The 144,179-nt window shown below is 35.4% G+C and overlaps 1 long non-coding RNA gene across 2 annotated transcripts; it reads right to left on the bottom strand.

Annotated features, from left to right (window-relative positions):
• Positions 1-49,550: 49,550 nt before the first annotated feature.
• LOC106780925 (uncharacterized) lies at positions 49,551-110,221 on the bottom strand. 2 transcript variants are annotated; one of them, XR_011441484.1, is made up of 4 exons: positions 110,099-110,221; positions 73,026-73,146; positions 72,254-72,318; positions 49,551-56,207 (listed from the first exon to the last, which is right to left on the bottom strand). It is a non-coding gene; the product is annotated as an uncharacterized lncRNA (long non-coding RNA). The 2 variants fall into 2 exon arrangements; XR_001377344.3 differs by lacking the exon at positions 49,551-56,207 and having other exon boundaries at positions 72,103-72,318.
• Between the last annotated feature and the right edge of the window lie 33,958 nt (positions 110,222-144,179).

Raw genomic sequence — 144,179 nt, 5'->3', positions numbered from 1 at the left:
TATCACCAGTTATAAGTCATGTTGATATACACCCTCTAATATGATGTGATGAGAAGAACACTTCAACTCGGTGGTATTCTTCCCTAAAATCTATAACTCCAGTCTAATCATGATAAAGCATCAGATAAACCAAAATTGAGAAAAATTCTACAAAATACTTGACAACACTCTTCAAAAGCGTCAAGATCACACAGACACACAAAAGGAAAGATGGAGAAATTATCACAAATTAGAAGAGACTCTGGAGTGATAGCAACTGAATGTAATTTGAATTCCTGCTTTAGATCCTGGAACAAAATAGGATATTAGCAGAAAAACTGGTGAAATACAAATAAAGTCCAGAGTAAATTAATAGTATTGTATCAATATTAAGTCTTAGGTTCTACCACTGTTCCATGGTCATGGTAACATTAGGAGAGGCTGGGTGAGAGGTATATGATAAAGCTCTGTACTATTGTTGCAACTCTTCTGTGAGTCCAAAATTTCAAAATGAAAAGTAAAAACCAAACCAAAACAAATAAAAACATCATTTCTTATCTCACATCACACAGTGTGAATGAGCGTGAAACTCAGTGTTATCACTAATTTCAAAACGGCAGGCAGTCAAAACAAAGTTCATTACTTGTGGCTCTACATCTGCAGAGGGAGCAGCTGCTAGATGCAGTATATGAAAGTCTGAAGATACAGTGTTGACTTGACGTTGAATGGGATTTTTACAGCTTCACAGGTAATGCTAATACCTTGACCAGTATCAGAAAAGGACAAGATTTAAAAATTGGCACAGGAAAAGTGAAAAGCCTGACTTTCCTGATTGGTCAAAATCTCACCAAACCAGAGTGATAAAGAATATGGAGAGGGCCATTAAGGTTAAGTTGACCTAGATTTCTTCCTTATGCCCTGGATAGATGTGCTCCCTTGTTCTCATCTTAATGTGAAGGAGCCCTAGGCCATTTTCCCTGAATTCAGGGAGATTCCGAGCTTGGCAGGCTTGAAAATGTGAAGGGATCTGCATTTGACGTGATGGTCCTTGAACACGCAAATCCTTTTTCGAATATAAGTTTGCCTCTGTTTAAGTCACTAGAATGACAAACTCTTATTAGCCAACACAACAATCAAATGAGCATTTTTAGAAATTACATATAAATTTATTAGCATAGGAAAAAAGTGACTTTTTTAAAAAACAAAGATAGAGTAATTGAGGCATAAAGTAGGCACATAAAAAGGATTAGAGGAATAACACAGCCAGAGGAACTCACAACTAGGATACACAACTATGCACTGGGGGGCTTTGGGGTGACCAAAAAGAAGAAAAAATAAAGAAGATTGGCAACAGATGTTAGCTCAGGTGCCAATCTTTAAAAATAAAAAATGTTAGAGGAAATTAATAATTTGATATTGGTTGAAAAAACAAAAGCAAATCCTAATCATAGAATTCTTAAGTTTGATACAATCATGAAAGTGGTTAAGCCTCATCTATGTTATGGTGTTTTTTCTGTATTATAGAATATAAAATAGAATAAAATATAGTCAAGTCTAACTAGCTCATTCAGGAAATGAAAATTGCCAGTTTCAACTTCCCTTAAATCTTGCAATCAGCAAATTCTGGAGCAGGTTCTCTGGGCCTTGGTTTCATAACTTAGTCTATGCTATTTAATGTTAGCCTAGCTTTTCTGTTAAAGAACAGTAAAAAATGATTGTTAATGAACACAGGAAAGTACCATTTGTACTACTTCCGCTGTATATTTTTGGTATGGAAATTGCTATTTCTAGAGTTTTCAAAAAGGGTTTGTTCTTTTAAGCAGACAAATAGACCACCTTACAAACATTTATGCAAAATGCCTATATTTAAGATAAAGTCCAGTTCAGCTCATGCCTAATTAGCAGACTGTCTATATGAGTGAAGTCTGCACTTTCCAGATGTTTGAAAAGAAGATAAGGGGGATAGGAAGAAAAATAGGAAAAAAGAAAGGAAGAAAAAGAGAGAGGGAGATAGAGGGAGAGTTGAGGGGCGGGGAGGAAGGAAGGGAAGAACGAAGGAAAGAGGTATAAAGCAAGTAGACTGGGTTTTTAGGGACCATCATGCATGTTATATGCACATACATGTTAGCTGCTGTCTTAGTCTCTTTTTTATTCAAAATTCAAGTGTCCAGACCACAGAGAAAGACGTAATTTCAAGCCACAAATCTCTACTCTGGAATGATAATGCAAAATGAATTAAAATCCCCAGATATTCACTATACCTTCATATAGAGTTCCCATATAATGAAGGGTACCAGAATATTCCACCTAAAATATGCTTCTTTGGCATATGGATTATTTTGAGCTAAAGGCCATTGAGAACCAGCAAAGGCAGGAGAAGCTCTAAAACCATGGCACAAGTTTTCCTTTTATAAAGGAAACTTAGATTTATAGAGGAAATTTCCATTTGTAAAGACGTCTCCTCTCTATCCTAGATTCTTAATAACTCTCATCAATGAAAAAGGCAATGACTTAAATCTGCCCAACAAACTTATTAAACAACCCCAGTTTATCATACTTTTCTTGGTCATCTTCCCATAACTTGCCTCCCCAACCCAGAAGCCCAAAGCCTCTTTTCTTTTGTTTACCCTAAAATGGTATACAAGTCCAAGTTCTAAGCAACTCTGTGAGTTACTCATCACTGGGTGCTCCCATATATACGTGCACAATGCACGCTAACTTGTTTTTCTCCTGTTAATCTGCCTTTTTCCAGTTTAATTATAGGGCCACAGAGAAAGAACCTGAGATGGATAAAGGAAAAAGATTTGTTTTCCTCCCATACAATATACAACATTCAAGATGTAATTTAGATCATGATTCTCATTTGAAAGATAAGGAAACTGAGAAAGAGCTGAAATTCTTGGACTTAAAGTAATGGAACTTGTTAGCATAAGATTTCCATCTAATATATTTCCTGTAACTATTGCTTATATTACTAGAAGTTAAATAATGTTGATGTCCTCAAAGATTCAGGTTGCTTCGTGTTTGCAAAATCTTTTCAAAATGAAATTAACTATTTTAGAACTTATAATGAACTACCAGTAATTCATTGATTGTGATTAACTATGATTTGTCCTTTAACTTTTTGAAAACATCCCCAAAATCATTATTCTGGAATACATTTCTTTATGATTCTTTCTTTTCCAAATTTTTTGAAGTATTATTGACAAAAATTTTATATATTTAAGGTATACAATGTGATGTTTTGCTGTCTGTATATATTGGGAAATGATCACCGCACTCAAGCTAATTAACATATCCATCACCTCACATAGTTACCTTCTTTGGTGTGTGGTGAGAACACTTGAAATTTACTCTCTTAGCAGATTTTAAGTTTCCAATACATTATTGTTAATTACAGTTACCATACTGTATATCAGGTTGCCAGAACTTATTCCTCATGTAACTGAGCGCTTGTACCCTTTGACCAATATCTCCTCATTCCCCCAGTATCTTTGTGATTCTAACTATCTCTACACCACCCCTCTCACCCTACTACCTTCAGAGAACCTGATAGATTAGGAGTAGTGGTGTAGAATGCTATCATCAAAGTGTGCTGTTTGGTCATTGCATGGAATATTTTTATTTTCATTATGCAGCCCTCTCTAAGTTCCTCTCCGTTCTCTACTACTTTGCTTGCCCAGATATTCTACCAAGTTTTTCCTTATTTTTCCAACTCAAAGGAAGTTCTACTTCAAAACTTCATACTGTGTCTAAAATCTATGCAATCTGTGCATACCACTTAGCATTTGATTATGGCCAATCTTATATAAAAATGCTGTATAGACATTACCAACTCTTTGAGATCAGATTGATTTCCTTTGTCCATTGGACATGCAAGACAAAAAAAAGCCTGTTGTCATTATCTGCCATCAAGTCATAGGGTAGTAACAAAGAAGGGCTTAACCTTTCAAATAAATGTGGTGAAAGTCATGAACATAATAGTCGGAGGCAATGGTGGCAGTAATGGATGCCATAAGGCTGAACTGCAATTTTATTTTTGGAAATAAAATTGTATGTTTCCTTTTAGGTAATTAAATGGTAACTTTTATAGCAAAATTCAGTCTGTTTAAATTCTTCACAGCTTAAACATAGAAGACATCACTAGTTTTCCTGATACAAAGGGCAAAGAACTAGCTGCTCTTCTCAGCGGCAGTGAGCTACATCATTAATGCCACACATCAGAACTTAGAGAGTCATTTCCCATTTAATCTTCCTGGCTTTCCCTTACAAATCCTCCCCACATTTTCCATTTGAGCTGATATTTTATATTGCTTCAGCTCAACACAAAAAAGTTAACTTGGGTACAGGAAATCTTCATTTTTGTAAATGAAAGTATTTTGCTTAGAAGGATGATTTAAAAAGGGCTCAGATGGATTCAGTGAGAGTATATGCTTTGATATGTTGAAAGAAATCTGCTTCACAAATAAGATGAGAAGTTTTTGAAAAAAATGCAAATGACCTCATCTGATAGATGTTGCAGCAAGTATACATTTGGATGCTTTTTAAAAGAATTTCAGCATGGAAAGAGAGATCTGGAAGGTAGCAGAAAGCCAAGGAATCACAGAAATACAGTTCTAATAATCCTTGGCCTGAAAAACGTGGGAACTATACTTCAGAAATAGAGTGCCATTTCTAGAAGTAAAAACCATCTACTTCAAGTGCTTCATATTGCATATAGGAAAAAAATGACAAAAGCCAACGCAAACTCTGCCACTCCCCACCCCTGAGACATCGCAAAAATAATATCAAAAATTTCTTAGCGCTCATTTGCAGTTTATCCTTGTCTCCATTTCCAGCTGTAGAGAACCACCTATCTGCTTTCTCTAAATATAAACTTGCTTTTTCTGCTCATTTCATAAAAATGAGATATAATATGTGGTCCTCTATCTCTGACTTCTTTCACTTAGCATAACAGTTTTGAGGTTTATCATTGTTGTGGTATATGTCAGTAGTTTGTTCTTTATTTATTGATGATTTATATTCAGTTATATTAATATCAAACATTTTGTTTATACGTTCATTACTTGATCAACATTGGGATTGGTTCTAATTTTGGGCTATTATGAATAATGCTCCTATAAATCCCTTTGTGTGGGCATATATTTCATTTCTCTTGGATAGATTCCCAGGTGTGAAATTGCTGCATCATATAGTACGCTTGTGTTTTATTTTTTAATACTGCCAGATCCCAAAGTGGCTATTGCAGTTAACATTCTCTTTTAACCATTTAACCATCAATATATGAGACTTGTAGTTTCTCCACATCCTCCCTACTTATTCCTTTGTCTGTATTTTTAAGTACAGCTATTATACTTGAGTGTGAGATGGTATCTAGTTGTTTTAATTTTCACTTCCATAATTACTAAAGATATTATATATCATTTAATGTGTCATTTCTATATATAGCCATTCCTGTAACTTCTTTGTTGAGATGACTTTGCAAATCATTGCCTATTTTTTATTTGGATTTTTTGTCTTCTCTTATTGACTTGAAAAAACTTTTATGTATTCTGAATGCAAGTCTTTTATCAGATAGATGATTTGCAAATAATTTCTCCTGTTTTGTGTCTTGTCTTTCTTTTTTTAATAGTAACTTTTGATAAAATCCTTTATCAATTTGTTCTTTCATGAATTTTTCTTTTGGCATTATACCTAAGAACTCTGTCAAATCTAAGTTCCTGAAGATTTTCTTCTTTGTATTCTTTTAGACATTTTATAATTTTAGCTCTTCATTTACGTTGATGATATATTTTGAATTAATGTTTATGTATAGTGTGAGACAAAAGTTTACATATAGATACACAGGTGGCTAAATATTTTTTATTGAGAAGTTTTATTTCCCACTGAATTATATTGACATCTTAGTTAAAAGACAATTGACCATAAATGTAATGCTTTATTTCTGGTGTCACAATTCTATTCTATTGGTTTATTTATCTACTTTATGCCAATACACTGTGTTTATAATGTCAAAAATCCAGAAAGAGTAAAACTTAAAACCAGATCAGCAAAATAGTATTCAGTAAGAGTTTATTGTGTACAAAAGAGTGGTTTGCCAACTGGGAGTCTTCAAATCCAAAACAGATGTGTAGGTCAGATACAGGATGTTACAGGATGGCTTAGAAAGTGAAAATGAAGTTGTTTAACCTTTACCATGATGATTGATTACAATTAGGGTCTAGAGGGGTGAGGATTGTTTAAAAGTTATCATCTTATACCATTTTAGGAAGATGACTTAAGTTTCTTTTACGATTATCAGAGGGATTTACAAGAAATAACCTAAGTTATGTTTCACTTATGTTTATGAAATAAGGCAGATTTAGTTTTGTTTACAGGGCTTCATTGGTTTTGTCTGCTTGGGGGATTTTCAAGCCTGGTCTCCATTTATTTTATTTTAACGATTTTTTTTTTTTTTTGAGGAAGATTAGCCCTGAGCTAACTATTGCCAATCCTCCTCTTTTTGCTGAGGAAGCCTGGCCCTGAGCTCACATCTGTGCCCATCTTCCTCTACTTTATATGTGGGATGCCTACCATTGCATGGCGTGCCAAGCGGTGCCTTGTCCACACCCGGGATCCAAACCAGTGAACCCAAGGCTGCTGAGAAGTGGAGCGTGCGAACTTAACCACTGTGCCACTGGGCTGGCCCCTATTTTAATGATTTTAAGTTTTGAAATCAGATATCTAAATTCTTCTTCTTCCTCTTCCTCCTCCTTCTGCTGCTGCTTCTTTATTTTTCTCAGCACTTTCAAGATACTTTACATTTGTCACCTGATCTCATTTTTTTCCTCTCTATCATGGCAACTAAGTCATTTTCCTTGTTTCCTGTATATATGTCTTTCTCTGGACACTTTCAAGACTGTCTGTTTATCTTTGGTTTTTTTGTCTTTTTTGCTTGCTTATTTGTCTGTTTTTAATCCTGCGTGGGGTCCACTGAAGCTGAATTCAATCTGTGATTGGATGTTTTTCATCAAATTTAAAAGTTTTGCAGTCAATATTTCTTCTAGTATTTTTTTTTTTTTTGCCCCATTTTCTCTTCTTCTCCTTCTGAGTCTCTAAGTACACAAATCTTAGGCCAGTTTATTTGTTTCTCACAGATAATACATCTTTTTTATTTTTTCCCCTTTTTTCTTTTGGGATAATTTCCACTCCTTTGTCGTTACATTTATTGATTCTTTCACAGGCTATATCCATTCTTTTGATAAGCTCGTCAAAATTATTCTTCACCTTTGTTGCTATTTTTTTCACTCTAACATTTTTAGCTGAAATCACTCATTTTATCATTCATGCTGTACACATTTTTTGTTATATACTCTATTACACTTATTACTATCATTTTAAATTTCCTCTTGGATAGTTTCCACATTCAGGCTGTCTGCTTCTACTGATGGTTTTACCTCTTGATGATGGTTCACATCTTTTTTTTTATTGTCTCATAATTTCAATTACAGGCATTGTGTGGAAAAGAACTAGGAAGAATGAAGTAAATAATATTATGTCTGTGCAAGTGCATACCTCTTTTATGTTCACCCATTTACAATGGAGAAGAGGCTACTGAATCAATCTAGTCTATTGTGGTGTTTGTTTTGGTCTTTATTCAATCTACTTTATAGTTGAGATTAGTCTAGTCTCTGTTCTCACTCTAATTAGATTCAAATCAACAAATAATTCAAATACTTTCAGGGTAGAATCTCAACTTTCCCTTTAGTAGGACTCAGGGTCTGAGTACCTGGAGGTTTGATCTCTTTTCTCCTACTCTACCTTCTGCATTCAGTCGACCTTGTGTACCCTGAAAACAATCTCCTCTCTCTAAACTCTACCGCATCTTCTCAGCCACGGCTATTGTTACTTAGGTCTTAGTGTAAGTTAGAGAGTGCTTAGAGTGATTCTCTCCATCCTCATGCTCTTTTCACAGGTTTTAGTATGCCATAGAACACTTACTTTTTAGTCCACCGTGACAGGAATTATTCTCTCTTATTACTCCCACACTACTCTTGTACTCTTGTACTTAGTCTAAATACATGCAAATTTGCTTGAATATTAGGCAAATCTCCTTTAACTTCTCCATAACTAAGTGATTTGCAAGTATCTTTACAAGCGTTTATCAGAATGTTCCCTCTTCTCTTTAACTCCAAAACTACTTCTGTCATGTAATCTTTACCTGCCAATCAGTAGCTACATTTACTTACTTATTCATTCATGTTTAGTAAACACTTCCTATGTGTCAAGATCATATTAAATATTTTGGGTACCTTAGTACATAATATGTGATATCTAAATCTAGGAAACCTATGGCCAACTACTTGTAGAAAAAAATATTTAGATTAATATTTATTATCTAAAATTCAGATTACAACTCATAGTATATCCCACTAAAAACTGTCATTTTTTATGTGCATCACATTTTTAATGAACAAGTTCAAAGTGACTGTAAATTTTTTTTTTTTCTTTTTTGGTGAGGGAGATTGGCCATGAGCTAACATCTGTTGCCAATCATCTTTTTTTCTTGAGGAAGATTGTTGCTGAGCTAACATCTGTGCCAATCTTCCTCTATTTTGTATGTGGGAACACCACGCCAACGTGGCTTGGTGAGCATTATGTAGGTCCATGCCCAGGATTCAAACCCACAAACCCTGGGCCACCAAAGTAGAGCATGCGAACTTAACCACTATGCCACCAGGCTGGACCCAAAATAAAATATTTTTAGTAGAAGACATACAGTGTTTCCTTCATACTCTTACAACATCAATGTTGTGCTCTGAATATAGTAGATAATTATGCAATAGATAATTACTCCTAAAGTCTAGTATAACCGAACTATCATGGTTCTGGAAGCTATATTTTTTGAAAACCAAGTAATCAACAATTATTGAATACTTCTATCTACTAAACTTTGCAACATATATTGAAAGGTATAAGATATGGCCTCTGTCATCTTTTCAGTTGCAATATAAATTGATATGTTAAAAACTGTAGCAAAACAGAAATTTTATATTTTCTAATCCCAATTCCACATGTTAAAACTGGAAAACTGAGGTCTAGTTTATGTTTATCCAGGGATATATAACTAAATATTAGCAGAATGTGGTATTAAAATAATAAATGTTAAAATTATGTTAAATTTCGTGTTATAGGAGTTTCTTCTTCTAGGCTATTTAGGAGCAGAAGTTAAATGAACTATAGAAGCTTTCAAGATGTAGGAATTATGTATCTTCTTACATTTTGTATAATATGCATTATACCAATGTATTTGGTATTTATCTATCACAGTACCACTTATCACACCTCATATATATGTAAGAAATGCCAAGCACAGTGTGAGACTATATATAGAGAAATTCTGTTAATCAGGATGACACAGAGGAACAATAGAAAACATAAGAAATATGAATACAGGTTGAAAATAGGTTGCCCTGAAAGTTGGATATTTCGTAATTATATTGTTCTCCATAAATTAATTTATGATGCACAGAAGGGATCAGTCTCATGGATTCTTGGAATTACATGGTTTTACCTATATTTGTTAAATTATAGCTTGACTTGCCTTCCCAAGTTTTTCTCTTATGATGTTCAGCTTTCTTTACTCCTTAACTTTTACTCAATAACCTGACCTTTTTTAGTCATCTTCTACTAAGTATCAATATTTTACTCTGAGACACAGAAAATGTTAGCCTAGGCATGTTGTTAAATGGCTGAATTGCTCAAAGTAATATTCTCATTACCTGCTGTTTTATGTGTGACTTCATTCAGAGTATAATTTTTTTAAAAAAGAAAAAACGTGCTGAAGGACTGTCACTCATATATTCCGGAATCATTCACAGTATCAAGCCCAGACTATAAACATGCTTGGTGCTTAATACCTACTTTCGAAGGGACATAAAACTTTCCTGAAGTGGAAGGTAGCTACAACATACATCTTCAGTTTAAGAACCATTATTCCATTATAGAAAAATTTCAAGCATTGAAAAATTTATGACAGTGGAATTATTATCTCTACTTTATCAATGAATTAAAATCTATCACATTGGTGACCTGAAAATATACCCTAAACCTAGCATAGTTTTTCCTCTCACTGTGATGAATTTCCCCATTTATTTTTGGATCAACACATACTCACCCTTCAGACCAGTCCAAATGTCACCATTATATGATGCTTTTCCTGAGTTTCCCAGGTAGTCTAGTGTCTTCTGTCTGATTCCAAAGTACTTTCTGCATATGTATATTATAGCACCAGCCATGTTGTGTGTGTGTGTGGTGTTGTGAACCTGTTTTTTAATTTCTTCTACCATGTTTGTATCTTCATTACCTTGAAATATGCCTGGTCAAATAAATTGATACAAAGTAGTTAATTCTTAATTGTTTGCTGGATTGCTGGATAGATACAAGTGGGATAGCTATGCAACAGGCTCTAATTCTTTTATTATATACATTTTGAAAACCTAATTTCATTAGTTTGCTCTTGGGAGTGAATCCTGGGGTATTAGATTAAGAATAAAAACTTAACTTAAAATATGTATCAGAACGATATTTGGTAATTGATAAAGAGGAAAATCTCTGACACTATTTACATGAAAAAGAAGTTTTCTTTCTGATGGACAAGTAGGTTATTTCACAAAGTCAATAAATATATGCATAGAAGCTACAAGGAGAATTCAAGAAATTCCTAGATTTGGAAATTATTATATTTTCAATATTCGTTGGAATGTTTATATATATAAAATATATAAATATAGATATATATGTGCATATAAATATATATGTAAAATAAAAATTGACATCTTTCCTAGGCTAATGAGAAAATGTCCTACTTTCTAAAAAGTTTTGAACTCACATTGATGTCTTTATTTATCCATCTCTCTTTTCTCCTTTCTTCTTTCCTTCCCTCCCTCATCTTCCCTTCCACCTTCCATTTTTCCTTATGTTCCTTCCCTCCCTCACTTCCTCCCCTTTCTTTATTCTTTCCTTTTTTCCTAATTTTCTCCACAAATACTTATTGAGAAAGCGTTGATATCCGGATTTCACCTTCTATTCTTGAGTCCTACTCGCACAAGACTCAATAATGAAAGATGTGACTTCCAGTGAAGCTCCCAGGGGTTCAATTTAAAAGGCATTTCTTCAGGGAAAGTTATCCATCTTTATACGGACTAGGTTGTGTCTCAATAGTTGGTGCTCAATAGTTGTATTAGCTATACTTTAGAAAAATGTATTCATATAAAATATCTGTTTCCTGCAAGAAGATGTTTGCTCTCTTTTATATGAACTCATGAGTTAGTTTTATTACTTATATATTCTCAAGATCCAGCACAGGAACTTGAATATCATGAAGCTAATATAGTACTATAAAGTGTCCTTAGTTTCCCTAGGCCATCATAAAAGAGTACCACAAACTGAGTAGCTTAAAACAACAGAAATTTATTCTTTTACAGTTTTGGAGTCTAGAATTCCGAAATCATGTTGTTGATAGGGTCATGCTCTTTTTGAAACCTCCAGGGGAGGATCCTTCCTTGCCTCTTCCAGCTTCTGGAAACACCGGATGTTCCTGGTAGGTTGTGGCAGCGTAATTCCTACCTTTGCCTTCATCTTCACATGGTCATCTTCTTCTTGTGTGTCCTCACATCGTTTTGCTTCTGTGCACGTCTGTGTCTGAATTTCCCTCCTCTCGTAAAGACACCAGTCATATTGGATTAGAGGTCAGTTCTACTCCAGAATTACTTCATCTTAAGTAATTAGATCCCCAACAACTCTATTTCCCATAAAGTCATATTTTGAAGTACTGGGAGTTAGAATGTCAACATATCTTTTTGGAAACACAATTCTACCCTTAACAGGAATGTTTCTGAACCACCAGTTTTCATTTTTTATCATGGGAAGTCTACTTTACTTCATAAGGTAAGCTCTCTCAAATGACCTCCTGCTTCTCAATTAGGTCAAAGCCTTACATTCTGTGCTTCTCCATAGCAAATTCCACCCCAGTGGGAAATAAATCATTGGGGATTAATTTCTTAATGCATTTGATCATTTTTATTTTCTCCATGAATGAAGGATCCATGTTCCCTTTTGTAAATACCATTTACCAGGACTCAGAACAGTGCCCCAGCTGTACCAGGCTTTGAATTATCATGTGCTCAATAAACAGTTGTTTTTTAGAGGATGAATCCTCTTTGATTTCACCTGAGTCACTTCCAAGTGGTTTTCTAAAACCTAAACTGTTCTGCTTCTTGCTTAGGGCCTATAGGCTTGCTTCCACTTGCTACCCATTGAACGCCAAACCCTGCTGAGGGCTATGTGAGTATCAGCTGCTATTTTTAATGACAGTCTTCAACAATAGCTAAGAGCAGACTGGAGCCCAGAGCTCTTTGAATTCGTGAAAGGTGGAGGACAAAGTGTCAATTGATATTAGAAATTACAATCCTCATCACTCACCAGCTTTAAAACTATGTCCAAAAGCATTATAGCTTCAAATGTTAGCAGAGTTTTAATGCTCTCCCAAATTCTTTGATATCAATGCTGATGATAAGTGAGCTAAGTGAAAACCACAGAGAAGAAAAAGAAAGGATAAAAAGAATACCGTTTGTAGTTTGTTCATTAACCATACCACCTATATTTTCCTACTGAATGATTTTTGCCACAACAATATAGTGAGTATATCCTTCTCAATACTGTCTCCTGGGAAACCTATTCTACAAATAAATGAAGAATGTCAGTGAGTTAACATATTGTTGCCCTACTTAAATGGCTTTTGCCTTAGAATGAAAGAGCATTACACAGTGCATTCTCTCTCTCTCTCTCTCTCCAGCTCTCTTTCTCTCTTATTCTCTAAGAAAAACTGCCCTCTGGATATACAATGAATTGCTTCAGCTGTGTAATATGTAATCTTTCTATTTAACAAATCCATTCAATGTTTAATGTCCTACACATACATTTGAACAAAGAGAGATTAGGTCAGAGTGGACAATAACTATGGCAACCACATGGATATTCCATCACTTGATTTTTCCTGGAGATTAGGCATATTTGTTCACCTTCCATGACATTAACTCATTCGTTACTCTTCTACCTGTTTGAAAACTACTTTGAATAAATAAAAATTGATGGCTGTGAACTGATACATTTGAAATGAAATTCACCTGTAGAAGAAAGATGAGATTTTCCTTATCTCTGCACTTTGCTCTCAAATTTAGAATCAGGACAATTATTTGGATAAGCTAAGCACAAGTCTTATGGCTTTGAGTTGGGCTGACTGAACTTTATCATATTATTTTCATTTGAAATTGGAGATTTTGTTATCTTTGGTATTATTTCTTTAAGTTTGAGGTTTGGAGTCTTGGAAATGCTTTAAATTAAAATTATAAACTGAATATACAAATATTCATATTTTACCCCCTGTACTATGTGGATTTGTGTTTACATAAGGGAAAGTGCTGCTTTAAATATAACAGGACACAACTCTTTCTTAAAATAATAATAATAAAATTATTTCCACTCATTCCACCTCTATTTTCTATAATATTTCTTGTTTTTGGTTTATTCTAGGTTAGCTCCTAACTCTTTCTTGGTTTATGATCCTTTACTCAACTTTCCTCATAATGTTTGTCTGACACTCTCCTAGACTAAAATTCCTCCCATTTCACTCACTTCAAGATCCTTCAACATGGGCTGCCTTCTACTTCTTCATCTCCCACTAGATAGCAATAGCCATATAACGCGTAAGAATTTAGTTTTCAAGTTTGAATGAAAACTTTTGCATTTAAAAGGTGGTTTTGTTTATATCATTCCATTCATTCTCAAATAATGCTAGATTATTTTATGAAAACAAAAACTAAGATTCAGGTAAATCAAATGATTAATAACAATAATATAACTTGTAAATATGAAACTATCTATGACTAAGAATTTAATACTTCTGAATCCAGATCTTTGTTTATTTTTCATTATATAATAGCTTCTCCTCACCCAGATGGTCACTATGCACACTGCTAATATACTTATAGTTGGTGGGTGAAGATGACTTCAGGAGGTCAAAGGACAAAAAGAATCGATTTTCTGTCACTGAGTCTAGGAAAGCAGAGATATCTTGACACAGCATTTCTTGATAGTATATGATTGTAAAATAGAAACATGAATCAGAAAATTGACTGGAAAAGAAGAAGGCAATGGCTGGTTACTACTGTATGGGGAGATCCTAAATGGAAGAACTTATATGCTCATGCCTTTCATACCAGGGGACAGCACATAGAAAACACATATGTAACATACGGCACCACAGCAAACACAGAAAAGATATTTGTCAGGTTTCTGTATCTGCCGTTGTATTCACGTCAGGTGTCTGTGTGTGTGTGTGTGTGTGTTGTTTGATTACATTTCTAGTTAAATTCTTTGTCCATTGTGTCCATATGAATTGTATAGTCCTTACCTTCCCCACATGAATTAATGTAATGGACATTCCCCAGTATAATATATTTGAACAAATGGGATATTTATAAGATTCTCATTTGGAGCTCTCTGTGCTGGCCTCAAGAGGGACAGAGGTTACACTGGAAATTTCATGTAGATATTCCCAAAGAAAAGAAAAGTTGAAGGCATACAGATATCTTTGCCTCTCCTGCTCTTTTTCCTGCCCTCATCTTTGGCCTCAATGAAAGTGAGAAATGGCTTTTTTATTCTACAGAAACGGTTGCCTTGATATTGAAGAACAATCAACTTATAGAACTTGGAGAAGAGTTTGTTGTGCCCTACATGAATGAACTGAAATCTACTTTTAGAATCATTTTCCCTATGATGCCGTTTCTGATTTCAATGGCCTAAAAATAAAGCCTTTCTTTTGAATATGACTCATTTGGAGCCAATGTTCTAAAGACATATGAATGTGAATGCCATTGAATAATTTAATGGGACTGTGCAAAGCAAATAGAGCAGTTCAAGTCCTTGCCGGCAGAGTATAGAAAAACTGAACACAAGGAGCTTAATCTACACAAGTAAACTGTCCTTCTCAAACACTTACAGAGAGAATCAGACGATTAGCCAGAGGCTGCTTTTTATATATAGCAAACAAACCCAATTACATGAGGAAGAATATTCAAGCACGGCATAAAAAGTTATCGGAGGGCCTGCAGAGATTCCCCCCGGAGCTTCCAAGCACAGATTCAATAGCCAGTAATTTCTACTTTCTTAAATAATGTGCAAGGACCATGGTGCTGATTAGCCCTTAAATCACGCTCTCCCAGGAAAAGTAAAGCTTTTAATTTCATTAATGTGCAGAGATGTGTCCCTGATTTCCTCTTTTTCACCTTCACCACTTCCCTGGCAGTTGTAAGACACAGTGTGAGGATGTGTGTTTTTGTGTCTGTGTGTCTGTCTGTGTAAGAAGTAAGTTGAAGAATTTGTTCCTCTGAGGTCTAGGCTAAGAGTCTTTGTTAATTAGTAAGAAAAGATTCCCCATTAATTTCAATTTGGAATGAGTATTAAAGTTTGAGTGATAGGGAGAACAGTAATTTTTTTTCACTATCATCCATAACGAAACTATCAAACCCTGATGATATTTAAGGTCTCTGTGTCCGAAAAGGCAAAGAGGTTGAAGAAAAACAGAGGGAAAATGAAGTTAATTGTTGATATGTCTGTCTTTGTTATACCTACTAGGAGACTCTGGATGGAAGGCACTTGTCTTGGTTGCCAATGTATAACCAAGGACTATCATAATGCCCAGTGTCTAGTAGATAAGTGAAACAAACATACTTTTACTGTTCTCAATTCAGGAGGAAGAAAAGTCCCCAAACCATAAAAGTGAAGGAATTAATCAAAAGGAGAAAAATTAACAATTTGACTACTTAAAATTTTAAAATTTTATATATGAGAATTGCAAATAAAATCAAAGAGAAAGTATAGCCTTGGAGAAATAATTACATCAAATAAGAAAAAAATTTGAGTATCTTGGTATATAATGGGTCCATACAACTCATTAACACCTCAGTGACGTGAATGAATCTCAAGGGAGATAAAAATAAACATAAAAAATGTTTAGCTTCACTATCAATCAAGTTTCAATTTCATTTTTCAAAATAGAGTTATCAACAACTGAGATATATCAAGTTAAGACCAACAACTGACATACCATCAACTAACATGTTGGAAAATACAAGGAAAAAATGTGACATTTATCTACAATTAGCAGAATAATACCTATAGCATTAGATATGGTATATAACTAATAAATAATGTCAACTCTATTATTAATATAAGTATATTAATATAAACTCTATTTTAATAACTATTTCAATAACTCTTACTCAGTTCTTTCTAACTTGCCTATACATTCACAAATTCACAGACATTTATTTTCTTGGGGATAAAAATCTTTCCTATGGACAGAGAAAGAGATTTCTCTTTTTGTCTATCTGTTCTTCTCTCTCTCTCTGTATATATATATATATAAATATACATATATTCCAAAATTTATTTTAATGAAAGTTTTACACATGGGTTTTAATTTCAGACTTCTCTCGAAAAAACAAAGGTTATGACAACAGTGGACCTGTACTCCTGCATAAGGGGGAAAAATACAGTTGAGTGACTACTGCTATCTGTAGATGGAACACTTGCTAATAGTTCATCACAGATTCTTTGCCCTACCTTGTCTCATTGACTACCTAGCGTTCAAAGGCGTTTGTGTTTATACCCTGACACATAGGAGGCACTGGTTGAAAATATGAATATTTGTTAGGTGATTGATCACTCAAGGTCAAGTTTAGAGTTTCAAGTCAACTGAATCAACCTTTTTTAATAAAGCTCTAACAGTTTTTCTTTGCTATTTACTCCTCTGCTTCTCCCACCTTAGCCTGAATTCAGAAACATGGTCACTGCCATCTATGAATTATAGTAATTTCACCAGAGAATATTACTTGCAGTTCTCTAGAAGAGGAGGAGAGTGTGCCAGAACCATTAGTTTCAGGGGAATAAAAATTGCTCATTCATAATTTTGTGTGTGTGGTCTATGAGCTGTAAAGACCACTTAAGGTCACTGCCTCGTACAGTATTAGGTAAACATTTAAGAGGTAAATACTTTTATCCATCTTTGCTTCCAGCAAAGAAATAGACCATGAAAACTCCAGAGGGCTGGCTTGATATATGTTTTCACTCTATTATTTTCCCTCAGCTGAGTTCTCAGTAATGCTCTGTGTAGATGCAGGTAACTGGACCATGCACTGTGTGAGGCAAGAAAGATAGATGTTTTATATACATCTATATATATATATATACACATATATACATATATATATACACACATACACATATATATAAAATTGTATGTATATAAAATTTTTATATATATGTGATTTTATTTTTGTTTAAACTGTTTAAAAAATAAAACATTATTTTTGTTTAAAATATACTGTAGCCTAAATAAAATGTGTGTTGGTGGAATTCAGTCCATAGGTTTCCAGTTTCAAATTTTGGGTGAGGCATTGAGCTAGACACTTTGAAGAGACACACTGCAGTGTAAGATTTAATTGTTGCTCTCAAAAAGCTCTCAATAAAGATAAGAAAGAGAGATGACATAAAAAATATGGAACTGTCTCCCTCTTTCCTTTCCTCCTTCCTTCCTTCCTTTCTTCCTGTCAAACTGGCAGCAGTGGGGCCCACACAAGGAAGACACAACCCAGAAAAGAGATGGCCTAGTGCAATTGAAGCACATGCCAGAAAGAATTGATAGATTGTGGATAATGAGAATCAAGTTCCTCAGTTTTGCATTAAAGAGTTACAAATAGGGGAAAATGGACAATTAGAATGAAACTAGGATATTGTAATATAATTGAAGATATTTTCACAATGTCATGCTTTAAAAACAAATATATATATATATATGCTTTTCTAGCTACTTAAATATAGATGCATGTAGATAGATAAAGAAATAAGTATAGGGGTGTGTGTGTGTGAATTTACACTTATTTCCTAGCTTTCTTAACTGACATACAGGGAGCAATGACACTCGAATAGCAAGGCGAACACTGAATGTCCAGATCTTGGTTTCTATATACCATTACTAGTGAAAGAAACCAAAAAAGGGAGAGAGAAAGTACAAAATAAGCCTGGGACATTTTACTGAACCAGAAAGTAAAAAAAAAAAAACAACAAAAAACTCAAATAATAAAGGGGATAAGTTAAAAAAAAAAAAAAAGGAGCTAACTTGAAGGGGATTTACTACTCCATTGAAGCAATTTGAGAATATTTTTTAGTTTCATTCTAAATCATTGATAACTTGGAAATCCACAAAACCACACGTGACAAAAATAAAGTGATAAAGGGCATCTATAACTCTTCCATTTGGAAGAATGATGATTAATAAGTGTAGAAGGATTGAAGGAATTGGAAAATCACTATTTTGCAATCATTATAATAATAATTAATTCATGAAACAGACATCAGTGGATGCTAAGATTAAACAAGTGAAAGTATATCGAGTAGTATGTTTACATAGTCTCAAGCTATGTCACCACAACATACTAATTGTATACAGTAACTTTATAGAGTATAAAAGTCTATCAGATCCTACTTTCATTGTGTAATAAAAGTTGATTTCATCTCCCAGAAAGGAGCCCCACTTTTTTCAACTGCCACCCAGGGACACCTTCAGATTGCTTGGATCTAATAGCCAGCAGATCTTATATTTGTGATCCTATGGGATGATATATATTTGCATTCTTTAAAATATGCTTCCTGAGCCTCTGACTTCCAATCAGCCTGAATCTAGATACTGACTGAGGTCATGCCCTCCTTAGAACACTGACTGATCTTGGCACACTCTCAATTATGAAGAGCTATTAAAAATTAAATAGGCTGCTTGGACAATCAAGAGGTTTAAGAGACAACCAAGAGCTAGGGCAGGGTTGAATGAGAAGGTTCATCTCTTACACAAGAGCAACCCTTCACAAAAGGGAGAGGTGGCTTTTCCATTTAATGCATAGAAACCATCACAGGGACTCAAGCAAAAAGGAGTATGTTCCAAACAAAAGAACAAGACAAAAACCTCCAAAAAATATCCTTAATGAAATAGAGATAAGTAATTTATCTGATAAATAGCTCAAAGTAATGGTGTTAAATGCACTTACTGAACTCAGGAGAAGAATAGATGAACACAGTAAGAACTTTAACAAAGAGATAAAAGATATAAGAAAGTGCCAAATAGAAGTCATAGAGCTGAAGAATGGAATAACTGAAATGAAAAATACACTAGAGGGGTTTAACAACAGACTAGATGAAACAGAGGAAAGGATCAGTAAACTCAAAGACAGGGCAGAAAAACTCACCAAATCGAGGCAGCAAAATGAAAAAAGAATGAAAAAAGTGAAGATTGCTCAAAGGGCTTATGTGACAACATGAAGCAGACTACCATTCACTTTATAGGAGTCCCAGAAGAGAAGAAAGAAAGAAAAAAAAGAAAGGAAGGAAGGAAGGAAGGAAGGAAGGAAGGAAGAAAGAAAGAAAGAAAGAAAGAAAGAAAGAAAGAAAGAAAGAAAGAAAGAAAGAAAGAAGGAAGGAAGGAAGGAAGGAAGGAAGGAAGGAAGGAAGGAAGGAAGGAAAGAAAGAAAGAAGGAGAAAGAAAGAAAGAGGAAGGAAAGAAAGGGGCAGAAAATTTATTTGAAGAAATAATAGCTGAAAATTTCCCTAACCTGGGGAAGAAAACAGACATCCAGATCCAGGAAGCCTAAAGAATTCCAAATAAGATGAACATGAAGGGACCCACACCAAGCACTTTATAATTAAAATGTCAAAACTTAAAGACAAAGAGAGAGTATTAAAAGCACCAAGAGGAAAACAACTTGTTATATACAAGGGAAACCCCATAAGACTATCAGCAGACTTTTCAGCAGAAGCTCTGTAGGCCAGAAGGGAATGACACAGTATTTTCAAAGTGCTGAAAGAAAACAAACCTTCCAACCAAGAATATTCTACCTGATAAAGTTATCATTCAGAATTGAATGAGAGATAAAGAATTTTCCAGACAAGCAAAAGCTAAAGGATTTCATCACCACTAAACCAGACTTATAAGAAATGTTAAAGGAATTTTTTAACCTGAAAAGAAAAGGTGCTAAATAGCAAGAAGAATATATATAAAAGTATAAATTTCACTGGTAAATGTAAATATATGATAAAAATAGCAGATTAATCACTTATAAAGCTAGTGTCAAGGTTAAAAGACAAAAGTAGTATAAATAAGTGTAACTACACTAATTATTTAAAGGATATGCGAGGTACAAAGATGTAAAATGTGACATACAAAACATGAAATATAGAGGGTGGAGTAAAAATGTAGAGCTCTAGAATGTGTTCAAACTTAAGTTGTTATTAACTTAAAATAGACTGTTATAGATATAAGTTGTTATATATAAGCATCATGATAACTACAAAGCAAAAACCTATAGCAGATACACAAAAGATAATGAGAAAATAATCTACATGTACCACTAAAGAAAGTCATCAAATCAAAAAGGAAGAGAGCAGGAGAAGAAAGGAACTAAACAAACAGACAGAAAATAATTGACAAACTGGCAATAAATACATACCTATCAATAATTACTTTAAATATAAATGAAATAAATCCCCAATCAAAAGATAGAGAGGGGCTTAACAAATAAGAAACCTAACTACATGCTGCCTATAAGACACTCACTTGAGACCTAAGGGCAAACACAGACTAAAAGTGAAGGGACAGAAAAAGATATTCCAAATAAATGGAAATCAAAAGAAAGTTGGGATAGGTATACTTATACCAGACAAAATAGACTTCTTAGAAAAGACTGTAATAAGAGATGAAGAAGGGCATTACATAATGATATTGAGGTCAATCCAACAAGAGGATATAACATTTATAAATATTTATGCACCCAACATAGGAGCATCTAAATTTATAAAGCAAATATTAACATATCTAAGAGGAGAAATAGACAGAAATACAATAATAGTAGGAGAATTTAATACCACGTTTACATCAATGGATAGGTCATCCAGAGAGAAAATCAATAAGGAAATGTAGGCCTTAAACCATACATTAGACCAGATGGACTTAACAGATATATACAGAACATTCCATCTAAAAGCAACGAAGTACACATTCTTCTCAAGTGCATATGAAACATTCTCCAGCATAGATCACATGTTAGGCCACAAAACAAGTCTCAAAAAATTTAAGAAGACTGAAATCACATCAGGCATTTTTTCCAACTTTGATTGTATGAAACTAGAAATCAATTACAAGAACTTGGAAAGTCCCAACTACATGGAAATTAAACAACATTCTAGTAAACAACCAACAAGTCAAGAAAAAAATCAAAAACTACCTTGACACAAATAAAAATGGAAATACAACACATAAAAGCTTATGAGATGCAGCAAGAGAAGTTCTAAAAGGGAAATTCATAGTGATTAATGCCTACCTTAAGAAACAAGAAAAATCTCATCAATCAAACATTAGACCTCAAGGAACTAGAAAAAGAACAATCAGATCCCAAAGTTAGTAGAAAGAAGGAAATAACAAAGATCAGAGTGGAAATCAATGAAATAGAGATCATAAAGACAATATAAAAGATTGATCAAACCAAAAGCTGGTTCTTTGAAAATATAAGACTGACAAACCTTTAGCTAGACTCACAAAGAAAAGATGAGAAGACTCAAAGAAATAAAATCAGAAATGAAAGAGGAAACATTACTTTTGACAATAAAAGTATAGAAGACTCATGAGACTACTACAATTATACACCAAAAAATTGAGCAATCTAGAAGAAATGGGTACATTCCCAGAAAGATACAACCTTCCAAGACTGAATTATGAAGAAACAGAAAATCTGAACAGATTTCTTACTAGTAAGGAGATTGAATTGATAATCAAAAACCTCCCAACAAAAAGAAAGCTCAGGACCAGATGGCTTCACTGGTGAATTCTACCAAACATTCAAAGAAAAATTAATACCAATACCTCTCAAACTCCTACAAAAATTAGAAGAGGGAACACTTCCAAACTCATTTCCCAAGGCCAGCATTACCCTTATACCAAAACCAGACAAGGATACCACAAGAAAGAAAATTACAGGCCAATATCTCTGATGAACAACGATGCAAATATCCTCAACATAATATTAACAAACTGAATTCAACAATACATTAAGAGGATCATATACCCTGATCAAGTGGGATTTATTGTAGGAATGCAAGGACGGTTCAACATCTGCAAATCAATCAATGTGATAACACCACATTAACAAAATGAAGGATAAAAAGTATAGGGTCATCTCAATAGGTGTAGAAAAAGCAGTTGACAAAATTCAACATCCATTTTTGATAAAAACTTTCAACAAAGTGGGTATGGAGGAAGGTACCTCAACATAATAAAGGTCATATATGACAAACCTACAGCTAGCATCATACTCAAGGAAGAAGACAAGGATATCTACTCTCACTGCTTTGATTCACCATGGTATAGGAAATCCTATATAGAGTAATTAGGCAAGAAAAAGAAATAATAGGCTTCCAAATTGGAAAAGAAGCAGCAAAATTGTCACTATTTGCAGATGACATGATATCATATATAGAAAATCCTAAAGAGTCTACCAAGAAACTGTTAGAACTAATAAATGAATTCAGTGAAGTTGCAGGATAGAAAAGCAATACACAGAAATCTGTATATTTCTATACAGATAGAAATCTGTTGTTTGTATACACTGGTAATGAACTATCAGAAAAAGAAATTTAAAAAAATATCCCATTTACTGTTGCATCAAAAAGAATAAAATACCTAGGGATAAATTTAACCAAGGAGTTGAAACACCTGCACACTGAGAACTATAAAGCATCAATTAAAGAAACTGAAGAATTAAAATTAACGGAAAGATATTACATGTTCATGGATTGGGAGAATTAATACTGTTAAAATGTCCCTACTACCCAAAGCAATCTACTGACTCAATGCAATCTCTATTAAAATTCCAATGGCATATTTCACAGAAATAGAATAAGCAATCCTAAAATTTGTGTGGAACCACGGAAGTTCCCAAATAGCTGAAGCAGTCTTTAGAAAGAACAAAGATGGAGGTACCATGCTTTCTGATTTGAAACTATATTGCAAAGTTATAGTGCTCAAAACAGTATGGTATTGACATAAAAACAGACACACTGATCTATGGAATAGAATAAAGAGCTCAGAAATAAACACATGCATATATGGTCAATTAATTTATGACAAAGGAGCCATGAATATGCAATGAGGAAAGGGCAGTCTCTTCAATAAATGATTTGGGAAAACGGGACAGCCACATGAGAAAGAATAAAATTAAACCACTATCTTACTTCAAATACAAAACTTAACTCAAAATGAATTAAAGACCTGAAACCATAAGAGTCCTAGAAGAAAACATAGGCAATACGCTCCTTGATGTTGGTCTTGGTGATGATTTTTTGAATTTGACACCAAAAGAAAAGGGCACAAAATTTAAATAAACAAGTGGGACTACATCAAACTTAAAAGTTTCTGTACAGAAAAAGAAACTATCAACAAAATGAAAAGGCAACCTACTGAATGGGAGAAAATATTTGTAAATCATATCTGATAAGGAGTTAACATCCAAAATACAATCACACATAGCATAATGATATTTTGGTCAATGACGACTGCATATATGATGGTGGTCCCATAAGATAAGTACCATATAGCTTAGGTGTATAGTAGGCTATACCATCTAGGTTTGAGTAAGTACAGTCTGTGATGTTTGCCCAATGAGGAAATCACTTAGCAACACATTTCTCAGAATGTATCCTCGTTGTTAAGTGACACATAACTGTATACGCAAAGAACTCATACAACTCAACAGCAAAAATAATCATCACCATCAACATCATCTGAGGATACTACATACTGCTTTCCATAGTTGTTAGATCAGTTTGCACTCCCACCAGCAGTGTACAAGGGTTCCCATCTCTCCACATCCTCTCCAACATTTGTTGTTTCCTGTCTTGTTATAGCTATTCTGACCAGAGTGAGGTGATACCTCATTGTAATTTTGATTTGCATTTCCCTGATAGCTAATGATGTTGAGCATCTTTTCATATGCCTGTTGGCCATCTGTATATCTTCTTTGGAGAAATCTCTGTTCAGATCTTTTGCCCATTTTTTAATTGGGTTTTTTTGTTGTTGGTGTTGAGCTGTATGAGTTATTTGTATATTTTGGATATTAACCCCATATCTGATATATGATTTGCAAATATCTTCTCTCAATTGATAGGTTGTCTTTGTTGTTTTGTTGATGGTTTCCTTTGCTGTGCAGAAGCTTTTTAGTTTGATGTAGTCCCATTTGTTCAATTTTTTTTTTGTTTCCCTTGCCTGGTCAGACATGGTACTTGAAAATATACTGCAAAGGCTGATATCAAGGAGCGTACTGCCTAGGTTTTCTTCTACAGGTTTCATGGTTTTGGGTCTTACATCCAAGTCTTTAATCCATCTACCATATGATCCAGCTATCCCACTGCTGGTATTTATCCAAAGAACTTGAAAACGCAAAGGTATAAAGATACATGCACCCTTTTGTTCATTGCAACATTATACACAATAGCCAAGACGTGGAATCAACCTAGGTGCCCATCAAGGGATGAATGGATAAAGAAGATGTGGTATTTATACACAATGGAATACTACTGAGCCATAAGAAATGATGAAATCCAGACATTTGTGACAAAATGGATGGACCTTTAGGGTATTATGCTGAGTGAAATAAGTCAGAGGGAGAAAGTCAAATACCGTATGATCTCATGCATAAGTAGAAGGTAAAAATAATGACAAACAAACACATAGCAATGGAGCATGGATTGGTGGTTTCCATGGGCGGGGAGGAAAAAGGGGTGATTAGGCTCACCTGTGAGGGGATGGACTATAACTAGTTTTTGGGTGGTGAACATGATGTAATCTACACAGAATTCGAAATATATTACGATGTACATCCGAAAGCTATATAATGTTATAATCCAATGTTACTGCAATTAAAAAAGATAGATATATATATATAAATAAGTAAAATAAAATACACACACAGAAGAAGAATTGTGGTTGAAAATAATAATAATAATAATCAGATTAAAAAATGAGCAGAGGATTTAAATAGACATTTTTCCAAAGATGTACATAGTAAGTGAAAAGATGCCACCAGGTACGTGAAAAGATGCTCAGCATCACTGATAATCAGGGAAATGCAAATCAAAACCATAATGAGATGTCACCTCACACCTATTAGAATGGCTATTTCAAAAAGAAAACAGTAGCAAGTGTTGGGAGGATATGGAGAAAAGAGAACCCTTGTGCACTGTCAGCAAGAATGTAAATTGGCGTGGCCACTATGAAAAACAGTTTGGAGTTTCCTTGAAAAATTAAAAATTAGAACTACTATATGATCCAGCAATTCACTTCTTGGTATTTATCCAAAGAAAATGGAAACACTAACTCTCACTTGAAAAGACAAATGCACCTTCATGTTCATTGCAGCATTATTTACAATAGCCAATATATGGCAACAACCTCAGTGTCCATAGACAGATAAACAGATAAAGAAAATATGGTATACACACACACACACACACACACACACATAATGGAATACTATTTAGCCATAAAAACGAATGAAATCTTACCATTTGCAATAACATGGATGAAAGTTGAGGGCATTATGCTAAGTGAAATAAGACAGAAGAAGACAAATATTGTATGATCTCACTTATATATGGAATCTAAAAAAAAATAATAAGCTCATAAATACAGACAACAGATTTGTGTTTCCCTGAGGTGGAAGGTAGAGTATGAGCAAAATGGGTGAAACGAGTCAAAAGGAACAAGCTTCCATTATAAATTAAAGTCATGAAGATATAATATACAGCATGGCAATGATAATCAATAACACTGTATTGCCTATTTAAAAGTTGCTAAGAGAGTAGATCTTAAAAGTTCTCATCACAAGAAAAAATTTGTGCAACTATGTATGGTGACAGAGTTGAACTTGACGTATTGTGATGTTCATTTATTAAAACATACAAATGCTGAATAATTGTTTTGTACACCTGAAACTAATATAATGTATGTCAATTATAGCAATAAAAAAGTCAATTTCATAAGTAATCAGACAAAAAGGCATTATGAAAAATCTGATTGGATACATCACTTCTGTAATATTAATATCAAATAAAATCATAATATAAATCTAATCCTGTGGAAACACCGCATAGACACTTCAATAGCAGGTAATACTGCTGATTGAAGTTTTTTTTTTTTTGGTGAGGAAAATTGTCCCTCAGCTAATATCCAATGCCCATCTTCCTCTTTTTTGCTTGAAGAAGATTGTCACTGAGCTAACATGTGTGCCAATCTTCCTCTCTTTTTGTATGTGGGACACCGCCACAGGACAGCTTGATGAGCGCTGTGTAGGTCTTGACCAGGGATCCAAACCAGTGAATGCCAGGCCGCAGAAGTGGAGTGTGAGAACTTAACCACTCTGCCACCGGGCTGGGCTCTGCACTCCTTTCTTTATTCCCTGTCTGTCTTCAGCTTCTCTTTTACAGGAGTCTACTGTTTTTTTCCTTTATCCTCCTTACTCCTCTTTCTCCTAATATACTCTCCTGAGACCAGCTCCTCCTACTCGGTGTTTTTAATCATTCATTGCCACCAATTTGATTTTCACTTTTGGTTCTCCAGCTCACTGATTCAGGCCCACATGTCTAATGTTCTACTGGGCAACTTCTCCTGGGCATCTAATAGACAGTTGAAGGCCATTTTTCTTCTATTTTCTCTTCTAGGCTACATGTCCTCTTGCCTTCCCTAGTTCAGGAAATGGTGTTACTCTGCCAGTTGCCTAAGCCAGAAAACCCATCCATATTGGAACTCTCACGGCCTCATAACTACCTGCAATCAATCCCCATCTCTTCTCCATTTTCCTTAATACCTCTTGTAACTACCAGTTCAACTGGATTCCTTTGAATCCTCATAACTGCTCTTCCTGCTTAGGGGTTTGCACCTCTCTGATTCATTTCGCACTCTATTACCAAGGTGACATTTCTAAAAGGCAAATTCTGCAATAACTCACCCCATATACTTTTTACTTACAGTACAAAGTTAAAGTTAATAATTGATGCAATAAGACTTACCTAACTCTCCCATCAACACTACACAATATGTTCCAGCCTATTCCCTTTAGGCTGCTATTTCACATTCTGATCTTTACCTCCTCTTGCTCACCCCAGGACCAACCTTCCTTTCCTAACTTGAGCATCATTTTCACTAAATACCTTTTCCTAATTCCCTACGACTAGATCGGATCTCTTCTATATGTACTTATAGCACTACTTTCATACTTTGTTGCACTCATTTGTCTCTCTCATTAGACTCCCTTTCAAAGGATTTCTAATTCTTCAGACTCCGTCAGGAATAAAGCTTCTATTCAGTGTGAATTTGACTTGAACACTTAATATCTGTATTTTTAACAAAGGTGTGGCTCAAGAGCAAGCCATCAACAGCAGTCAGTAAGACCAAGATGAGCACTTAGACAGGGCTAATCCCCTGGATTGAGGGCTGATCCCTAAGGCAAATAGCACTTACTCCACATCGATGTCCAGGTGATATCTAACATGTTTTCAGAATAATTTGGAAAAAATCTTCTTGTCTGTATGAATCACTTTTATGCATCTTTAGGGTCAGAGAATTCCCTGAATTCCATGATAAAAATAAAAACTTTCTCATTTGAGCACATAAAAAGTATGCATGAGATGATACAATTTTTAAATTTCCATAAAATGTTACTTTGTCCAAGGAGCTACTCCAGCCTCTCTGATAACACCTTCTCTGAACTCTTATAGCACTTAGAGTCAATTGCATCTTAGCTATGTGGATTTTAATCGTAGCTTCTTCTATATTGTTTGGTACATATTCCATGTATCCTTTCTGGGAATATTCTCCCCATGTCATTTTTTTTTTCCTTTTTCTCCCCAAAGCCCCCCAGTACATAGTTGTATATTCTTCGTTGTGGGTCCTTCTAGTTGTGGCATGTGGGGTGCTGCCTCAGCGTGGTTTGATGAGCAGTGCCATGTCCACACCCAGGATTTGAACCAACGAAACACTGGGCCACCTGCAGCAGAGCATGCAAACTTAACCCCTAGGCCACGGGGCCAGCTCCCCCATGTCACTTTTATGTTTGTTATCCTGAAAAATTCCGAATAACTCTTAAGTGACAAGTTAAAAGGGCACCTCCTCCCTGTGCTTGTCTCTGATTTGTCAGTCATTCCAATTATTTCTAAGTACTTTGCAACCTAATCCATATTCTATAAAAATTTTTAATAAATAGTAACAGGCACATTTGTTGCTATCTTCTGCCTGACTGTGGGCTCCTCAAAGGCAGGAATTTCAAATTCATCCTTGCACTCATTGGTTGCCAGTAATTACTCGACATATAGACAGCATTTTAAAAGCATTTATCAAATTCAAATTGAACTAAAATCTTATTTCTATGTATCTAGTGATACATTACCCTTATTGTGGGTAGCAAGTGTATTTATTTGTAACAATTTTATTAAGATATAATTGGCATATCATATGTTCATTCATTTAAAGTGTGCGTTTCAGTGATTTTTAGTATATTCACAGAGTTCTACAACCACCACCACTATCTAATAACCTAATTTTAGCACAATTTCAACACCTCCCCAAAAAGTCCTGTACCCCTGAGCAACTACTTTTCATTCCCCCTCATCTAGCCCCTGGAACCAATAATCCACTTTATGTCTTTATGGATTTGCTTATTCTAGACTTTTCATATAACTAGAATCATGCCTTTCATGTCTGGCTTCTTTCACTTAGCATAATGTTTTTAAAGTTAATCCATGATGTAGCATATATTAATACTTCATTCCTTAAGTGGCCAAATAATATCCCATTGTATGGCTATACCACATTTTGTTTACCCATTCATCACCTGATGTGTATTTGTGTTGTCTCCACTTTTTGGCTATTATGAATAATGCTACTATGAACGTTTGTGTAAAATCTTTTATGTGGATATTCATTTTCACTCCTCCTGTCTATATACCTGGGAGTATAATTTCTGGGGTATATGGTAACTCTATGTTTAATGTTTTGAGGAACTGCCAAACTGTTTTTTAAAGTGGCTGCACTATTTTGCATTCACGCCAGCAATGTTTAAGGGTTTCAATTTCTTCATAACCTCACCAACACTTGCTGCCCATTTTTTAAACTGTAGACATCCTAGTTATGGGAAGTAGCATTTCATTTTAGCTTTGCTTTGCATTTCTGTGATGATTAAGAGCATTGAGATTATTTTCATGTGTTTACTTGACATTTATATATTTTCTTTGGAGAAATGTATATTAAAATTATTTGCCAATTTTTTAAATTTGGATTTTAACTAGATTGTCTACCTTTTAAATATGGAGCCATAAGAGTTCTTTATATATTCTGGGTACAATTTTCTTATCATATATATACTTTTCAACTATTTTCTTGGTTCAGACATTTCTATATATAAATATATACGTATGCTTTATTTCCATATAGAAGTCGCTATTAAGTTAAAACCTCACAAAGGGATCCCCTTGTCTGCCTGACCCTAGTTTCCAACTTGGCTTTCTTGCCTAAGATTTGCATCTCTTCCAAAAATGGTCTCCTATTTCTAGCCTCTTCATGAGAATCTCTATCACCTATTCAGAAAATGCTATCTCCTACACACAATGACATTCTCACCCCATTATTCTTGCCCTCCATAGAGCAATAAATTCCCTGAATTGGAGTTATCTAAGGATGTGGCAGGGAGATTTCAGAAGAATAAATAGAGCTAGGTCTCGACAAGCCATATTCTTCGTAACATTTTGAGGTTGGGGGACAGCCCAGGGCAGTTCTGAGCTCTCTGAGTCTGACTGACTCAGTCTCATTAACTAAAACATTCAAGACTGCGCCTTATTTTTTTCAGATATTTCATGTCTGAGTTTTGGATATTTAGTCCAAAAAAACAAATATCAATCATCAGAGTCATCAAACTCTAAACCTCAGTCAAGGCAGACAAGTATTTTTCCAACAGAATCACCATCTGGCAATCTTCTCCATGGAGCCTTGTAATTGCACAAAGCATATTTAGTTCAAATATTTTATTTCTCTTCTTTGGAGTACATCTCTTTAAGTCCATCAGAAATGAAAAGGGGTTTTCATTACTGAGTTATATACCTATTAATGCCCATTGCCTTAGATTCTATTCATAGCCAAATGCCTTTGTTTAATTTTCCATTTAGGTTTAATGTTCTAGTTACACTTGTGTCTTCTGCTCACTCTAGTGCAGATTGGAACCATGGTAGCTGACTAGGAATTACACACTGACTTAAAGAGATGTTCAAGAATGAGATTTTACTCATTTGTTTAAATCTCATCCTTCTGAATGTCCTTTAGATTTTATTAATAAGACAACCTATCTTGGGCAATTTGTGAAAAAAAAGTTCTTCTTTGTTTTGATTTCATTTTGTGGTTATCTTTATTTTCTCTTAGCATTTGTCTCCTTATCCAGATTATTATTTTTTAGGTGGTGTCTTCCCAGTCCAGTGTTAAATAGAGTAAATGATATCAGATAGATTTTAGTATGCACTATTTTGAGCCATTTTTCTGATACTTATTTTTGTCATTATTACTTTTGTTATAATTATTATTATTATTTTGGAGAATGAACTACCTAGAAAAAAATGTCCCCAAACAAATTTAATAAAGGCTGATCCCTGAAGCTATGATTTTGGAGACTTCCAGAAACACTCAGATCACAATTATTAGATTGTCGCTTGATCCACTTCAGCATGGGTCATGCCCCGTTCCAGTCTGAAGTTGCTGTTAAATTTATTGAGCTTGGCACCTTTTGGCAAATAGTCCCTCAGTGAAGAACATGCCAGCAGAGGGTTCAGAGCACATTCATCTACAAGCCACACATAGAACCCTGTAGCTACTTTATTTGAGGTCTGCGACAAGAATTTTTTAGTAGGAAAAATCTACGGCATGCTTTCAAAAAATCTTTCTTTCTCTGCCTCTCTCTGCTCTTCTTTGATCTTTGCTTCTCATGTTTCCACAATTTTTCCTTCTTTCAAACTACGGAAACAGTAATGAATACTTATGAGAGGGAGCTTAGGCTAGCTCAGGCCTGCCTTTTCAGTAAATTAGGTGAGGACACAAGTCTGGTGAGCTCTTGGGTAAACACTGGGTTCGTAAGGAATTCTCGACTTGTGATCAGAGAACGAAAGCTTTTATCCACGAATGTCAGTCTCTAAGAAATGCGGCAGGAAAGCACCATGTCGTGATTTGGCTGAGTTAGTTAATCTCTTTAGTCCTCTACATATTCACCAACAAGTCAGACAGCAGCGATGCTTAGATTACTGATAATGGGGTAATATGCTATTGTTTTAATGAATGAGAATATTTACTAGTTGAGAAATAATAATTAAGTAGCTGTACAGAAGATAGGCATGTGGAGTCACAATTTAACGTTATAGCTCATGAGTACAAATTGTGGTATGTTAAATGATTTTAGAAATTAGGAGGCCTGTAAATCGTAGTTAATATGCCAGGCTTGTTCTATTTTATAATCACAGATCATATTTAATGAAATTTAATTTGTGAGAGGTACTGTTATAATTAGTATATATGTAAGTTTAATTCTTAATCCTTTGAGTTAAATACTATTATTTTCACTATATATATATATATATATATATATATATATATATATATATATATACACATATAGCTGAGGAAACACAAGCTCCCAGATTTAGTAATTCGTCCAGTCTCATATCTTTAGGAATCCAAGAAAGCAGAATTTGAAACTATTTAACTCTACTTCCTGTTTTAAGGATACACAGGATTTGTTTTAACAAAGTATGGTAAGACACACAGTTACAGAAATAACTGCCATGAATGATGAAGTTTATTTACAGTTCCTAGAAACAAGAAGCATGGAAGTCCATGCAGATGGGCCATGTGGAGAAGCACCAGGGTCAGTCAGGAGACAGAGAAAGCAAGGGGAAAATGTGGGCAACAGCTTTAATTGTGGTTTCTGTGAGCAGAAATCAGTGAGGCAGAGCAAGCTGGTTTAGGATTGACTAGTCTGAGTAACTTCAACAAGCCCCTGCACATAAGGGCTGTCCCTATTTGTCAGGTCCTGGGGTAATTAGGGCAGTTGGATATTGGCCGTAAGTGTGAGAGGCTTATAGACATGGTGGTGGGGTCTGGGCTCTAGACTGGTTGGTTTACATTTGAAAATCATGCTCCTGGAAGATTTTGTTACTGTCTCTAGTAACTGGCTAACCTGGAAAGGGCAGTCCCTCTGGGGTCAGTAAGAACCCAGAGGTCAAAGCATCAGAATATAGAAAATAAAACACATGCTTAATACCGTTCCCACAGCCAACCTCTTCTGTGCTGTAAACTTCTCATGTCAAAACCCACTGTCTTTGTCTTATTCATCGTGGGTTCCTTGGCCTTTTGAATAAATATCCTCATTTCAGCGGAAAATGTTGATGGGTCATTTAAGTCTACGTAGCTTTGACTTTACACACTGAAAGGTCTTAAATATGTGGAATATATAAAGGGCAAACAAAATTAAAACAATATCCATTGAAACTATATACACATTTTTTACACATGTGTATTTGTTATTCATAAGTTTGCATAGCCATTATTTTGACTACATGAAAAAACAGAAAGGTCATAGGAGATAGACTGTTTCCTTCTCAAGTCAGCTAGTGTCAATATAATGTCCAATTAAAGTAATCAGTCTCCTTTGTAATGCCAATTAAAAGTTTAATTTGCTCTCTCACTAACTAATAGCCAGAGTTACTCAAAAGGGCATCCTTCCCAAGTTGGAATATTGCACTAGATCAGCGGTTTTCCAAAGAATTTTCCAAAAGATTTTCTTTAAAACATTTTACTTAGTAATTTATTTTATAAAACACATAAAAGTAAAATTATTCTTACTTAATTTTAAAACAAAAGGAAAACCTAGCCTGCTACCCATACTTTTTTTCGCTGTTTCTGGGTTGGTGAGGGGGAAGACATTTCCCAAGAAACAGGTTGGGATGAAAAACAATCTCTGAGAATACAAGTTGTAAACCACTAGAATAGATCTCTAATATCTGACTCAACTCTAAATTCCACGATCCTCATAACCTAACTTCCTGGTGTCAATGATGTTTGATCGCTACAAAGCACCAGGAGGGCATGGCAGAGGAGATAAATGTAGAGTTAGAAAAGTTCTGGAGGTCATCTAGATTAGTTGTTTTAATCAGTGTTGACCCCAATACTACCTTAGTTTTGTCTTATCAGGCTAGCCTATCTTCTCAATTTATATTTAGGTGCCACTGACCTTGCACAAAACTCAAACTAGTTATAATTAGCCCATCGGTATACGATGCACAGAGAGATATAATCAAATTTCTACTCATCTTTAATCTCCCTTGGTGTTTGTAAAGGCCATGAGTAAAGCAGGCGTTATATAAATATTTTAAAATTATAGATATAACCAAAATGACTCAATATAAATATCAATTGTCAAAATTACATGTTGGTAGTGTGCAGTGTACTCAGATAGCTATTACCCATGTTAAGCTGCCATTCTGGAAGAGCCTCATTTGGACTGCCCTTAGCGAGTTTGCATTACTATTGCCAAATAAGGCCCACTAACTGCACATATTTTTATGAACCTGAATCTGTGGGCATTCTTTCTTTCAGTAGTTTCCCATGACAACAATGGCATTCATGTTAGAGTCTTTTAACTATGATGTGAAATGCCTATGCAAGTTTCTATATACTTAGCTTAAGTAAAAATATAACGAGCCATATCAGACACAATGAATTTCAAGTACTAATATGTGTCATTCTTCCCCCTAAAATTAGAAAAATATTTAGCCAAGTAGGCTTAGCCCAGTAGATTTTCTCCTTTTATTATCCTGGTTGGATATCAATAGCTGATGCTCCCTGGGATATCTATGTTGATCCTGGCTCGAAAAATCACTTACTATAACAATTGTAGAGAATTGTCAGTCAATTCTGTTTGCAATTCTCTGAGTTCATTCTTTACTTAGTGAATTGCCACTTTCTGTTTCTCTTGCTTTACCACTCACACCCATCTATGAAATGCTAGAGTTTGGAGTTGGTCCTGTGTTAATATTTCAATTTCACAAAAGTAATTTACTTGCTTTTTGGAACAGATCCCTGCATACACTCTGATAAGCAATTCTGGAACTTTCTCTGAAATTTGGGAACTTGCTCTGTTTGCCCTATCCTGGATGCCCTGCTTCTCTCTCTAACAATCTCAGATAGATAGATAGATGACAGGTAAATAGATAACTTTTCCTCCTAATCTGTCTTTCTTTTCCCACCCCTCCCCACCTATGCTCTATGGAACATTAGTTAATTTTAGAACAGGTTGTAAAAAACTCTCACTTTTTAGAGGGGGAAAGTGATGTCCAGTTTGAAAAAGACACCTTCATCTAACAAAAGTTTTTGAATTATATCATCTGTTCTTTATATTACTCTCAAGACCCCTTTAATTGTTGCAGTCTGGGATCATACCTGCCCCCTATCCACAGGCCACCTGTTCCTATTAATTTTCTTTCATTGAGGGTAACACCAGCTCTCTGGAATATTCTCTTTTCAAAGAGGAGAAAATTAAGGCTCAAAAAAGCTATCAATTTTCCAAAGCTTTGTATATTGTCTGCTATTAAGTTTACCAACATTTTAGCACTGTGATAAAGCACCCAAATGTTTCCACTGCATATGGATTTTGGTGGTGGAACCAGTACTGCCCACTGTTTCCAGTAGTTTTTAAGTAGAAAACAAGCTGATCCAGATAATCATGGGAAGAAGGAGATGTGTATGACCGGAAGAGAATAGAAAAGCAAAAAGGAAGATCTTTACATTAAGAAAGAAAGGGAGGCAGATAGGATGAACAGAGAAGAAGGCTGAGTTGCTCAGTCTTGGTGGGCTGCAGAGTGGAAGCACTGGAAGCTGAGGCTGTCTCTGAGGGAGGGGCCATGGCTGAAGATATTTCTTGTCCTGGTGGACGCTGGCAGAGCTCTGAAAACAACAATGTGGCTTCTGTGGTCACCTAATTGTGAGGTGGCTGTGCATATGTAGGTGTTGGAAGAAAGAAAATTTTGACAAAGTCATGGTCAAGGGCTTGGGAAGATACTAATTAAATAAATATCGTAGAATTATTATGACCAGAATTGTAGGTTTTGTTGTACAGACTAAAAAGATAGAGTGGATATTTTTGTTCCAAGATCACAGTATTTACAAAAAGCATAGGAAGGGAAATTAACCCATTCCTAGAGGTTGGTTAAGTCCTCTCTGCAATCATGCTTGGTCTGCCAGTGGCCTGTCCTTTTTATTGCAGCTTTTAATGGCACCACTCCAGTTTAGCAGGGAGCACTACACTTTACATTTGTACAATCATCTAAGTGCTTCTTCCCTCAACACAGTGGGTTTTATACCTTTTGCTACCAAAAGGGTTCTGCCTGGCAGCATTTCTTTTTCAAAAGTCATTTAAAATCTCTTGGGTATCATTTTATGACATCTTTACAAGGTTTTCCTAGGTGACCATAGTTATCCCATGAAGATGTAACTAATGATTTTACTTCCTAATCCTCAAATTTCTGTGGATTCACATTATAATGAAACCTATAAAACTCATAAGATTTGTAATGAAAGTAACCCTGGTGTCCTAGAAAAAAGAAATCCAAATGTCAAGATAGAGTTGGTGGGACATTACAATACAGCTGTATTAAGTTTCTCAGATATTCATGTAGGCTGCCAGTTGCATAGAATTCATAAAACTATGAATTATCATCAGATAGGCAAGGTGAAGATAAATGGTCAGAAGGCAGTGGCTGGCTCCTTGCAGGTGGGCAGTGGGTTGAATCTCAATCATCGTGTCCTGAAAGAACATGAAACATGAATTCTTGTGAGATTCCACTTATCTCTCCAATCACCAGTCAAGTTTTTCAAGAAAAATTCCAGGCGACAAATACCTAATAGCATACAATTTACTGAGCACTATGCTAGGTCCCATGAAGAATGCAAAAAAAGTATATAGTTGGAAACTGTTGGGAATATAAATCTAGATGTATTCTTTATGCCTCACTCACAGAAAGTAGAGAACAATGGAAGAAAATATACTATGTTATGTTAAATTGAATATGATTGACAGGAAAAAGTACAGGGATTGAACAAAATAAACATGAATTCTGGTTGCAGATGAGCTATTTTTTTAAATTATCTTTGACTCAATTTTATTTTAATTTTCTCAATTAGTAAAAATAAAAAAGATCTGGGATATTTATACAAAATAGTCTAAAACTATCTTTTTCACAAGAATATCTTTCCCTTTATAGTTAAAAGTATTAACAGACTGGCATGAATATACAAATACTTGTCTTCAGTTTAACACTAAGCTGCTTGTGCATATGGTTCAAAAATCTAACTAATGGCACAACTTAGTTGCTGACTCTAAAAAGCCCACCAGTTAGTAAAAAATATGTATTTAATATGACTTCACATACTTGATCCAAGTATACAAAGTTAGTTTAACTTCTTCTTTAAAATACATTTCCATAATTGGATGACAAATAACAATAAGAATGTACATATTTTCCTGCGGTATTATAACATCTCAGGACTTATAATCATTCTGTTATAAGCAGAGACCAGTGAAGGAAATCTCTTGACTAACTTAAAAGTAAGTGATGTATAATTTAATGGGCCATCCTAAAGACTTTTAGTGGATTGACAGGACGATTCAGACACTCCTCAATAGTGCTTTGCCTAATTAAGATAGTAATCTAGACCAGCTAAAAAATGATATATTCTGGGGCTGGCTGGGCAGTGGAGCAGTTAAGTTCATACATTCTGCTTGGGTGGCCTGGGATTTGCTGGTTCAAATTCTGGGTGTGGACCTATGCACTGCTTGTTAAGCCATGCTGTGGGAGGCATCCCACATATAAAGTAAAGGAAGATGGGCGTGGATGTTAGCTCAGGGCCAGTCTCCCTCACCAAAAGAGGAGGATTGGCAGCAGATGTTACCTCAGGGCTAATCTTCCTCAAAAAAAGAAAATAAAAAGGTATATTCTGGCACAACTGAGAGGAGACAACATACATCCTAGTAATAATGCGTTTTTGTTAGTATATAAGGTAAAATCATTTGTACATTGTTTCTGAAGTGATCAGGGGTTACTCATATCTAGGATTATCTAACAGCTTCTCCAGCAGTACAGATACGAAGAAGCTAAAAAGGTAAAATGACATTCTGAAATACTTTTCAATTTCAAATTTATAAAGAAGGATTTTTTTTTCTCAACTATATCCTAAGTACTGAAGTTAGGGACAATATTACCACAAACATAGAATATCTCTAACAATATATAATCAGAGAAATACTGAGAAGGTTGGAAGGGCATCTTTGCAGAATTTTCTCCTAACAATGACAAAAAGTCTACCTTTAGAGAGTAATTCTTTGAGTTATTGTTTTATGGTAAGAAATTCTAACCAGATTCCACCTTCCTAGAGGAATATAACCCACATTTTATCAACTATGAATATTTTAGTGATGATGGAGTGAGTTAAGGAAGATCCATTCACCATATGTGTTTCTTGCTTTAATAGCAAGAACACCACAAGTTCTTGAACAGAAAGTTATGGGATAAAGTCATTTCAATGAAACGGATTATGTGAGAAAGGAGAGGAAAGAGAGAGGTCGTAGGCAAAGTAGTACTTGTAGCCCTACCAACATTGAGGTACCACAATGACAAGCCGTATGTTCTCTTGTCCCTACATCCATCCTTTCCATGGAGAAGCATTGTGTGGGAGAGAGTAATATCATCGTCATGGAAGAATAAACAGTTTCTATCATCTTCCCCCCAAATAAAAATGATTTTGACAATGATCCATGAATAAGAGTGTCTTTGTGGAATTTCAGATTCCAGCAGAGAAGCTCTAGGACACAGTTGGAGCAAAAAATCATCAGAGATTCAATGTATTGGATAGGGTAAGAAGAATGGTTTCACTTTACCTTCACTTCACTTCACCTAAGGCAGCATGGCTCAGCAAAGAGAAACCGTCTTGGCCTGTGATTTCTCCTATAAGGAGAAACAAGTGTGTAAGTGAGCTTCCCCAGCTGTGTAGGATGCAGCCAAAGGGACTCACTTCATTCTTGTCCCATCTAGAATACTTAGTTGTGAACTGCACTACTGGATGAACAGCAGCCAGAGCTCGGAACAAAGCATAGCAAAGAGGTGTTGATCCTACTAACTAGAAATCAAAAACAAGAGGAAAACTGGAAAAATAAAAAAATATGTGGAAATTAAAAAACACACCCCTGAACAACTAATGGGTCAAAGAAGAAATCAAAGAGGAAATCAAAAAATGTCTTGAAGGGCCAGCCTCATGGCCTAGTGGTTAAGTTCAGCACACTCCACCTCAGCAGCCCAGGTTCAGTTCCTGGGCATGGACATATACCAATCATCAGCAGCCATGCTGTGGCAGCAACCCATATGCAAAATAGAGGAAGATTGGAACAGATGTTAGCTTAAGGTGGATCTTCCTCAAACAAAAAGAAGATGAGAAACAGATGTTAAATCAGGGTAATCTTCCTCAGAAAATAAGAAGAAGAAAAAAAAGTCTTGAGATTAAAAAAGAAACACAAAGGAACCAAAACATACCAAAACTTATGGGAAGCAGTAAAAGCAATTCTAAGAAGGAAGTTTATAATGATAAATGCCTACATTAGGAAAATAGATCTCAAATAAACAACCTAACTTTATACATCAAGGAACTAGAAAAAGGAGAACAAAGTAAACAAAAAGAATGAAATAACAAAGATCAGAGCAAAAATAAATGAAATAGAGACCAGAAAAACAATAGAAAAGATCAATGACACTAAGCTGGTTTCTTGAAGTGATAAATAAAACTGACAAACTTTCAATTATATTAAGAAAAGAAGAGAGATTACTCAAATAAACATAATCAGAAATGAAAAGGGAGACATTTCAACCGATACTATACAAATACAAAGGATCATAAGAGACTACTATGGACAGTTATATGCCAACAAATTAGATATCTTAGAAGAAATGGATAGATTCCTAGAGACAAAGTACTGACCAAGACTGAATCTTAAAGAAACAGAAAATCTGAACAGACCAATAGTGAGTAAGGAGATTGAATTAATAATCAAAAACTTCCCAAGAAAAGAAGTCTGGAACCAGAGGATTTCACTGGTGAATTCTACCAAACATTTAAAGAAGAACTAACTCAAATCCTTTTCAAACTCTTCCGAAAATTCAAACAGGAGGGAATACTCCCAGACTCATTTTATAAAGCCAGTATTACTTTGATGTCAAATCCAGAACACTACAAGAAAAGAAAACTGGAGGCCAATATTCTTAAAGAATATAAATGCAAAAATTCTAAACAAAATACTAGCAAAACCTAATTCAACAGCACATTAAAAGCATAATACACCAGGATCAAATGGGACTTACCCCTGACATGCAAAGATGGTTTAACACACGAAAATCAATATATGTGGTACACCTCATTAATGAAATGAAAGATTAAAAAATCATATGATCATCTCAATGGATGCAGAAAAAGTGTTTGACAAAATTCATCACAATTTCATGAAAAAAAACTCTCAACAAAGTGGGTATACAAAGGACATACTTTATCATAATAAAGGTCTTATATGACAAGAACACAGCTGACATCCGGCTCAACCATGAAAAGCTGAAAGCTTTTTCTCTATCAGGAACAAGACAAAGGTGCCCACTCTCACCATTCATATCCAACATAGTACTGGAATTCTAGCCAGAGCAGTTAAGCAAGGACAAGAAATAAAATGTATCCGAATCAAAAAGAAAGAACAAAAGTGTCTGTATTTGTAGTTGATATGATCTTATATACAGAAAATTCTAAAGACTCTGCCAAAATTTTAGAATTAATAAACAAATGCAGTAAAGTTACAAGACACAAAATCAAAATATAAAAATCAGTTGGGTTTTTAACACTAAGAACAAACCATCTGAAAAAGACATAAAGACAGCAAACCGATTTACAATAGCATCAAAAACAATAAAATATTTAGGAATAAATTTAACCAAGGATGTGAAAGTTCTTTACACTGAAATAATTTTTTAATAAAAGAAATTGAAAGACATGCATAAATGGAAAGATATCCCATGTTTATGGATCAGAAGAATTAATATTTTAAAAATGTCCATACTACCCAAAGTGATCTACAGATTCAGTGTAATCCCTGTCAAAGTTGCAATGGCAGTTTCCATAGAAATAGACAAAACGATCCTAAAACTTGTATGGAACCACAAAAGACCCTGAATAGCCACAACAATCTTGTGAAAGAAGAAAGCTAGAGACATTGCATCTTCCGATTTCAAAATATGTTACAAAGCTATAGTAGTCAAAACAGTGCGGTACTAGCACTAAAATAGACAGACAAGTGGAACAGAATTGAGAGCCCAGAAATTAACCCTACTAATATTTGATAAGGGAGCCAACAATAGTCAATGAGGAAAGAGTAGTCTCTTCAATAAATGGTGTTGGGATAACTGGATATTCACTTGCAAAAGAATAATACTAGAGCTCTGTCTTACGCCACTCACAAAAATTATTTTGAAATGGGTTAAAGACTTAAATATAATACCTAAAACCATAAAACACCTAGAATAAAACAGGGAAACATCTTGATATTTATCTTTGCAATAATTTTTTGAATATGAGACAAGAAGCGCAAGCAACAAAAGCAAAAATCAACAAACTGGACTATATGAAACTAAAAAGCTTCTGCACAGTAAAAGAAACCATCAACAAAATGAAAAGGCAACCTATGCAATGGGAGAAAATATTTGTAAACCATATCTCTGATAAGGGGTTAATATCCAAAACATATAAGGAATTCATACAACTCAATAGCAAAAAACCCCCAAATAACCCAATTAAAAAATAGAGGAACTGAGTAGACATTTTTGCAAAGGAGACGTACAAATGGCCAACAGGCACATGAAAAGATGCTCAGCATCACTAATCATCAGGGAAAAGCAAACCAAAACCATAATGGGAAATCACCTCATACTTGTTAGAATGACTATTCTCAAAAAAACAAAAAAAGATAAGCATTGTCAAATATGTGGACAAAAGAAACCTTTGTGGAATTGGTGGGAATGTAAATTGGTGAGTTCGCTATGAAACACAGTATGGAGGCTCCTCAAAAAATTAAAAATAAAACTACCATATGATTCAGTAGTCCCACTTCTGGGTATATAGCCAAAATAAATGAAATACTATATTGAAGAGATATTTTCACTCTCATGTTCATTGCAGCATTATTCATGATAGTCAAGACAAGGAAACAACTTATGTGTCCACTGATGAATAAATGGATAAAGAAAATGTGACATATATGTATATATATATATATATATACACACATATATATACACACACACAATGAAATATTATTTAGCCATAAAAATAAACGAAATCCTGCCATTTGTGACAACATGGATGGACATTGAGGGCATTATGTTAAATGAATTAAGTCATATAGAGAAAGACAAATACTGTATGATCTCACTTAAATGTAGAATCAAAAAAAGCCAAACTCATAGAGATAGAGAATAAAATAGTGGTTACCAGGGACTGAGGAGTGGGGAAAAAGGAGAAATGTTGATCAAAGGGTACAAACTTCCAGTTATTAGATGTGTAAGTTCTGGGTATATAACGTATATCAGGGTGACCACAATTAACTGTACTATATGACATACGTGGAAGTTGTTACGAGAGTATATCTTAAATGTTCTCACCACAAAAAATGTAATTATGTGCAGTGATGGAGATGTTAACTTTATCGTGGCAATCATTTCAGAACATATTTGTGCATTTAATCATCAAGTATTACACTTAAAGGTACACAATTTTATCTGTCAATTATATCTCAGTAAAGCTGGATAAAAAAAGCAGCATTGTTTGGGAGCTTGGCTTTCTGAATAGAGCATTCTTTCCTTTAAAAGTTTGGGTTTTAGTATAGCAAACTTAGTTACTGTCTCTTGAGTCCGCCATCAGGGTGGTTTAGAAAAGGTGGCAGGCTTACCCATTGTGAATAAAACTTTTTCTGTATATTGTACACTATGTGATATACTCCTCTAACCACAGTAATTTTATTTTGACATGTTCCTCAATATAATAATTATGAGCACACAAAAGAAGGGAGAATATTGGTTTACACGATAGTCAATTCTTGCCCATATGAATATTTATTAATTATAGTGGTAATATACGCATTGTAAAAGAAAGATGCATCAATATCACCAATAATTTAACAACAATATTCTATTTATGTCACTGTGTTTTGTGGCATATATTTTTATAATATTCTAATTAAGGAGAAAATGAGAAATATTGATACGTTCTGCTGAATTCCCAAGGTGCTCTTCTTTTGCTGACCTCAAATGATTTTGCCTTTACTGGTAATGCAGCAACTTGCTAGATTTGTTGGGTTGTTGGTTACAATAATATAACCATTAGCATCTGACTCACTGGAGAGTGAAGTACGGATCAGTGACCTGGTATTGTTTGGGACTCGGAATGTGTAGTGAGACCATGAGACATTAGTTACACCTTCTTTTCGCTGTGATGTTTTAGTAAGCTTCTGAGCTACTAAAGATATGAAGAAGATGAGAATTTTAATTTGATTTTATGGATTGTTTAAAAGATAGTTATTTGTAGGACATTGTTTTTATATTATCCTTAAATAATTGTGTACTTACACAGATTATCAGTATAAATATTTAGTCTGCTTAACCTGGGATAACTAACTATGATATGATTTCATTGATATATGCAAATTAGAGATGATGCCATCATACACTGTTTCAATTTTCTGTGATATCAATTTAATCAATGAAGTTAATGTGTGTGGGAATCTCTCGTCTGTTACACTTTTTAAGTGTAGACGTAATTTTTGAATGTGAATCCCAGAGAAGCCAGAAATCTGCCTTGTGAGATTGCAAACTTCTTTCCAGGAGATGAAAAAAAGGAAACAAACATCATTTGATTTTATTCCAGAATCATGTTGAATCACATTGGAACTGCACTGCAGGGAGGCTGAGCCAAGTTGGATATGTTCAAAAGAAAAACATCTTGTTTAGAAGCCTTGGACTTGTTGTTTGGGTGATGCCTGTTGGGAGTAGGTAGATGTAATTGAAAAAGAGAGACTGAACTGTATTTTTCCCCGAGCTCTTTTGCTAGGGAGAAGGAATTAGACCAGTATCTTTGAGACCGGTGTTACCGATTGGTTAGGGGCCAAACAGAAGAAGGTTGCTGTGGAGAGACTTACATTTGTTAATTATCTCCAGGAGAGGTGAAAAAGCAGGTCGACAGGAATTCATGTTTTGGTTGTTTAACATGAACAATGGCATCTTCTCTCTTTTTTCTCTTTGGGCTTTTTTCCCTGCTTACAGGAGCAACTCTCTTTTAGGTTTCTAGACATTCTGTTTCCGTATCCCAAGCCATTCTTTCTCTTTCTGAAATGTGTACAGTCGGCCCTCCATACGCTAACGTACTGCATTCGTGGATTCAGTCAACTGTAGATTGAAAGGCCTACAATGGCTGCCTCTGTACTGAATATGTACAGACTGTTTTTTGTCATTATTCCCTAAAAAATATAGTATAACTACTATTTACACAGTATTTTTGTTGTATTAGGTATTATAAGTAATCTAGAGAGGGTTTAAAGTACATGGGAGGCCGTGCATATGTTACACGCAAATACTCCACAATTTTATACTTATATATGAGCATCTGGGGATTTTGATATTGGAGCGGGCCTGGAACCAATCCCTGTGGATATCAAGGGATGACTGCATTGTTATTTTGTCATTACTTCTATTCTAGTTTTCAATGTGTTATAATTTTATTGTTGTCATTCTTCAAGTTAAAATATGCTAACTAGTCATGGTTCAAGAATGTAGATGGGTCATACCAAAATCTTCTCTCAACATAAGAATATAAGAAGTAATACTGGGCCAGATGTCTCCAAAATGGGCAACAAAGCATTATTTGGAGAAAATATGATTGGTAATCCTCAGGTTGAGCTCTAGAGGTTAGGGCCAATGTATACAACTTCTCTCTTTCTCGTTTTGAATCAATCTATCAATTATTTTCAATCATTTTATTTTCAACTTATAAAACCACTAGAGTTAGTAAGATCTATGTATTTTCCCCTGTCTCCATCACCCCATTCAATTTGAGAAATGACTCTGACAGTTAACTGAATTCAAATCCAGTGCATATCACATTGTAATGCAACCTGTTTAAACAGAGTAAGTTTGAGTTTTCTGATTTTTCTTCATAGGCCATTGCCTGTGATCACCGTTCATGATCAGCACATATCCTAAAATTGTGGTGGGGGAGAAGAAAAATAAGTTGTGTGGAGCCACCAAGTTTTGGTCCTGAAGATTGGATATAATCAAAGAGACTGTTAAATATTTTCTTACAGGAAAATGAATAGTCTGAAACTATATCACTAAAAAAAATAATGAAAACAAATTGATTGGTTTGTAAACTCAGAAAGATAGGAAAGAGAACTAAAAAAATAAACCCAAGGAAAAGAGAAAGAAGGAAATATACAAAGTAGAAATTAATGTATTAGAGAAGTGAAAAAAATGTGTTAATAGCAAGGAAATTTTAAAGTTTTGTGAATTAAATCATAAAATATAAAACAAAGGTTAATTTAATAAGGAAAAAAGGAAAATGTATACACAGTATAAGATATGTGGACAGGGAGATAATCACAGATATACATGAGAATGTATATTCAGGAGAACATTTTAATCAAACCTATGCAAAACTTTAAAATCAACAGTGAATATGGATGATTTTGTAATAAAATACAAATGATCAAAATTAATCAAAGAAGATATAGAATCTCAACAAACTATTGCTATATAAAATTTAAAAATCATTTAAATAAAGAAGGAAGGAATGAAGAAAGGAAGATAAAAAGAAACTACTTCTTCAGAACAAAACAGAAACAAAATAGATCCTGATAATACATTCACTCCTGACCACTAAATTAGATGTCAAATGCACAAATTTAAAAAAAAAAAAAAAGAAGAAACATATATTATTGGTGTAAAAACATTAACATGCCATCCAAATAATGACATAGTAATCTGATTTATGAGTACTGATTCAATAACACAATGTGTGAAAACGCTAAGTATGTTTTAAAACGCTTCTGAGAAATTTAAACGAATGCTTAAAAAATTTGAAAAAAAATTGCAGCTTGCCCTTGGATTAAAAACTTAATATTTTAAAGAATACAATCTCCTTAAATTATATCATATACATTTAATATTAACAATTAAAGGAAAAAAAGTAGAGATCACTGTGGACTTTCACTTATGGCCATGAGGAAACAATGGGGTCAGGAATTACCTTCCCACTCTAAACAACCAGGAAACTGGATGAGATATATAAAATAACTGCTTTCAGACACTGGACAATAGGCAAGGCAAGATTGCAATCACTGAGAAAAGAAAAACAAATAAAACAAATAAAGGGACCCAAAACTGGCCTCCTTTGTGTAGAGAGAATTTCCATACTAGCACAGGGAGTTTTGCAGTCTCAAGATACAAGATCAGTATCAGAAATCAATTCAATATCAATAAATTATTGGAACTTAAATTACCACAAAAACCCCAAAAAACTTAAGGATAAATTTAACAAAACATTGGCAAGACTTGTAAACTGATAACTATGAAACATTGACAAAGGAAATCAAAGACATAAATAAATGGAGAGATATACTATTTTCATTGATTATTAGCCATCTTTTAAAATTTGCCCCAAAGTCATAGATTCAGTGCAATCCCAACTAAAACCTAATAGGATTTCTTTAGAAATTCATAAACTGATTTTAAAATTTAAATGGTAATGAAAATGGTCCAAAACAGCCAAAACGATATTGAAAAAGAACACAGTGGGAAATTTTCCTTTATTTGAAGACTTAACCTAAATTAAGAGTAAATAAGATAATATATTATTGGAGTAAGAATAGATCTACAGATCAATGCAACAGAATAGATAGTCCCGAAATCTATTTATCATGTATATATGAGTTCAGAGTGATACATACATAGTTAACTTATTTTCCATAAAAGTACCAAGGTAATACAATAGGAAAATCATCTTTACCACAAATGGTGCTGGGATATATGGATATACATATGAAAAACAAGGAAGCTCAAACTTTACCTCCCAGCATAAATGAAAGTTAACTCAAAACAGATGGTAGACATTAACGTAAACATTAACATTATAAAACTTTTAGAAAGAAGCATAGGAAAAAAGTTTTGGATCCATGTGGAAAGAAAAAATTTCTTATATAGGGCCCAGAAAGTACTAATCATGAAAAGACAAACCAAAGACTGAGAGAAAATATATGCAACACTGACATGTATATATGACAAAGAACTAATTTCCAGAACATATGTTAAAAAATCTTCTATAACTCCATAATAGTGACAGAAACCCAATTTTTAAAATGAGGGAAAGAGTTAGACACATCAGAAATAAAAGATATACAAATGGCGAGTAAACACATGAAAAGATATTCAACAATATTAGCCTTGGGCAAATGTAAATAAAATCCATAGGGAATGCCACAACTAGAAGGACCTGCAACTAAGATATACAACTATGTATGTGGGGATTTGGAGAGATAAAGCAGAAAAAAAAATCCATAGGGAGATACTTTTACACACTCATTAGAATGGCTAAAATTAAAACACACACTAATGACATCAAGTGTTGGTGAGGACGTGGAGTAACTGAAACTCTCATGCATTGCTGGTGGAAATTTAAACTGGTTCAACCAATTTGGAAAAAATGTTTTACAGTTGCTTAAAATGTTAAACATGCATTTTCATGCAATAAGGCAGTTATACTGTTAAAGGGAAGAGAAACGAAAATATGTCCACACAAAGACTTGCATACTGTTATTTAGAGAAGCTGCATTCATAATAGTCAAAAATTGGAAACAACCCTAACAACGTCCACCAACAGACAAACGAATAAATAAACTGTGATGTACTATGCACTGAAAGACCACTCAGAAACAAAAAGAAACAAACTAGTGGTAGACAACCATGTGATCAAACCAAAGCCATGTCAAAGAATCCAGACACAAATGAGCACATGCTGTACCTTTCCATTCACGTAAAACTAGAGAAAAGACAAGTTTAATCTGCAGTGATAGAAAGCAGAGCAGCAGTTGCCTGGGGCCAGAGGCGGGTGGTGATTGGGAAGAAGCATTAAAGAACATTTCTGGTGGTGAAAATGTTTCCTATCTTAAATTAGTGATGATTACCTGGATAAAACCCATTGAACTGTGCAATGAAAATTATTATATTTTATATAAATTATAATACAGTAAAGTAAATTTAAAAAACAAACAGGACGTTTTTGGAACTAACCAGAGCGATTTTATGCTGATAAGAATATCGAGTTAATGTATTTAGGAAAGTAATTGAAAAAGTGAAAAACTGAAGAGGTGAGAGGTAGCTAATAGTACCAGATATATTTCACAGCCACAGTAATTGTAACAATTTGAAGCAATGTATGAATGCATCAGAATAAAGTGTTTTACCAGTGTTTTTATAATTAATTGAAACAGCATGTAAATCTTACAAATCATACTATACAGATAAGAGTTCAGGATTAGGTTTTAAGTTTCTTTAGTTTGTTCAGGATAAAGCAAATTCGAAAACGAGTTTAGTACCTCAGAAAGATTCTCTAACCAAGGGATATACTTAGAGTACATTTGTGCTCACTGAAAAAGAAATCCATATAAGTCAGCAATTATTTGTGCATAATAGTCAAGTGGCATTTTTACAACTTCTAGCTATATAATATGCCAATAATAAATTGATGCAATTCTTATTTTTTCCTCCATTTAAACAATTTAATTGGTCTGAGAACATAGTGCAGCAACATTATTCCAAACAACAAGTAGAATTCAGATACCCCAGTTTTCCTTTATGAAATCTCAGTTGCCTTTTTCAATATAGATATATAGCCCCCTTTAATACTGACAGTAGTAAATACAATTTGAAGAAGTCAAAATATTTTGAATCATGCCAACTTTAAGGAAGACATGCTATAAAATTCGGAGCTGGGAAATTGGGGAAAGAGGTTTGGCTGAAAAATACTGCCCTTCAAGAAGGATGCTAAACTGAATTCCAAGTGTTACTGTTTCTTGTAGGAAATAAAAATGCATCCTTGTAGTCCTGGTTTTTGTAACTCAAGAGAGTTATGGTGGAGAGAACTGAGAATGGTTGAGGCAGTTGACCAAGACACTTGACTTCAGAGGTCCAGACAAACATGTGAGGGCTTCATCCTGGCCTAGTCTTTGGTGTTTGAACATACCAGGCACATTCCAACCTTGGGATCTTTGCACTTGCTGATTCTTCTACCTGGAAATCTCTTCTCATAGATTTGCTTTCTCACTTTCTTCCCACCTTCACTCAAATATCCGCTGATTCAGAAAGACCTTCCCTGGTCACCCTATCTAAAACTATAACCTATTGGCTTAAAAAATTGTGTACATTTCAGGTGTACATTATTCTATATCAGTTTCTGTATAGACTGCATTGTGTTTACTACCAACAGTCTAGTTTTTATTCATCACCCTACATAGGTGCCCTTTTACCCCTTTTGGTTTCCCCCACCCCCTTCCGCTCTGGTAAGCACTGATCTGTTCTCCTTATCTATGTGTTTATCTTCCACATACGAGTGAAATCATATGGTAATTGTCTTTCTCCGTCTGACTTATTTCACTTAGCATAATACCCTCAAGTTCCATCCACATTGTCACAAATGGCATGATTTTGTCTTTTTTATGGCAAAGTAGTATTCCATTGTGGTATACATATATACACTACATCTTTTTCATCCATTCATCCATTGATCGGCACTTGGATTGCTTCCACATCTTGGCTATTGTGAATAATGCTACGATGGACACAGGGATGCATATATCTTTTTGAATTATTGATTTCATGCTCTTTGGATAAATACTCAGTAGGGAAATAGCTAGATCATATTCTATGTCTATTTTTAGTAGTTTGAGAAATCTTCATACTGTTTTCCCTAGAGGCTGCACACGTTTGCATTCCCACCAGCAGTGTATGAGAGTTCCCTTTTCTCCACATCCTCTCCAACACTTTCTATTTCTTATCTTGTTAATTACAGTCATTCTGATGGGGGTGAGGTGATATCTAACTGTAGTTTTGATTTGCATTTCCCTAATAATAAGTGATGTTGAACATCTTTTCATGTGTCTGTTGGCCACCTGTTTATCTTCTTTGGAAAAATATCTTTCACATCCTCTGCCAATTTTTTGCTCAAGTTTGTTTTTTTTGTTGTTGTTGGGTTGTATGGGTTCTTTATATATTTTGGATATTAAACACTTGTCAGAAATATGATTTGCAAATATTTTCTCCCAGTTGGTGCGCTGTCTTTTCATTTTATTGACAGTTTCTTTGGTGTACTGAAGGTTTTTAGTCTGATGTAATCCCATTTGCTTATTGTTTTTTGTTTCTCTTGCCTGAGTAGACACGGTATTAGAAAAATGCAAAGACCAATGTCAAAGAGCTGTCTATATTTTCTTCTAGAGATGTTTTGGTTTCAGATCTCATTTTCAAATCTTTAATCCATTTTGAATTAATTTTTGCGTATTGTGTGAGATAAGAAGATTTACTTTCATTCTTTTGCATGTGGCTGTCCAGTTTTCCCAACACCGTTTATTGAAGAGACTTTCCTTTCTCTATTGTATGTTCTTGGCTCCTTTGTCAAAGATTAGGTTTATATAGATACGTGTTTTTATTTCTAGGCTCTTAATTCTAACATTTTTAACATAGTAAATTTACAGTTAATAAAGAGTTTTTATTACACACTGGACTAGGGTCTATGTGAAAGTACCTCAATAAAATTTTGGATAAATCAATGAGGACAATGCATAATGAGCTTTAATAGAAATGAGCATTTTTCATAAATAAAGCTAATCTCTGAATTGTCATCATGATAGATATTCCTGCAACTCTAAAACATCATCTGATGCTACTGATGGAAGCTGATTCTTGGGTTAAATGAAGCATGATGCCCTACTGTGACAAATCCAATTAATCTAATTGTTCAACAAAACTTATCGAATACTTTTAATAAATACCATACCTGTGCAGCAATAGGAATTATTTTGGCGTTCTGTATAAGAGGTGATTCTGAAACGACCTGTATGTTCTGAGTCCCAGAATTTGATTTTAGTTCTTGGGTACGTTCCCCTCAGAGTAAATATCTAGACTGTTAATATCTTATGTGTTTGTGAAAACAAAATAAATGCAATACAAATAATAATTTAAATTGGAATTGTCTTAACCAATCCAGAGTCATAAGTAAGATAACATGAATGGATCCTCATCTTTTTTCATCACCTTGACGCCTCATCATTCTCCTATACCGTCCTTTACTCCAATTGCCCAGCGTTACACAGAGGGTGGTGTTTGAAAGGTCACTGCCTGACAGCTTTTATGCTGTGAAGTCCCTGCTAGTCTGCAGTTGTCCAAAGTTCAAAAGTGAAATAAAAGTTTTCAACAGCTGTTGCATAGCTTTAAACACTACCCTATTTGTAATTTCTTACTGTATAAATCTTGGCAGTTAAAACCAAAAGGAAAAAAGAGGAAAGAAACATAAGGAGGTTCTCTCTCCTTTAACGTATGTGGCAAAATGTCTGCAATATTTAGAAATAACCCAGGAAATTATTTTTGCTTTTTAAAGTTTGAGAGATTAAGGAAAACACCTCTATTTTAGCATAAATTTTTTTTCCCAGGATAACCGTTCTCTGAAATAAAGTCCCTAACACAGAGCAAATTTATTTCATCTGTACACACATTTCATCTGTTTATTTTCACACCAAATCTACCCCCACATTTCAGCTGTTTATTCCTTGTAGATGATGTATAAGTTAGACATTATGCTACAAGCCAAGAAAAAAAGACGGATGTTACATTGTTTTATCCAATCAAATACTGTGGTTTTCATATAACACAGAAAAGAATTGAGGCTATCAATAGAGATCTGTGGGAAAATTTATTTGTAAGGAAATATTTCAAATATAGGATGAAAGACTTATGTAAAAATAGCTTTTTCTCATTTGTTACTGGCAGAGTACCATGCCCTGAGATACAGACTCTGGTTAGCTAAAATAATATAGTTGAAAAAATAACTTTGCATTATTATAGAGAATAATCTGAGAGACTCTCATAGATAACTGGTTAACAATATTAACATTGTGACACATCCATTTTGAACCTTTTGTTAGGAAATTACAGACTAGATTCGCATCCTTCCCTTTCTGGAGGAAGAGACTGTCTCAACACTGATGTGAGTTATTGTTTGTTTACTACATATGTATGTACATTTGACAATGTAATGCATTGGTTTCATATTTTAAAAATGCATGTAATTGACACCATACTGTACAGCTCCTTCTATGAATTTTTCTCAAAATTATGTTTTAGAAATTAATCCATTCATATGCATAGCTCTATCTCTTACATGTATATCTATCAAGCATTCCATTGCAACAGTGTGTTACAATCTGTTTATCTCTTCTCTTGTTTATAGACATTTAGGTCGTTTCAACTTTTCTCTGTGTTGCAATAATCACTCATGTACTTTCTTCCCTACATCGTAAGCTAGGGTTTCTCTGGAGTATATGCTTCTGAGTAGAATTGCTTGGTATTAGAGAATGACACGTTTAAATTTATTATAAATTGACAAACTGCCCTGTAAGTTGCGCTGATTGATATCACAATCAATGCACTGAGAGAGTCTTCTTTGCTCTATGTCTGGGCTTCTTACAGAGGATAGTACAGCGTTCTGAGAGGCACTGGAAACTTGTGGGGAAGGTCTGGGTTGACATAACGATTGGAAAGTGCCACTGGCATTATGTGGGTGGGGTCAGGAATATGAGATGACTAACAATGCATGTGACAGTCCCTCCATGAGAAGAATTGTTTTGCTTCTCAAAGAACTTTTGAAGATATAACTGGACATTCATGAAGGTTCCAAAAAAAACCCATTAAATAAAAAAAAAATACTTCTGTGCAATTATCAAAACTATAACATAAATTACCCTTCACATAAATCCAAAGTATTTTTTCCTTAGTTTTAATTTATGCTGAATTTTCAATGACTTAAACCACTGTGTAAATTGTAGAAAAAACACACATTTTTTTGTGAGGAGATTTAGATGTGCACAAAGATCCTAGGATTTGTCTGTACTCATTGTTGTGCTGTCATGGTGATATAGATTCAAATGCCTGACGTTATCTTGTTGTGCCAAAGCATTTATGTATCAAACTATGTGATCATATTATAAATTATTTTCTTTTATTCCTCTTTTCATATTTTAATTCCTGTATTATATATTATGATGCTATAATATCATATTGTTGGGTGTTTAAAAGTATATGTATAGGCAGGTAATATTACCTGTGAGTTTTATTTTAGGATACTGAAGAGGACACTCTATCCAATACATGTTATTGGCAGACATTTTAAATTTTACCAATCAGATGCATGTGAAATATTTTATTTTTCATTTTCCTGAGAATATTTAGACTGAACATCTTTTCCTGTCTTAATGTGCCTTTTTCCTCTTTTATGAATCTTGTTCATGACCCTTGAGTTGTTTGTCTTTTGCTTACTGACTTGCTAAATTCTTAATATATACAAGAGAATAATCATTTGTCACTTATGTGCATAATATTTTCCCACTATTTATTGTCCTTTAACTTTATGTATTATGCGTTTTTTGTAGAATTTAAATATTATAATATTGTAATTTAGTATGTTTAAACTATTCTAAGGCTTTTACACAAAATTAAGGTTATCTGGGATAAATTTTTTTTTAGTTAATTTATAAAATATATATCGTTTTATATATATGTCTATATTTATATAGAGAAATATACAAAGACACAGTATATCTATCTTTGATTTTTCATTTGTTTTTGCAATTTTGGTAGAAATGCTCATTTTGAGTGGGGAGTTTTGTGGGTGTGCATGTGTTTTTTCTCTCTCTTTTTTCCACTTCATTCTCCCTTTTCTTACCTGTCTTTGTCTCATGGTTTTGGCTTTGCCCGCCCTCCTCACTGGGCCTCTGTCCTTGTAGCTGTGGTGCAGATCTCTTTCCTGCTTAGCCATTGGGGATTTTGCACTTCCTGTCATCTATCCAGCTGTAGTTTGTTGCATTTTCTGATCACATAGCTTTGATCTTGTCCTCATGCAGCCTTAGATTCTTAAGTTTCTGCTTTTTCTAGCCCATTTTGGAGTAGAATATTCTGACCACTGTCCTTTGGGTGGCTTCAAGCAGATGATCCATTGCGGAATATCATTGCCATTATCTGTTCAAGTCCTGGAGACCAGTAGCCCTGACACCATAGCTTCTGCATCTGTTCCATCTCTGGTTCAGGAAAGTATATAATTTTGGTTTTGAGCCTGTATAAAGTGCTTTTGTTGTTGCCATTGATGTTGTGTTTTTTTTGTTTTGTTTTCTCTATCATTGTTATGTATTTGAAGCATGGGCTTTGACTCAAGTGGCAAACTTACTACCCTATTTAATAGAATTGAAAACTTATTTTGAGAGAAAGAAGGTAGATTATTCATTCGTTAAATGCCACATACTAAAACACATATCCACCCACCTATGATGGGAGAATGCCTACCCTCACGATGAGGGAGAGAGATCCCAGGCTTATGAAGAAGCATTAACTCTACTCCATTCCTGAGGCAAGACAGTAATTTCTTACAAACAACCTAAGGTGTCAAGTTAATGGAGCTGCCACAAGGCAGCGAGTATAACTGAGACCCCCTAAGTGTTTATGTGCTCTTGTCTTACCTATTTATTTTCATTTGTGAGTCTAGGTTGAAAGTGATAATTGTTTAATTGTGCATATTGGCTTTTTCATTTTTAAATTTAACATTTCGCAATATTTTTAATCTAAAAGAATGCCTCATGCTGTGATAATCAACATGATAAAAAGTAAAAATTAATAAATAGCCCACATTGAAAAGATTTCTCTTATCTACCAACAAGGTCTATCTGCTGAATGTAAACTCAATTGCAATACATTTCCTTAATGGCTTCCTTTAATTGGTTACCCTGCTATGAGATCTTTAGAAAGTTGAAGTTTTATAACAAAGCATTAGTGGTTAGTTCTTAGGAAGAAGCTTGTAATGATCAGAACACATAGAAATAACATTTTTTCAATATTTAACCATTAAATGAAAAAGGATATACTTTGATTTTTCTTGGATTGAATTTCTTTTTACAGTGACATTAAATTTATAGCAAAGATTGCATGGCTGACAGAGACTAGAACTGTTTACAAAATACCATAGGAATCAGGAAACTTTACCTAGAATTTCAGCCTCCTTTAATTTTCCTTGATCAGGTGGGGCTTAGAAATTGCAAACTCTTGAAAGACAGATATGTATCAATTTAACCATAATGTCATTCCTAGTACTGTACTCACAAAGGTCAATAAACACTTGCCCAAATAAATGATGGAATTAGCACAACATTCTCTTCTGCTCCATGCTGAGACAGAACCATACAGTGTCAATTTCCTTGTTCCTTCAACTTTTTAAACACTATAATCTTCCAAAAATAAAATGATCTAGCGGACCTCCAGAAATTATTAAGCATTAAAAAAAAAATTGAATATTTAAATCACACATACTTTTTGTCAAGTCAATTTTTTCCAAATTCACTTTTGCATTCCTTTCTCAGTCACTCTCTCCCCTTGCCTGCAGGGGCCTACTGTCCTAATGTATTCATAAGCCATGCATTGTTTGCTTTAAACTTTACCTAAGTATTCTCATTCTTTCCTTTCCATTCTGCAACTTTTTTTTACCCAAAATTAAAATTTCAAGGTAAATCTACATCTATAAAGATAGTACCTTTTTCATTCATTTATCAATATACGCAAATTATAAATTCTTCTCCCAATGGACATTTCCAAGTTTTTGGTGTTGCAAAGACATTTAATTTTCCAAAGTCATGGAAACTGGAAGTGCTATACCAAGAGTGTGCGATAACTCTTGATTTTCATATCCTTGCTAGCCCTTTGCACAGTTGCACTTCTAAAGGTCAATGACTAAATTTATGCACAAAGTCAAGTGTATCCCAATTTCTGAGTGAAAAAGCTTGCTTTTATCTTCTTTTCCTTCCTTTTTAAGTTTCTAATTATATGTCTGCCTTTGCTCTGTACTAAATGCCATCTTATATTTCATATTCATTTATTTACTATATATACATTAATGTATTATACATTTTATAATATTTATTTTAAAGTCATTGAAATAACTGATTATGCATTTAGGTTGTGTGGGGGTAGTTTTTACTATTTTTGTCATCTGTAAGTGTTTTTTTCTAGATCATTAAATTCTGATTCTTTTCTCTTTCTCCTAAACACATCTTTCTACCTTCTTTTGGAATCCTCTCCAAACACCAAACAGGTAATATGTTTCATTTTGAGTCTTCCTGATGGCTGATAAAGCCGTTTATCAACATTCAGCAATATTGCTTCTTTTTAACTTATTTTTTGGTAGTCAACTGGTGACTTGAGCATGTGGTCCAGATAACACATCACTTGCTAATTTGATAATTTCCAAAGTCTTTTTGAGATCTTGATGAAATATGCTAAATGTGACTGAATCTGACATCTTTTGAGATCGGGGTAAAATATGCTAAATATGCTCTGTTTTTACACACAGGTGGAGATCACGTATTAAACAATCAACTTTCTGCTCTCAACTCCATGAAATTGTTGAGTTGAAGTTTTCATCCAAATCCCTGTAAAAGCGACGCAGGGTACGAGGAGCCCCGCTGTAGCAAGAAGAGTGTTTTTGAGATTACATCCATGACAACCTTTCCCACGGAGCAGCTCCCCTCCTTTCTTCCTAAATCTTTAATTCCTAGAAGTCTTTTCTTCCTTATCTCCTGGTAAAAGAGAGAAAGAAAGAAATTATCCTTCTAGAAACCATGTACCAAAAATCATCATTACTTCTCATTCTCTGCTATCATACAGGTATATCACACCCATAAAAAAAACAATGGGAAAATCCTCCAAACCCATTTAAAAGGTCATAGACAGTCTTCCATATTTCCATTTCCAGTGCTATAATTATCAGAACATGTGTACAAAAGAATGAGGAAAGAGATAGTTTCTCCTTTATCAGTGAACTGCTCTGTTCTTTGTCAGTTGCTGATGGCAGATTCATAATTCTATGACTGAAAGGATTAGAGGTTTATAGATATTAGGACCATTTGAACACAAAATAACTGCTGTGGCAGCATCAACTGATGTCTACCCAGCTTCATGATAACTGGTTCAGAACTGAAAAATCCAGTTTATAGACGTTTGTTTGTTGCCAGTTGCCAAACTGGACAGAATTCAATCTTTTAACCAAAATATATCTAGTCAAGATGCTTTCAAAACAGCCTGTTTCACTGAGTAAAGCAACTACTGAAAACAGTAAGTCCAATCTTTTGCTAAGCTGAATTTACTGATGAGCTCAATCAAAATAAACTTTCACTTTCTCTTTCATTCCATAAATATTTATTGGGAGTCAAACTGTGCTAAATTCACACCCAGTAATGAAGAAGACAAGAGTTCCTGCACACACATAGTTTTTGTTCTAGAAGTTGGACAGAGACTGTGAAGCATCACCTGGTAAGATTTGAAACTAAAGGTTTTACAAAGGCCGTCTTTAAAAAAGGAGTAAGTCTTAGACTAAGAAGAGTAATACATAACATATTGAAAACACCTATAAATATGCTGCCTTGTTAGTCTCAGCTTACATTTGCTAGAACACTTTAACCTATAATACCCAAAGTGTAGTCCCCCAACTAACAGCATCAGCATCACATGGAAACTAGCTAGAAATACAAATTCTTGAGCCTCACCCCAAACCTACGGTATCAGAAATTCTGATTCTGATGCAGGCTCAAGTTTAAGGAACAATTAGTGTCTATCAAAGTCATCTCTATGGTCTATTGCATTACAGACCACTGGACTTCATGCCCAGAGTGTCAGATTCAGTAAGTCTGTAGCAGAGCTTGACAATTTACATTTTTAACAAGTTTCCAGATGATGTTAAGCTGGTGGTTTGAGGACCAATAACACTTGAAGAACCATTGGTTTATTAATCTGGATGAAGATTACATGAAAATCTTCTGGAAGCTTCTAAAAATACCAGTGTTTGAACTCTACCCCAGAGTAATTAAGGCAGAATCTCCGCAGGTGTGATTTTTGTTTAAAAACCAAATTCCACATGATTCTGATGTATATCCAGGATTAAGGAAGCATGCTTTAAGAAAGTCATTCCATCTCCCTGTACTACACTTCAGCACACAAGTAGAATGCTAGTCTTCTTACCAAAAACCATTGGGAATTTCAAGCAGAACTCATTTTAAGCTGTTTCTACATAATGCTCCCCCCAAAGTAATAATAAAGTGAAAAAAAAAAATCAATGAAACATATTATCTAGCATTATCTAGGTCAAAATAATATAGGAAAACCCTAGATATCCTGCACAATTCAACTTAATAAGCAACTCTCAACTATATTGAAACTTTTTCCAACTGGGACGTGTGTGTAAATACAACTCTAACAGTTTTCATTTTTTAAGAAGATATGAATATGAGTCGCGGCATAAACCTTGCTCACAATCTTACATCTTGGATTGTAGTGGAGTAGAAATGCAAAAATACTTACTTTATTAATGTACTGAAATAAATGATTCATCCTTGCCTGGTCCTGAGACCATTACTTCCACCAGTCAAGATGAAGTTTGTAACCTGTTCTTTCAGTGAAGAGTAAATGGCAATTTATCTAGGGGAGCTAATTCATGCTTTGTCTGGGAGGCTGTGGCCTCTCTTATCAGAGTCTTCTGTTCCGAAGGGAGCCAGCCTGGCTTTGGGGTCTTTTTGTTTATGATCTCAGTGCTTTTCCATTAGAATAAGCACCAGGCCCTATAAGTTGCTCTGTTCTTGACTGGTCTCCTGTGGCTTTAAAGCTCTCCAAATGCCACAAGTTCTCAACACCCCACCTCCCAACTCCCCTGCAGAATTTGTAAGTGACAAGAAGCTGGAAAAATACAGATGGCATAATTATATATTTTGCAGTTGATTAATCACCGCAAAACATTAATCACATTTTGTATAACAATACATAATCAAATTCTTTATAGTAGAAATTAAGTTTCTTTCTGATAGGGAAAGGATTCCTTTAGGATATTGACGGGGTTTTTCAGCATCTGTTTGGCTCCCATTCCACATCTGCATTTGATTTTCCTCTGCTTTAGGGCTTAGTAAAATGTGGCTTAAAGGTTGTTTTATGACTATAAATGTACATGCTAATAGAAGAATTTGTTGAGAGGGAAATATTTCCACAAGTTAGATACTATGAATATATTTTTTCCAGGCCATAACATGTTTCTTTAGTAAAACCATTGGATTTTGTTTTCCTAAAGAGTAAACTCACTGAAATTAAATATAAACTATGCATGTATTTTTTTCTTAATAGTTATCAAGATAAATTCTTAATCTTTTAATTAGCTTTATATTATTAGGAGACAAAATCTATGTATAACTTTTACATATACAATGCTTTTATAGTATAAGTACATAATTTTTAATTATTATAAAATAATTGTGTAGACTGTATGTATCCATTTGTATATGCACATAGGTATGTATAATCATTTGCCAAATAACTATCACATATACACATTACTTGTATTGTATACAAGCATAAGCAAACTCAGTGTTGCCACACTCCTCTAATATTTTGGAGCTTATAAACTAAAATTATCATACCTCTTAGTAGTTCCAGTCACACAAAAATGGTTATATATTCTGCCTGATATAGTCTGCATAATATTTCTTTGTTGTGTATCTGGGACAAATCAAGGAACAAAGATATACATTCTCTGCTTTCAGGTATTTAACAATGCTTTATTAGGAAGGACATAAGCATATGAAACAAGGAAGTTTTTCAAAACAATATATAACCAACAATATAATAACTTAATATATACATAGTATGTATGTGTATGGTGCTGTACATTATTACACCACTGTTACACAGCTGGCCTGTAGAACTCAAACAGAAATTCACATGATCGTGTTACTTCTGCCCGATATTGAGACTCATATACATATTTATTATAGCATAGGTACATATGCACATATTAATTTATCTCTAAAAGTACTGTTAGAGAAAAATTTTTAAAGGAACGTAAATTTAGGTTGGATTATTCAGATTAGAGAGAGGAATCATGCCAGTGTAATCTGATTACTAGAAAGACAAGGAAAGTGTTTTAGTGATAATGGGGAAGAAAGTTCATGTGGGCAGGGTAGAAGAGGGAAGAAGATGAAATGCCTGCAAAGAAAGTGAACCAATCAGAGTGGAAGAGCCATGTTGAAGAATGGTTAAGAAACACATGAGTATAATTTTGCTAATAAAGATATAATATTTGTGTCTGGTTTTATTTAAAATCACCTTAACCACTGAGATTTGGTTACCAAATGTGCCCCTAAAATGGTTAGTACTCCATGATAATTTTCAACCCATGATTTGAGTCTCATGGCAGTGAATTACCTCCTAAAGGCCATTGCAGAAATTGGCACGTTCTCTTACCTGCAGGTACATAGGGCCTCTCAGACCCCCAGAGCCTGCAGCCTGCAATTCCAAGAGGCCGCTGCAGAGACTTCCACAGCGCCTCTGCTTGTCTAATGACATGGGCCCCAGATTCTACCCTTATTTCACATTCAGCCAGTACAACTCTGCACACAGAAAGGTAAGCAGTTCAGGCTTGATAAGCTTGCCTTTTGAACAAATAATTTGTCAGTCTGTGTTGGGAACTGGGATGCTACTAGTTCTGTGAAGCACTTTTAGTGCTGTGAAAGTGGTATACAAATAAAATGATTGATGTCCCGTCAATAGGAACTTCAGGAAGAGGATCAAACAGAGCAGTTTCTTTTGAAGTAGGGATGGAGGTAGGGGGAAAGGTGTTAGATTTTATTTTTCTATCTATCATAAACCCCAAAGCATCATTCCAGCAAGAAAAGAACTTGGTATCTGAACAACGCAGAATACAATTTCTTAGCAGTAGACACATCCCACAGAAAAACACAAAAGCTGGATTTGTAAAAATCCATTCAGGAGAATTTCATTGTAAATTTTTTCCATCACTGGAATGATGTTGGTTGGAATGCTTATTATCTTCAAGCTTTTTTTCTTTTTGCCTCCATTCTTTATAGACTTTTAAATTTTCCTTTTAAATGGTCAGATTACCATTTCTAAAGACATTTGGCTGTGAAAAATATTAATAAGATAATTTATCAACTTACTGGATATAAAATTAATATATGCAAAAATTGCATTTCTATAAAGTAAGTATATTGCAAAAATGTAAAAAATAAAGTAATACACTATACAACAATCAAAACTGAAGATAAGTATGATTTTTTTTTTAAATACAGAGGTTGCAAGCCCCTTTTGTAAAAATGTATAAATCTTTATTGGAAGACATTAGAAAATATTTAAATAAATGGAGTCATATACAATGCTTATAAATAAGAGAATGCAATGCTTAAAAGATGTAATTTTCCCCCAAATAAACCATAGCTTCAAAACAATTCCAGTAAAAATCCCAACAGGCTTTTTTCTTTTTTTTGAATGATAAGTTGATTCTCAAATGTGTGTGGAAGAGCAAAGTATAAGAATAAACAATACATTCTAGATATGAGGGATGGTCAAAACATTACCAAATATCAAGATTTATTGTAAAATTATAGTAATTAATCTAGGGGAAAAAATGGAGGTGAAATAATGAAGAGAAAGAAGCCTGTAGAGTTAGAAACAGACCTGGGTCTACAGGGAAGTTGATCAATGACCAGGTACACTGCTGGGTCGTGGGGACAAAACAATATCTTAAATAAATATTACCAAGACAATGACTTGTCCAAAAAAAATGTGTTTGGATCTCTACCTCACACTATTAATAAGATCATCAAGGTAGGTTAAAAATTTAAATGGAAATGTCTAAATTATCAAGACAAAATTACAAAATAATATAAGAGAAAGTCTTAAAACCTTGGCATAGAAAATAATTTCTTAAACAAGACTTAATAAATGCAAACCATAAAAGAAAGGATCAGAAAATATGAATATATTAAAATTAATATTTCCATTTCTTCAAAAGGTTATTCGAAAAACAAAAAGACCCACCACAAATTGGAAGAAGATACATGAAGTATATACATATACATATAACTAATGAAGAATCCACCTAGTATATATAAAGAACTATTATTTAACTGGAAAAAGATTTTTGATACACACATTATAATGATGTTTAAGTTTATTTCATTATTTTTTGTAAACATTCAACTTAAGTTTGTTAATATTCAGAAAAAGCAGATTTAATTATCATTAATCTAAATTGCAATTCTTATTAAAACTTCTGGAAAGAGCAATTAAAATCGTTAGCCCACTGTACATTGGGTGAATGGATTCTTTGCTGAATTTCTTCAGCAGCTCCTTCTGCAATCCCCAACACCCTTTAAACTGAAATTTACCACCAAGGTCCAACCATCAAACACAATAGAAAGGAGCAAAAACAACATCAGTGAAACTAGGTTGTATCGGTTTGGGTTCTTATTAAATAAAACACAACATGGAATAAAATGTCTTGAACCATTTCCTTAATCTTTTATTAATTGTATAGCACCACTTCTCCATCTAAAGTGACTTGCCTCATGTACATACTGTTCTCCTCTGGTTTGGGAGTTTTGCTCATCACATTTATTCAACAGACATTTGTGTGAGACCCCTCTCTATCAGGTATAGTTCCTGTGATAGCATTATTTACATCATCTGCTGTAGATTGTTGTAGCAAATAGCATTTAAACTCCCCAAATTACAATTAAAAATATCCCCTTTGTTAAAAATGCTATTGTGATTTTGGATTAAGTCAATAAAAATATCCTTCATTCCCAATCCTGCCAAGTTCACGCAGACCCTACTTTAGGAATGTGTGGACCGCGTTTGGATTTTGATTTCCAGTTCCTCATCACTGGATGAACGAATGGATGAATGTATAATGATTGATGAAAGAGAAGGAACTCAAGCATCCAGTTTCAGGCCCTGCTAAATTCTCCCATTATTTTTGGAGCTGCTCAGCTGTCTCTAAATTTTGGAACTAGATTTGGGCATCTTCTTTAAGAGGGACAGCTAGAAAAAATCCAGAGGAAGAAGATGATTCAGATTATGGAAGACCAAACAGCCAATCTCACGTATATGAAAGATTTGAAGAGGAAGTAGATCTAGCACTAAGAAAATGAAGTCACATTGAATATATAATGATACTATGAATGGAAATTATAAAGACTCAGCTCTTGCTTATTAGCCGCAGAGCTGTCTTACAGTTAGAAAAATATATGCTGTGAGGTCTTGAATGCCCCAGACAAACTGGAGTGAAGGTGATCAGGACCTAAGGATGTTGTGCTGGCTGAGCCTCAAGGTGTGAAAATTACCTCTTTTAACAGAATTTCGTTTGTAAACAAAACTCCCAAAGTCAAATCCATTTTCATTTGTTTTTCACTCTTTCAAGGGAACATATTACCCTGGAAAGAATTTATGTGAATGACTCCTGGAGGTGGGAGAGAAAGTCTATTAGGTCTGTGCTAATACATCAACTCTTCCAAGAATTCTTTCTTTCCTTCTTTTTTTGTTTTGGTGAGGAAGATTGGCCCTGAACTAAACACAGTGCAAGTATCTCTTCCACAACGTCTTGAACTAAGATCCATTGCCAATCTTCCTCTTTTTTGTCTGTGGGACACTGCCTCAGAATGGCTTGGTGAGCTGTATGTAGGTCTGCACCTGGGATCCGAACCTGAGAGCCCTGGGCCACCAAGGAGGAGCATGCGAACTTAACCAGTACTCCACTGGGCCGGCCCCCAGGAATTCTTTCTTAACCCAACGCCAAATTAGATCCCTTCCTACAACTTCTACATGTTTCTGCAGCATCGTGAAAACCTTTATCCTTATTTGAGGTTCAAACAGCTGACAGCCAAGGATTTGTTCTGCTCTGGTTTTACAATGTTGTAGACTCGAGGCTCAGCCATCCATTCTTAGTTATGTAGCCTAGAGAAATTCTTATATATGTGCTCTTGGGGACATACCTAAGAACAGATAGAAGCAGCACCGTATATACTAACAACATAAAAGGATTTGTTCTTTCCATAAAGAAAATGATAAATACCTTGTCCTATATGCATACAATGGAATTCACTAAAATAGTGAAAATAAATGAACCAAAACTATGGTGCTGTCTCATTAAAGATAGAACATCTGTATCCTTATCTACAACTATTAAAACTAGTATACAGTTTTATCTACTCACTTATTTCACATGAATATGTTTGACGCACGTGTTTCTCTTTTTGTGTAGATTACCATATTGTTTAGAGAGGAACTTCAGACTGAGCCCTTTTCCTATTAGAAATTCCTGTTTACTTTCCTCTTTTCGCTTTTAAACCAAAAATTCATAAAGGACAGGGATTGTGTCTTTTTCAAATTAGTAGCTACAGCATGTATCACTGTTCCTGGCATAATGTAGGTCATCAGTAATTTTTTATAAGATGAATGGATGCATTCCCTGAATTTCAAATTCCTGTATCCAAATACCTATTTGACATTTCTGCCTGGATGTCGTACAGGCATTTTAAACTTAACATGCCCCAAACTTATTCCCAATTATCCTCTTTACCCCCAAACCTGTTCTTCCTATGGACTAATCTCTGTAACTGGCAATTCCATCCTTCTAAGGGATCTGGCCAAAAATCTAGAGGTCATCCTCATCTCCTCTTTCTTTTTTCACATTTTACATCTATGCCATCGGCAAATTCCATATGCTGTAACTTCAAAATATATCTAGAATCGGACCACCTCTGCTAACCTCTAGTACTAATATCCTGGTCTAAGGCAATGCCACTTATTACCTGGACAAATTATATACTTTCTACCTTGATCTTACTTCTATTAGATGCTGCCTCCCCACAGAGTATGTGAAATCAAAGAGCCGGTATGGTCTTTCTAAAATAAGAATCAGATTATTTCACTTTTCTGTTTAAAACCTCCAATGTACATCGCATTTTGATCACAATAAATACTTTTTCACTTCCTTCAAGGCTCTGCTCAAATGTCACACTCTCCTTAAAATCTTCCTTTATGAACATGTATAACATAACAACCCCCTTCCAAATCAAACACATTCTTTCTTCTGTGCCCTATTTTTCCATAGCACTTTCACCATCTCAGATGCTGTTTATTCCTTGTCTATTTGTTTTATGTTTGTTTCCCATCTCTAAACTGCAACACTCATAAGGGCAGAGATTTTGTCTTTCTGTTTACTCCTATCCTCAATGCCTAAAAAAATTTTGAGGGGCCTGCTGAGGGCACAGTGGTTAAGTTCACACGTTCTGCTTTGGCAGCCTGGGATTCACCAGTTAGGATTCCTAGTGTGGACCTATGCACTGCATGGCAAGCCATGCTGTGGCAGGCGTCCCAAAGATAAAGTATAGGAAGCTGGGCACAGATGTTAGGGCCAGTCTTCCTCAGCAAAAAAGAGGAGGATTAGTGGCAGATGTTAGCTCAGGGCTAATCGTCCTCCAAAAAAAAAAAAAAAAATCCCTGACAGAATAGTAAGTGCACAGTAAATATTTGTTAATGAATGGGTGAATATATAAGTGGATAAATAGGTGCATAGATAAATTAATTATTCAACAAATATCAAATGCCAGTTATGGGTAAATACCTCTGGTAACAATAGAGGAAAACAGGAAAATATCATTCTTGTAGTAGAGCTTATATTCCAGTGGGAGAGGGCAGATAATAAATAAGTAAACGAGTGAATAAAACGAGTTATTTGTAGGTAGTGATAAGCACTATCTATATTATTAAGGGAATAAGCACAGTGATATAATAGAGATTAACTGGATAGGAGGTGTTGGCTAATTTAGAGATGGTCATTAAAGAAGTCCTCTTTATAGTGGCAACATTTAAGCTCAGATTGGGAAGACAGCAGGAAGAGCATACCCAAACAAGAGAAAGGCACAGAGAAGTACAAAGATGTCCAGGAAGGAGAGAGCTAGAGAAGGAAGATGTCCAAAATTCCTGGACGGGATAAGGAAGATGTTGCCCTGCAAGGAGTCAATGAACATGGTGGGATGGAGAGATTTGTTAGGCAGTAATATTTGCTCTTTCTTGACTGTTTAATGGTGGTTCTCTGTAAACAACTTCAGTTAAAGCAGAAAACACATTACATAGCAATTTTGCTTGCTGTTTTATTGTTTTGTCTCCACAATTGACCACAAACCCCTGGTAAAGAGAGCCCATGTCTCCAACCACCAGGAACTATAGCTGATACAGAAGGGTCTCCCACAAATGTCTGTTGGATAAATGTGATGAGCAAAGTTCCCAAACCAGAGGAGAACAGTATGTACATGAGGCAAGTCACTTTAGATGAAGAAGTGGTTCTATACAATTAATAAAAGATTAAGGAAATGGTTCAAGACATTTTATTCCATGTTGTGTTTTATTTGATAAGAACCAAAACAGATACAATTTAGTTTCACTGATGTTGCTTTGTTCTTTTCTATTGTGTTTGATGGTTGGACTTTTGGTGGTAAATTTCAGTTTAAAGGGTGTTGGGGATTGCAGAAGGAGCTGCTGAAGAAATTCAGCAAAGAATCCATTCACCCAATGTACAATGGGCTAACAATTTTAATTGCCCTTTCCAGAAGTTTTAATAAGAATTGCAATTTAGATTAATGATAATTAAATCTGCTTTTTCTGAATATTAACTAAACTTAGGTTCAAATGTTTACAAAAAATAATGAAATAAACTGAAACACAATAAAAATGCATAAAACAGACCAGTATTGTTAAATTGATTAAATATAGAGGCCATTACACTGATGTGGCTCTAATGCCACGGCAGCCTACATAAGTCAACCAAAATTTAAGCCTATAAATGCCACAAGGTTACAAAATCAAAACACTGAAGACAACCAATCACAAAGAGCCAACTAGGCTTCAAGCCATAGCCAATCAACAATTTCCTTCCTTTGCTTGCACCTCTTCTCTATAAACTCTCTCCCCAAGCTCCTGTCAGTGGAATACACCTAACCACTTCCAGTTTGGTGCTGCCTAATTGGAATCAATTTTTGCTCAAATAAAATCTTAAAATTGTTAATATGCCTCAGTTTACCTATTAACAATTTAAACTGAACAAATCTTTTCTTAATTAAGATTTTGGTATTTTACTTGAGTTGTCTCAGCTAATTCTTATGGCTCTGAGAACTTTTGAATAGCTTTTGAAATTTTGAAAAGGTTAAACATTTTGAAATTATTTTCTACAATTCTTCAAACAGCCTATTAGCTTAAGGGTTATATTTCTAATGATAAAAATCAATATTAAATTTTTTAAATATTGAAGTAAAACAGAGTAAAATTAATATTGCTGTATAATTAAAGTTTTCTTTAAATTTAAAAGAATTTGAAAATTGAATTTTATGTTATGTGAATATAAATTTCAACTTAAAAATTTAAACAATTATTTTAAATTTAAAATTTATTTCACTTTAAATTTAATGTTAATTTCAATTAGTTTACATTTTAAAAGTACTTGAAAAGAATAACCAGAAAAATCTTCTCACATTAGAAGTTATTAAATTTTGAATTCTAGCAAAGACAATTGGGCTAATTTCATTTGGTAGCAGTTTTCACAAAGCTTAAACAGGAAAAAATTTAATCATTCAATGACAAAAAGAGGAAGTAAATATTCTCAGAAATAATTATTTTCCCCCATATGATTACAACAAAAACTTGAAATTTATAAATGTAAATATAAATTTTTTAAAAAGTATTAGATTGTTTAAAAATTGCAATAGTTTTTATGCTAAAATGTAAAAGTTGACAAAACATCAAATAAATTAAGAGATTAAGCAGATACCAACGTAAGCTAAAAAATATAAAAGAAAAAAACAGGAAAAGAAATGCCAACGTTTTTGTTACTGATAATAAAATATACTTTAATGACTATATTATTGAATATTCCTAGTTAAATTCTCACAGATTTCCTTTGAATCTGTTAAAAATTTGGTGAAATGGTCATTTGGGAAATTAATCATTTGGTGAGTCAACTTTCAGCTAATTATTTTTAGTGAAGTGACACACAGCCAAATAATGAAAGCCTAAACAAAGCTTATGAAGTTGGAATCTCATGGAAGGGAACAGAGAGTAGTGAGAGAGAAATGCCAACAAAGGGAGGGAGGTAGGGCTGTTAAAGGTTTGCCAGCATCTCTCAGTTAGTCAGTGTTGAAGCCAGAGCTAGAACTCAGGTGGACAGATTTCTCTCCTGGTGTCTTTTCAGCTTTGTAGTCCTTGTTACAGGACCCAGAAAGAGGTCTAACATAACCAAGCACAATCATCCACTGTTTATTTTGCTAAAAGTTACTATAAAATGCCATCAAATAATAGCAGTGGTTATGATGGGGGAGAAGAGATTATTTTTATTTTTCTCTCTGTGCTTTTTTGTATTCCATAATTATTTTCAATTTACATACATTATTTTTACATTAAGAAAAATCAGTACAATGTATTACTTTTAATATAGAAAAGTACTAGGAATAATACCCTGTAGCATCATATGCTTACTTCATTGATTTGTAGAAATCTTCATATAGGAATTAACTTATTTGCCTGATGAGAATGTGCTTTTTTGTCTATTTGCACACTCTATGCTTCCAAAGAAACTTTAAATAGCAGAGTATTATCATTTCATTATATTTAAGTGTTATTCAAATAAGAGGGATTAGTGAGAATAGGCTAAGCTTATACTGATGTAACAAATAACACCCAAATCTCCGTGACTTCATATTTCTCCTTCACACAGATAGTGCTTCTGAGTGTGTGTGTAGGTTCTCAGGATGAGGATGGCTCTCCTCCATAATACCCACTGATGGAGAAGAGAGAAACTGGAGAACCAAGGAAGATCTTTTCAGCCAGGAAGTGAGATCACTTTTGCCCACCTTTCATAAGGCAGGACAGTCCACAAAGCTCATCTGAAGGCAAGAAAAATAGGAAGTACAGCCTTCTCAAATTCAAGGAAAAAAGGAGAGTAGGTTACTGGTGTACAGTAGTGATGCAAATCAAATAAGGTATTTTTCTTTTTTCCTGGATTGTAAGGGAATTCCAAAGCTGGATACCATCTTGGAAAATCACTTTTCTGTACTTTCAATCTAGTATACCTGGTTACGGTCAAATTAAAAAAAAAAAAAGAAGGTGCATTGCTTTGACACTTATCAAACACTAAGGATTAGAGGAGGACAAATGAGAGATAATGTATGTAAAGTACTTTGACTAGCTCAGCAGGAAGAAGCCATCTACATTCAAGGTACTTTTTAAAAATGTGCTGATGAAACAAGTCCTAGAAAGATGGAGTGAAAGAGAAAAGGAACAATTGTCACACACCATCCCATCCCAGTCTATTTCCCAAGGACCAAAAAGAACAAGACTTTCCAATGTTGGTGTCATTTCCCCGTAATCCATTTCCAGTGGTTGAATTCCAGGGCTTCAGTATCTTTGGCCAATCCCACTAAGTCAATAGTATCATAGTGGCTGACTCCACTGACAAGAATGTTATCTGCCTCCCTAACTTTAAAAGTCATCAGATTAACATCTCCTGTATCTAATCAGTGTCCACTCTGCCGTTGACTGGCTAGATCTGCATATGAAATGCACCATAGGAACAGAATGAGCTGTTGGAGAATAAAAACTAGTCCCTAATCTGAAGAGGTGAGATTACGCATATGGGATGGAGGTGCAAATCTGGTAGTTTGTGACAAAGTGAATCAATCTCTTCATAGGGAATTTCTGTAGCAAGACAGGAGGAAAACAACAACAACAACAACACCTCGACAGGAAAAAGGCTGCATGCATTACCCAAATGCTCATATGACCTTAGGAAGGTCTCCTTCCTCTATATCTTATAATTTTTTTCTCTTCCTATTTTCTTAAACAAAGGAAATGACATTTGACTTTGTTTAGAACATTCTATAGTTTCTTTAGGACTCGTTTTTAAAATCTGTAATTGAAACGTTTCTACTAGGTGGGCATTAGTGTCCTCCAGGTATGTAATATCTTTCGTTTACATCATCACAACAGGAAAAGGATAGCCAATGTCACAAAATCAAACACATGTCTTGGGCACTTCTGTGGTGGTCTGCCAAATTTAGAGGCCAGATTTATGCTTCAGAATAGGCTACCTGTTTAGAATTTGATGACATAACCTTTTGCCTAAATCATGTGGTCACTTAGGGATTTTATAACAGTATCAAGAATCTTGTCTTTCTGTCACTGTAACCATCTGAAACGACAAAGTCCTCTCTGCAAGTAGATTCTCAGGACTACTTAAGTGCTATCTAGCTGTCAGGTTGAATGTCAGCACGACTTTGGAAGGAGCATCTCCACCCAGGCTGCAAAATACAACAAAACTTTCTGAACAAGATTTATAGAAAAATGAAAGAAAGCAAAACAAGATGGATTTCTTCTTTCTTGTATCTCTTCCTCTTTCAAAACCTTTTCCTTGGTCCTGGTTCAAGAAATGGAGAGTATACACTAAGAAAGCCAAGAGAAATCTGATTGTTCATGTGATGTCCTGCTACATATTCTTCTTCTGACTCTTGTGTGGCACGATAATCCCACAGCATGAGTAGCTGCATCTCTTCCCTATATCAGCATCAATCAGGTGATACAAGAAGAAGTTGAAGCCGGGTTCCTGCGGGTTACTGTAAATATTCAGTAAGATTGCCTTTCGACTGTGTTATGAAAACAGCTTAATCCTATCAATTTGCTGTTTTCTTGTTTAACCTGAGGAGGGACTCAAGGGTCACAAGGATTTATGAGCTTGTTTTAAAGGAGAAAAAGTGCCTTCAAGGGAGTCATGATCACCAGATAACCAGCCTCCAGCTGCCATTGATGCCTAGAAGTCAGATTTACCAGGGGCTTATGGGGGTGAAAGAAACATGGATTACTCCTCTGTTTCTCCAAAACTCCTCAAGCCAAGCCCCTTAGCTCTATAAAACCCCCTGCTTTCTTCTCTTGAGAAGGCAGATTTGAGAGAACCTATCTTTCAGCCCTCTCGTTTTGGCAAATTTGAATAAGCCTTTCTCTGTCTCCAATTACTGATGTCTTGGTGATGGGCTTACTGTGCATCAGGGACACGAACTTGAGATTAAGAGTATCAAAGTGTACATTGCGAGAGATTCACAAAGAATATTATCTAGATCCCACCAACTCCATGAAGATCCCAAAGTACCTGTTAACTCTGACTGAAGCTACCTTTGACAGGTTACGTTGGATCCTAGGAATGAATTAGCCCATTAAGTGAAGGCGCTCTCTCACTCCCTCACACACATCCCCACAAACATGTATATTTCTTTTTACTCAGCCACAAGGATTTTTTTTCTTATACCCAGTCATAATTAACTTTTCTTTTTCACTTCCTCTCTAAAGAAGGAAGGGCAGGATATTACACCATAATTGGATAACTCTTTAGCAGTTTTTAGCAGTTAGTTAATTCTTTGGCTATTAGCTGAAATAAAGCTTCTATTCTTTTCCAGGGCCTAAGATCTGCCGGAAAATGGATTCCAGGACATCAGAGTGGTGTCACTGGCTTTTAACAAAAGAGTTCTGCTCATATTCTCTTTCTTTCTTTTTTCATCCCAAGAAGGAAAGGGTTGCTCTACTTGGCTCTCAATGACCGGAGAGAAGGGACTACATGATGAGAAAAAACAAAATATTAAAAGTCAAACCCAAGGCAGCATTCTGGAGAAAGTGAAACTGCAAACCTTGAAATCAATACATCCCCATCTTTCTTGGAGATAAAGTACTTAGTTTTGCTTTCAGCCCCATTTTTATAACATTGATTTTCTAAAATAAAATATTCTTTTCTCATTCTCTCTTAATCTTACATATTTTAGTTTTCTTAAATTGAATACTTTGAAAATAATTTTGCTTTAAAAATTCTATTTTCTGATTTGAAAAGTATTAAATACCTCCCAAGAATATGATTAATGGAGATCCAGGACCTGAGCCATTAACCACCCTGCATATTACATCAGAAGGATACTTTGTTTTTATGTAGGTATCAAGGAAGAATTATCTTCATCTAAGTTGCATTTATTTCTTTTTGGTTACTTTGTTTCTATAATGTATTCTCCAAATTCAGCTAGCTTAGGCTTGAGGAAACTCTGCCTCCTTCACTTGACATACCGCTCCATTGGCATTTTGCTTTTACGTATTTTCATAAATGAAGCAGAAATGTTTTCTCAGCACCACATGCCCTGCCACCTTCCCCAAAGGACAGAAACACATAGACTGTGTAGTCCTGAGAACATTGCCCTCCTCAGGCACAAGTGTGCAAGATGACATTGAAGTGAAAACTATCTGTGACCTAGCCTTTGCCCCTGGCCATGGGAACAGTTCCTACTCCCTTTGGTCTATCAGTGAAGTGGTAGATAGACACACTCTTTACTGACTTTTCCTTCCTCTTCTGCAGGAATTTTCTGTGAAGTTGCTAACTGGCCATCTTGTAGAGGTTAGGTGATCGCTTAGAATCACTTAGATGGTCATTGGGAACAATTAACTTCCTTTTTTCGAATTTGTATCCTTAAATATTCCTTTAGTTTTAGGTCTTTTCTCTCCACGTTTTATTGAAAAAAAGTACAGATAGGAGTAGAATGAGTTTTAAGATAGTAAGAGTTTAGAATAAAATGTTTTATAGAATGACAGGAAATCCAAGAAATTTAGAACTTGAAAGAACTTTAGAAATAGTGCTGTCTCGTAGATTTTAGGACTGGACTCTGCCGAGCCCTCAGGGAGCACAGCCAGGAGTGGGAAGGAAACTGGACACCTTGGGTTCCTCGTGCCTGCTCCAACTGGTATGGCTCTGCTTCTGTCTGCTTAAAACTTGGGGGTCTGAGAAAGAAAATTTTTTGAAAAAAACATTCCATTACTAAAAGGATAAGATATATATGTGTACATATACATATACGCATATGCTTTCAAAGCCCTTATTTAACCAATCTGTTCACTTAAAAGTTGCAGAAACAAAGTCCCAAAGTTGTCTAAACAAACGTGTAAGAGCCAAGACTAGAAATCTGCCCTCCTGATTCCCAGTTCTGTTTTCTTTTTCTCCATATGACACTGCCTTTTTTTCCCATATGACACTGCCACACTTTTGCCGCTTAGCAGTAAACCAGGAAAGACGGGGCTGGTGGGGCAAGTGGTTCTAAGATGGGTAGACTAGTAGGTAAGTGTGGCTGAATGACCATTTGACAGAATCAGATTTTTCTCTCACCTAGGTGAGAAATGGCCATGGGAGAAGTAAATTGCCCTTCCATAGGTGAGAACACAGCACGTGGGGATGGTTGGATTGCTTCTTGTCCATTCTGTTTGTGGCAAGAGAGTAAGTGTAAATAATGGGCAGAGGGGAGCAGAACCCTTGGTGCGTTGATGGGTAAATATGGGGATCCCTAACCTTGGTCCAGGGTCTTCTGCTTTACCATGATCTTTCCCTTCTTCCTCTGTATTAATAAACACTTTCAATTTACATCAGACTCTTCAACACTTATATATCACATAGTTTCACCTATACATTTCCCTATTAGTTCAAATCCACTCACCTGATGACCAATTTCCTGAAGGAGGGACAAATTCTTGCCTCGTGTCCTCCACTTTGCACAGTTCGAGTCACTGCATGGTTGCTTGAAGAATGTGTGAGGATATTTTACTGACTCCATTTTGCTGTCAATAAAATTAAGGGTGGACAATTCAAATAAACAATTATATGTCCCTATTGTCAAAAGAGGAGTGCAGAATTCTCGTGGACTGATTGGCTTAATGGTCTTTTTGACAAAGCCAGTTAGATCTCAAAGGAAGTGGAATTCAGCCATCTTCACAGCTCAGGGAAGGGAGCCCTGTCGCTCACTTTCAGAGCAGGCTGCTCCTCGTTTGCTCTCCCTGCTCTGGTGAACGCTTCGTTTGCAGCAGGCCCTATAACATTACCATGCATAACAATCTGTCACTATTATTCATGGCTTTTCTCCAGTCTCCATACTTTTGACATTGCCATTAAAGAGATTCAGTGTGCTTAGTAGCTCTTTAAAAAATAAATAATTGAAAGCTAAATTATATTAAACCAGGCCAACGCTGACCCCTTCACCTCAGTCCATCGCTATCTCCTTAAATGTATTCCTTCTTAAATCATATTGTAATTTGAAGATGCTGAAGTCTAAGTTTTTTGACTCAAATGCAGTTTCTTCTGATGCATAATTCATTTTCACTTTGTTACTGGGGCTGCACACGCAATCGCTTTTTTGGCAGCTAAATGCAGGATGAAATCAACAACTCTGTAAAGGGTGAGGAATCGGAGTGGACATCTTGGCGGAAGAAATATTAAGCATGTCACAATGTTTTGTACTCTGTCTGGTGAAATGGAGACAAAACCTTCCAACAACCCTCAAGTTAATGCGAGAGAATGGCATTTTATGGCTAAAAATTATCTACCACTGATGTCATGCTGATGTTGCATTTAATTATTCTGCACATGGCAGAAGATGATGACTTTTGAATGTTTTCAAGCCTCACAATTATTTGATGAGTATCTTCTTGGACTTTTGCTAGTGTTAAGAAAGAGAATACTCCCCAGTGTGTCTGTCGTTCTCATATTCCCCAAGGTTTTAGAATTCCCAGTGAAAACATATGACCTTAAAACCAAGAGAAACTAGCCTGGAATGTCTCAGAGTGATGAGGTTGTCAATATAGACAGGAATTTGAATGTCTGGAAAATTAGGTAAATTTAGACCTGCTACAAAAGCAACTAAAATTAAGTTAGCTTTAAATTCTGGAGCAAAGTGATCTAATATCACACAAACTCAGAAAACTGCCATTTATTGGCCTTTAGAAAAACATATTGTACTATTTCCTCAAATTAGTTGACAAATCAGAAAGTTTGTTTCGGGTGCCTTCACACTCCCTTTTTATTCATTAAAAAATTTTTAAGAAACTATTAACACAGGGTCCGGCCCGTGGCATAGCAGTTAAGTTCGCATGATCGGCTTTGGCGGCCGGGAGTTTGCAGGTTTGGATCTCAGGCACAGACATAGCACTGCTCATCAAGCCATGCTGTGGCAACATCTCACATAAGATAGAGGAACATTGGCACAGATGTTAGCTCAGCAACAATCTTCCTCACACACACACACACAAAACACATTAACATGTAAAATTTAATATCATTTGTGGTAAATGAATACCAGAAAACACTTTAAATGCTTAATATTGGAAAAATGTATTGTCATAAGATACATTTAATCAGGGAGCACCAACAAAAGGAATGCTCCACCACATTGCCAAATCCCTACTCCTTGTCCTCCTTCCTACGCCATGTGAAATTCCTCCCGTAACTCTGCCCTCAGCCACTACTTGTTTGGCAAGGCAATTTTTAGGTAATAATTACCTGATTAGGGCCTGGAATGTGAACACTCAAATGCATGAATATCTCTATTGGTTAGAATTTCAGAATGGATGACCATGAGGAAGACTGTGAGTGTGCGTATGTGTGTGTGTGTGTGTGTGGATGGGTGTTTAGAGTGCAGGAGGGGGAGGATAGATAGTGTTCCTCATATTTCCAATAATTAAGTTACCACCTTTTTGGTCCATTTACTACACTATCCCACTATATTGCCTTCGCTCTTTCTGAACACCTTGAAAGAAGACAGCTGAAGACAAATTTTGAGAAATAAGGTGAAAACAACCTGAAAGGTTAACTGGTTAGAGGGATTGTTTGATCACGGCTGATTAAAAGAAATAAATCTTTGTAACTTGATGCAAGGACAAGGAGTGACTAAAGCAGGGCACAGAGGGGTGCACCATCCTTTCCCTCTTTCATGTATTCAGAGTAACAAATTTGAGTTGGAAGAGATTTATGAGGTTCAAGGGTAGCTTGGGGATAAAATTTAATCAATTGGACAATATATCTCTATTGAATCTTACAATGGACAAGCCCTGTTCTAGGCACCAAAAGAATACCAGAAAACTGAGAGATAGCCTGAAGCACTAGATGAAATTTTTAAATGATAACAAATAACTCAGAGTCCTGAAAGAGACACTGAATGTGTTGTATCAGAAATCTCAAATGAACTCTTTTCAAATTATCTACCCCATATGGCAAGAATCAGAATTCCTCTTGAGTCGCAGATGACTTCCATTATATCATCATGCCCTTTGAGGTTTAGTAATATTAATTCATAGTTTTTTGTTTGGAGATGTTTCATTAAGCCATGAAAATTGTCTTGGGTATGTGTGGTTTTGTTTTCTGGCTTGTTTATTCAATAAACTAGGAAGGAAAATTGTTCTTAACAGATTATTCTTTTTTTCTGAATTTGATGCAGGACAGCAGATATTTCTCAGGTAGTTAATTGTAGATTATCTTTGGCCCAGCTATTTCAACAGCTGTGGAGGTAAAAAAGTGTCTTTTGAACGTCATGGACCCTCCTGGGTTTGACCTCTGGATATCAGTATAGATATATGAACTTAGTGGTAAATAATCCTGTTTCTAAGAAATGGAAGTTGTTAAAAGAAGTATAATCAAGTAAACTGTTAGCAAGACATTTTTTTGTTGGTCTTTTCCCCAATCTCTCTTATGTCCTTCCTTTCCCCCTGTCTCTTTCACTTTGCTACAGTGTGTCTTCCCCTGCAAGGACTTGTCCAAAGGTCTGCCTTCCAATATGACTAAGCCAAGTGACAGATAACATGAGTTATGGTGTTAATATCTTCCATTAAATACGAATTTTCAAAGACCAAACAAAATCTTTCAGAATCCGAAATAGTAACTTGAGAAAAGTAGGATGCCAAGAGTGTGAAAAGGATTTTGAAAGGTCATCTCATCACACAGCTTGTTAAGTACACAGCCTTCCTCAGACACTGCCTGCTTAAGAAGGCCAGTCCAATTCCACGTCAACTCAAGATGGGTCTATTCTCTAAGGAGGAACCATAAACACACTCTACTTGATTTGAAAGAAAATAACAAACACTTGGGACTATTTGAATACTTTGTAGAAGGCCAAGAATATATTGACCACCTAGAGTATAAGATAAGAGAAAAGTCGTACTTAGAAAACAGAAAAGTTAGAAAGAGATTGGACTTCCTCCAAAAAGCAAAGTTTTAGGAAAATTACCTATTCCAAGATCATCACTTTTATCTCCTTAATTTTTAATATCAATTGCTCATCATCTCTCCTCAGTCGTCTTAACGTCTTTACAGAATGAGAATACATTCTTGTTCCTCCCTTTGGTCTCTAGTACAGGGATCAGTAAGTTTTTTGAATGACTCAAGTGAAAATTTTCTTTTTACATTTTCAAAGGGTTGTAAAAACAAACAAACCAAAAAATACAAAGAAGAATAGACCAACCATAGACAAGAGAGCCCATATGTAGGCCACAAAGCATAAAACATTTACCAACTGGTCTCTTACAGAAAAATTTTGTCAGCCCTTGTTCTAGCAGGAAGTAGATTAGTAGGACTAGTAAGATTAGTAGCAAGGACTGACTCTGTAAGTGTGGACAAGATTTTTGAAGGAGAAAGCAATGGCTAAAGTTGAGGAGGTTGCTGAATTGTGCTTTAAATAACATGGACATTTAACCAATTCGCAAAGTTAGAAAAGGCAGTAGAAATGAATACAGGAAGACTCTGATCCTCAAAGAAAGTCATAGAACAATAAGATACTACAAGGAAAACATTTGAGATGTGTCATTAATGGACTATGTTTGCAGTACTAAAACCAGCTGGAAATGGAAGTTGTGGAATGATGGTGTTCAAAGGTCATACTAACCCAAAACTCTATTACAAGCACAAGATGCTAGGCTAAGAATATGAGCCAACTTACTGCCAAGATAGGACAAGAGACCAGGGAAACTTGTCAGCAAGGACTGTCAAACCAGGTGAGCAAAAGAATTGGCGACTTTGAGTATAAGCACAAAAGTTAAACATGAGCCCATTGATTGCACTTAAAAGAAATTCAAAAGAAAGGATACTGTCTTTTTTTCTTACTTTTAAATAGCATCACTTCCAAATATGTAGACTCGTTTGGAGTGTTTCCCTTTCTGTCCTGCCAAGCACCTAAAATGTAACACTTCTAAAATTTAAATTATTACCTTGTTCAAAAAATTTGCTTCCCTGCTAGAACTTCAGAGACTGAGGTGATTCTGTCCACTAACACCACCACTTTCAGATGTAAATTGGTGTGTGGCCAACTCCCGTAAGAGTCACCTTGGCCCCGTCCTGAGTCCAGTGCAACAGAAGAATCCATCGCTCTGCTCAGCTCTGCCCCAAATAATTTCTAGATAAAAGTGGCATGTGCCTATTTAGTGCAATATACAGCAAATTCTCCCCATAAGTCTGCATGGAATCAACAAAATCGAGGCATATCAGAAAATCAAAAGGGAAAATGTATAAAATAAAATCTACATTAGTTGACTTTGATAGTTGTAATATTATGAACTGAATTAATGCTTCATAAATACATGCTGGGCTCCTCCATCACAGTGATGTCAGCTCTCATTGTCAGTTGAGCAATTGCCTAGAGAGTAAACCGCATGTGACTTTGAGGTAGAACTCTGAATGAGGCATTTGGATGGGCTGACACGGACTAGGAATGCTGTGAGCATCCAGGTCCCCAAAGGGAAGGGAGACATGTGAAAGGAATATGAGCACATCATGTATGCCCATTAAAAAACCAATGTGAAACTCCATGGAAATGGACATTACATACTCAAGGAAGAGTTTCCCTTTAAAAGTCATCTGTTCATGTAATTATGACACAAGGATCAATATCCTGCCATGACAACCCTTCTAATTCTACCAGTCAGAATTGGAAATTAGTCTTATTATTTTATGGATCTCAAGGTCAAACCTTTTTTGTACTCAGATATTATTACTCAGCTTAGTTATTCACCTCTATCACTTGACTTCAGGTAATTTTACCTTCCAAAAAAAATGTTGATCCTGAGATCCTTATGTTAAAAACATTAAAAACATTCTTCTTGACCCTGTCCCACCTTATGTGCGAAGAGCCTTGTATGCTAATGTAACCTATTAGAAACAATAAAATGTAGAATCTAGTATTTCTTTTTACCTTAAAAAGCCATGCAGTTCTTGTATGTAGGCATGAGAGAATTTAAGGTGCATGGATGACACTCACCCCTTGAGAGTATCTCTTTTCTCTCAGGACAAGAGCTCTAAAATTCTGCCTTAGGAAATCTGTCCTTTTGTGCTGTAGCTCTCTTTTTTAAAGTTCAAATATCTCTGGACAAGTTATCAAACATAATATGTATGCTTTAGAAAGAATGATTTTCTTAGATCTCTTCCTCTCATTATTGGAAAAATCAATTGCATGAGAATACTGTTTATCTGAAAGTGAGAGAAGATGGGTCATGGAAAAGGGGTAAAAAAGGACAGGAATATTAAAGGCATGAGGAAAAATAAAGACAAATTTCAATGACGTCACAATTTTAGAAGTGTTCATTCTGACCTCTCTGTTTTGGGTTGTTCTTCTTTCACCTCCTGGAGGTTAAAATTGGCTGAATTTCTTTTCTTTTTAAAATAGTGTTCAGCAAACACCACGTATGTGTGGAGTATGAAAGGAGAAGAGTGTTACAAGCTCTCAAAGGGGTGGTGGAAATTATAGGTAGCAAAAATGTAATTATCCAACTTGGAGTTTTTCCAGGCCGGATCCACCTGATCAGAGACATTAGAGCAAATGCATTACACTTTTAAAAAGTATCCTGCCGGGCTCACTGAATGAGAGTAATATCATATTGCCTATGGTTCTGGTAAATAAAAAGCATCATTAACAATAACACAATGTGAAGAGCCTGCTGAAATGATATACTGTATTTAGCCATGATGGTGCATCAAAATCATGAGCCTGGCTTCGGAAATGGGCGGACACACTGGAGGGGCAAACAGTGATGATTAAAAAATGCAGTCAGAGCAGGAGCAAACTCTTTCCAGTTTCTTCTTACAGAAACTTTCCTCTTCAAAAGTAATCATACACGGAAACATTCCACTTCGGAACAGGAGAGCCTATTGTGCCGAACAGGTAAATAAACAAATTCTTTCTATTCTGCCACAGTGGCACAATCATCAAACCCATGGCAAATGCATTTGCAGGGAGGGGTCACTGGCTGGGTGCATAGGCAGCATAGCTGGGAATGAAAAAAGGGCTCGACAATGATTGGAGAGCTATGTATGTGTCATTTCCCATTCCTAGTAGATTCATTTCAATAAAATTCAACAAATATTTTGAAGCTTCTTTAATATGTAGGTATTGCCCATGATATTGTGAGTTATGAAAGAAGTGTGACATATTCCCTGTTCTGAAAATGATTGCAATCTACTTGGGAGGTGGTGTAGGGGAGTTGTAACATGGGAAATAGGTTAATTAAAAAGTGTTCAATTATCAAGATAAAATAGACATATAAAAAGGGGCTAGGGGGATCCAGGGAGGGAGACTTTATGAACAGGAGTGGTATCAATAAAGACATCAAGGAGGGACTGCTATTTAACATAGATATTGAATTTAAATATAAAGTTGATAGCAGCTAGTAGGCACAAATGTGCCCTCTCAGTTGTTTATGGCCACTGTCCTTCCTGAATGGATGGTGTTGTAACTGGATAGATAGCTTAGATTTGCACATATAGAAAAGGCAGCAGAGACAACATTTGTACTACGTATAAAATATGTAACATGTTCTATAAAGAGGAAGAATCAGAGGCTGTATGTAAAGATCTATATCTACCAATCAATCGTAGTCATATAACTGTCCTATCTATTATACAAATATAATATCTATCAAACCAGCTAATTTATGGAGTGCCCAATGCTGCGACTCATGTCGTGTCTAATTTTCACAGCAGTGCCTGTTATTCTCGTTCCCGATGAGCAAACAGCATCAGTGACAGTGTTATTGCTCACAGGTAGGAAGGCAGGATTTGTTCTCACTTCTTTTGGGCTCAAAAAATACATTTTTTCCTATCACCACGCTCCCCATATAGAGCTGCTAATTAGAGGAAGCAGTTGAACAAAAGTTTTGAGAGAGATGTGTGAATCATGCTCAGTTCACAAGAGCATGTTCTCAAGAGACTTGGTTAGAGTTTTGTGTTGTAGAAAGTGAAAGATGAAGAAGAGTAGGTAGCTAGTTAGTGTCGTTTCAAAGAACCAGAGGAGCCCTCTGGTCAGAGAAGACAGATGACTGTCTTCCCTATCACTGCAGGCTTTAATAACAGTCATGCAGACTTTAGGTCTTGCGTTTTCTTCAAGTCTGTTTTTTAAAATAAAACTTTCTCTAGAAAAAGTTAAGACCAAAAGTAAATACGCTTTAGTGGCAACGGGTTTGTCAAATCACTTTTCTCCATGACCGGCGTGACTTTCGGTAGCATGAAATCACTGCTGTTCCTGGATGTCTGCACTTCCTTAAACGGAAAACTGAGGCGCGCACAAAAAGGAAGAGGGTGGAAAATAGACATTCTCTTCTTCAAAGTGGAGCTGTGACCTACTCCGGTGACAGTTGTTCTACTTTTTCTGATGCCTCCATATTCTTTTGAAGTGTAAAAATCCTAATCAATTCCAAGCACCCTGAGTGATTCAGCAGTCTACAAACAAGTCAGGGACATCTCTGCATTTTTAATCATGCCTTTAAAAAATTTTCCTTGAGTGGATTTTCTCCCTTTAATCTTCTAAGGCAACTCTTCTTTTAAAGTTGCATTTAAACCCTCCGCTATCCCAGAAGTCTACAAGATCCAGCAAGAATGATATCACATCTGGTAACCCTTTCCTTACCATAACATCCCAGGCTCATCATCCACCAAATTTCCATTGAGTTCACTTGTCAATTAGCAAATGCTTTATGATGATGATGATGATGATGATGATGGAGATAGGGCTAAACTCAGCTCAGACAAGAAAAATATTTGCATTTTCGTACATAAATAATCACTAATCATCACAATAGAGTTAATCAGATAACTCAGTGTATTTCAATATATTTGTGGGCTGCATATGATGTCACTGTGTGTGTGTGTGTGTGTGTGTGTGTGTGTGTGTGTATCACAGATAATTTTTTCTCTTTGTCTTTAGATACTCACAATATAGTGTAATAAGATTAAAATGTACTTGGAAAGACTGAACAGAAGGTATCAGCTCTGGCATAATTTTAGGACTCTTCCATTAAAAATAACTCTCATTACAGAAAGATTATTTAAAATGCAAAATTTTGAATCTATCGTGGAACTGACAAGAAAATGAGTGTTCCTCAGGGTTTGGGAAGAGAGTGGAAAACCAGAGAGAAAAACAAGCAGTACTGCACTTGGTCGCTGGGGGAGCATTGGCCATGCCTAAGAACTCTTTTTGCAAATCTTTTTGCTCCCTGTATGCTTATTAAATTAATAAAGTCTATGTGGAAACCAACAAGGTGCTAAAAATGGAAATGAGTGAGCTATTAAAGACTGGACCAGCAGTAATCCAACAATGGTGTCTCAAGGGAGTGATTTCAAAGGCGATCTGAGAGATGATATGAAACAACCTTGCAAGACATTGGGGAGAATGTTCCTGACAACGGGAACAACATCTGGAAAGGCCCTATGGTTGGAAAGGAATTGACTCCTTGGAGGACCTGAAAGAAGGTAAATAACATCTCCAGAGTGAAAGAGATTGGTCACGTGGTCATGAGTCAGTACATGCGGTGTAGAGTCCCAACAATTATTAGACGTTTCTATGTTCAGGGTAGTCATTGATGATTTTTCAGCAGAGAGGTGACATAATTGTTATTTTTATTTTCAAATTGTGAGGGTGATTTCATTCATGTGTGTTTCTTCAATTGTTATTTACCTTATTAGAAATTAAGCTTAAAATTAAATAATTAATTTCAAAATAAAAACATAGAAAATCAATTACATCCTAATAGTAGTATATCTTAATGAAAACTAACTACATTTTAAAAAAATTCTAGTGAGAAGAATATCATTGTTTTACATTTTCATTTTTTTTTCTCCCCAAAGCCCCAGTATACAGTTGTATGTCCTAGTTATAAGTCCTTCTAATTCTTCTATGTGGGATGCTGCCACAGCACGGCTTGATCACCAGTGTATAGGTCCACAATCTGCATCCGAACCAGCGAACCCTGGGTTGCTGAACTGGTGCTTGTGAACGCAACCACTACACCACCAGGTCTGCCCCTACAATTTTGCAAATCTATGAAGTGGCTGACTGAATAGAACATGGCTGGATTCTCTTACAGGTTTCTACCTTCAATCTGTGGCCATATCAGAAATCAGGTAGCCTCTGGAAAATTCCCCTGTACACTTATGAAAGAACAAGAGTGAAAACATGACATCTTAGCTTTGTGATGAGAATAATTTTGATCTCATTGACCACCTAAAAAGGGTCTTGGGGGTTCCCAGGGCCAAATGCTAAGAACCACTAATCTACATGAAGCACTCACAGGTGCTGGCTGGAATGTAAAAACCTCCACAATCTGTATTCTTCCAAATGTATCTTCTACTTGTCAAAATTTCCCTCCAAGACAAGCAGAACCCAAGGCTATTGTACCTGGAGGCAATATGGGGCTTAAAACAGAACTTCTCCTCAGGCTACAGAACATAGAGTTGAAGCTAATTTGAGCTACAGTGTCCAGGGGTAAAACAAAAATCAGCAGCCAGGTGATGATCCTACAGAGGCATCGTCTGCACAAGACATCAGGTTACAAACAACAAATAAGACACCAGGGGCCTGGGTTTCAGACAGCTGTGTTGGAAACTGGCCATCCTCCTGATAATTTTTAGAAAAGAGGGTTAGAGAAACTTCCTGAGCTGGTGAAGTAGAGCTGCCAGGGCTTTCGTAAATATTTGCAGCACAAGTACGATTGGCAGGAAAGATATTTTAAGGATGATTGTATGTCAAAGTATGTATCCTTAAAAAATTCAATAGGAAAAATACCAACATTCCAAAAGAAAAAAAAAGACATAAATGAGCATACCAAAATAAATATGAAATAAACCTGCAATCTGATTAGTAAACACAAATTATGAAATAAAATACCAGTTTTCCAAGTTTCACCTATGATATTGACAAATCTCAAATATGGGAAAATACAGCTGGGAGAGAGGAAAGCATTTTAATACACAAGTGGGAGGAGTTCCAAATCTTGGATTTCTGGAAAGTAACTTGGCTGAATTTCATGCAGTTATTTCAAGAATCTCAACTTCCAAGTAGGTTACCCTAAGAAGGCATGAAATACATTGCCAAGAATTTATATCTATTAAGTAAAAATCCATGAGTCCTTACTGATAAGGAACACACAAATAAATAAATAGATGTAATGAAAGGAAAGCTCTTTCTTACAGTGGAAATGCCTACTAATAAATGTAGGGATGACAGGGTTAGAAAATCACTACTTTGTAATCATCAGAGACGTAATGATTCAGATGAGAATTATCAACACATGCAAACATTTAATGAGAAACAGGGTATTTAGATAGACTCAAAGCATCTCCTCAGAAAAAGAAAAGCACTGTAATTTTAAAATAAAAAAAACTTGGCAGACACGCCTCAATCAAACGACGAAAGTAAAAGTCACTAACAACGGAACAAACCAACATTCTGGAGCAATAAACTGAGTAAACACAGCATCTCTTATGTTGTATTCTTGCTACAAATGAATAATTTAAGTCTGATTGTGAGGAAACGTAAAGAGGGACAGTCTACAAACTAAATAGGCTATCTGTATTTTTCAAACTATTTCATAAAAGCAACAGACGGTTCCAAAACTGCTCCAGGTTAAAAGGTCTAGTGAGCATGTCCTGGTCACTAAATTCAGTGCAAAATCTGAAATGGATCCTGAAAATAGAGCTGGCAGAAAGAATATTATTAGGGCCATTGGTGAAATTCGAGTGCGGGCTATAGCTTAGATAGTATTCTTTTATCCATATTAAAATCCTTTAATTTATTACAGTTATTTCCTCATTTGTAGAAAATATACTCTGAAGAATTTAGGATTAAATGGCATACTGTATGCAATTTTCTATGAAATGTTAGAGCAAAAGTAAATATATACACATAGAATAATAAAACAAATGTGGCAAAATGAAAAAAAATGGTGAATCTGGATAAACGTTATTCAATTCTTCTTTGTACTGGTCTAGATACTATTTTTGAAACATATCTGTACATTTGAAAGTAACCAAATAAGATTGAAAAAATCGCATGCACAGATTTTCACTGAAGCCTCATTGAATATGCACATTGAGGGCCATAAAATTCCCTCCAAGTACTGCTATATCTGGATGTCATGGATTTTGATCTGTGGCACTTCCGTTCTGTCTAAATAATTGTAATTTCCATTTTGATTTTGTCCTATATAGAACAATATCAATTGCTTCCCAATGATGTGGAGTTTTTGTGATCGTTGGTGTGGATTGTGGATGCTAGTTTGCTCTCCTCCCCTCTTCTTTTCTCTTCTCTCCTCTGCCTTCTTCTCCTCAACCTCTTTCTCCTCCTTCTTTTTCTCCTTCTCAGTTTTGCTCTCCTTTTTTTCTTCTTTGCTACTTTTATGCTGATTTTTATGTTGATTTCCAATTTACTGCTCTCACTTTATGAGGTCTATCTAATATCAATTAGAAATTATTGAGATTTTTATGGCCACCTGGGGTGTAATAAATTTATGTAAGTGTTCTATGTGTATTTGAATTATTTTAAAAGAGTGTTTATAGGGGCCGGCCCCATGACATAGTGGTTAAGTTTGGCAAGTTCCACTTTGTTGGCCCAGGTTCATGAGTTCAAATCCCCAGCATGGACCTACACCACTTACCAGCCATGCTGTGGCAGCGACCCACATACAAAATAGAGGAAGATTGGCACAGATGTTAGCTCAGGGTGAATCTTCCTTAACAACAAAAAGTAAAAATGAAAAATAAAAGAGTGTTTACATTGAGAGACTGAATACACAAAAAAACAATGGCCAGATTTATATTAAAATAAAACTAGAACCCACCACCTGTGGCAACCTGTCCAGGAAACCAACCCCTTGTCTACAATAACCAACTAGAAAGCCAGTCATTGGTCAGAATTGTAGGAAGTCAGACTGCTATCTCTGGTAACAATCCAGGAAGCCAAAAAATAACTTCTGTAACATTTGGCTCCAAATAGCCAGGACATGGTTAATAATTTACAGTTTTCCTAATTCTTCCCCACTTCTAACTTAGAACCAACCAGAGAAAGACAAAAGTGCATCCTCAGCCAGTCACATAGGATGCCCAGCTTCTAGTTAGCCTGCCTATAGCTTCCTCATGCCAACAGCCTCCAATCAGGACATGCTTGAAATCTCTTTTTTCACTATAAAGTTTTCCCACTCCTCTGTCTGCCTTTGAGACTCTGCCAAAACAGAAGTGATCCTGGCTGATTCCCTTCCTATAGCAAACTCTGAATGAATAGCTGTTGCTTTACTCGTTGGGTTGGTCTTTGTTTATTTCACAATATCTTATTTGAGGTCTTTATCTCTCTCTGTCTGTCTCTGTATCTCTTTGCATCTCTATGCATTGTATACATGTACTATATATATATATTATTTTTATATTTGTACACGCACACATACACACAACGATAACTGGAAACAATCGAAATGCTCAGAAATGGGAAGATGGTTAAAAAAACACAAACTATCCATATAATCAATAATTATGTACTTACATTAAAAATTGTACTGTCCAAGCATGAGATAAGAAAAATGCTCCTTCTCAATAATGGAAATTACTTTTTTAAAAAGAGCAATATACATATTTTTGAAAAGCAGACTATAAAGTTGCTTAGATTGTGAGCCCAAATTTATAAAGCAACAGCAATAATAATTTGTCTACTTACAAGAAGACCAATAAGATTACACCAATATAGTAACATTGAATTTTTGAAATTAGTAAGATTGTAGTTTTTATTTTCATATCTATAACTACATTTTCCAATTTTTCTACCATAAGTATTACTTTTGTTTTACAACAAATATCTTTTCTTTTTTTTTGAGGAAGATTAGCACTGAGCTAACATCTGCTGCCAATCCTCCTCTTTTGCTGAGGAAGACTGGCCCTGAGCTAACATCCGTGCCCATCTTCCTCTAGTTTCTATGTGGGACGCCTGCCACAGCATGGCTTGCCAAGCCATTCCATATCCTCACCCAGGATCCGAACCGGCGAACCCTGGGCCGCCGGAGCAGAGCATGTGCACTTAACTGCTGTGCCACTGGGCCTGCCCCAACAAATATCTTTTTAAAACTGCTTGATGAAATATCAGTCATCTCTGAAGAATCTGGAAGGAGGGAAAGCTTAAGGCCGTATAAGACAGAACTGTACATATATAGCAGGAGATGAATTTAGTTGAAGAAATTGAAGTCAACAATTTAAATATATTAAATATTGCCAGCACATACTAAAAATGTATTTCCAAAGGGTTAAGGACCTAGGTTCAGGAAAATCTGAGAGACCTGTCAAGAGATAAAGTGGAATAGAATAGTTGGGATCGAATAAGATGAAATCGACTGAAACTGGCAAAAGTGGTAAAAATGTCACAAAATGTTATCCTGTCAGTTGAGCTACTCACTTTTGGTGGGTGTGGTGAGCAAAGGCAGAGGCTGCTTTAGAGAACGCCATTCAGCAACTTATATCATTGTTTTCTAAATCCACATCTGTTCTGTTAGCAAAACCAGCAATATAATCTTGAAAATCCCATTTGAATCCTCCTATCTCAAAGCTCAAAGCAGTGCATTCCCTGTAGTGAATTCCTTGCTGTTTGTTTACTCTGTTTTTAAATAACAATGCTAACAATAATCCTCCCCTGGGATCCCACTGCCTTCAGCCCAGACCAAGGACAAATCTAGGGATTATAATGGACTGTGGAGTACCCGGCTCACAATCCCTCAAGGGAGGCCCTCCCACCAAAATCCGGAAGTTAGAATGTGAATATTAACTCTTCAAAGTCCGAATCTTCTGAGCAGAGGTTGCCAGGCCTTAACTTCACGTTCCCATGATCTTGCAGGCAGTGGCCCAGATCCAGAGTTCACAATCACTATCCTTAAAAGAAATAAAGCGACCTTCACAATACCCAAGTCCTGAATTTCCATCACTCTTATTTATATTAAGCAACTTATTCTCAATAAATTTTCACTCCATAAGATTACATTGTTTTATTTTGTAACCCATTCTTCCCAATACTTGTAATTTAAAAGTACGTTCTGAAATTTTTTTAAGGCAGTTGATTTTTTTGAGTTAACTATTTTCTTGACATTATTTTTTTAAAGTACGCCATAAAGAGAAATATGGAATAAAAATTATTTGGGTTATTTTTATTAGATTTTCTTATTATGAAAATAGTAAGTTGAAATATCTAGAACATACTGAAAAATAGAAAAAAGAACTGTTACCATATATAATTTCTCCAGAATAGAGACATGCACTATTAGAATTTGGATTCATTTGCTTGTCATTTCCTTGGTTTTAACATTACAAATTTTTAAATAATAAGAGGCAAAATGTGGTTAAGCGAAAAACAGCAAGAAAAATTCGTAAGTATTCGAATTGAAGCAAAAGATAAAACTTCTGGTTTAACCTGTCAGATCAAACGTTTATAACTGTTTCCTTCTAAAATCAAACCACAATAAAATATAAGTATAAACCCATGAGGACAACAAGAACGTGATAGGAAACGACTCAAGACAGATTACATCAACAAAACATTGAAAAATGAGGTAGTGCTGGATCAGTGGTAAGTGACTAAGTAGAATGGGGGGGAAATGCCCTGTAATTCTGCTGAAAGGATACTTTAAGATAAAGGAAGCATATTTGTACCTCACAAGTCTGGAGAAATGCAGGAATTGAAGATAACAAGTACTTCTAAAGGTGGGGTGGAGAAAGGCTAGAAGGATCCCTCCACCCAACAGAGTCAGGAGACGGCCTCTAGGATTCTGCAGCAGGAGACAGGAACAGCCTCTAGAGAAACTCCTGCAAAGAATCTCTAGAATTTGGACACCAGCAAAGCTGAGAATTAGCACCATGAAATCTCTGGAACTATCCTAATAGGTCATAAACCATGGCATCTTTGGAATGATTCTGAGTATAACAAAGATTAAAAGAAACTGCAAGCTTAATTGACCACAAATCTAAAATGTGGCTAGAATGAAATGATTTGACTTGTTTTTAGAAAGAATGAAGATAAAAGCAGCATCAAGATTCATAATAGGAGGAATAAGTTAACATTTTGTTTCAGCAAAGCACAATAAACGAGGTAAAATGTGGCTTGATTGAGATGCTAGGCTCACTTGTTATTGGATTTGAACTCTAAGATGATAACATCCATAGATCAAGACAAGAGAAATTGGAGAAACCATTCCTACTTAATAACTGTTCATCTCTTGTGGTTATAGAATAATAATTCAGGAGGAAACATTCATCTGAAGTCAAATGTGCAGAAGAAAATATTTCTATTACATAGTCCCAGAGATTTAGATTTAGAACATTAGAAAGGATCTTCGATATCACTTAGGCCAAAATCCTTCCTAGTTGAGAAGCCTCTTCTAAAACATACCTGACAACTTGCCATTCAGAGTGTCCTTAGTCATTTTTAGTATCCACCATATCAAACACCAGCCCTCTCTTCTCATTTTATGTGGTTGGTAAATATTTATGCTTTTCCTTATTAGCACTGACATTTGGATCTTTGTCATTTTAATCACTTAATCCTAGTTTTGTCCTAAGAACCTATTTAAAAAATTGCATCACTCTCTTATGAACCTGTTCCACTTCTTTTCATTTTCTTACCTAAATGTTCCTCATTATTAGGTTCTCAAATAACAAGACTTCCAAACATGTTACTGCCATGCTTGACTTCCCCTAAATTATTTCTAATGTGTTATTTTCTCTTTTTTAAATGGTAGTGCCCCAAATAAAATGAAAACTTCCAAATTGATCTAACAAATGTAATTAATTTTCCCATGTTTTGGACACTGTACTTTACCTTTATTTATACAATTTAGGATTTTGAAAGTTACATTAGCTATTTTGAAAGCTAAATTACATTCTAACCTCCTCTAATCTTGGAATCACTCAAAACTTCAAGACCTCAAGAGTCATCCCCTGAGTTCAGTTTTAAATAGATTTTCAAATTTACATTTATCTCTATTAACTATTTGCTCTCAGGTGCAACACATCATTCTAGCCTAACTTTTTTAATCTGAAGTCTTTAATGTGATGATTTAGTTATTCACATGACTTTGTGAAATCTAAGGATTTAATAGTAACCTTCTAATTCTCCACCCACTTTTTAATGAAATAAGTCAAATTTACATAATCTCCATGAAGGCAAGAGAGGGTCTGTCTTTGCCAATCTTGATGATACCCATTGCTGTTTCCTCAACTTCTATCACATGGCAGGCACTTCATGCCTATGTGTGCAAAAAAGCAACAGAACCCTAAGATCGCTCTCTGGGTTGACATTCATCCTTTAAGAAGCAAGGTTCACCCAGCACTGACTTTATTCAAATGTTCAGTACATTTTCCCCCATCTTCTTAAAAAGAGAAAAATATTACTGAAATCCAGCAACATTGTTATTGAAACTCCCGATTTTCCAGTCTGGCAACAGAATCAATAAAAGAGAAATAAGATTAGTTTAGCATGAGTTATTTTTGGTGAAAATACTGTTTTCACTTACCACTTCTTCATTTTCTGGATATGGAAAAATCAATTATTTAATAACTAGTTAGACAATTTTACTAGTTATCAATGCCAAACGCTTGAGCTATAATGTTTACGTCACCTTTTTTTCTTTTTGAAAATTGAGGACACTTTTGCTTTTGTTTTCTAGCACTTCTCCTTTCTATTCTCCCTGATTATAAATGCTGTGTGATTCTGAAATTATATTTGCAAGTTTTTCTTACTTGAAATAATCAGGTTTCTCCTACAATTTCTTGGTTTTCAGTAGGCTGCCATGTTTTTTGTTTTTTAAATCTCATTAATTTTCCCTTTATAGTTTGAATCTTTGTTTCTCTTTAATAAAGAAGATGGAAAGAGGCACTTCTTGGCGGTGAAGATTTTCAGAAGATAGAATGTGTTACTAAAGGTTACCTAAAGTCTTTTTATTTTTTGGACGATCTGAAAAAAGAGGGTTAATGTTAATTAATTTCACTTTTTAGGTCAGATTGCGCCAGTGAACAGATACATGGTTTGATGACCGATTGGCACTCCTAGAAGTGCCTATTGTCCCTATACTCTGTTCCCTTCACTTCCTCAGAGCACAATCTAGCACATTTCTCTTGAAAGAACAGGTCATTTCCAAGATTGGGAGTTTATTAAGGCATGAGCAGCTGTGAAAAATTCTTCAGCATGACACCAAGAGGTTTTCCCTTGATTCATCATTCTGCTTTTGACTTCCCAAGGGATTTTCTTTCTGGGGCTCAGAAAGGTTTGGTAAGACAAAGGTTTTCCTATCTTTCCCGTGACCGAAATCTCTGGATATCTTGCTTCTGACATTCTCTGTGTTGCTGTGTTACCTGATTACCTGGATGAATAGCGTTTGCATTTCCAGTGCCCAGCAGCTTTCACAGGCAGGGGAGTTTGATCTATTCCTGATTTTGCAGTTATATTAGATGAGATGTCCCTGTAAGCTAATTACTTTGGCAACCAAGGGGGCTCCAAGGATTCTGTCAGGCATCCAGGGTGGCATCTTAATAGTGTTTTAAACAATGTGTACAGAAGGGGTTAAAAGCTACACAGAGAGGAGCAGAGCCTGAGGGGAAATACACTGCAGGTGCGTGGTTAACAAGGAACTAATTGGGTAACCAGGCAGGAGGAGAAGCAAGCATAAAGCTGGTCAACGTGCTCGCGTAGAATTCCAGCAGTTAGCTAGTGCTGAGCCCTTGAGGAGTTGAAATAAAGACAAGTTGAATCTGGAGTCTATTTTTTGCTGTGATCTTTACTAGAAACTGCAAATTGGGACTTGACAGCTTTCCTCGCCGCCTGTTGCTTTATTTCAGGTGGTATTGTTTTGAACAAGCTAAGAACTGACATTCTGGATGCCAAGCCTGGGTGTCTTGCATCCAGACAAGAATGTGCATCAACTCTTCGAGGCACGTTACTCTTTCTTCTGTTCTTAATGATCTCTGAGTATTGCGAGTGTAGTAGAAAGTGAAATAAATGTTGGCCCAGTACTCGGGAGACAGGATTCTAATCCCAAGAGTGCACTCAATAGCATCAGCTTGAGCCAGTTATCCTGCCAACCAGGGCTTCTCTGCTTTCCAAGCTATAAAAAGAATGAAACTGTGTGTGTTTCTCTTCAGAATCTTTTTAAGCCCTAAGAGTTTTTTATTTTAAAAATTGATTAGTTTTCTCTATCAAACGTTGACTAAGGGCCTAAAAGTAGACTGGGCAATATGGAAAATACACAGAGAGTAGAAGGCATGTCTCCTGTCCTTGAGAATTCTTCAAACAAACCAACCATTGGAGTGCTAACTGCTGTGGTTTAAATGGGTGAAGGCCATCCTGGGGAAGCTAGCGTGGGGACACAGCCATCCAGAGAGCAGCGCGGGTTGCACAAGGAATGGGTGATGGGAGGAGCCTTCTAAAGAAGCAGGCTCTGAGGTGACAGCCAAGGTAGTTCTCTAAGTTGTTGGAGTGGTGCAAAGTATGTCTCAGGATTGATAATAAACCCATCGGAGAGTTGCGCAAAAAAGAGATTGATCAGACCAAAGCAAAGATCAGTTAATGAGAAGCAATAAAAATCATTTTCTTAAAGCCAAATTATGGATAGCCTGAAATGACAGGCAGGGAAGTCTTAGAGGAGAAAAGGAAAACATTTCAGATTTGGGGATATTTTGAAAACCCATATTCAAAAAAATATTCTGCTGTTGAGTAACATATAAATAACTCAATTTCAATTATCATTTAACTTTTAATAATAATAGTAAACTGTATAATTAAAAGAAAACTTGCTAGAAAAAAATGTTCCCAAACCAAATGAAAATATCTGTTCACTAATGTTGTGAAGCTTCTTATTTTAGACCAAGATGCAGATCAGAATTTTCTTTGACCAAAACGAGTTGGCATAAAAGGAAATATAAACAAACAATTTGACAACGGTGTAATGCAGAACATCTTCTAATTGATTTTCAGCATAAATACCAAAGGAGTTAACATAGAATCAATGTGACGTATCATGATCACAAGTCTCAAAGTTGGGTATCCAGCTTCTTATACGTGAAATACATTTTCTCAGTGGTCAGCTCATAGATATGGGCGTGCACATTTGTTGGCTCCAATGCTCAATGCTGCCTATTGTCTCACACCCTTACCACTGGACTCATTAAGGTTCCCTGTATGGCCCCTGAGGTCATGTCCAGGTATAATCCCTGATTAGAACTGGTCCTGTCCTTATGGAGGTAGGTCCTTGCAGTCCCTGTAAACTCTCTGGCCTCTGGATTCACATTTCAAAAATGAGTGTTTGCCTAGAGTAGCTCTAATTTCCCCTCTAATTCTAAAGTTCTGCAATACTTTGCAAGAAATAACATTTTTCTAACATGGTAGTGTGATATGACAGTTTAGAAAGAGGAGAGAAAGGAAACTTTTAAAGACAGATTAATGGAATGCAAATTGCAGCCATATAACTTTTATTTTAAAGAAATTACCTCATTTTCTGAAGAACCAAATCACAATTCTTAAAGGAATTTGCAAAATCAGAATCTTAATTCCTGGCATGTCTTTCTCCACCCACCTCCATTCAAGTTTCAACTTAGAGGGAAGAAAGAACACTTTTAAAAGAGCTTAGAATTAGGCTTAAACAGCAAGTTCTGGAGTTTGAAGACTTTTTACCCATTTTTAACAATAGCTGTACTAACACTTTAGCAATTCATGGAGATCAGTGATTCCTTTAAATTAGCTGTAGAAAAGTTCAACTTCTGAATAAAACTAGCTGGTTGAAATTTTTATATAAAAATAGGGCTATTCCACAGAAGTCATTATATAGTATTTCAAATTTCCAATTTCTATTTTTTAATGGACAGTACCATCAAACAAAACTTACATTTACACAAGTTGAGCACATATCCATTTTACTTCTGTAAATTACTCTTGATTAATTTCTTTCTTGTCTTTGTTTAGATAAGTTTAAACTATGATACACAACTTTCGTATGCCACCCAAAATCTGTTTTTGTCCTCACGCCTAGCCAAATTCTTCAAGTTGAGTTGTTCATTTCTCGAAATTGAATCTCTAAAGAGTACTTGAATAACAACCATTCAATTCTCTTATTAAAAATCCCCTCTCATCCTATTTTCATTATGTCTTTGAGCTTTTTTTAATGGTTGGACAAAAAGGAGTGTAGAAATAAATGACTGACAATCATAGTATGAGAAGTTTCTATAGGATATAGGGACAGTTTATAAAGGGATACCCATATTCTCCTCCACATCTCTCAGATAATGACCTGAGGTTTAAGTGATAATTGCCAATGGTAGTAAACTTATGGTTCTATTATTTTTTTAAAAACTGTATTTCTACAATAAAAAAAACATTACTCTTGATGTTCTAGTCTCATATACTCATCCCTCTACCGACTTTCTCTATTTCTTTGAATATACCTATGATAAATGCAGATTTATTATTCTCCTCTCTTTTTCCTACAATTCAACAGAAGCTTTAAAATATGATGACACCTGACATATTTAGCCAATAATTATAAAACTTGAATTTATGTGATAAAATAAACTCCTAGGAGCAAATAAGTATTCACTTATTTATTGAGTCCGTATTTATTGAGAACCTTTCAAGTGTCAGACATTGTGTGTAGACCAGGAAACAGCAATCTACCAGGCAGTTGTGGTCTTTGCCATTTTAGAGCTAATATTGTGCAGAGAAAGGGTCATACAATGAACAAGTAAAGAAAATAAAGCAAAATAATTTGCATGAAATACTATAAAGGAGAAACATAGCTCTGTGACATACAATAAAGAAATAACATCGAACTAGTGGGAACTACTTTAGACTCGGTGATCAGCAGAGAGAGATCTCTCTGAATAGATGACATTCAAGCGAAGCTTGGATGTAGAGAAGCCAGTTATGCAAAGATCTATGGCAGATCCTAGAGAGCAGCAAGGGAAAAAAACCCAGAGGCAGAAAAAAGCTTGACGATTTTGAGAAGAAGCTAGGGAATGACTGATTTCCAGGAAGAGCTAGAGCAGAGTGGGCAAGGCAGGAAGTGGTATAAGAAAAAATTGCAGATGCTGGATGGTATCGTGACATGAGGAGTCATGTAAGTCATGTTCACCAGTTTGTATTTAATTTTGAGCATAGATAAAAGATATTCAGAGTGGGATTATGTTTTCAATCATCTACTCTCTCTGCTGGTTGCAGGGGATGGATTGGAGGGGAGCAAGAATAAAGACATGAAGTCAAGTTAGGAAATAGTCCTGGCTTTTCATCTGAAAAGATTTTATCTTGCAAAGGAGCACAAATATGTATGAGGTTACAAGGTAGGACATAAAAGGGGCATAGTCTTTGCAGGATTGGCACTTTCTCAAATGCAACAAAGTAAAAACCAAAGGAGAAAGGATACACATGCTGTGAGAATAGATGTGTTCATGAGAATATGAGTGTAATTTACAAAAATTCTATTTTTCTTCCTGAAATATGTGGCAAAGTCGTTAACCAAATGGGATGATGATGTGGTACCCTGTTCAAGGAAAGATTTTTAGAATGTTGCTACTGCAACTTCGTGAATCAGTGCTTAATACACTGTACCAGATAATGATACGAGCTGGCTCCATTAAATTCCTCTGTGTGGCCCTCTGCCTGAAATTTTGAGTGGGTATCTAAGTGTGCATGTAACTTCCTCCTCCCTCCTTTTTCTTCTCCTTCTTCTGGCAAACCTACTTACTATTCACTGTTCTTAGAATTCAGCAGCTGGTTTTTCACAATCCAATGGAATATTGCTTCAATTTGAATTGAACAAAATGTCTTCTTCTGTCACTGGTAGTTTTTTGGGGGGTGTGTGTGCATAAACAAATACTGCAATGTCTACTTCAGAGTCACGGTAGTTGTGTTCTTACAGGATTATGTTATAGGCATGAACTAAAAATTCACGGTGAACAACTGACGGCTCCGCAGGATTTAATGGCTTCTCTCTCAACCTTTGCCTCCACATCCCCAGCCCTGCCCCTATAAATTTAAGTTCTGAGTAAAGAAGAAAAAGCCAGAAAAACAGGAAATCCAGGGATGGCAGGAAGGTCATATGGAGCAAGAGCAGGATGGATGGCTGTCCTGTTGTATTGAGAAAATAAGAAGACAGGAGTTGAGAAGTCAGATTGTATAAAAGTTACTTCTTTGTACTGTGATGAGGAGGAGGAGGTGGAAGAGGAGGAGGAAAGTGCAATAGCACTGTTCCATTTCCAGAATGCCAAGACTTTTAAATACAGGTCACTCCAAATCAATTCACACCGCGCTCCCCCAAAATAAAGAACTAAACACTAAAACAGCTCGATGTAATTTATTCTTTCAGATCTTGAAGCAGAGTTTTCTAAACCTTTAAGCTGTAAGTAGTTTTCTTTCTTATTTTTTTTAAAAAAGCTATATATCCCACTCATTTAACCCACACTTTCTATTTTTAGTTTTCTCTTTCTGTTGAAACCTTGCAGATCATGAAGACAGCATTCTCTGAGCAAGACTAGACTCTGTGATTCACAAGATTTGATTCCTGTGCAGCATGCTCTTTAGTTGTATTTTTTTTCCTCTCTGAATTTCAGTGTTACCTCTTGGTTCTATAAATATTGCACAGACTTTTGCTATAATTTCTAATGTACATATAATCTTCGGTGTGGGGAAGGATACTGTGACATTCTTTGTTACAAGTTCACTGAATAAGGGAAGAGAAGCAAAAAGTAGTGGCAGGATTTTATATTAGGAATTTTTAAATTAGGTTGGTTTATGTTTTTCTTCTCCATTCACTACACTCCTTAAATTTACTCTCACATGTGTTGGGCTTGTTCCTGAGAATAACCCATTACTCCAACCGGTTTCCCCATGCTCTTCACCATTGCTAATGAGACAACTTATCACTGGGCCACCATTCAATTTCTACTCCACTATGGGTCTTCCAGAATATTCATCCCTTTTCATTTTCAGAACTCCCATTTCTGGAGGAATCTTAGAACAGGGCAGAGGGAAGCTATGAGTAGGAGTCTGGTTATTCTTGTCAGACAAGCCTCAGTTGAATTCCAGTTCTAATTCTCAGAGTTATGCCACTTATGTAAGTAACATAGTGTCAGATTCATCATCTCTAAAACCAATAATTCCTCAAAGTAATGTTACCAGGGATAAAAAAACATATTGTTCACAAATTAATGTGCATATTGCCTCTCTTTTAGCCAATGTAAGTAAATGGTTACTGCTCCATGAGTTGTAGTAAAGACAGCAATAGCAAGAAACAAAAGAGGACTTAAACATCACTGGGCATGATTTTTAAGTAAGTATCTTGAGGCTCACAATATTAATTTCACCAAGACCAAAGGTAGCAACAGAGCTGAAAATAGAATTAACACATTCAAATCCCTAATTCAATGATCTTATGGTTCCCTAATCATCAATTTGAGAAGCAGTATCATACAATGGATGGGGCACAACCTTTGTGGTCTGAAACTTGTGGAGTTAAATCATGCCTCCAAAATGTCTAAATGATATGATCACGTATAATATACTTTACATCTCTAGCCTATTTCTTCCTAGTACCTACTTCATAGGACTCCTTTGGGTTTTACACAGCATATTCCATATAAAACAAGAGTCAAGTCATGACACATAGAAGGAGCCAGTTAGGGTATGAGGAGGAAGGAGAGGGCCCTTCTGTCTCTAAGATTTAGAGAAGGCTGTGGGAGAAAAGAACAGAAGTTGGGGGTAGGTGTGTCTTGAATACCCAAGTAATTTCCTGCTTGACCTGTGTTGGAAGCCCAGTACTGGTTTCAGCTGCGGAGCAACACACTTAGGATAGCATAAAGAAGAAATTGTAAAGAATGTCAGAAAACAGCAGCAAAGAGGTTTTTATATAAGATTTGTTTTTTATTCATCATCTCTTTAAGTGTGGGTTTTTTAAAATTTTTTTTTATAATTGCAGTAACATTGGATTATAACATTATATAGCTTTCGGATGTACATCATAATATATTTTGAATTCTGTGTAGATTACATCATGTTCACCACCCAAAAACTAATTATAGTCCATCACCTCACCTGTGAGCCTAATCACCCTTAGAAAATGACATATATTAAGTTTATAACTCTGCCAAAACTTTAAATAGAATTTGTTAAAAATAGCCTTTGAAAGTTCAGGCTGCTTTCAATTCTGGAACAAAACAGTAGGCATCCACTGTGTGTGTGTGTGTGTGTGTGTATGTGTGTATGTGCGTGTTTGGAACAATTTCACCTTCTGTGTGCCAACTGGATGTTGATAGTGTCTGTCTAAGAAAACACAAAGGTTTTTTTAACTCTATGGTATATTTTCCTGTTTTTCACTAGGTTGGGCACTGTTGTTGTTTTACTTTTTACTGACATGTAATGCACTAGAATTGAGAATTTTGATTTTTAACCACTTACAGGACCATTATTCTTTCTTTTTCTTTTGTATTTTTTGGGAGTGTTTTTTCTATTTTCATAAACCGAATACAGTTGACTGTTAATTTCTCCCTGAAAAACATTGGGAGATGGCTCCCAAAATTAATGGTGTAAGACAAGTTTACAAACTATCAGGCTTTGAAGTGAAAATTAGTGTGTCATTCTTTCTAAAAAGAGCAGAGCACAGAAGTGACTGCTCCATTATGAGAATCTCTCAAGGCAAAATATATTTTTTAGATGAGAGGACAAAAAAAAAGGCAAATGTTTTCTTCCCTACCTCACTTCCCAAATTTCATCAACACACTTATACTCACACACACCTGTACACAACTGGGAGGATTTTCCAGCAGCAAGATCTTTACTATTCTAAGAAATCATCAGCCATGGGAATTATATGTTGATAAATCTTAAAATTCCACTTGAAAAATATTTTCTGGACTATCATAAGTGGAAAGAACCAGGTGGAAGAAATCTGGGAACATTGTGATTTTTTTTTTTGACTTCCTAAAGTAAAAAATGTCAATTCTACTCAAAATTTGATGGCCAAGGTGAGTAAGAAGCTTCAAAAAGATGAGCTAACATTTTCAAATAGGGTCAAATATTGGCTTTATTTTCAGGCTGAAATTTCAGTGTCTTTAAGAGCTCTGTCCAAGCTGCTATCTTAGGGTCTTAGTGTGTTAGAGCTGTAGATTCCTCAAAAATTAAAAAGCATAGCCTTCTTCAATGTTTAAAATGGTAGCGGACTTGGGGTGCATATTGTTGGCGTTAGGCACATTTGGTTGCATTCCACACTTGCTTTTTCGTTTTAATGAAATAATGAACAACTTAACCTCTTTGAGCCCCAATTTTACGTAGCTATAAATTGTAAATGATAATCCCAATTCAAAGATCTGGAAGAATTGGAAGGATTAAATTATACAATAGATTTAGAGTACAAGGCACCTTGTTGGGGTTGGTAATGAGAGATGCACTCATGCTGAGATGAGGCAAAAAGACTTATCAAAGTAGAACCTATTCTTTGGAGGGGGCTTGGAGTCTTCTTTACTGGAGCAGATTTCATACTGGAGAATACTTTTGTGGGAATACATAAGGTCTTTCCTAGAGATAATTGGGCACCAATAATTTCAGGGAAAAAGTTTCTAGATCTTCAACTTTATATATGTGTTCTTTAGTCTAAAATTAATCTTCCCAAGAAAGTATCTGAGGCCAATTCTCTTGTTTGCCAACTGTTTTTCTCCCATCAGAATCCAATACCTTTCCATGGCTCATCACACAGGATTTAAAAACTTCTAGCGATAATTCAAAATATTGTCATCCCTAAAGACAAGAATAGACTTTTCTTGTTATCCTTACCTTGTACATATTTCTGTTAAGAACAGAGTGTGAGATTGGAAATGGTGATATTTCTGCTTAAGTTGAGATGTTCTAAATTCTGACATATTGTAGGATGGGGGTGTAATGACAATTTTCATTTAATGACCTTGACTCTTCCGTCTCGCAACTACTCTAAAAGAGCACATTGTTGATAAAGGAGGGTCCTTTGAGAGCAAAGCAAAGAGAATTAAGTGAAGAAGAATTGAATGCAATGGTGCCTTATATCATCCAAATCAAAAATGATATCAAGACTTTGTGATTTTCTTTTCTATCCATCTAGTTGTCTATTTATCTGCTTATCTATCTTTCTACCTACCTATCATCCATTAATTTCTCTATCTCAATGAAAATTCAGAGTGAGATATTGTGAGGTTGAGATATGTATGAATACTTTTATTTAGGTTTAAAAATAAAGTTAATATTTTTCTAACAAAAGGATGGTTATAATTGGACTTATTGTTTTGCAATTGATTGTTCTATACATGTAAGTATATATATACATGTGTTTATATACGTATGCTTAGGTTGCCCATTAGGTTAAATGGTACCCACACTATTCATAATGATAGTAATAAGGGAAATTGATGGTAGCAATGAGTAATATTCTTCCATGAATTCATGAGCTAATGGGGAAAAAAAAACCCCAGATCCATCTATCTCATTAAGAGATGCATTTCCAATGAACTTTTGCAGTTTATGTTTAATATTATTTATCAAAATTTGTGATCTATTTATATTATTTTGATCAATTGTGTATTAGCAATAATTATAGTAATAACTCAATTGAGAAGAAATTTTTAATACTTAGAGTTTCATAGTCAGGGAAATAAAATATTAAATTACATTTTACATGCATAATTTTGTTGCAGAGAAAGATGATAGGATAATCAATAAAGTACTTTCAAGCATAAAAGTATATTAAGGGATAAAATTCTATGGGGGCTGTAGAATGAAAATAGAAGTTCAAGTGAAAAAAGAAACTGAAAAGGTTACTATCGCAAAGGAAATTCACATCATCTAACACCATAGGAATGGCAGCTTTCAAACCATAGTATTTAGATTCCATGAGATACTTTAGTAGAATGACTAAACCATTTATATTTAAACATCAACATTTACGATGCACTTATTTTGTACCTGTGCCATAAGTATAAGCTTATGATGAAAACTTTTAACGTCAACTTAAAAGTTTGTGAGAAAGTAAATCGTTTATCAGAAGTCTTTTAGTAGTACATGAGCAAAATCGTTTGAAGACAACTGCTGTAAATCATTTTCTGAGAATCCTAAAGGAACACAGAAAATTCTGTGGAAACTTCCTCCTGCTTTGTCTCTCCACACATGGTTTATTCACCTATTTATTTTTTTGTTAAAAATTTAAAGATTTGGATAAAACAGTTTGTTATCTTTTTCCAGCTTCACCTATTTAAAATAGCATCAACCCATGTTTTCATGCTAGGAGGAAAAGTTGGTAAAATTGAATACATAATGAAATTATTATAGTGCAACTGGGAAGTTATAAGGGACTGCAATCTCTATATTTCTCTGTAATTGCCCTGGTCAGGTTCCCATATCTGTAAATAAAAGGAAGTACATTCTATATCATACCAAAGAGTAACTCCATAGTAAAGTCTTTAGGAAAAGAAAAATCTACTGGTTTGCGTATCTTAATAGATCCTCTGTTCTGGTGAACTATTAATTTAGAGCCTTTTGGTATTTATTGTCATCACGTCTTCCAAAATATGTTGGAACCATTTGAAGTTCCCAGTTGTGTCTAGAGTTTGTTCTTCGCATTATCCATTGTCACTGAACACAGCAGTAGAGAACCTGCCTATAACCTCTTAGAGAAGTCTAGAACAGAGTGCCCTGTCTCTCCTCCCTGCCTGAATTGAGCATTCCCCTGTTTTATATTCATTTTAGTCGCACCAATCATTCTAAAACTTTTATCAGACCGCAATTGTTCCCAAACACTGTTTTATTTATGTCATTATCTGAAAGCCTCTGGCACTTCTTCATAGAAGTACACTCTTTGCCAGTCCATTGCTTCATATTTTTGTAAAGGATTATAATTCACCCTCCCCCTAAAGAGGAAGCTGCTACAGAAAGAGACCAATTCAAATATTTTGAAATGTTTTTTATCTTTTATAATGTTTAAGGCAGCAGACATTCACTGAATCCCTAATGATGGATTGCTTGAACCTATTTGCCATATTTCTTCACTGAACCTCCTCTAAAGTAGTCATATCACCTCCTCTTTGCCTGATATCAGAAACTTCTTTAAAATGCATCATTTACAATGAAACTATTATGGATAATAATTTATGTGTAGCATCTATTAATGGCCTGGTTTTCAGAATCATATTTTAAGTCCAAATAATATAATTAGAGTTGCTTCAAATTGGAAGCGGTATTGCACAAAATCACTTTATGGGTGAATTGGAGGCTTTATGATTCATAGCCCAAAGGTCACATAGCTAGTTAGCAAAGACTAGATTTAAGAACAGAACTCAGGCTGCTGACTTGTGATCAAGCGTTCTTGCTATAATAACAGACCATCTTTCAGCCTATTAACCAGAGCTTCTTTTCTGATTAGCATGCTTTAAACATATATATTTGCAGCCACTCACATATCCCCTACTCCCTTTAGCTTCTCTGTGAGTAGTGAAAAATAGGTTGTGGATTGGAATCTGAAAACCCCAATGCATCGCAATCAGTTTAATAACACACATATAGAGCAATTTCACTGTCACACCCTGGGAGTTGTGGTGGGCTGCCTTTCTTTCACTTCCTTTTCAGTTCCCTTTAGCTTATGGAAGATATCCAAACATAAATTGAGACACTATCTTTTTATGTAAGGTTTTCACTATAAAAGATATATCCATCTTTCTTGAAGCAAACTTCACATTTTAGACCAAAAGATCATCTTCCAAACAAAGTGACAAGTCTCATATTACAATAGTTATAGCCGCAGAGCTATTTGACAGTTGAAATAATAGCAGTGGATTGTATTATTGATGATAATAGGCAGAGTGAGAAGAAAAGAAGAATGACATTCAAAAAAAAATAAATGTAAAAAGATTGGAAGAGAATTATAATTGAAGTGAGAGACTAATTTTAAAGAGGAACATGGATTAGCTAGGTATAACCTTAGCAAGGGTTGTTCAAGATGTGGAGGGAATCCCCACGTATCTCCCATAAGATGAAGAGTAGGGGTGAATTGGATGGTGGCAGATCCAGAGTGTGGTGGAACTTTGGCTCTCACAGACTTCAGAGTAATTCTGTTGGTTGCATGTTAGTTTCTCAGGTTGACTTTTATTGCCCTTGCTGCAGCGGAGGCCATGGTGTCTCTCTCTTATCCATCGTCCCGGAAGCCTCCAATGAACTCACAGAGAGATGCAGCAGTTCTAATCTGTGTCCTGTTTAGAAAGGACTGGAGAAAATTAAATGAGTACTCCCTTTAAATTTATTTTCCCAGATGTGTCTTCTTCAAAAAGTTTTAGAGTGCTATGTTAACACAGTATTTGTTTGGATATAAAAATACTTTAGAGGAAGCAAATCAGAGCAAGACTGTGAGACCTGATAGGAAGGTAATCAAAATGAGGCACCCTTTTCTTCATCTTCTTGATCCCTGTCAACTGATGACATGGGTTTCACACTTAGCCTTGCCTGCCATCCCATAAATATTAGAACTTAGCTGAGCTTCTAGGATGGGATGAGAGGAAAGCTAAACTATCTTCCAATTCAATGATTCCGATAGCAGTTTTTTATAACTTGTTCATGTTATCACCTGTCCAGATAGCTGGCATTCCCGAGAGAAAGTGGAAAGGCTGTTTTATTAGCAGTTTACAAGTCTTATTAGAGAAAATGAGTTGAAATTCTAAACAGAAAAATAAGAGGCAGAAAATATGAAAATGGTTGCCCAAACTTAGATTTGAGCAAATACATAGAAGAATAGCTTCAATCTAATAAGGAGAAAGAATCTTTCCTGAGAGTGGCCAAAATGAGTGGTTTAATGTCGCAGAGAAAGAAAACACTTTGATGACTTTTCTTAAAGGCAACTTCTCATTTATTTTATTTTTTCGGTTTCCAAAGGGCCTCACACTCAATGCTCATCTTTGGTGCAAGAATTTTGACTTTAAAATAAAAAGCTCAAAGAACACAGTGCTTCAGTTTGGGACACATTATTTTTTCTTTTGAGGAAACTGGAATTTATAAAGAAGGAAAAAAATTCAAATTCAGGTTCAAAGGCAAAGGTTTACAAAGAAAATACACATTCTGTACACAGGGAACTAATTTAATAAGCAGCTTCTCCCTGCTAGCTTGCGATTAAACTAAATTGCCAGCCTAAACTTTTCTGTGCAGAATTTCAAATGTCAACACATTATATTGCAATTCCTCTTAATTTCGCACAAAGAAAATGCAAAATGAATTCATTATGCTGGAGTAAGTGGAAAAAATGATGAGTTTCTCCAGAAGAGTATGCAATGGGGAGAGATTGGGCAAGACGATTATATTGAGATATTTGAATAGCTGGCCATTAGCAAGAGCATCCCCATTACTCTGCTGATAATTATATCTCTTCTGCTATGACTTCCCAGTGGAATAATAGAATGTTCCCAGTGCAGGAGATAATGAAAAATACCATTCAGGTGGTATATATATGCCAGGAATAGAATGCAGTATTTCCTTCCCTCCTCGTTTTTGATCGCCTTAGCCCCCATCAGCCCCAACTCGCAGTACCTTGTCACTCTAATGGCGCACACCTACGCAATATATGTTAATATGTGTTTGGTTGTTCTATGCTGTGTACGGGGAGAATAAATGTATCTTGAAAATGGAGATGGCAATGGAACATCATTCTTCCAACATAATTATCTCCTGTGTTTAGAAAGCCCGGTGTTTGCTGAGTACATTTTTGTTAGCTATTATGTAAATGACTTTCAAAACGCACTACTGTGGGGAGTGACGGCTTTGGTTGGGATCTTAGAAGAATAAAAGTTTTTTTTTTAAAGAAAAAAAACAACTGCATATTCTTCTAATTAATCCATCATTTTGCAGACACTTTTCATTTTAGCAATCAAATTAAACAAACAGAAAGAGAGAAAGATTGAGATCAAACAATAACAGCCACTTATTTCAATGACATTTTCCCTCCCTTTCTCCTATTTTCTCTCTCTCTTTTTCTTCTCTTTTGAACGATTCATAAAATCTCTCATGTGTTATTGCCACCTTATCATACTGTGGCATTTTTATTGCTATTTACTTTCAGTTTGGGAAAATCTTGCTGGGTACGGTATGTCTTCACAAATTCGTTAATTTTACAGAAAACTCAATTTACATCCCCCACCCTCCTTTGCTGTGCCACTATTGTTTTAAATTCTGGATCCCTGCTTAAGGGTTCATTTTTAAATTATGTAGAAGGGAAGTTCCTCTCAAACCACTTATATTTCCATCCTGTAGAGGGCAGTGAAATGTAACAATGGTTTTACCCTCCATAAGGGTTAAATTGAGAATTGTTCATTTTTCTGAGTGTTGGCACTCACTGGAAATTAGGACAAAGAAATAGCTAAATTACCCAAGGATACCACTTTTTTTCCCTCTATTAAAGTTGTTTTTATGTTTAGAGTCAAAGGGGTATACTTTATTATATGAATGTTTTCTGGTTAAAATATTTACCTGAGAATATAATCAGACTACATAAAGTTGTAATGTGTATGGACAAGTGGCTATGATTCAAACCATATGCAAATGGAGTGTGTGTGTTCATGGTGTCAGTGCAAGGATTCATATTCAATCTTCAGTTAATATCCAACTGTAGTCAGAGAACTGGTTCACAGAATCAATATTAACGGCGATTTAACAAGAATTTAGGACCACTTCCATTGTAGAATGTTTAATTTACATATTCCAGTCATACACAAAAAGTAAAACCACATCTATTTACAATTTACTTGTTTCATCATCAATATAAAACATTACTTAGTAGCTGGGTGTAATGGTGAACATTATCTTTTAAAATTTAATAATTAAATTATTTGTATGTATTTTAGGAAATGTCTAGTTCCAAAGAGAATTTAAACTATTTTAGCTTTTTGGTCTCTAAACTAAACAGCATTTAAATTCAGTATAACACAAAGTACATAGCTGTATATATTATGTGTATATGTATATATGCCATTGGTTGTTAATGACATATGGTCAACATATTGTATATTCTAAATATCCTAGCATTCATAAAGATCTTATTAAGTATGTGAGAGACTTATAGAATACTTTTGTGCTCAATACACAAAGAAAAATGTTGTGATATATCTAAATGCTTTCTCACATCTCAAATCTATATGAGGAAATCAGTGATTCATTGAAACCTATATAGTATACTCTGGCATACATTTGGCAACAATCCCTAATTTGAATAACAACATACGTAACAACACACTTCTATTTAGCTTTGCTCTGGAATGGGCTACCTTAGTTCTCTCTTGTTTTTAGTCTCCTTTCTCTCTCCTAGTGTCTTTTCATTACATTTCCTAACTATTTCCTTTTCTCTTTGAGATGTCAAAACTCCTATGATGAAGGTCTTGACTGTTTGCACGTGAATTCTTCAGTTTCCTCACCATTGCATGTTTTGCTTTTTCTTGCTTATCTTTTTTTTTTTAACTGTTCACGCTGATCCCATTCCAGACTCTCACCTCCTAAGCTTCCTATTGCGTTTTCCAAAGTTTGAATTTACTGAGTTCAACTAGTCCTGGTGCAGGGTGAATTTCCTCACAGCCGGAGGTGCAATGTCTTCTACTTACTAGCAAGATCTCTCCCCCCATGGTTTTCTTTCTTATTCTAGTCGCAGGTTCTTGTATAACCTTTCTAATTTTATTGGTTGAGGATAATCTAATACTGGTTTTCTTAATCATTTGTCTTTATGTATTTTTAACAATTGATTTTTCCCAAGCTGTTGAATCAAAATTTTATGGTGACCTGGAATTAGATATGCTACTGCCCCTCTGAATTCAGTTGTAGCTGTGTCAGCTTAAATTCACATCCTGCTATAAATATTTAGACCCAAGGGAGCTCTCTGCCTCAAGGTTTGCCCTGTGAAATGGGAACCTGCTTGTTCTGTGCACTAGTACAGCTCGGAAGTGCAAGGATATTTCTCCCAGGGTAGTCCTCAACCAGTAAGTACGCAAAAGTTTTCACCTCCAGCCTTCAGGAAGTGAAAGTTTGGGCAACATTCTATATGTTGTACAGGTGGTCCCAACCTCTGTGGTCCACAGTAATCATCTCAAAGGCACACACTTAGATTGGCTTTCCCACTTTCCTTGATTAATAGCCCCTGATCCCTGACTCCTACTCTCTGGATCATCTCCTAAATAAACTACTTGCACTAAAGTTCTTGACTCAAAGTAAGATAATCTTCTTAAAATACAAGAAGGATAGCACATGACAATAATATGAGATGGCTGACTTGTTTATATGGCTCTTAATAGAATTCAGATTTCATAAAAGTTTGACTTATTGCCTGGATTGTTTAAGACACATCATATATGGATTTTTCTTCAAGATATACCATGTTCTTGGCCAAAAGAACAATTATCAAAACTTTAAAATATACAAATTGTGTTCTGACCCAAATACAAATATATTAGAAATGACTAAAAAAGTGCTTAGAGAATCCCTAATGTTTGAAAATTTTGAAAAGTCTAAGTTAAAAAAGAAATTAAAAAACATTTTGAAATAATAATAATATTAAAATGAATGAAGATAAAATACCAAAGTTTGTGTGATGCAGTTAAAAGAGTGCTTAGAATAAAACTTGTATCTCCAAATTAGTAGGAAAAATTTCTTCTTCCTCTTTTTTTCTGAAAGTCTGAGTGTAAAAATCATACTATTTCCTTTTTAGATACATGCTAAATTTCAACAGACAAGCCATTGTGGTCCTGGTTTTTCTTCATGGAAATTTTTTTATGATTTTACACCCAGACTTTCAGAAAAAAAGAGGAAGAGGAAATTTTTCATGCTAATTTTTTTTTGAGACCAGCACAACCTTGAAACCATAATCAGACAAAACCACTACAAGAAAAATACATACCAAAAATGGCATATAAGCTTATATTTTCTTAAATATTAGAAAATAGAATGAAATAACATATGAAGAGAGTAACTCATGATCAGGTAAAATTTCTCAAAAGAATTTAAAGTTGATTTAATACTTGAAAATCAATCAATGTAATCAAATACATTAACAAAATAAATTAGAAAATTTATTTGATCATCTCAATATAGGTAGAAAATTATTTGGCAAAATTTAACACATTCATGATGAAAATTCTCATCCAGCTAGGAATAGAAGAAAATTCAAGAATCTGATCAAGAACATTTGCAAATAACTTACACCTAGCATAATACTTAATGGTGAAAACATGTATACATTTCCCCTAATATTTGGAAAAAGGCAAAGATATCCCTTTCATACCTCTATTTAGCATGACAATAGAGGTCCTAATCAGTAAAATAAGAGAGAGGGGTTTATAAGAAGTAAAGCTATCAACAGAGATGATGATTGTTTAGTTTAAAAATCATACATATTCTACCAATCTAACAATGTTTCAGGAAGAAATAGGAATATACAAAAACCAATTGTATTTCTACATATTAGCAGCAAAAAAAGGAAAATAATTTTTAAAAAATCTATGAAAACTTGAAAAACTTAGGACTTATGTAAACAAAATATGTGTACAACCTTTATAATAAAAACTATAAATCATTCTTGAAAGAAATGAAATTAAATAATACTTAAGCAAATGTATAGGTATATCCTGTTACTGTTTTGAAAACTCAATTTTTCTATAATACTGATTCTAACCAAATTCATCAATAGATTCAATGAAATTCCAATCAAAGTCTCAGCACACTTTTTGTAGAAATTAGCAAGTAGATCCTAAAACATAGATGGAAGTGTGAAGAAATGACAGGAATGAAAACAATCTTAAAAAAAACAAATATGATAAATTTCTGTTACCTGATTCAAGGACTTATTGGAAAGTAATGGTAATCAAGACAGTGTGGTATTGGCTTGATACTCAAATAAATCAATGGAATAAAATGAAGAGTACAAAAATTGATCTATTCTTAGGCAATCAAGTGATGTGACATGAATGTCAACGAAATCCAATGCAGAGGAGAAAAAGCAGTGTCATGGTAATTAAGCAGTTAAAATGGAAGAACTATAAACATCCAAAAATTACATAAAAATATTCTCAATGACATTAGCCATAAAAGAAATAAAAATTAAACCACAACTAGATACCATAATGTATCCACTACAATGGCTAAAATTTAAATGACTCACAATACTAAGAGTTAGTGAAGACATGAACCGATTGAAATTTTCATATTTGGCTCATGAGAGTGTAAAATGGTACAACCATTTTGTGAATTGGTCAGGTGTTTTCCTATGAAGTTAGATACACATTAAGTTTATGATCCAACCATTTCACTTTTAGTCATTTACCTAAGAGAAATAAAAATACATGTACAAAAAGATGTGTACAAGAATGTTCATAGCATCCTTGTTTATAACCACTCCCAACTGGAAAACACAAATATTCATTGACTATAGAATGACTAACTAAATTACAGTATAATCACATAATGGAATATTACTCTGTAATACAAAGGAACAAACTACTGGTACATGCAACAAAATGAAGGAACTTCAAATTGTTATGCTGAAGAGGGAGAAAGGGTAAATTTATGGCAGAGAAACCTAGCAAACATCACTTGAGACAGGCTATCAACAATGATAAGTCAACTGATAGTTCCCCGGATAGGATATCCTGAAAATGGTACTTTACCTCTGTGGCATTCCTCCTCAAAACTCATACCTCTAGTCTAATTATGAGAAAAATATCAGACAAACTCCAGTTGAGAAACATTCTACAAAATATCTTACCACTAATCCTCAAAAATGTCAAAGTCATCAAAAACAGGAAAGTCCTGAGAAACTGTCATAACCAAGAAGCCTAAGAAGACATGATGACTAAATTTAATGGATAGGATCCTAGAACAGCAAAAGGACATTAGGTAAAAACTAAGGAAATCTGAATAAAGAATGGACTTTACTTAATAACAACGTATCAATGTTGGTTCTCTAATTATAACAAATCCACCATAGTAATATGAAAAGTTAATAACAGAGGAAAGTGAGTTTGAGGTATATGGGAAATCTCTATATTGTCTTAAACAATGTTTCTTTAAACCTGACACTGTTGTAAAAAAAAAAGATTATTAAAAAATATTATGATAAATGAAAAAGCCAGAAACATGAATGTACATAGTATATGACTTTATTTATATAAAATTGTAGAATAGACTACACTAATCTGTGATTGAAGGAGGAATCTGAGTAGTGGTTGCCTCTTGGGAAGAGGAGAATAAATTGACTTTCCAGTCAAGAGAACATTCTAGGCTTGAAAAAATCTGTCTCTTGATTGGGGTCAGGATGATACGGATGCGATCATTTTTCAAAACTCATTGAATTGTGCACTTCAAATCTGTTCATTTAATTTTATGTAAAATACACTTTATCTTTTTAATGTAGAAAAAAGTTACTGAGAGATAATAATGAAGTATTCAAAACCTACCTCTATTCTGTCCTCTTCTTTCTGATTTAGTTGTCGTCCATCTAAAATAAGAATGGGCGTTCTTTGCATCTCTTTGCCTTGTGAGATCTTTGTACAAAAGCCACTTGGTAAGTACAAAGGCTCATTGTGACTGTGCAGGATGACTCACTGCCAATTAACTTCTAAATAGGGAACTTTACTCCAAAATCTTACCTCCCATTGTTTCTCGACTTGAATACATGCAGACATTCTTCCCTTCACTTCGCCTATTTTAAATTCTCACAAAGGAATGAGCTCTTTCTATAGTCAGGATAAAATTTTCTCTTTGTTATTATTCCCAAAATCATACTATTTAGGCCAATTTACTTATGTTTTCTTATCACTCTATTTGCTACTCATGTCCTTATAGTTGCTTACATTTTTGTTTATATGAAATAACTGTTGTGTTGAACTTCAAAGCTCTCCTCTTTACATAAATGCTATGGACGCATCTTTCATTTAAAAAATGAAAGGAGAGAAGAGGAGGAAACAGAAATGAAGAGGGAATGTGAGGCAATGTGAAGAAAGAAGATAATTAGGACACTGAAAGGTACAGAGGAAACATGATTCAACCAAGGTCACGTAAACACGCTAATGGAGCCACTAATAAGCTATGTGCATCATGGTATTCATTAATTTAACCATGCTTGTTATTTCCTTTTAAGATTTGTTCTCTTGAATTGGACGCTATGTGGAAACATTAAGGGCATATTAATATAGGCCTATGATAAAGGAATATACAGTGTAAAATTTGAGGATGGTATCTTTTGCAATTTCAATGAATTCCATAATTTAACTTTTCCTCCTCATGATCTATACTTACCTTATTTTATAAATGTGTTTTTGATGTAATATAAAGACTTTTGAGATTCAAAATATCTAAGGTAAGCTACAAATATAGATTAAGTTGTTTGTCATACAATACATACATGGAATAATTTACTGAGAATTAGTATACAGTGACTATAATAAAAATTATTCTGAAAATAATTGCTTCTCTTTATAGATTCCAAATCACATATTGCTATTTCAATGGCAAAATATCACTAAGAACTTTAAATATAATTTTCTGGAGGAGTGCAAAGTGCCATGTAATAAATGGTTTCTGTTAATGGAATGCCCAGCAACTGATAATTTCTTCCATTTATTTTCTCACCAAGGACATAATGAGTGTTCAAGGTATTCATGGAACTGTGCTAAATAATGTTAGCCAAAGGAGAGGGACAGAACTCTTAGCCATGTGGAGATGGCCACACAACAATGGGGACTGAGTTGAAGGAGTGAAAGAGTTTCAGGAAAATGGAGTAATTATCAAGGGCAAAAGAATCATCCTCAGTAAGAAACCAATGAACATTGATCAAGTGCAATGAATAAGCATCAAAATACAAAATGTCCAGTCAAAGAGCACAGGGTAGAGCAAAGCTTCCAAGTATGGGATTGTCATGGAAGAAATGGATCAGTGCAAGACCACCTGAGGGAATTCCATCCAACAAAGGGTGAAGAACTGAAATATGGATAGGCCTCATAAGTGGACTGATGAGATTGATTCATGTCAAAAACCTCCAGCTAGTCATGGAAATGAAGCTAAGGGAACCATTCTGCCAACTATGCCTGCCAAATTGTTGGTGGCAGGGATAGAAAAGCTCAAATACTGTAGAACCCACACAGAATAGTCCACAGTAGATACATTAGCTTTTTCTATGAGATAGAACAAAATTTGAATAAATAATCCCTTAGACACTTGCCTTCAGACCATTTCTTATATTCATTACCACATAAAGATAAGCCTTCTGATGTTTTTGCCAAATAGTATCTTTGGTCTCAGGCAACATTACTGCATCCTGAGTACGTTTGAATGACCATGGAAAACCTGTTCATAAGATTTGGTTAAAGCTCAGACAAATATTACTAGGTACTGACGAAAGTGTAGCATAAAATAAAAAATCATATACCTTGCTCTAACAATATTATTGGATAAATATTTACCACAGTGCATGAGCATAACATATGATATGTGGCTGAAAATTCAAGAGATCACAGATAGTAAGGAGACACGCGAAAAAGAAGCCAAGATGTAGTGGAAAGTGCAAGGGAAAAAGTCAATTAACAGACTTAATCCTAAAACATAACAACTTTAAATAAGAGATGGGGGAGGCAAGAGGAAGACATTCCTAATAAGAAAAACAGCATAAACGGAGGCTTATAGTCTAAAATAAGGATATTCCAAATGTGGACTCTCGGGAGGTCTGAGAGTAGACCTCACTGATCTGCCGTAGAATGTTTTTATTGGGAAATAGGAAGGAAAAATAATATGATCCAGGTATTATTCTAAGTCCACTTTATAGCTAAGGAAACTGAGATGCAAAGAGTTTAAATAACTTGCCCAAGGTTGTGTAGCTAGCAAATAGTAGAGCTTAGAATTTAACACAGACAAACTGGCTCCCAAATTCATCTCTTAACCGCTGTCTTATGCCAAATCTCAACCTTAGATGAGTAGAGTTTCAAGTTCACAGTCTACCTTTAACAAGTTTTCCTGATCAATATGAATATGGTAGAAATTACTTGTGACCAAATAAGTGAATATCCTTTCTGTGAAAAACCTTACTTATCCTCTCAGCCTGTCTGGTGTACTCTGAAATAGGGATCAAGCAAAAGTGAATGTTCTGAAACAGCAAAAAGGTAAACTCAACCCTTCTCATTGCCCCAGGGCCAAGAATCCACCCCAACAGTGTACATGAGCCTTGCTCAAGCACTCACCTGAAAATGGCAGAGATCGTTGTCTCATTAGCTATTACCAAGTTGTAGTCATAAGGATGGGAATGGCCAATGAGGAACTTCCCTTCAGATAATCTTAACTTACATTTTAAACAGGAAAATTCAAAGAAACAAGAAAATAAACATGACTCTATTATTATTGTCACATTGATTTAGCTCTAAAAGCTTTGGCATTAACACTCATAAAAGTATTTAATTCATCCCACAAATTGTATCAGGTGATTTGTCATGCAGGGAATTCACGTGCAAAGAAGAGGTGTCAAATCAACTCAAGCTGCCTAGGAGAACCTTTAAGTGTAATTTCTTCTGGGTTTCTATTGGGGTATTTAACCTGCTTTGGGAAAATGCCACTCATACTTATTAGTTCATTCTTTCTTGCCAGAGTCTCCAGTTAATGCCCCAGCAGGGATTGCACCACGAGCCCCATTTTCAAGGGCTTTCTAACTCACTCATAAAATTGGATCTGGGCACAAGCTTGTCCCATTTGTGGTGCACTTTCTAGCTTGTTTGTTATAACCAGATGTATTTAAATTTTGTTCAGCTCCTTTTGAAGGTGGAAGGAAAATGACATTTTCTGCTTTTCAGATGAATTTTGGCAATGCTGGGAATCTAAAGGGAGTCTGATTTTAAAATTAAACATGAACTTTTAGATTCTATTAGGCCTATACTTTTGATCTGGGGCCACTGCCTATGGGTGTTTCTATTAACAAGCAAACAGAAAATAAAACCCAGTGGAAATCATCCAGTTAAAAAGGAGCTGATAATTCAGTTCCATCCCAGGCCTTGTGCTAATAGTCAGCCAATTGTGGAATGCCTTGACCTCTGTGGGAGATGCATTCTGGCTCTGTAGAACATCAGATTGGGAGTTTGGGCCCAGATACAATTTTGGTTAGAAATTGAGAGGCAGGCATAATGAGAAGAGGAACTTTTGATGATGAAAGAAATATATAGGAGGAAAAAAAACAAATTAGTTTCAACCAACAGATACGTTTGAGAGCCCACTATGTGTTCAAAAAGCTGACTAGAGCTTCTTCAGAGAGTGGGCATAAATATTGTGTAAGATGTAAACAATGCAAACAATGAATGCAAACCTGAGAAAGATGGCTGGAAACCAGGATGTGTCAATAGGTGCTATAGACAAGTGTCCAGGGACAGCAGGCCTCGCTTCATCATGGAAAACATGCCTGAGGGAGGCTCCCTGACATCATTCTTTCTTTAGCAAGGGGAACTTGAACTAGCCTCGAGAGGGTTTGGCAAGGAAAGGAAGGGGAACTGCATGAGGAGAGACACAGAGTGGGGATGAAGTAACCACTTGTAGAGGATCACATTGGCAAGACCAGACAGACTAGATTGTGGAGCACCTTATACGCCAGAATAAAGCTTATTGCTTGTCTATTTTTAAAAGGACTTAGAAAGTTAATGAGGGCTTTTTGAAAGGAAGGCCACTTAAAATGATACTTTAGAAAACTGATCTGGCTGTAGTAACTAGAAAGAATAGAATTTAAGCCTGGAGAAAGAGAGGCAGAAAAGTACTTTAATTAATAGGGATCTAAACTTTTGTGGTTATCAGAAGAAGAAAAGTAGCTTGAACCCTGTGTCTTATTTTGTGCAAGGAATGGGAGGAAGGATAGAGAGATAAGAGGTGAGATATAAAATGCTGAGGAACACGATGCCTTAAAGACCTGGCTTCAGGTTGAGGCTCTTTTGTCTTGAACCTCACAGGGTGGGCCTTTCTTGCATGGCAGCCTCAGCGTAGGCATCAAAGGTAGGGGCAGGGTATACCTCTTCATTCTTGCCTGTGTTTTGAAGAAGAGGTAAACTGAAAGATTACCTCCTAAAGAATCAAGCAATCTATGGTGTGGCAGAGTTGACTGCTTAATTTCCACTCTCTTCTTTTTCTTTACTGTGAATGAGCTCAGGGTAAAGAAAAAGCAAAAACAGTAAAAACAACAGCATCAACATTAACAACCCATTTTTCTAAGTTTCTTTGCTAATAAAGAGGCCAGTGAGATTTATTTTTTCCAACTTTATTGAGGTATAATTGACAAAATGTATATATTTAAAGTGTACTTGGGATAATTTGATATATATGTATATATACACATTGTCAAAATGATTACCATAATCAAGTTCGTTAACACATCCAGTGAGGTTTAAATGGGAACTATTTAGTAAGACATTCAGAAAAGCTCTTTAAAAGGAATAGCCTTCCAGGGCTGGCCCAGTGGCACAGCAATTAAGTGCACACGTTCCACTTCTTGGCGGCCTGGGGTTCTCCAGTTCAGATCCCAGTTGCGGACATGGCACTTCTTGGTATGCCATGCTGTGGTAGGCATCCAACATATAAAGCAGAGGAAGATGGGAATGGATGTTACTTCAGGGCCAGTCTTCTTCAGCAAAAAGAGGAGGATTGGCAGCAGTTAGCTCAGGGCTAATCTTCTTCAGAAAAAAAAAAAAAAGAGGAATTGACTTCCTTGAAAGCAGATGATCCTTTCCTCACACGTGCTTCTTCCTGATTGCTGTCTGGAACACAGATATGATGGCTGGAGATCCAGCAGCAATGTTATGCCAACAAAGAAAATTGAAAGTGGAAGCCAGGCATAGGATGGCAAAGCAGAAAGATGGAAGGTGCCTTCCAAACTGAAAACCTACCATACCAGCCCTGTGCTACTGACCTCTGGACTTTATGCGAAATTCTCCCTCAGGGAAAATAAAATCTTTACTGTTATTTTAAGTTATTGCCAACATCTCAATGCATTCTTAATGGACACGTTGAGGAAGCAACATTCATTAAGCATAGTAATCTTAGAGATGTATAACTTTTCTTGATTATATTTTCTGTGATTAAGAACTGATTAGAAATAGGTTAAATATGCTAAAGTAAAAATGATTTTGTCCCCATAACTTATAAAAAATAAGTATTCAGGAAATATTTGCTGAATCAATCTGTAGATGGGTGAATAAATTAATAAATTTATCATTTAGTCTCTCCCGGTATGATTAACTTCATCCTTCTAATCCCTGACGTTTAGCGTTGGCACTCTTGCATCTAATCTCTATCTGATGGCAAAGAAAGAGAAAGACTCACATTAACCAAATATTATTTATTTTTAATTGGGAGGTTTAATTTGTTGGATATAATCATGTTAAGAGATCTTGGAGATTTGTAAATAAAAATTAATGCCTAGAAAGTCTAGGCAAGAACTAATATACTAAATATTTAAAGAATATGTACAAATCCATAAGAGAAAGACTTTTAACAAATAGGAAAAAATGAAAGAACTTGAATAGTGAGGTCACAGAAAAAGAAATGGCTTTAAACATATAGAATGGTGTTCAGACTCATACATCATTAAACATCAGAAAAACAGAAAAATAATTACCTTCAACGTTCAACATTCAGAATAACAAATATCAAAAAGTTAGTCTGAAGGTTGAGAAACATGTGATCTTATTTATGTTGGTAGAAGTACAATTGGGTATAACCAATTTATTGGGCAATTTTTCAACATCTACCAATATTGAAAATAGATATACCCATTGACCTTGTAATTCTATTCAAAGGACTTTACTATATTACTATACTTGCACATAGGCACAGAGATGTGTATGTAATAATATTTGTTATCAATGGCAAAATAAAATAAAAGAAAAGAACATGAAATATCCTATATTTCCACTGAGGAGATCCCTATAGTTATCTGTTTTTCATAATAGGAATATTTTATTTACATAACGAAGGCTAAGAAGACTAAAAAGAGTGGATCTTTATGTGCTAAGACAGAAGGATCCACAAGAGACGTTAACAAAGAAAAACAATAAGCAGATATTGTGTAGACATGCCTATATGTTTATATGCTTTTAGTGCATAAAACAATCATATTGGTTAGTGTTTTTCCCCTTCCTAAGATCACAAACTGAAATCTTACCCTTGAGCGAGTTATTCAGTAAATTCTGTCAATTAGAAGAGGGTGTTAAAATGGTAAAATGCAACTTACCCCCACTAGTAGAGAAGGAAATTAAAGTTATCTTTTACACTGGCACCATTCTATCACTTTCCTATGGGCCCATTGCAAAGCAATATTTAATACCTGAGCTGGGAATTTAGTCCACAAGTAGGTCCTAGTAATATGAGAAAGCAAGCTCTAGTTACTCTGATGAATACTTTATCTGGTTCATTGGAAAATTAAATTCTCCTTGCCCTTGGGCTGATCGGATCAGACCCATGAGAGGTTGTGCATCTTCTTCAGCCAAAACACCAGCAAGGTTATTGGTCATTAAATAATCTACCCTGTAGTCCAACATTGTTATTTGATTTAAAGATTTCCTACAGTAGTGAATCTCACAGACCTATTATCACTATATTTAAGGTTATTGCCTTTAATTTATTTCAGATTTGCCAGCCCTTCTGCATTGCCCCTAGTATCTTATTTTCCTGCTGTACCAAAGTACAATAGAATTATCTTTCCTTCTGTGCTGTCAGTTTGCTTGTGTTACTTTGCTAGAGTGCTAGTGGCTCCATATTTCATTACCTTAAATGTTCTCTCACCCTGTCCCAAGTTTCCTTATTTTAGTCCAGGATATCTATCTTTTGGAAGATAAGTTTAAGGTTCAGTTGTGGACCTACTCCAGGTTAAATATTTCATGACAATGACAAATATCTACCATGAGGGGTGACCTTGAAAATGACTGACATTTTAATTTTCCTTGGATGTGACCCAAAATGCCAAAAGGCACAAATATGAGCTGGACGTTTCATACAACTATTGAAAAACTTTTATTGTTTTTTTAATAAACATATGTCCAAGCGATAAAATAGCCTAGTAGGGGAGAGAGAAGGAGAAAAAACCAAAAAAAAAAAAGGCTTTGGAATGAGGCAGAACTGGTTTTGAAACCTAGGACTGCTACTACCCAATTGCATTAGCTTGGAGAAGTTACATAAACTTTATGAGCTTTAGTTTTCTTTATAAAATAATTATAATGAGGCATACTCACCAAGTTCTTCAACTTAGCACTTAAAAGATATTCACTAAATTTAGATCTTATTATTTAAATAGAGAGTCAACAATTGTAAGAAATAGTTGAGAAAACTGTACTATATTAACTATATAAATAATAAAGATTTTGGAAATGATCCTGTATTAATTAATTGAAAAAATACGGATATAACTTTATCATATATTTGTTCTAACATCACCTTACGTATTTCAAAGATAATTTGGGTACATAGACATGGTTTAAGTGGAAAAAAAAAGAACACTTGACCTTCTGAATAAACCATATGGTAGAAGAAGGAACATTAGTAGTATTTAAAGCTAGAATCTTGTTTGGCTCAACCATTGAGCAAGTAAGAAAGCTTCTGTTTTCTCACCTGTTAAATTGAAATGTTGAAGAAGAAGTCCCCTTAGGCTCTTTGTAGTTTCATTTTTCTATAATTTAATGATATGTGGCTTTTCCTTGCTCTGGTGCCCTCTTCTTTTTTGCTAGCAGGTACTTCTCAATTCTTCCTTTGTTGGTACGTCGATGGATATAACCAGTTCTCTTCATCTATACTTGGGCAACCTCTATGTTTCCACTCCCTTAGCTAAATTATGAAGTTTCTTCTTAGCTCCTGATCTGTAGCTTTGTGAAGGAGGGTCTGAGTCAGTGGTGTGCTGGTAAATGTTTAACAACAAGGTTTCCACCGAAAAGGAGAGGAAGAGATAGAGAAACCTGATTTGTAGCATTTGCCAATGTGGTGTAAATACTCCCACCATGGGTTACTTCAATCTATCAATGTGATGTTTCTGAAGGTAGAGTTGGAAGGGACAGGCATTAGCACACCATTGTATAGTATTCCCACACATAGATGCAATTAACGTAAGAGCATAGATAACACAATATATAATAAAGTAATTAGAAAGTGATACATTTTGATTGTTTATTACCCCTGTTTTTAGTATAGTTTATATGATTGTAAATTAATATAATTTAATTTTCAATAATGGTAGCGTTCAAAAATCAACTTGCAAAATTCCTGAAAATTTGACAATCGGTTCTTTTGAGCTGGTATGAGCTGACCTAACCACATCACTGGCACTTAGTTCTGAAGTTTAATTCAAAACAAATCCTGCCATTAGAAGATGCACAATGTCATACCTTCCAGTTACTGGGACTTTGAAGGGCTGGCTGAGATTCCAGAGGTTATGCTTCCTAACTCCAGGGAAGAAAAGAGAATTGGTAAATTACATAGTTTTGTGTCAAATATTTTCAATGATGTTCATGCTAGATATTATTGATGAGTATTTTAATACATAATATCTATAAATATATGCATCTAAATTTATAGGTGGTTTTATGGAATTTTTTAATTTTCTTATTGCCCATATATTTTAATCCCTTGGGAAGCTACAAAGCAAAGAGTTATAGAATTGATAGCTATCTATCAGTGAAGTAGAAATATTGATATGTATTCCCAAAAGTAACTGGTAACGGTTAAAAGGAATTATAATTTTTTCAAGTCCCTATGAACTGTCAGGAAAATTATTGCAATTAGGACAATGGCCAGGATTATCAAGTTCTGTGTGATAAATTATTTGGTATCAATGCCTAATTCTAAGGGCATTCCCTTACCTGTAATAAAAAATCTGTACAGGTACAGATAGGCATTTTGAAGAACAAAACAAACTATAAAGCATTCAAACTCTGTGGCAGATATAAAGGCAAGAATAAAATTAAGATATAATTTGCATATCAGTAGTAGGTAAAAAGTAATGTTGGTCTAAAGCAAATAAAAGGAATAATACCATTATGTTAAAAGTTGATTTTGGCAAAACATTTAAATGGATCCATAGTTGGTTTGATAAAATCGATGATATATTTCTCAAAGTTTCTTCATAAATGAAATTGAGAGATTCTCCAGTGGTTGTACTCTTTCCAAAGAAGAAAGAACCCAGGTTAATGTAGATAAAAATGTAATGAGCAGCAATGGGGGAAGTGTTGCTGATCTGACAAAAGCAACAGATCTGGTTAACAGAACATGGCATCTCTAGGAGCAAGATAAACACTCTACTAAAAAGGTTATTTCACAATTTATATAAATAATCAAGAATGTATAGTCAGGAAGCTAAGGGCAGCTACCCAACCAAAAAAAAAATTATAATTCTGTCAATTTCTGAGTTTACCTTTGTTGTCAGGCTTAGAATCTATTGATTGAGAGGGAGACTAGATTCCTAGGAGAAAGGACATTGGAATACAACAGCAAATGTACGTCATAATGATTCTCTCAGTTCTTACCAAAAAAGATCTATGGCCATTTACACAAGTAACTATTACCTGATGGAAAGGATAAATGCAAATATTTTTGAGACTGTTGATCATAAGATATGATCTGTCATCTATACCCAGACACTGAAATTGTCATCATGCCCTCATTGCACTATCATAGTCTGGTTGAAAGGGGGCCAGGTAATAAATAGAATACTGGACAAGGTTTAGCTCACAGGGAGTCCGTTGGGTCCATGGACCCACCAATGGTTATATCTCTGGTCCTCAAATGCATACTTGAAATGTACTTGGTTGTTGGAAGAAGACTCACATTAGCTACTTGGCTTGTGGAATAAAAACTATCATAGTAGTGAAGGTCATGTGACAATCTCTATTAGTGACCTTCCCTAGAGCAAGATGGGAAATCAAGAATAATGTTATATCCTTGTGGGAGATATTAGTGCCACCTTTAAAGATCTAAAGTATGCAGACCCTCTTATATCTCTGTTTATCACACAGTCTGTATCTTGCAGGGGCCAGAGAGATCCTAGAGGAGGATATTAGACTACCCCAAATGCAATAACTCAATATTCCAAAATACATCTTCTGTGCTTATCTTTGTTCAGCTATATGGCACGTTGCCATTTAACTGGTACATGCATTATTTTCTATTCCTATCAGAAAGAGAGATCAGAAACATTTGGTATTCATATAGGACAGAGAAGAGTTTATGTCTTTCTCCAAATTCTAATAAAATTCTATTTACAAAAACAGGTGTCTAGGTGTCTGCAAGTGTGTGGTGATGGATTATAATTAGTCTTTGGGTTGTGAACATGATATAATCTACATAGAATTCAAAATATATTCTGATGTACACCTAAAAGTTATGTAATGTTATAATCCAATGTTACTGCAATAAAAAATAAATTTAAAAAAGTGTGTCAGGCTGGATATGGCCCACGAGCTACAGTTTTCCAATTCTCAGTCTAGTGACCAGGAAGAGTGGGGAGGTAGATCTTGAGGGTTTGTGTGCTTCATGTGTTGTTTTTCAAAGGAGAAGACTTTTATTTTTCTTCAAGCAAGGGGTGGGTGTTAAGAGGAGAGTAACCATTAATGGAAAGGCCTACGCTACTTTTTTAGACCCAAAGAATTAAGAGGAATCTGGAGGTTTATGAGTGTATCAACAAAAACGCACAGACGTCCTCTTCCTGCCTCTCCTTACCAATCAGAATCCCTACCTTAGCATATCAAACTTTCACGAATTGCAAAATTACCCTTTCCTGGAGTGACTGAAGAGGCTGTAGTAGCCACATGCAGCTGAGCCATACAACCAGCCAGCCATGGGGACAGCCTAGCCTTCCTGTGCACCTGCAGTAAGAGCAACCCCACCACAACAGAAAGGCACATGTAGCCAACATAAGAGACACTCCTGGAACACTGGGAACTGGTGATGAGAAGGAAGCACATTGCTGGGCCTCATAAGGAATCTCTTATGTAAGCCCACTCACCCAAGATTGGGAGAAGTGGCTGACCTACTAAAACATAGATATAAGCATAGAGAAGTAGACAAAATGAGTCTAGGGAATATGTTCCAAATAAGGGAACAAGACAAATCTCTAGGAAAAGAACTAAATGAAGCAGAGATAATCTACCCGATAAAGAGTACAAACTAATAGTTATAAGGATGCTCACTGATCTTGGTAGAAGATGAGGTGATTACAGTGAGAACTTCAACAAAGAATTGGAAAATATAAAGAAGAACCAATCAGAACTGAAGAGTACAATACTGGAAATGAAAAATTCACTAGAGGGACTCAATAACAGAATAGATGCTACAGAAGAATAGATCAGTGAGCTGGATGAAAGACTAGAGGAAATCACTCAAGCTGAAGAGAAAAAAGACAAAAAGAATTAAAAAGAATGAGGACAGTTTAAGGGAACTCTGGGACAACATCAAGCACACTAACATCCATATTATAGGTGTCCCAGAAGGAACCGAGAGAGACAAAGGGGCAGAGAATCTATTCAGAGGTAACAGCTGAAAAGTTTCCTAACCTAAGGAAAGAAACAGACATCCAGGTACAGAAAGCTCAGAGAACACCAAACAAGAAGAACCTAAAGAGGTCCACAACAAGACGCATTATAAGTAACATGTCAAGGATTAAAGAGAGAATCCTAAAAGCTGCAAGAGAAGGGGAACAAGTTACATACAAAGGAAACTCCATAAGGTTATCAACTGACTTCTCACCAGAAATCTTACAGGCTAAAAGGGTGTGGCATGATATATTTAAAGTTCTGAAAGGAAAAAAACCTACAGCCAACAATACTCTACTTGGCAAGGTTATCATTCAGCATGGAAGGAGAGATAAAGAGTTTTCTAGACAAGCAAAAACTAAAGGAGTTTATCACCAATAAACCAGTCTTACAAGAAATAGTAAAGGAACTTATTTAAGTGGTAAAGAAAAAACCACAAATAGGAATAAGAAAATTATTTTTAAAAGCTCACAATAACAAAATCACTGGTAAAGGCAAATATACCATAAAGGTAGCAGATTAACTATCTGTGAAGCTAATATGATGGTCAAAGGGCAAAAATACTAAAATTATCTATTTCCATGATAAGAGGTTAATAAATACAGACACATACACAAAGAGGTTAAATATTGTATCAAAAACATAAAATGTGGGAGAAGGAGAATAAATGAGCAGAGCTTTTAGAAAGAGATCAAACTTAAGAGACCATCAACTTAATATATGTTGCTATTTACGTAGGTTTTTATATATGAACCACATGGTAATCACAAACCAGAGACCTATAATAAATACACAAAATAATAAGAGGAAGGAACTTAATCACAATACCAAAGAAAGCCATCAAACCACAAGGGAAGAGAGCAAGAGAAGAAGAAAGGAACAGAGAAGAACTACTAAAACATCTAGAAAAAAAGTAACAAAATGGCAATAAGTACATATTTATCAATAGCTAATTTAAATGTCAACAGACTAAGTGCTCCAATCAAAAGACATAGGGTGGGTGATTGGATAAAAAAACAAGACCCATACATATGCTGCATACAAGAGACACACTTCAGACCTAAACATACCCAGAGTGAAAGTGAAGGGATAGAAAAAGATACTCCGTGCAAACGGCAATGAAAAGACAGCTTGCATAGCAATACTTGTATCAGGCAAAATAGACTTTAAAACAAAAAACTGTAACAAGAGACAAAGGACATTATATAACGATAAAGGGAAAAATCCAATAGGAAGATATAACACTTGTAAATATCTATTCACCCAACGTAGGAGCACCTAAATATATAAAGCCATTATTAAAACACATAAAAGGATAAATAGACAGCAAAACACTGATAGTAGGAGACTTTAACATTACACTTACATCAATGGATAGATCATCCAAACGGGTGATCGATAAGGAATTATTGGCCTTAAATGACACATTGCACTTAGTAGATACATATACAACATTCCACACAAAAATTGTGAGAATACACATTCTTTTCAAATGCACATGGAACATTCTCCACGATAGATCACATACTAGACCACAAAACAAGTCTCAATAAATTTAAGATTGAAATAATATCAAGCATCGTTTCTGACCACAATGGATGAAACTGGAAATCAATTACAGGAAAAAACTGGAAAAGCCACAAATATTTGGAGATTAAACAAAGTGCTATTGATCAACTACTGGGTCAATGAAGAAATCAAAGGAGAAATAAAAAAATACCTGGAGACAAGTAAAAATGAAAATACAACATGCCAAAATTCATGGGATACAGAAAAAGTGGTTCTAAGAGGGAAATATATAGCAATAGAGGCCTATCTCAACAAATAAGAAAAATCTCAAATAAATAATCTAACTGTTCACCTAAAGGAACTAGAAAAAGAACAAAAAACAAAGGCCAAAATCAGTAGAAGGAAGGAACTCATAAAAACCAGAGCAGAAATAAATGAAATAGACACTAAAAAATCAATTAAAAGAAAATCAATGAACCTAAGAGGTGGTTCTTTGGAAAGATAAACAAAATAGACAAACCTTTAGCTAGAATCACCAAGCAAAAAAGAGAGAAAGCTCAAATAAATAAAATTAGAAACAAAAGAGGAAAAGTTACAATGGACCTCAGAAATATAGATTTTAAGACCATATTATGATAAGCTGTATGCCAAAAAAAAAGTGGATAATCTAGAAGAAATGGATAAATTCTTAGAATCATACAACCTTCCAAAACTGAATCAAGAAGAAATGGAGAATTGGAATAGACGAATGATCCAACTATGATCAAGTGGTGTTTATTCCAGGGATGCAGGGATGGTTCAACATCCACAAATCAATCAATGTGATACACCACATTAACAAAATGAAGAATAAAAATACATGATCATCTCGATAGATGCAGAGAAAACATTGCTGAAAGAAATTGAAGAAGACACAAAGAAATTGAAAGATATTCCATGCTCTTGGATTGGAAGAATTAACATAGTTAAAATGTCCATACTTCCTAAAGCGATCTACAGATTCAATGCAATTCCTATTAAAGTTCCAAAAACAATTTTCACAGAAACAGAACAAAGAATTCTAAAATTTGTATGGAACAAAATAGGGTCCAAATAGCCAAAGGAATCCTGAGAAAAAAGAACAAAGCTGGAGGTATGACACTCCCTGATTTCAAAATATACTCCAAAGCTATAGTAATCAAAACAGCGTGAGACTTACACAGAAACAAACACACAGATCAATGGAACAGAATCAAGAGCCCAGAAATAAATCCACACATATATGAATAGCTAATTTTTTTCAAGGCAGCAAAGAACATAAAATGAAGAAAGGAACTTCTTCAATAAATGGTGTTGGGAGAACCAGACAGCCACATGCAAAAGAATGAAAATAGACCATTATCTTACACCATACACAAAAATTAGCTCAAAGTGGATTAAACAGTTGAATGTAAGACTTGAAACAATAGAACTTCTAGAAGAATACATAGACAGTATGCTCTTCAGTATCAGTCTTAGCAGTATATTTTCAAATATCATGTCTGACCAGACAAGGCAAACAAAAGAAAAAAAATAAACAAGTGGGACTACATCAAATTAAAGAGCTTCTGCACAGCAAATTAAACCATCAACAAAATGAAAGACAACCTAACAATTGGGAGAAGATACTTGCAAACCATATATCCAAGGGGTTAATATCCAAAATATATAAAGAACTCATATATCTCAACAACAGACAAACAAACAATCCAATTAAAAAATGGACCAAAGATCTGAACAGACATTTTTCCAAAGAAGATCTACAGATGTGCCAACAGGCACATGAAAAGATGTTTAACATCACTAACTATTAAGGGAATACAAATCAGAACTACAATGAGATATCATCTCAAGCCTGTCAGAATAGCTATTATTAAGACAAGAAATAACAAATGTTGTAGAGGATGTGGAGAAAAGGAAATTCTCATACATTGGTGGTGGGAATGCTAACTGGTACAGGCACTACGGAAAACAGTATGAAGATTCCTCACAATATCAAGAATAGAACTACCATATGATCCAGATATTCCACTGCTGATATTTATCCAAAGAATAAGAAAACACAAATGGGTAAAGATATATGAACCCTTCTGTTCATTGCAATATTATTCACAATCGCCAAGACTTGGAAACGAGTTAAGTGCGCATCAATGGATAAAAAAGATGCAGTATATATACACAGGGGAATACTATTCAGCTTAAAAAAAAAAAACACTAAAGATGAAATCTTGCCATTTGCGATGACGTGGATGGACTTTGAGGGTATTATACCAAGTGAAATAAGTCAGAGTGATAAAATCAAATACTGTATGATCTCACTCACAAATGGAAGATAAAAACAGCATCAACAACAACAAACACCTAGCTAAAGGGATTAGATTGATGATTACCAGAGGGGAAAGGGAGAGGGAGAAGGGTAAATAAAAGGGGTGACTGGGCACATGTGTATGCTGATGGATGGTAATTAGTCTAGGGGTGGTGAACATGATGTTGTCTAAACAGAAATCTAAATAGAATGATGTACACCTGAAATTTATATAATGTTACAAACCAATGTAACCTCAATAAAAATATAATTTTAAAAAAAAGAATTATTATTTTCCCTCAAATTGTCAAAAGGATGATGCATTACCCTAAGCTGTGCATTCCCTTCCATTACTATGCCATTCCGTCTTGGCAGCAATGATTGCACAGCTACTACACGACACAGCCTATCAGTGCTCCTTCTCCCATCAATGATTGCGTGCACATTTCCAGTCAGCTAGTAGGTGATTCTACTCTAAAATTCCATTTTATACTCTACTTTCTTGGATCATTCTTATATCAATTGTTGAAGTTGAAAATTTCTTAGGAAACAGACTCTGAGATGGAAGTTTACATGCTGGACAGTTATTATGAGCACTCTTGGATCCATATCTGTTGGGCAGTGAAACAGTAGGATTAAGCAGAAGGATAAATTGGTCAGAATAAATTCATGTCATAGGTCTCAGCCTATGGAGGAGTCTGAAGCTGGGATGGCCCTTCAGAATTGTCCTGACTTAGAGCCCCAGGGCCAGACTTAAACTCCCGCACCGACCAGTTGTTGGATGCAAGACGTCCCTGCAAAGAAGATGAAACTTTGGGTGAGGTGACTCTCTTTGGCCAGGGGTAACTTCTAGAAGGGAAGTTTCACCTAGAATCTGTCAGCCGTCAACTCTCTCAGCAGCTGGGATAACAAATCCCGAAAGTTGGTGTGGAGAATGAAAGTTTGGTGGTGCAACACGGTGCCCACTACAGGGGAATAATTCTGGAAGAAATAGTAATGAAGAAGTTCTTTGTCTTGTGAACGGATAGAGTTTCAAAAGTCAGGAAAAAGAAAGCTCATGAACAAAAGCCAAGAGTCAAGAAAGGAAAAATTGTATGAGAGAAATAACAAGTAGTCGTTTCATTTGGGGGAACCATAATAAGGCAAACGTATTGCAGTTGTGAAAGTTGAGACTACTCATCTCCATGCATAGAGGGCCAGGTTAAGTAGTTTGAAACACATAGTTTGTCTTTTTTTCTGTCAGAGATTTATAACCTAGTTGGCAAGTATCTTGATATCATGACTGGAACTAGAGTGAGGCAAGTGAACCACCTGAGGGGCAAGATTTGAAGAGGCACTCATTCTCAAACTCAATGATTTTGTGCAAAAACTTGTGTAAATATGTTGTGTGTAAAACTTGTGGTATAAATATGACTCACTCTCTTGGCACCATGAGATTACCAGCCTTTTTACCAAACATTGTCTTGCCTTTCCTTCAATTCCTCTTGGGTCTAACAATCCGTCAGTCAGAATGATCATGCTTTCCACAGAAGGTGGGAAGGGAATCATTACTTTTTCTGTCTAAACTGCCCAGTTAATATTTCCTAGATCACATAATTCAGGGATTCCATCACCATTAGTAATGAATTGTCATCTTCTGCTCCTCTTCTTGTTCCCTTGCTATGATTTTCCAACAGTGACTCAAAAGGACATTCTTTGAGCTCTGCTAGGGCCAGCATAGTAATGATATGTATCTTCATGTCAGTTAAGAGTACTAAATGGGGGGCCAGCCTGGTGGCACAGCAGTTAAGTTCTCATGTTCTGCTTCAGCGGCCCAGGGTTCACTAGTTCAGATCCCGGGTGCAGACACAGCACTGCTTGGCAAGCCATGCTGTGGTAGGCGTCCCACATATAAAGTGGAGGAAGATGGGCACGGATGTTAGCTCAGGGCCAGTCTTCCTCAGCAAAAAGAGGAGAATTGGCAGTAGATGTTAGCTCAGGGCTAATCTCCCTCAAAAAAAAATTAATTAATTAATTTAAAAAAAAAGGCAGGTCCCACAGCCAACATCATACTCCAGGGACAAAAACTGAAACCCATCCCTCTCAGAACAGGAACAAGACAAGGGTGCCCACTTTCACCACTCTTATTCAACATAGTACTGGAGGTTTTGGCCAGAGCAATTCGGCAGGAAAAAGAAATAAAAGGAATCCAAATAGGCAACGATGAAGTAAAACTCTCGCTGTTTGCAGATGACATGATCTTATATATAGAAAACCCCAAAGAATCCATAGAAAAACTATTAGAAACAATCAACAACTACAGCAAAGTTGCAGGGTATAAAAGCAACATACGTAAATCAGTAGCATTTCCATATGCTAACAATGAACTAACAGAAAAAGATCTCAAGAACTCAATCCCATTCACGATTGCAACAAAAAGAATAAAATACCTTGGGATAAATTTAACCAAGGAAGTGAAAGATCTATACAACGAAAACTACAAGACCTTCTTGAAAGAAATCGATGACGACATAAAGAGATGGAAAGACATTCCATGCACATGGATTGGAAGAATAAACATAGTTAAAATGTCCATACTACCTAAAGCAATCTACAGATTCAACGCTATCCCAATCAGAATTCCAATGTCATTCTTTACAGAAATTGAACAAAGAATGGTAAAATTCATATGGGGCAACAAAAGACCCCGAATTGCTAAAGCAATCCTGAGAAAGAAGAACAAAGCTGGAGGCATCACAATCCCTGACTTCAAAACATACTACAAAGCTATAGTAATCAAAACATCATGTTACTGGTACAAAAACAGATGCACAGATCAATGGAACAGAATTGAAAGCCCAGAAATAAAACCACACATCTATGGACAGCTTATCTTTGGCAAAGGAGCTGAGGGCCTACAATGGAGGAAGGAAAGTCTCTTCAACAAATGGTTCTGGGAAAACTGGACAGCCACATATAAAAGAATGAAAATCAACCATTCTTTTTTACCATTTACTAAAATAAACTCAAAATGGATCAAAGACCTAAAGATTAGGCCTGAAACAATAAGTCTTCTAGAAGAGAATATCGTCAGTACACTCTTTGACATCACCTTCAAAGGAATCTTTTCGGACACCATAACCCCTCACATGAGGGAAATAATAGGAAGAATAAACAAATGGGACTTCATCAGACTAAAGAGCTTCTTCAAGGCAAGGGAAAACAGGATTGAAACAAAAAAACAGCCCACTAATTGGGAAAAAATATTCACGAGTTATTTATCCGACAAAGGGTTAATCTCCATAATATACAAAGAACTCACACAATTCAACAATAAAAAAATCAAACAACCCAATTACAAAATAGGCAGGGGACATGAACAGACATTTCTCCAAAGAAGATATACGGATGGCCAATAGACACATGAAAAGATGCTCATCATCACTAATCATCAGGGAAATGCAAATCAAAACTACACTAAGATATCACCTTACACCTGTTAGAATGGCAAAAATATCCAAAACCAAGAGTGACAAATGTTGGAGAGGCTGTGGAGAAAAGGGAACCCTTGTACACTGTTGGTGGGAATGCAAACTGGTACAGCCACTATGGAAAACAGTATGGAGATTCCTCAAAAAGTTAAGAATAGAAATACCTTATGACCCAGCCATCCCACTACTGGGTATCTATCCTAAGAACCTGAAATCAGCAATTCCAGAAGTTCCATGCACCCCTATGTTCAACGCAGCATTATTCACAATAGCCAAGTCATGGAACCAACCTAAGTGCCCAGCAACTGATGATTGGATAAAGAAGATGTGGTATATATATACAATGGACTACTACTCAGCCATAAAAAAGGACAAAGTCGTCCCATTCACAACAACATGGATAGACCTTGAGGGTATTATGTTGAGTGAAATAAGCCAGACAGAGAAAGACGAACTCTGTGTGACTCCACTCATAGGTGGTAGTTAACATATGGACAAAGAGAACTGATTGGTGGTAGCCAGGGGAAAGGGGGGTGGGGGGAGGGCACTAGGGGTGAAGTCGTGTACCTACAACATGACTAATAATGATGCACAACTGTAATTTCACAAGGATGCTAACTTTCATAACCTTAATAATAAAAAAAAAAGGCAGGAAAGAATACTAAACGGGGCTAGCCCCATGGCGTAGTGATTAAGTTTGGTACATTCCACTTCACCAGCCTGGGTTTGTAGGTTCAGATCCCAGGCATGGACCTATACCACTCATCAGCCATGCTATGGCAGCGACCCACATATAAAGTAGAGGAAGACCGGCACAGATGTTAGCTCAGGACTAATCTTCCTCAACACACACACAGAAAAATACTAAAAACATTATAGAAATTTCTTTAAACAATCTGCTTGGTGGAAAGTAACCTCCTTCAATGCTTTCTTCAATACCTCACTACCTGAAAAAATTGAAAACGAAGCCAGCATTCATAGTGGTGAACTTGCTCTTGATTTCCACGTTTATTATTAACATTTCACATTTTCACATTTATTACTAGCACTTCAGCAGTTTGAATGGAGAATTTCTATGAAGATGAGGAGAGAAAAACAAGTGAGAACATCATGAGAGCATTGATTTTCAACTTTACTTGATAAATGCATTTATTACCATAGACATTAATCATTAAAATCCTCTATTGCTGATTTGATGTGAAGACCAAGAATAAGCCTATGAACAGAATATGAACAGAGAAAATGAAGGTCAAGTGACAATCATGCCAAGGCAACCATGTACAGTGTCAGTTAATTAACTAAAAAATCCTTAGATGAAATTTGATGCAAATGCTCTTACATCGTATGGCATGGGGCTTGGTTGTGGGGGGCTGGGTTGTGGATAGAAGCAGGAAGGGTTAGGTGTGTGGGGCCTAGCACCCTTCCAGGGAGAATTAGGGACCCTTGCTAAGTTTAAACTTCTCAAAGTGGGGTACATACATAGGTATGTCAAACTATGTGAATCAGTGGAGTAACCATTGGCCAACTTGCTGGGGCTCTCAATTTTAGCATAAAAATTTAAGAAAGTGAACTGAAAAGTAATTTTAAACACTTTTATGTTACAACAAGCGCCAATATATCATGGAATAAAATGCAAGATGTGGATGAATTTGTAAGATAAAAGAAATTTCACACTTGCTATGGGCCAGGTAAGTCTAGATCCCAGAGCACACACATCATTTTCTCTGCGCCAATAGGGATAAATCATCAAAAAAGTTGGAAAACTACTTCTCCAAAATAAATTTGTTTTAGGGATTCTTTCTGAGTCCATCGGCACTTGGAGAGGGGAAATGAAATTCTGCCATTGAGCTGGGTTGTCTAATTAGTGAAATTTCCAATAATTCAGACTGAGATGTTACTAGAAACTTAGCAAAAGATAGACATTCAAGCTGCTCTCCAAATGGATGGCAGAGCAAATCCCATTCTTGAAGTGAGTCAGTAAACTGCTAATAAACCTAAAGTGCTTGCGTAAAGAGGTGCATGGGTTCACCCTGCCTCTAACACAGAGCTGGGGACGTCCCAGCTTTAGATTGACAGACTAAGGTCAGGGGCCATAAATTAAAGAATTCTCTTTCAGGAAGAGCACGGATTTCCCTAAGAATTTGTTACTTTCTAAACCAGGATGTAGGGAATGTCTATCTCATTGTAACAGACAAGGTGTCAAGTCCTCGTTATAGGGCAAGAATTCTGTTTAGATCAGGTATTGGCAAACTATCCACAGACCATATTTGACCTATTGACTGTTTTTATGTGGTTTTTATGATTTTAAATAGTTGAAAAAATTTCCAAAGGAAAATATTATTTCTTGGCATGTGAAAATTACAGTAAATTCAAATTTCAGTGTCAAAGTTGTATTGGAATACAAACACACTTATTTGATAATGTATTACATATGGTTTCCTTTGTGCAACAACAACAGGATTGAGTAGTTATAGTCTAAAATATCTACTGTCTCTCCTTTTACAGGAAAGTTTTCTCAACTCCTGGTTTAGAGTCTTGTAACTTAACCTGGAGTCCTAGGACCAGCAGCATTAGTACCACTTGGGAGATTGTTGGAAATGAAGAATCTCAGGCATAACCCCATCTCTCCTGAATCAGACTTGGAATCTTAGCAAGTTTTACCATTGATCCTTATGTACAATAAGGTTCTGGTATCACTGGCCTAGGTCACAAAGACCTTGAAGAGGTATGTGCTCCTCGCCAGCTCCAATTAGCTAAAGGATAAAGGAGAGGAATGAGTCATAGACCAGGACTATGAACTAATACTTCCCAGGGTTGGTGAAAACGAGAATAAACTCCATAGTCACTTGTTGTCCAGGGAAAAGTTTTTGGATTAAACTGAAAGAATATAGTGTGAGCCGCAGATGTCAAGGTTGGAATGATTCCTGTAAAACAGGATTTTGTTCTTCCAAGAAATTCCTTAACTGAAATAAGATGATGTGAGACCACTCTGGATATCCTGGGGTTGAAGCTATATGTGTGGGAATACAGCTCTGATGAAGGGTGTTTGAATTCTCATTAGTTAGACATGTACCAAAGAGAGTCTCTTTAGATTCGGTGTTATATAGACTCATGAGTTTTGTGCTGCCACAAAACTCCTTCCTTGCTCCCTTTTTACCTTAGTACTGCCCTTGACTCCAACAAACGCACATTGAAAGACACACACACACACACACACACACACATACACACTGAGACTGATTTGAATAGTCAATCACAGACACAATTCCTTCTGCTTTTTTATATTATGTGTGGAAAGAGAAATAAAACACCATCTTTATTAGCTGTAATCATAGAAAGGATAAAAAAATGGGATGCTCTGTGCTATTTTCTGTAACTGTAACTGTAGACATGAGTGGCCAGGAAACAGCATATCTAAGAGAGACAGTTGTTACATGCAAGGACTGAGATCTATCAAAAGCAAGAAAGGAGTTTGTATACTGGTGTTGGGGCTGTTGATGTACACCAGATACTACGCCACTTGTCTTTTCTTTGTTGCTGGGGGCGAACAAGTCCAAACCACAGGATGTGTGGAACTGCTTAATTTAATAGGACCAAAAAAATCACACACATTAACTCTGTGGTAAATGTCCACTATAATGACAAATGTTCCTTGTGGTTAGGATTTCTGGGTATTCCCCAAGCCTCACTAGTCCTTTAGAAAGAACCTAGTATCATCTTGCTATTGATTTTTAAGTACGGATCTATTTAAACACACACTTACATTGGGACCATGCTGAATGAATTACACGCATTAGCTCATTTAATTTCTATGACAGAATGCAGGGTAAGGTGTAGATCATTACTCAGTTATAGAGAGAGGAAGTGACTGAGCTTCAGAAAGATTCAATAACTTGCTGAAGTCATGTGGGTGTTATGAAAAGAGCCAGACTATAACACCACACTCTTTCCATCTTGTTATATTGCCAACCTGGTAGGTCTCCAACCAGAGATGCCACTGAAATATCAAGAAGTGTGACACCCATACTCCCCCCATCACTTCTACTCAACTTGCACAAAGCCTTGGTCAGTCTTAGAACTTCTGAGAGCACTATAATCATCTTAGATTTACCCGAAACAGGATCTTGACAGCAAATCAGCTGTGGGAAGGTCTTGTCTGCCCCGCTTGTGTGTACCTCAAGTTGACGTGCATCATTTTTCCTTCTTCTTCTACACTATAAGCATAAATTCTCTCTTACAAAAATGTGTGGGTATGTATAAGTCCAAAATAAAGATTTATTGAATTTTGGGTGAAAGTACAAAAAGAAAATCAGTCAAATATAAGGCTACTGTGTTGCAGTTTTTGACTAACATAAGCTGTGTGATGCTAAACTGTAGGAGATAAAAATGTGCAAGAGCAGTAACAAAAAGTTTTTTCAATACTAGATTGGGTTAAAAGTTTCAACAATCTTCTCCTATGTCTTTCTTAGTATAAATGTCAGGAATCAATGACCCGCCTCACTCTTTCACTTTTTACGCTGAATCGTGAAAATTAACAAATCCGTGGCAAAGGAGCCTTGATTCTCCTGTTCTCCTTAGAATTAGAGCTGGGAAGACCCTCTAGTCCATTCTCACTTCTTGTACAGTGAACATTTGTCTTTCACAAAGCATTGTAATTTTAAAATCAGAATAAGACAACAAAGTCATTATCATCTATTGAACATGGATTGTACGTTGCCAAACATCCACTCTTTTGGAAATGTCTATCAGTGGTCCCATGATGCATGATGTGTGCTCACAGGTCTCTACAACCTGTTTCCAGATTCCATGGAATCTCTTTAAACAATGGTGATAAAAAGGTTAGAAAAAAATCATCATCAAGATGGTAATTGAATCACAAATTAAATTTAGGGTGGCCTATGAATATCTTTAAGATAAAAGTATGTCATCTACTTAAAAACATGAAATGGACAAACACAACCTCTGCTTCAATTTCTTCATAAAACTATTGTGAAGATTGGATGAGATAGAATTAAAGCATTTAGCATGCCTGGTGCGCAGTAAGTGCTCAGTAAATATTAGTAATGGTTTAATAATTATTATTTATGTTCAAGGATTCACTTCATTTTTGTCAATAGCTTTTCATCAAATATTAATGACCTGCAGTATTAAACCGTGGCTTTAGAAAGCGGTAATTAGGCTGCTGTAGGCTGACTAACATGGAAATGACAGGCAAATATATTCATACTACTCAGATGTGAAAGTCAAGCCCCCTCGTGGGGCCTTTCGTGGGACACCTACCCCGAGGGCAGAAAGTCAGTTTGAATGTCCTTCCCTCCCAGTGGGAGTCCCATTTCTAGGACACAGTGGGCTGTCATCTCTTTCAGAGGAGCCACAGCAGGAAGCCTGATTTGGTCTTAATGAACAGCCTTTGGGGAGTTTCACATAAGTGGTCATTAATGCTTTGCATATTTACAAGGTAAATCCATCCCATTCTTCAATAGGTCTTCACCACAACAGCCTGTGTGTTCATTCATCCATGTCACAGTACAAAAGGTGAAAGGAGAATGTAGGGCTACTATACAACATGCAGAGGGTCAAATAAATATTCAGAACCCAGATTAGATTATAGGCTAGATGTTGATTATAGTGTTTGATTGGGGCAGGGGTGGGGGGAGGGATAATAGGTATGAATGTGTGACAACTTCCCTGATGTTCATTTACATATTTATATTTCAGAAAAATAATTCTAGAAGATAGCACCCTGCCTTAAGTTTATTTCCTGATGTATTTAATAGCATCTTTCTTGATCATAATGCTTCCATATCCTTCATGCATCATGTGTGTTTCCCTTGAACACCATTTCATCTAGGCTTTCAAATGTATTTGCATAAAAGTCTGTAATATAGCCTCTTGTGATTTTTAAAAAACTATTTGTTTCAATGGTTATCCCTCCCTTCTTACGTCTTATTTTATATTTTTGCTTTTTCCCGTTATTTCTGAATTAAGTTAGCAAGTGGTTTATCTTTTTTTGTTAAATTTTTCAAAAAAGCCGGATTTTGATGTATTTATTAGATCCATTTCTCTATTCTCTTTATTAATTTCTTTTATTTTTATTATTTCCTTCTGTGTGCTTTCTTTGTGTTTGCTTTTTTGCTCTTTCTCTGTTTTTTTTTTTTTTTTTTTTTTGAGCTGGGGATTTATGTCATTTATTACCATTCTTTCACTTTTATTGATAAAGGGTTTAATGCTATGAATTTTCCTTTGATCACTGCTCTAAATGCATCCCATATGTTTTGATGTGTAGTGTTTTCATGTCGTTTTTTTCCACAAAAATTTGCAATTTCAGTTTGTATTCCCCTTTTACTAAAGAGTTGATTAACAGAAGGCTTTTTAATGTTTCTGTGGAAGGCTCTTTGTTTTTGATGAGTTCTAATTTTATTTCATTTCTATCAGAATGTTGTTTGTAGTCTAATTTATGGAAACTACTGATGTTTTCTCTATAATAGTTTATGATCAGTTTTTGTGATTGTGCCATATATTCTTAAGAAGGGGCTATATTCCCTTTATCAGGGTGCAATGTTCAACATACAATAATATCTATCTTATTGATTACATTTTTGATCTGTTATAGTCTTATTTATTTTTGTCCACTTCATCTATCTTATTCTAGAGTGATGTATAAAAGCATCCTATTATCAGCATTTCTGTTTATGTCTCTTTTCATCATCTGTACTGTTGTTTCATAAAGGTAGTCGTTATGTTACTTGGCACATCAGTATTCATATATGTTATATCTTCATTGCTAATTGTGGCTTTTAGTATTAACACATGTTCTTTTTCACATTTAATGATTTTGGGTTTGAATTCTACTTTTTCTGATAAGAATCGCTACTACTGCTTTCTCTGTTTCCATTTTCTTGGCACACCACTGTTCATTTCTTTGTTTTCAGTGTTTCTCAGTTGCTTTAGTTTAGGTGTCTTTCTTTTGTAGTGCATATAGTTGGGTCTTGTTCTGTGAACCAAATAGGAAATTTTTATCTTTTACTAGATGACTTGAGTCCATTCACATTCATCAAAATGACTGATATGTTTGATCTCAACTCTGCCACAATATTTCATCGTTACACTTATTTTTTGTATTTGCTGTGTTTCTTTCTTTGCATGACATATTTATTTTTTCTATTATTTACAAAATGTTCTTAAGTGATATTTAGGAAGGTTTTTATTTTTGTTCTATTAGTAACTTTTGTATTTCTACTTTTTTTGAATATTCTAAGCCTTCTGTTTCCTTATTTAACATTTTTTCTATCTCATCTCTCAATTCTTTTCAGTATCCTGTAATACCCATCTATAGACTGCACAGCAATGTACTTATTCTACTTTTTTCCTCTTCCATCTTTTCTCATGATTAATTTCATTATTTCTACTGTGTCACAACATTCAGGATTTTTGCAATAATAAGTAAAATTTTTCACAATATACGGAATTTTAATTAGTTTTGTAATTTTTGGGTAGGAAATATTAGGAGGAAGGTAACTAGACTATCGCCATCGGTTTAGATACATGGAAGTCCTCACCTTCATATTTTGAAAATGGCTTATACCTTTTGCTACTTTATGGCTAAGATTGATAAAAGCCTGTTATTACCAGTCCTGGGATTCTGACAATTCCTAGTGGTTTTTCTATACTCTCACCTTGTAAATAATCTCTTTATTAAACTTTCCCCAAATTACCTCTTTGAATGTCTTGAATAAGGTGACAAAGTCTACTATTAATGTGTTTTTACTCATTTTTCTTAGTATATCTTTGTATTATGTTTAAGAGTGTTAGTGTTATGCTATTTGGAGTATAGATATATTGTATATATAGATACAGTTATAGTGTTATATTTTTATTGCAAACTTTACTCTTTAAAAGTTAAAAGTGGTTTTTCTATCTTTTTTAGGGATTTTGGTCACAATTTAAACTTGTCTGATACTGAGATCATAACTCTGCTTTCTTTTACTTTGAGTTTTTCTAGAAGATTTTTGCTGATTTTAAAATTGTCAATTATTTTCGAGTTACTTTTAGACGTGTGTACGTGTGTGGTAGTGGCTTCTATATATCAGATTTAGGGGAGTTACTCGAGATTTTGCTTTGTGATCAAATGATCACATACGAAAGTCATTTTCTTTTCTTTTCTTTTTTTTTTTTAGATTGGCACCTGAGTTAATATCTATTGCCAATCCTTTTTTTTTCTCCCTCTCCCCAAAGCCCCCCAGTACACAGTAGTATATTCTAGTTGTAGGCCCTTCTGGTTGTGCTATGTGGGATGCCACCTCAGCATGGCCTGTTGAGTGGTTCCCTGTCTGGGCCTAGGATCCAAACTGGCGAAACTCCTGGACCCTGAATCAGAGGGCGCGTGAACTTAACCATGCAGCCACAGGGCTGGCCCCAGTCATTTTCTTTTATGAGGTGAGTTTAACCAATTTAAATTTGTTGATATGACACGCATTTATAGGCTTAATCTTTATCTTTGTATAGCCCTTTTAAATAGTTTCCTGTGTCATTTTTTAACATGTTCATAATTCTGATATTTATGAAAGATTGTATCCTTTTTCTTATTACCTTAGCTGCAAAGCATTAGTCCATTAGGTTGTTCACTACAGGTGTTCACATCTCTCCTTCTCATCTACAAGTCTCACTAAATTTTATTTTCTTGATCAATATCTACCTTTATATTTTAAATAAGCTTATACATCAATTGATTTGATTCTGTCTCCCAAATGCTTAACTTTTCTTTCCCTAATTTGTGTTACCTGTGTAATTTCTGTATTCTCACAGCAACAGAACTTTTGTTTCTGTTCCATCACCAAGATCTCACATTTGTTTTAGTCATAGGTCTACAGTTACATATAGGCACTGCACACTGCCAATGCTTTCACTGCAGTTTCTCTAGTCATATCTCTATTGACTCTGGTCTTAAAGTAGAGTCCTTAACAAGGATTCACGTAAGAAAATCTCTCCTGAGTTCCTGCATATTAAAAACCATTTTTCTCTTCATATTATAATTTATTGGGATTTGGTATAGATGCAAAATCCTTAGTTCACTTTCTGTCTTTGAGGAATTTGTAGGTGTTGCCCCACGGTCTCCTTATATTGATGGTTGCTCTGGAGACGTTGTGGCCAGCCTTGCCTGTTTCATTTTTTCCCCCTTTCATAAGTGAGTTACTTATTTCTCAAGATGCTCTAAGGATGCTTTTTTTATAGTTTAAACCCAGTGCCTTTACTATGATGTGTTTCAAACTTGATCATTCCGATTATTCCCTGGCACAGGTTGTATATTTTAATAAGTAGAAATAATTACTTTTTAATTAAATGAAAGTTTTCTTGAGTTACATAATCAATATGTGATTTTTATGAATTTGTTTGTTTTTTGTTATTTCTTTAAGGACTCTGAATATATGCACCTTGAATCTCCATTTCACGTCTTTTTTTCCTTGTACATCTTTATTTCTATTTTATTTTGCTTATAATTGTCATTTCTATGTCCTATGGACATTATTCTATTTTATTTGTGTTCCTTTATATTTCTCCTACATTTCCATGATTACTTATTTTTCATTCTATTTAGTTCCTGAGATATTTCGGCTCATGATATCCACTTTCTCATCTTGCCCTATTATCACTTTCTTCAATGTATTATTATTATTATTATTATTATACTTATCTACTTCAAAGCAGAATTGGACATATTATCTTTTTTCAATGATGGTGACATATTTGGTTTACAGTTTCGTCTACCCTTGGCAATTCTGTTTGGGTAGTATTCCTTTTCCTGTTTGGTTTTTCATGCCTTTCTGTTGATCTTGTGCTTGTTTCTTTTTACTGTCTTCCCTCAAGGAGGCGAATTTATCCTGTGTCAGATATTTTCAGGGGGCTGTTGTGACAGTTGAAGATCTAGAGCCTGTTTCTTGTAGAGCTGGAATTTTTCGTAAGGTCTGGGTTTTTGTGTATGAGCCTCTGATAGATACTTCTCCCAGCTAATGGAGATAGGCAGCTGTGTTTTTTGTATTGTGAGGTTTCTCTTTTCCTCAGTACCATACAAACAAATTATTTTATAAAAATATGATTCATTTGTATGATTCTTGGTTTAGTATAATCATCTCTGCTTCCTGATTCCGTGGTGTCTCTTGCACCAGCCAGCACTGAAAACTCTACTATATCTTTTATCTAACTAGCACCTTCTAAATGCTGGTTATTATCTCATCTATTCAACTAATAAGTTGATAAACTTACTTCTTTGAAGGAGTTTATGGTCTACCTTGTGCTACAATACACAGAAAGAGGGGTAAATGAAATATCTAAAAAATAAAATAAAAAATAAAAAAATAAAAAATAAAAATAAAAGATGAAACTTGTACCAGGATTTCAGAGAACTAAGGATGTGCCTATCATCCTATGCCCAGAACAGGAGAAATCAGACCATATGTAAGCTCATGAATAAAGAAAAAAATTTAAAAAGAAAACAGTGAATAGCCGTTTCTTAGTAAGTCACTCTGGGTTACATGTTTAGTGATGTTATCTGACAACAATATTATATGCAATTTTAGTTTCAGGTTGCTATTTTGTAATCAATGCTCATTTAGACTTGGCAATACATTTTATTGATTTCTTTGCTCACCGCTCTTTCCCTAAACTCTATTTTCTTCTCTAGGATTCATTTATTTTACTTGCTGGAATGTATGCTCTAGTAATTCTTTTAGATTTGAATTATAGATGGTAAAATATCCATGTCCAAAATATCCGAAAATATCTTCTACTGCCCTAAAACAATTAATAATAGTGTCCAACATAATTTTCTCTAAGAATATTGAGGGAAGCTGGCTTCTTGAATTCAGTGTTACTGATGAAAATCTGAGGTCAAGCTACGTTGCTTTGTTTGAAATCCCATTTATACCCTTTCCTTCTCTTAAGACACTCTTTAGGGAGCTCTTTCTTTCTATCTTTGGGGTTTGTTTTTTTTTTAAAGGTCGGAGTTCTCAGTGAGACTTGAAAACTCTTTAAAACAAGTCCTTGGCAACCTCCAAATCATTCTTGGTGACCTTGATGTCCCTCTGACCATAATCTTGAGACCAGAAGGGCACATAAAAAGTCAGCTTTATATTTGGAGTGTTAAAATTTGACTATGGTATTTCTATTTGCAGTCTTTTTAATTAACTTATTTAGTCACGTAGCATTTAGTGGGCTTTTTCAGTCTAGAAACTCATCTCTCTCTTCAGTCCTAGGACATTTTGTCTTTTCCTCTTTTTCCCTGCATTTTCCTATGATGTCTTTCTAGAATGTTGCTGGACATATGTCCAAATTTTGGCACATACGCTTTTATGTATTCGTCATTTTATACCCCATGAAAGTGGAGGAATCTCCTCCATTCACCTTGCTGCAGAAAAATTTTCACTCTTTAGCATTTGAATAGTCCACTATTCAATGTTTCTAGTCACGTTTTTCCTTCAAGAATTAAATTTTCTGTTTACAAGTTTTCAAACCGACTCTTTAAAAAAATCATAATATCCTCTCATGTTCCTCAGAGGATATGCATACCATTTACTCTAATATTTTGCTTGTTTTAGTCACTGTTTCTGTGAGTATATATTCTTCTATTTTCTTCATTTCTACCTCACCTTCACGATGCAGTGCTCCAAAGATATTTGGTTATGCTTGGTTATGTATTTATCTTTGTTTTAGAATCCATTGTTACGTTTCTGGTACTGCTGTGTCTGTTTGCACAGACTCTTGGCCTACTGGCCAGGTCATACCACTGTGGTTTATAGTGATCTTTGGGTAGAGTTACAATGAAAGAGAGGTGGTGGACGTGTTCTAGAGGTGGGGTTACCCTATTCACTCTGAGCTTTAGCTGCCCCTCAAGTCATTACCTTGCTCTCTGCCCTACGTGCTCACGTTCATTATGACTGCCTGGGCCCAGCCATCCCTATTGTTCATTGCTTGGTCACAGATTTGAGGGTGAGGAAAGAAGCAGAAGTTCTGAACTGTGCCACCCAAACTAATTACCCTGCAATTGCTTCAGTCGAACCTTGTTCCTGACACCACAATATTGTTAGAGCCATTTTGATTTTTTGTAGCAGTCTGTAGTCTGGTTCAGTTTGCTTTCCACATTTTAGATATTATTCATGGTTCCTCACCCAGTGGAGGTGCTCCTCCAATATGGCTGTGGATCCATTATCATTATAATATATTTTCTAATGGTCCAATGGATTGGTGATGGCAAGGAAGGTTGTGTTGTGTGTGCCATCGCCCTCTTAAATTTGCAGAGTAGGAATTAGATGTAATACTCTACATACTGATGTAGGGACATGTCTGAAATGTTCATGCTCCTATCACTTGTTGATACAATGGCTCCTTCTAGATGTTGGTCTAGAAACAACCATCAACTCTTGAGAGCTTGATGTTTCAACCCTCCAACCTGAGAGGGGCTACTTGGCTGCAAATGTTCCCATTTACTGCTGAATTCAGTTGGGAGACAATTGAAAAATCCATGAGGCTGCCCAGTTAGAACAATAATCTTCTTTCCTTCTCCTTATTTAAATCCTCTACTACTGACATTTGAAAAAATCCTTTTTCAAATAATCATGTTATAAATAATGAGTAAATAATGTAAAATATGCCCCAAATCCTGTGTCCTTTAGAGTTCATCTCCTTCAAGAAGCTTTCTCTAATCCATCTGACAACTTTAATTTATCTATTCTCTCCATCAGGGTTTCAAAGTCAGGAATGGGGATGTTTGTAGGGGAAAGAAAGGTCATCATGCTTGTTAATTGCAAACTTCCTGCTGGCAATCTAATTGTAAGTTTTGCTTCTTAAATATGAATTGTCACATGAGAGTAAAGATTTTGTAGCAAATATTGGCAGACTGCATTCAGTGGGGAAAATGTTTGTACTTATTACTTCATCAGTATCTCCAGAAACAGAAGCACCAAACTCCACTTGTTACATCCAGTCTGCTCTCCTCACTACATCAGTGCACCTGATGTTTACCTAACCTATTCCTTGAATATCTGCAATGACTCTTGGGAACCTATTTCTCTGCCCTGTCATTCTTACTGCTATAGACTTTTCTTATTATCTGGTCCAAACTTCTTCCTTAGCTCCAGGCCATTGCACCTACTCCTGCCATGATCTGAGACTGTGAATAATTTCTACCCTTCATTTATACTGCTACCTCAAAGATATTTACAGTCTGTGATCACGTCTCTCTTGAGCCTTCCTTTTCCACATCTCCAACTTTCCCCAAACTCTCTTGCTAGTTTCTGGAGATTTGTTTTCATTCTTTATATATTTCTCTAGGTTTCTTACTTCTTTCCAAAGAAAGCCAAGTAACGCCGATGTTCCAGGTGCTGTGACATGCGGAAGGGGAGGCATGCAACCATTATCCCTCCTCACTGTGTGTGTCTTTTTTAGAGTAGAAACTCAGAACTGATAATGGTGCCACACATACAAATAAGCATAATCCCAGTCAACTAACCCTGTTAATAAATCAGAGAAACCCGCCATTCACCGGCTGCTTCCACTGCTCCCAGGGTCTCTGCGATATAATAGGGCATAATTCACTCCTCACAAACACTTAATACCACATTTCCACCATTTACAATCTGATAATATTCAAATACTATTGCTGTATTATGCAGCTCACAATTGCAGATGCGATTCCATAACAGCCTCACACTTTGGCATGCATTATGTAAGTTGGTATAAAATTGCCTGTCTTAAAACTCTTCTTCAATTGCAACCCAATATCATCGTTTCACACACAGAGCTTTGGGAACATTAAAAATTTAGCTTCTTCCCTATTTAGCAGGTTCTGCAAAAGGGAGCAAAACAGACAAACAGATGTTCCCTCTTCTGAGTCCCCAGGAGGTCTGAGGCAGAGCAGAGAGACCCTGAAATGGAGACAACAGCAATGACACTGAAGATACATTTACTCAGATTTAAAAAAAAGAGAGAGAGAGAGAGAAACCTTTTACTCTGGAAAAGTAGGAATACTCTCTATTACTCTGGTGAATGCTGTTCGGAACTGGAGAGATTTTCCAGGAGGTCACCACCTTATGAAACTGAACTTCTCCATCTTACAATTATTGACCAACCCCCTACATAGTTTCGTGTAAGGTGAAGTGATGTGTGCATTTTGTATTCCTAATAGTAGATATTAGTAGTTCAGGGACTAGAGTGTCAAAAACCATCCCATACCTTCCTTCAATCTGCCCTGACGCCAGATCCTTTAACAAAGACAAAAACCTTCCATTCCATGACTCAGAACTTGTGGCTGAAGATGAACACACCCTCAGGGAAAGTGGTGCGGGGGGTTCTCGTTTGGCTTAAGTGATAAAAGAAAGACATAAAACATTTTTCAATTGCAAGTTTTGATAGAAGAGGATAAAAACCAAGGCTCCTGCTCTAAAGTTAGGAAAGTGGGAAAGGCAGCTATAAAAGGCACAATATAGCATATAGTAAAGGAAAGATAATTTTTTAATAAGATATTATCCTAGCAAGAATGCTGAATAAGGAAGCAGTCAGAATAAGGAATGTCTAGCTCTGGCTCTTTTTGCAAGCAGCTGTAGGATTCTGGCCGAGTCTCCTAAATTTTGGGGCTTCAGTTTTCTTTGTTGATAAGCTAAGAGTTTGGGCTACAGACCCGCCCAGCCCTGATACACTAGGAAGACTCTGCTGATGA

The sequence above is a fragment of the Equus caballus genome, chromosome 8 (genome assembly GCF_041296265.1).
Source record: "Equus caballus isolate H_3958 breed thoroughbred chromosome 8, TB-T2T, whole genome shotgun sequence".
NCBI lineage: Eukaryota > Metazoa > Chordata > Mammalia > Perissodactyla > Equidae > Equus > Equus caballus.
This window is presented reverse-complemented; position numbering and strand designations above follow the sequence as displayed.